At 44.6% G+C, this 144179-nt stretch overlaps 1 pseudogene; it reads right to left on the reverse strand.

Moving 5' to 3' along the window:
• Positions 1–19177: 19177 nt before the first annotated feature.
• Positions 19178–95560, reverse strand: LOC141191708 (uncharacterized; annotated as a pseudogene).
• Positions 95561–144179: the final 48619 nt, after the last annotated feature.

Here is a 144179-nt window from a genome sequence, read left to right on the forward strand (position 1 = left end):
TCTGTATCTTGGCTGGAAAATAATTTGGGCTTTGTAGCAGTGTGCAGCACTGATTCTATTAGGCCATCTATAATAAGCTCCACCAGATTTAAAATTACTAATCATGTTTATCTGTATCTTGACTGGAAAATAATTTGGGCTTTGTAGCAGTGTGCAGCACTGATCCTATTAGGCCATCTATACTAAGCTCCACCAGATTTAAAATTAATAATAATTTTTAGCTGCATCTAGCCCGGAAAATAATTTTGGGGCTCCGACATGCGCAAGACACATAAGTGCCTTCTTGCTGCACTACCTGCAACATGACCCTCATATTGTCAGAATTCGAAGTAATCATGACTACTGGGTTGCCACACTCTTAGATCCCCCAAACTTTTCGATCAACCTTTTCATTTTAATAAAGACCAAAAAAATGGTCATTTTTGAAATTATAAGCATTAGCAGGTTATTAGAAACTGAAATCAAACAGTTTTCAACTCAAAACTTTATTCTAGGTGATGTTACATTTTCACATAGGACCCCTTGTTCGAAAGGAGCTTCTGAACTCTCTCGTCCATTGAATTTGTCAGGTTTTGGATGGTTTCTGCTTCAATTGTTTTGCATGAGGACAGAATACCCTCCCAGAGCTGTTGCTTAGATGATAACTGCCTCCCGCCTTCATAGACACTCCTTTTGATGATGCTCCAGAGGTTCTGAATGGGGTAGAGGTCAGGGGAGCATGGGGGTCACACCATAAGTTTGTCCCCTTTTATGCCCATATCAGCCAGAGATGCAGATGTTTTATGTGCAGCATGAGATGGTGCATTATCATGCAAAAAAATGATCTTGCTGTGAAATACACGGTTCTTCTTCTTGAACCATGGCAGGAAGTGCTGTTTGAGAAAATCCACATACATTATGGAGTTCATCTTTAGCGCCTTCAGGGATCCTAAAGGGGCCGACAATCTCTCTCCCCATGATTCCAGCCCAAAACATTACTCCACCTCCTCCTTGTTGGCGCTGTAGCCGTGTTTGCGTGGGGTGTCCATCAACCAGCCATCCTCCACTCCATCCATCTGGACCATCGAGCGCTGCACGGCACTCATCCGTGAACAAAACAGTTTTGAAATCAGTCTTCATGTAATGTTTGGCCCACTGGAGCCGTTTCTGCTTGTGTGAAGTGGATAGAGGAGGTCGACAGGATGGCGTATGCACAGCTGCAAACCTCTGAAGGACCCTGCATCTTGTTGTTCGGGGGACGTTGGAGGCACCAGCAGCTTCAAAAACTTGTCTGCTGCTATGACAAGGCTTTTTTGCCGCTGCTCTTTCAACCTGACGTAATTGCCTGTAGGAAAGAGTCCTCAATTTGCCCTTATCAGCACGCACACGTGTGTACTGTGAATCAGCTACATACTTCTTGATTGCCAAGACACTTCATCCTGATCATCGCACAATGTTGATTGTAGTCATGCCTTGACCTAAACACTCCACAATTTGTTGCTTCTCAGCAGCCGACACATCCTTTTTCTTTCCCATTTTGGCAGAAAATGTAGGCTGCTTAATAATGTGAGACAGCCTTCTTAAGTAGTCTTGCCTTTCATTGGACACACCTGCCAAACTATTTAGCACAGGTGTCTGCAATTGCTTACAGTGATATAAAGAGTCCTGACACACATCACCATCAATGAGTTTAACTGACAAACAAACAAATTCTTCCCTTATCACTCCTAAACACTTTTTGCATAATAATTTGGAACACAGTGTACATGTGCTTTTCCACAAAACACCAGTGGTTCACGTAGTGAATCTTACAGTTCTAACTTGCCAACCGTGGTCTATATGGAGTTGTTCAATAAAGGGCCCAAAATTAAGATAACATAGATGGGAGAGGTCTCTATGAATAGGAATTCCTAAGTATTTGATACCCTGTGAGGGCCAGGCAAAGGGAAAGTTGGACTGGATGGAATCCTATATGGATTTGGGGAGGGAGACATCGAGGGCCTCAGACTTCGCTGCATTGATTTTAAAATTTGACCATGTAACAAAGTGATCTATTTCAGCCATAACAGCATGGATGGATATATGTGATTGAGTGATATATACTAGGACATCATCAGCAAATAGAGAGCACTTGTACTCGGTGCCTCCCACCTCAATCCACCTAATATTGGGGTTATGGCGAATTGATGAGAGCAGGTGCTCCGTCACTAGGATGTATAAGAGAGGGGACAGAGAACATCCCTGCCTTGTCCCATTGGTGATTGTGAAAGGTGATGAAAATGTTCTGACGCGCCCCCTGGGCCTTGGGACACCCGGAGCCGGACCCTTTTTGGTGGATGCTGGTGGTTGTAGTCTCCGTGGCGGCGACCCGGTTCCGTGGCTCAGGGCGGTCAAACCAGTGGCGGAACTATTTATGTGGTTTTGATGTTTAAATGTCCGACTACGCCACCCGTGGATTGCGGTCAGAGTGAACCGCCGCTCCAGGGCAGACCGCTGAGGCTGGTGTTGTGGGTGCAGCAGAGCGTAGCATAACTCCCCATGGGAGGAGTATAGCCTCAGGGCAGTGTATGCGGAGGATGGGGGTGATGGTGCAGGACAGCAGCAGTAACGACACGGAGTCAGTGATGCAGTCCAGGGCCTTTACTCACAGTTCTTATTATCCAGACCACGTCTGCAGGTAACGGCTGCCCACGTCGTACTGTGCTCACCAGGTGAGGGGCTCAGACAACTCCCAGATAACTTTGGAGCGCTTCACAGGACCCCCTTTGTGTGTCCTTTGTCTGGCCTTTCTTACCAACCCTTCTGTCCGGCTGCCTCGGGCCTCCTCTTGGTAAACTTGGCGCCAGTTTCCCTGACCCTATGTGGTGCCTTCCTAGCGGGTGTAGCGAGGGGCTGCGCCACATAAAATGTCACAGCCTCCTGTTTCTAGCTGAGGGTCGTTTCCTGCCTCCACTAGTTTCGGGGACCGGTCTCCCCCTTTGGCCTGACCCCTCCACGCAGGTGGATTCGGGCGTGCGGTGGCGACTCGCCCGTCCGCTCCCCTGGGATCCCTTCGTTCCTCGTTCCTGGAGCCTTCTCCGCTCCTCTTCCTTCCTTCTCCCTCTTCCAGGCCTGGGCCTCTGTTACTAGGCCCGCCTCCGGAGCAGAGCTCATGCAGAGCCCCTGCTCCCTGCCACTTCTGCTCAGACTTCTCTGCACTGAACTAAGATGGTGCCCACCTTTTATACTCCCTTCTCAATGCACCCAGGAACTGCTTCCTCCCTGCTCCTGCACTACAGGGTTCCCCTTCCTCAGTGTTCCCTCCCCCCACTCCAGCCAGGGACAGGGACTGTCGTGCCCATCTCAGGGGCATATTGGTCGCCCTGCCCCACGGCAATGTGGTGTAATGCATGCAGGTGTCGGGTCCTGATCCACACTACATCCTTACCTGAGAGTGAGATATCACACCTCTGGGTGAGGTGCAATACCTCTGTAGCAACCGAGCCCTCAGGGTGCTACAGTTCCACTTATCTTCAGCCTAGGTGACGTATTGCGATACAGGGCCGTGATTTTGGCTATAAAAGGGTCCCCTAGACCCCTACCCCAAGCTTTTTAAGAGAATCATATATGGCGTGCCAGGAGACTCTATGGAATGCTTTCTCAGCATCCAACGAGAGTATCTAATTACAAATTTTTAATTGCATCTAGCCCAGGAAATACTTTGTGCCTAGTAGCAGTGTCTGCTAGTCAGCGGATTATCCCGGCTGTTAAGCAAGCTACACCACCTGTAGTTTGGACACTTAATTTTTTCAAAGGAAATGCTTCGGGACCACGGGATACTCAGTGAAGAGCATCAGGAGGCACCCCAAGGCATAGGGGCTTGGACTGGCAGTAGGATGCCTTGCGGTGGACAGCCGAGCTCGATCCTTATAAAAGCTTTTTAACTGCAGCAGCTTTAGTGGACGCTACTGGAGCTGGAATTACGCGGCTGCTGGCATGAAACTTGCCCTCCAATAGATCCTTGTAAATGGATTTAAAGTGTATTCATTCAAATTAGAGAGACAATTTAAATTAAAAAGCTTAGAGCTGCCTCCACCACAGGGGGGCTCTCTCGACCCACCAGCGGACAGGCACCAGTATTGGGAGAGGGGGGCTGGCCGTCAGGGTTCACCGCGGCTCTGGCACAAACCCGGCGACGCGGAGGTGGCACGGGCAGGAGCGGACTGAACGTGTCGGCTTCTCACTTTTTGGATTTTAGAAGGACATGACATGCCTATATCTGTGTCTCCCCCTCCTTTTACTCCTCCACCTCTTTTCTTTTCGCATGACTATATGTACATGTCACTTTTCCATGTGTTAGTTGTGTCTTCTGAGCAGTTTGTCAGCTTTTGGACACCTTTGAAGGTGTTTTCTATGTGTTTCTATGTGTTTTTGTTTGCCTGCCATTGGTTTTAACGGTGTTCGAAGGTGTTCGACGAACAGTTCGACGAACAGTTCGGCGAACACACGGGTGTTCGACGAACCGAACCGAACTCGAACACTACGGGGGTGGCTCAACACTAGTGATGATCATAACTAAATAATCCAGAGACACATGCATTTTCCGTCTTGTCTCTATGTGTCTCCTAGATGGGTTTTGGATGTTTTTTTATACTCATTCCTATTTTTAAATTGCCTATTGTATATTTGTTTTTCACTTTTTGTATTTGCACTTTTTGTCTATGTGCCACTGTATAATTGTGTTTGCGTTTTCTTCTGGCAGCGATGTCGGTTCATACTTTGATAATATGAGCTAATTATTTCACCGGTCTGCAATTTCTGAGAGTATTCAGGATGCGCCGACACACCGTCACGAAATCCATGCTGATTATGGTCTGTGGACATGTGTGATTAAATCAGCACACCGGTCTGTAATTATCAATGGAATTTAAGATGCACTAACACACTGTTCCAGAAGCTGTGACAAAGGACGACAGATCATTCGAAACGCGTAGCACTGTCCACCTACCCCCCCACCCTTTCCTCATGGATGTCAGTTTCAACATGGACTAATTAAACGCATGTTTTTACTTGGAGCTGGATTACACGATTTCTTTGGCCATTCCTCATGTTTTGCTCAGAATGTTCTCCCGTTCTCCATTCATGAACCACACAGCTGATCGGCTTTACTTTTTTCTTGATTGTACATGTACGTCAGCACTACGTAATGACTTAATATTTGTACGGCCACACGCGCACTTTTCTGGTGTATTTTGAACATTAAAGGTTGTATTTATATTTATGGAGGCTTCTTGTGTTCTCCTTATTGGAATGTCAAGATATTGGCTAATAATGGTAAAGGTATCATTTGTATTCATTTCTGGTTCCTCTTATAACAGTGAATGATATCACCCGACGCTGGCACAGCTGTCAGGAAACGTATACAATGGAGCGTGCCAATAATGGGTCTGCGGCGTCCAGAAAGCATCCCTATATTTATATGGACTAGCTCAATGTCCTGGCCCCCATTATAAACCTATGTCCATACGTTATGGCTTGTTTAATCATTGTTAATGATTAGAAACATATTAAGTTATCTAATTTTACCCAACATCACATCCTTTTTGTCACTTGCAGAACTGAATCCAACTTACAGGACAGGGACATGGCCTCGGAGTCCGATGACGCCCTGTTGGATCCAATGGCCGATTCTGCTGAGGTGCTGGACCAGCAGCAGGGCAGTCATCGGATTCCGCAGCAACATCTGCGTCAGCACCATCAACAGCACCAGCACCAGCCTCGGAGGAAGTGGAAGGACGCCGGAGCAGCAGCCAAACCCCTCGACTTGACAACTCCCCTGTTGCTGCTCCCATCCCACGAAGAATTAGATGTAGGAGGGAGCTCCCCATTATCACCACTAGGCACGAGGTAGATAGTGGGGTATTAGATTATCTTGCCCGCACGGCGAATGATGATGGGGAGGAGGCGTTTACGTGGAGCCTAGGCATGGTATCTGAGCGATATTGACACGTCTGTGCAGCTGCCTGCCAGAAATGCCTTCCATATTATTTTGGATGCTTGCATGTGACCTAATAATCTTCATGAGGTGTTTGACTGTCTGTAAAACTGCCATCGGTCAGACAGAAACCGTCTGCACTCGGCAGATGAGGACTATGCGGGTTCATCACAAAACCCATCACGCCTCAGCTCCCTACTTCCCAACCTACATCCCCTGTGGATCGACAACCACCCATTCAGTCAGAGCACATGAGTGGGCAAAGTAAAGAGGAGTGGGCTGGTCCAGGAGCTCCAATGGCTGGATCCTTTGTTAGTGATAGGCCACTACAATGGTCCAGGCATGAGCCTACTGGAGGAGAATATTATTATGCTCATGGAGGGCAATACCATCACCCCCAAGAGCCACACACACACAGATGTGCTTTACCTTCAGGGTCATATAGCCCTCAATTCATGGCCTAAACGATTTCCACAGCACCAGCATCTTTGTCTGGAAACGTTTCTGCCTCCCAACAGAAGGCCTTCACCTATCATAATTTGTAATGTTAGGATTACGATGTTAGAATTCTGAATGTTTTATTTCTTTATGCCAGATTGTTTGGATTCTAAAGATAAAAAAGGTGTACATATGACAAAATATGTATGCACTTATTTGTATATATATATATTTTATTAAAGTTTTTGTTAACAAAAAAGCCATGTTTTCCATTTTTAGAAAATAAAAAATACATGTTGCTAGTAAAGGGAGCAAAAAAACACATATGTTGGATGTTTGACACATTATTGCACAAGGAAAGTAAAAAAAACAAAGACATAAACACATTATTTATTCAAGGAACAATAACGGGGGGATACTGCCATGGCGTCTCATCCTATGGAGTGAAGAAACAGGAGGCAAAAAGATCCCGAACCTTAATGACAGGAGACTGTCGTCATGTAGTCGGCACAAATGGATAAAGGAAGGGATTGGGCACATCCTGGACATCTTCAGGACCTGGACCATAACGACACTCATGCATGCAGGTAAAGTTGTGCAACAGCACACAAGCCTTGATCCCGCCATTCACATTCTGTTCGCTAAGTTAGAGGACAGACTGGAGCACACGCCATTCAGCGCACAGGATGACAGAAGCACACTCAACCATTCTGCAAGCACGAGACAGCAAATAATTGACAACTTACCTCTGGTGATTGAGGCCTCGATGTGGGAACGACTGCATCACATCTCTTGTTAATTGGAAAGCCTCATCAGCAACAAAGACATATGGTGCTGCTTCAGACCTTGAACCTGGAAGAACACATGAAGGTGGGAGAGCAAGGTCATTATTTAGAAGGCATAGACCCATTACCGATGTTTTAACGATGCGGGAATCACCTGTACTCCCATAGGCCCCAATATCAACAATTCTATACATGTAATTACTGTCAACTACCGCCAATAGTACAACAGAAAAATACTGCTTAGAATTGAAATATTGGGACTGCTTAGAATTGAGAGTTGGACGGCTTCTTGACCCTGATGTGTTTCCTATCCAAGGCTCGAGGCAGTTTGGAAATTGAGTTTTCAGCAAAAAGCCTCGTGATATCCGCTCCCAGGCAAGTTGTGCCGGCTCCGGCAGCACCACAGAATGGAGTCTGTCCCATATCTGGACACATATGTTCCAGACAATTCCTGAAATTGTTGAGTTGCCCAGGAGGAATTCCAAATGAAGGGCCACAATTGATACACCAGTAGATAGAAACCTATTGGATAAATGTAACAATGCATAATGAGATACTGGAGGAGAATATTTTAACATAATCAATACCTAATAATATTGCTTAAAATATATCCATAATTAATAAATAGATAAAAAAACAACCTCTTATTAATACTATATTAGACATTCTTAACCCCTTTACCTTTAGACTGTTTGCACGTTAATGACCGGGCCAATTTTTACAATTCTGACCACTGTCACTTTATGAGGTAATTACTCTGGAACCCTACAACGGATCCCCCTGATTCTGAGATTGTTTTTTGTGACATATTGTACTTCATGATTGTGGTAAAATTTCTTCAATATCACTTGCATTTATTTGTGAAAAAAATGGAAATTTGGCGAAAATTTAGAAAATTTTGCAATTTTCAAAATTAAAATTTTTATGCCCTTAAATCAGAGAGATATGTCACACAAAAGAATTAATAAATAACATATCCCACATGTCTACTTTACATAAGTACAATTTTGGAAGCAAAATTTTTTTTTTGGTAGGGAGCTATAAGGGTTAAAGGTTGACCAGCGATTTCTCATTTTTACAACAAAATTTACAAAACCATTTTTTTTAGGGACCACATCACACTTGAAATCACTTTGAGGGGTCTTTATGACAGAAAATGCCCAAAAGTGACACCATTCTAAAAACTGCGCCCCTCAAGGTACTCAAAACCACATTCAAGAAGTTTATTAACCCTTCATGTACTTCACACCAATTAATTGAACGTGAAGGGAAAAAATGGGCATTTAACTTTTTTTCACTAAAATTTTATTTTAGACCCCAATTTTTTATTTTCACGAGGATACTAGGAGAAATTGGACCCCAAAAGTTATTGTGCAATTTCTCCTGAGTACGCAGATACCTCATATGTGGGGGAAAGCCATTGTTTGGGCGCACGGCAGGGTTCGGAAGGGAAGAGCGCCATTTGACGTTTTCAATGCGAAACTCGCTGGAATTCACAGCGGACCCCATGTCGCGTTTGGAGAGCCCCACCGGCTATCAGCGGTGGATACCGCGCATCCAAGGCATTTACAACACTCCTATCGGCGCCTAAGGATTCCCTGCCAGGGACACTGCGCCTCCCACTCCTTCCTCCTCTCTTCCATTCTTTAGCAAATGGTACACTGATGAAGGTCCAACTTGTGGACCGAAACGTATGATGTGGACTGCTAAAATAAATCAGAAAAAATTCCTAATTATTGGTGTGCCGAGGTTTTACTATTAATTCTACGGTTTTGGATCCTGCTCGTGCACCCTGGTCCAGTTGTGCTGCGTTTTTCACTTCAAACACTACACAACTGACGTATGACAACCTGACGAACACTACGTCAGCTGTGTAGTGTTCGTCAGGTTGTCATACGTCAGAAATTAATTTAATAGTCCATGAAAGTATGGTACCTTTTGAAGCAGTCTTTCATGCACAGGCCAAGTTTGTCGGGGCAGGTGTCACATTGGTAAATGGTGTCCTTGCGTATTCCCCTTCGGTAACCCACTCGCCACTTCTTTTGTGACTTACCTTTTTTTCCGCTGTGAGGGATCTGCCCTGGGAAACGCTGGCCCGTTACAATTCGAGGTCCTTCAGTTCCAGAAGTAGTGGGGCCCGCTCCGTCACCACTGCCAAATATCAGGGCCTTGATAACTGTCTCCTGAAAGTGAAGATACGACGCAGAAGTCTGGCCTGCACATTGTGACAGAAGGAAAGCGTTGTGCATTGCCATCTGTACAAGGTGCACTGCCAGCTTCTTATACCATACCTTGGCCTTTCTCAAAGCACTGTATAGCTGGAGGACTTGATCAGAGAGATCAACTCCCCCCATGTACTTGTTGTACCCCACTACACAGTCTGGTTTGGCGACCTGTGTAGTGGAACCTCGTACAGTGCTGAGGGTGCTGCCATCACCATGTATGGTGGTCAAGAGAAGGACATCCCTCTTGTCCTTGTACTTGACCACCAACAGGTGGTCGCTACATTGGGCTCTGCTCTCACCCCTTCTGAGCAGCTGCCCAATTAGCGTCTTTGGGAGGTCTCTCTGATTTTTGCGGACAGTACCGCAAGCTGCGGTACGTCGCACAGAGAGGGACTTGAAGAGCGGGATACTTGTATAAAAGTTATCCACGTACAGGTGATAACCTTTATCCAGCAGTGGGTGCACCAAGTCCCACACAATTTTCCCACTCACTCCCAGAACAGGGGGGCATTCAGGGGGTTCAATCCGGGAGTCCTTCCCTTCATAAACTCTAAACTTGTGAGTGCACCCTGAGGTACTCTCACAAAGTTTATACAGCTTGATCCCGTACCTGGCCCTCTTACTGGGCAGGTAATGCCGGAATACAAGCCCTTAAAATGAACTAGGGACTCATCCATGCAGATGTCCCTTTGGGGCACATACACTTCAGCAAACTTGTTGTTGAAGTGCTCGATGACCGGCCGAACTTTGAAAAGACGATCAAAGTTCGGGTCATCGCAGGCAGGACACCTTGCATTATCTTGGTAATGCAAGAATTTGTGGATGGCCTGAAAGCGTCTCCGGGGCATGACCATTCGGAACACTGGAGTGTTATACAAAACGTCAACACTCCAGTATTGCCGAACCTCTGGTTTCTCAGGATCCCCATATGAAGGACCAGGCCCCAAAACTTCATCATTTCTTCTGCGTCTACAGACCAGTTAGAAAATGATGAAGAGGGGTTTTGTTCCAAAAATTGATGAGCATATAAATTAGTTTGGCCCACCATGAGGTTTATAAAATCCTCAGAGAAAAAGACTTTGAAAAAGTCTATTTCTGTGAGGCCGGTGGTGTCAAACTTGATTCCTGATAGCGCCACAAAATCAGGAATCAGCGGCTCATAATTTTCGGGGGGCGAGGTCCATATGGGGTCAGCAGTGGGGGGCGCTGGATCATCTCTCCTGCGCCGACTGTGGGGCGGTCCAGCAGCACCTGAGGAGGAAGAGGAGGAGGAGGAAGAAGAGGAGGATGATGAGGCGTCGGAAAAGTAAAGAAGTGTGGGATCCTCGCCCTCGCTGTCAGTCTCAGTGTCGGAGGCAAGAATAGCGTATGCCTACTCCGCTGAATAGCAAGTGTGGGATGAGCCGGCCATTTTTTTTTCTTGTGTATGTGGTGCGTGTGTGTCAGTACTTTATTTAGAGTGTGTGTGTGTCAATGTGCTTGTTGTGAACTTTTTTTTTCTGAAAAAAAAAGAGAAAAAAAGGAACTACTGTAGGTGGTGCAAACAGCGAGCGCGAGTGCGGATCAGAGATCTGTGGTCACTGATCAGCGCTCGGCCGCTACAGAAAGCAAAGAAAAAAAAATGGATAAAAGTCAAGCGATCAAGTACTGATCAAGTAATGGGAGAAAGGGGAATGGGAAGGGGGGAAGGAGGAGAGGGGAGAGAGGGGGATTGGGGTGGATGAGGACGGATCAAAAAATCCTACTTACAGTTGTCGTCTTTCAGATGTCGTCTTTCAGATGTCTTCTGTACAATGTCTTCTGGAGCAGGAGTGGCGATTGTGGTATCACAGGCTTCTGTGGTACCGCAAGGCCCAGCACGATGCACAATCAGACAACGCGACCACCCTCTAGAAAAGAAAAAAGGTTAGTTGAAAAAAAAGGGTAAAGTAGAGAGCACGATTGCTGATTGGTGATTTGTGTCACCGATCAACTCTCGGCGGCTGCTCCATGCACGCACGGAGGTGGTCCAAAGTGGGGGTGGGGGGAGAATTGACAGGGACAAAAAAAAGTCCTGAAAAGCAGCGAGCACGGACGTTGATCAGTGACGTAGGAGCACCGATCCTAGGCTGCACATCACTGTTTCCGGCAATCAGATTGCCGGAAACAGTGAGAAATGCTGTGATTGGCTGTTCACAGCCAATCACAGCGATCGTGGGTGCGGGGGGGGGCAGCGACACCCCACGCTGTCAGTGACGTGCATGAGGTGAGGTCATGTCCAATGAACTCGGCTCACCTCATGCATGTCACTGACAGCGTGGGAAAATTCTCCTGCACTCAGCGCTTCAGCGTGAGAATTCTCCCACGCTGTCAGTGACGTGCATGAGGTGAGCCGAGTTCATTGTCGGCTCATCTGGATGCCGTCACAGAGAGACACTGAGGAGCGCAAGCATGCCTGCGCTTCTCAGTGTCTGCGGGATGACAGGCTGGATGGCAGCGTTCTGCTGCGATCCAGCCTGTCATCTCGATGTAGCAGAGCTGAAGCTGTCGTGGGAACCATGGAAAGGTAAGGATGAGGTTGCTTTATTATTTTTCTTTTATTGCAGGAGATCGTTGGCTTCAGCTGGAATGGGCGTGATGGTAAGTATGGTTTAATTTAGAACAATAAAGAATTGTGTCTTTATTTCAATTAAAGGACTTTATTCTCGGTGTTTGTGTTTTTTTTTAACTTTCACTATGGGGTTAGTAATGGGGGTGTCTTATAGACGCCTCTCCATTACTAACCTGGGCTTGATGTCAGCTGGCATTATAAGCTGACATCAACCCCAGCACTATTACCCCCTGCCACCGCACCAGGGCAGCGTGGAAGAGCGAGGCTAAGTGCCAGAATTGGCGCATCCTATGGATGCGCCATTTCTGGGGCGGCTGACGGCTGGTGTTTCTAGCCTGGGAGGGGGCCAATATTCATGGCACCCTTCCTGGGCTATTAATATCAGCCCCCAGCTGTCTGCCTAGCCTTTGCTAGCTATTAAAATAGGGGGGACCCCACGTCATTTTTTTGGGGGGGTCCCCCATTTTAATAGCTAGTAAGGGCTAGGTATTCAGCTGGGGGCTGATATTAGTAGCCTGGGAAGCTCCGTGGGTATTACCCCCTTCCCAGGCTTCAAACATCTGCCCCAGCTGTCTGCTTAACCTCCGCTAGAGACTAAAATTAAGGGGAACCCCACGCCAATTTTTTTTTTAATAAATCCTTTATTTTAACACTAAATGACAAGTACAGTAATCAACACTGTCACTGTACTTCATATATATGTGACTGACATGTTTCTATCTATCTAATCTATGTATGATTCTCTATTCCTTCTATTCTAAATTGTCAGGTACAGATGCTGAATTGCCGGCCGGCTTTTTTAAAGAGACGGTGCACGAAAACACTATTATATTTTTAAATAAATCCTTTACACTAAATGACAAGTACAGTAAGCAACACTGTCACTGTACTTCATATATATGTGACTGACATGTTTCTATCTATCTAATCTATGTGTGAAGCTCTATTCTTTCTGTTGTAAATTGTCGGGTACCGGTGTATGCCGCTGATGAATTGCCGGCTTTTCGCATAATACATTCTACATTATTCTTAGTTGTTTTACTTCATGTAGAATTAACCTACAAGGAAAGAAAGGGTTTATTTTCATTCCGATATTAGTGTCCCATTGACTTGCATTGGTTTCCGGTATCGGAATCGGCGATATCCGATACTTTTTGGGTATCGGTCCGATCCAATCCGATACGATATTTCCTGATATCGGAAGGTATCGCTCAACACTAGTCGCTACACTTGGTAACACACACAGACCTTTCCATCCACTATTGAAAAGCAAGGCCACATAGTGTCACGGGTGTATCAGATGTGACAGACAGTCGTCCTGCAGGTGGTTGCAGGAGATCCCTTCGTTTAGCATTACAGACACCTTCTTAACTGTTTCACTCTAGGACCCAGCGGCTACCTCCTTCCTGCTAATTGACACCCTGGTCTGGGTGTTTAAATAGTTTCACTTTCAGCAGGAAGTTGCCTGTGATATTCACATGACTCCTTGTGAATGCTTGGAGCTCTCAGACTGCTATCGTGTTCTGTGGTGCTAGGAGGACGCTTGGAGTTATTTCTCTGAAGTCAACTAACGCTAAGCTACTTTCCCCTGTGTTTGTCTAACTTGGTGTCTTTAGTCGCTAGTAGGGATTGACTAGTGCTCACCTCCCCCCTTCCCTATACAGGGTCAAGCGCTAGGGAAATACAGGGTTTAGGTTGGCGTGTGGCAATTGGTGAAGAAGGAGGTCTCCACTCCCCCTTTCCCTAGTGTCAGGGCTCCCTTTCCCCATCCCTTCATGTTACACTAGTCTTTCCCACACCTTGCGTGACACATAGATATTCGGACCTGTAATAATGTTAATTAATAGTGAAACCAACGGACTAATTCGTTTTTAAACCTTAAAAAAATGGCAGTGAACATGTAATAGGCCTGGAGATCAAATTTTTATTTAAAAAAAATTACAACAAAAATACCTTAGTGTCATAAGAATAAATACTTCTCCGCATGGAGGTATTCTGGTATGATATTCCTGACCTTAGCACCTCCAAAAGATGGTTGAATGTAGATACGCTCATCTGACAATAGTCATAAAACTTTTGAGGATGCAAGCGTAGCTCATAATACAGTCTACTAAACTTACCTTTTGCGGCCCTTTTTGTCAGAAGTGGATGGATCCAGTATGGACGCCGCCTCCTCGGATCAGCTACAGTTGGGTAGGGCTCGCCATAGCGCCAAGATAAGACCCAGTGGGAAAGGATACGCTCTGTATCAGGTTGAGTGTGATGTTGTTGCCAAAAAATACTTCAAAACCAGGCTACAGTGGTATTATGGGGGAATATCCCAAGATGATATATGTGCTCACAGTGTGGGACATGGAAACGAGGCTTTTTATAGGGTTCTACACAAGGATTTCTTAGGCATCTTAGTGAAAATACATGATGAAAATTACAAGGCAGACGGATGCCATTCGCATCGCATACGCTCATATGTGAAAAAGACGGCACAATCACACTACACTCGCAGAGCAATTGAAAGAAAAATAGCGTGACACTCATCTGACTCCTGCATTAAAATAAGACGCGAGTGTGACTGCGGCCTAAGAAGGGTTATGATAGGAATCGTTGGAGTCAGAGTCCTGGAAAGTATTGTCAGAGGAATCAAATTCAGAGGAGCTGGAACATGGGATTTGGAGGCAGATTTGTGGTATGAATGGGGTATTAATATTGATTTGGGGGGGTGTAGTGTTCCACTCCATCTACCCCATTCATACACCTGGTTAGGTGTATAGTCATTATTATCGCGTTGGAATTTATTTTTCTTCATAGACATAATGCTGTCTTCCAATTTTGTGATCGTTTATTGCGTTTTACTTATAAATTCTCCATGTTCTGTGTTAGATTTATATGGCTCCAATGTTAGTTTAATATCATTCATTTATGATTAAACAGCAATTCATTTTTGCTCCTCATTCTTAACAATAAGACACATGAGATTTAGAGAACATGTAGTAAGTAATCAACTATACCATGGCTGTCTCCTCTCTAGTTTTCCCTTACACTCTCTATATCTCCACACTGCCCCCCACCATGCTAACCTCTCTCCATATTGTGCCATTTCACACTGCCCTCTCTCAATATCCATTCTGTGTCTCTTTTCACACTATGCCCTCATACTGCTCTCTCCAAACTGTATCCCACAGCACAGGTATAATGTCCCCCACAGCTCCCAGTATAATGTCTCCCACAGCTCCCAGTATAATGTCTCCCACAGCACAGGTATAATGTCCCCCACAGCTCCCAGTATAATGTCCCCCACAGCTCCCAGTATAATGTCCCCCACAGATCCCAGTATAATGTCCCCCACAGTCCCTGATATAAAGTGATGTCCTCTACAGCCAGCCATCCTTTATCATAGAGGAAAATGAGATAATTGGGTTTGAAACATAGAGAAACAGGTCATCTGAATATAGAGCTAGTTTATAGTGATGTGAGCCTATAGTAACTCCACTAATATCTGGATTTGTATGTAATGCTACCACTAAATGTTCCATCAGAGGAACATAAGGGACAACCTTGCCTCGTCCCATTTTTAATACAAAATGTGTCCGATAGAAAGATAGAAGGCCGTTTACCCCAACTATCACTTTAGGGTCAGTGTATAACAATAGAATTTTAGATAACAAGAAATAACCCAACCCAGTTTGTGGTAGGGCTCTCTTCAAGAAAGTCCAATGCACTGTGTCGAATGCTTTAATGGCGTCAACAGAAACTTGGCACATTGGGTTCCCCTGGCTTTTTGCATGGGAAATTAACAATGTTTTATTTGTATTATCATGAGCTTCTCTAGCCTTAACGAAGCCAACCTGATCGTTGCTAACAATTGAGGGTAGATAGTGGGAGAGCCGTGTTGCAATTATTTTAGAGAATATTTTGACGTGTACATTAATTTACATTAATTAATGATATTGGATAAATATAAGGGCAGGTATTTGGTTCTTTTCCAGGCTTTGATATAACCGTTATATGAGCCTCAAGTGATTGGGGGGCAAAGGGGGAGTCTTCTGAGATATTATTGAACACTTTTGCTAAAAATGGTAATAACAGAGGTGCAAACATCTTATAAAATATATTATTGAATCCACCTGGCCCAGGGCTCTTCCCAATAGGGAATGATTTAATGGCCTCTCATATCTGTTGCTCAATGAAAGCTTTGTCTAGTACCTCCTGCTCGGGGGTCTGTAAGGAAAGTAGGGCAGTGTCCATAATATATTTGTCAATTTTTGTTTCAAGACTATTAGGTGGCAAATCTAATATATATAATCGTCTTATCCCGTCTGTCTGTCCTTCTGTCCAGGAAATCCCGCGTTGCTGATTGGTCCGGCCGCGGCCAATCAGCGACACGAGATTTCAGAAAAAAGATGGCGGCCGTTAGCGGCTCATCTGCTGCACGGAGGTCAGCGGCGATGGAGAAGGGAGATGACCGGCGCTAGCAGCAGAAGTACCCCGACCGGCGGCGCCGCTGACTTCCATGCAGCTACCGTCGGGAGATCAGCGGCTAGGGCCGCTGATCTCCCGATGGCAAGTGTGAAGGGAGGACTGGGGAGCGGCGCCGCCGGTTGGGATACTTCAGCTGCGAGCAGCCGGTCATCTCTCGGCTGCTCGCAGCGGAAGTACCCGCACAGGCAGCGCCGCTCCTCGGTCCTCACTAATACGGTTCGCTGATTGGTCGCGGCCGCCGGCCTCGACCAATCAGCGATATTGGCGCCAAATTTAAACACCGCTCTGCTGATTGGTCGCGGCTGGCGGGCCACGACCAATCAGCCATTTTGGCGCCAAATTTAAACACGCTCACCAGTCCTCACTTACACGGTTCGCTGATTGGTCGTGGCCGGGACCAATCACCAATATTGGCGCCAAATTTAAATGCCGCTCTGCTGATTGCACCCGGTCGGCCGCATACATATTCTAGAATACCCGATGCGTTAGAATCGGGCCACCATCTAGTATTATATAGTGAGCTATAACAGCAACGAAATGCTTCAGCTATGTCAGTGGGGTTATGAATCTATAGCCGGGTGCCCCCTTTATTCTGGATACGTATGTCCTTTGCATGTGTGGATGTAACCTCCTTGTCAATGAGCGGCCACATTTATCTGTGAATTCATACGAGTATCTTCACATGTGATCTTGGTATTTTATACACGTTTCATCTATTAATGATCTTCGCTCCTTTTCTTTTTCCAATCAGACCGTTTTTATTGAACAAAACAAAGAATTACCAACATTTTGTTTTTCTTATACATTGTGAGAAAAACAATAAAAAGAAAGAAAAACCAGTAACAATACGACAACCGGTTTACAATGATACAAATCCCAATATCGCTCTATAGTACAAGGTTTTGGAATAGTAATTTTACATTTGTACATAAATATCTGAAATATTCCTGACTGCTTATTTTTTTCCCTATTGGGACAACAAAAGAAAAAGAATATATCTAAGAAGGGACAATTATATGGACTGAGACAATTATTATTCTCTGACACCTTGGGTATAAGGATATAAATTCCTGGTTTACTGTGAGAAAATGGACAAACGGTCCAGTATAGTATTTCTGAGGTTTAAATGGTAAGGCAGTTTCATCATGCTCATATTTGTGAAGGAGTCTATACACTGTGTTCCAAATTATTATGCAAATATTTTCTCAGATTTTCCCAAATTACCTATATGAATTGCAGTCATTGTAATTTTCCAGTCAAATAACTATTAGAGTACAATTGAAAGGTTTTTGTACAAACTGCCTATGATAACAGTATATTTTTAAAAAATAAAAAACTCAAACTGCACTCAAAATGCATGTTCCAAATTATTATGCACAGCAGAGTTTTCAACCTTTTCATTTTAATAAAGAACAAAAAAATGGTCATTTTTGAAATTATAAGCATTAGCAGGTTATTACAAACTGAAATCAAACAGTTTTCACCTCAAAACTTTATTCTAGGTGATGTTACATTTGCACATAGGACCGCTTGTTCGAAAGGAGCTTCTGAACTCTCTCGTCCATTGAATTTGTCAGGTTTTGGATGGTTTCTGCTTCAATTGTTTTGCATGAGGACAGAATACCCTCCCAGAGCTGTTGCTTAGATGTGAACTGCCTCCCGCCATCATAGACACGCCTTTTGATGATGCTCCAGAGGTTCTCAATGGGGTTGAGGTCAGGGGAGCATGGGGGCCACACCATAAGTTTGTCCCCTTTTATGCCCACTCCATCCATCTGGACCATCGAACTGTTTTGTTCACCGATGAGTGCTGTGCAACGCTTGATGGTCCAGATGGATAGAGTGGAGGATGGCTGGTTGATGGACACCCCATGCAAACACGGCTACGGCGCCAACAAGGAGGAGGTGGAGTAATGTTTTGGGCTGGAATCATGGGGAGAGAGATTGTCGGCCCCTTTAGGATCCCTGAAGGGGTAAAGATGAACTCCATAATGTATGTTGAGTTTCTCAAACAGCACTTCCTGCCATGGTTCAAGAAGAAGAACCGTGCATTCCGCAGCAAGATCATTTTCATGCATGATAATGCCCCGTCTCATGCTGCACATAACACATCTGCATATCTGGCTGCTATGGGCATAAAAGGGGACAAACTTATGGTGTGACCCCCATGCTCCCCTGACCTCAACCCCATTGAGAACCTCTGGAGCATCATCAAAAGGAGTGTCTATGATGGCGGGAGGCAGTTCACATCTAAGCAACAGCTCTGGGAGGGTATTTTGTCCTCATGCAAAACAATTAAAGCAGAAACCATCCAAAACCTGACAAATTCAATTGAGTGTTTTATTTTTTTTAAAAATATACTGTTATCATAGGCAGTTTGTACAAAAACCTTTCAATTGTACTCTAATAGTTATTTGACTGGAAAATTACAATGACTGCACTTCATATAGGTAATTTGGGAAAATCTGAGAAAATATTATTTGCATAATAATTTGGAACACAGTGTAGTCTCAAGAAGGTCTGAGACACAGAGTGAGTCTTTCAGTAGATAATCATTTAAGTTCCCACAGTTGAAGCCTTGGTGGAGTCAGGTATAGTCAGATAACAATATACAGGAGCATGATCTGACCATATAGCAGTCCCTATCAGAGATGTAAGTTGCCATGTAAGCAAGTGATGGCAATTTAATGAAAAGTCTCTATGGCAATGCATATTGAGTATAGGAGAATAATACGTATAATCCTTTAGATCTGGATGTTGTATCTTCCATACATCGACCAGTTGAAAAGACCGGAGCAGGTTTAGCAAAGCTTTTGGGTGATTTCGATTGGTGACTCCAGCCCAGGAACGCCTCTAAAGAAGGATCATAGACAAAATAAAAGTCACCTTCAATGATGATAAGGTCCTACAGAAAATGCTTTAGTTTGTTTAAGTATTGACATCATGTCTTAATTAGGTCACAATTAGGGAGACAGAAGTTTGCCAAAGTCAAAATGTTGGAATAGATGGAGATCTTAAACCCATACACCCTCTCAGTGTCAGACAGTGTTTCTACAATAGTATGCGGCAGTGATCTGTGTCGGCCTATACTCTGCACCTTAGACTTCAAAACAGCATTTGTACTGTGACACCAAGATGAATAATATCTGTTAGTAAACAGGTTACAGTATATGATCGCCTCTAAAGTGGGTCTCCTGAAGAAGGAGAAAATGAACGTGTTGTTTATTCATATGATAAAACACTTGAGCTCCTTTCTCTCGAACATTAAGTCCTCTGACATTCAATGAACGAGTTTTGAGTTGTGTTGTATATGAAAAAAAAGGAGGAGGAGAGAAAGATTAAGAGCAAAGAGGAAGTATAGATGGTAGATAGTAATGTCTACCTCTCAGTGGCCAAGAGGTATAGATTATGAATATATCGAACACCAGGAAATTACGAAACAAGCAGATCCCAATGCAAGTCCCTAACTGAGGGTTGTCTTTACAGGCGTAAGTCAAACCTTTAGTACTAGGGTTCCTACTAGGGGGAACCATAGAATATATAGCGAGCAAAGTAATACGGCCTGATATTACAGTAATATAATGTGAACTCAAATTAAATGGCGTTCTAAGATATGAACTGAGACATTCTGTATAGTGGAAGAGTGGCACCTAAAACTCTATTTAGATATATCTTATTATGTTCTGAAAGAAATAAGTAAGCATCTGCAAACTGTCTCTCTCATCAGGGAAAAGAAGATTCATTTCAGGAGCTGATATGATTGGCAGGTTCCTTTCCCGTCTGGGTGCATCACCATTAAATTCCTGATCCATTGAAAGCCTTCTGTGAGGTGCCGAAACTCTGTGGCAATGGTGGAGAAGGTGGCCAGTCAGATATATGAATTCTGGGAATGTCCAGGACATCACAGAATGGTCTCATGTCGCTTTGATCTTTCAAAGTATACAATGTACCATTTTTTTCGGACTTGCAGCTGGAATGGGTACCACAGGAGTACATCAGACCATTTTCCTAGAGAGTATCAAGTAGTGGTTTCAATACCCTTCTTTGAGCAAGTGCCATTCAGGATAGATCTGTGAGCAATTGTATGCGTTTTCCATTGAAATCACCAGGACCCAAATCCCCTGCTTTCCTCACAACGGCCTCTTTTACATTGAAAAAATGTATGTGACCGATAATGTCCCTTGGACGCTCAGGATCTGGGCCATGATTGCCTAATGTACGGTGTGCCCTGTCGATCTCCAGCTCCTTATCAATAGGGTCACCAAGGATATAATTGAACAATGTCCACAGTGTTGGCATAATCGCTTGTGCATTGATGATTTCAGGATATTATTGTGATTTTCTTGGTCATCAATGATATTAAAGAGACTGTTTATTTGCTGGCTGTGAAGATCCAGTGTTTGTTTCTGAGCATTTTGATGGCCACAACTTGTACGACATCATCCTCTTATCTCTGTACCTTGTCAGTAAGCTGTGATAGGCTAGAAGTGAGGGGACGTATTTCAGTTTTGTACGTGGTCTTCAGCCTTTGTATATATTGCTCTATCTCTTGTTTACTAGGGATAGACGGAATATGAAATACAAATCAATTATGGCTTTCCCCATATTAAAATCCCTGTGGCTGGGGGAGTATATTTCCCTGTGCAGCAAGCACTGCTCAGTATGTGGGCTTTGGTGAGAATACAGGGAGATTTGTGGAGATGTTTTCTTGTGAGGCCTACATTAAGAGAGAGGTTGGTGCAGGACTTACAGGCTTGAGCTATCTGGCATCATGAGGGTTAATACTGCTTCTTTTTCCAAGCTGAGATGAGGCAGTAATGGTTCCAGAGCAGGATGATAAGACTTTCGATAAGAAACACTGCATACCAGACATGCTGACGGAGGTGGAGGACCTCAGATTAACCTCAGATCTCTTGTCTTTCTTTCCCATATCGGACGTCCTGTTTAAGGCTGGAAATTGCTTATAATTCCCCCAGGAACACGGTCTGAAGAGAGTGCTCTCATTGCTATGTCCAGGCCATGTCTTTCCTGTTGATTTTCAATACGTACAGTACGAAGGCGGTGTTGATTGGGAGCAGGATTGTGTGATGTAATAACCTTATGTGAGCCCCAGAAACACGAGTTGTGACACCAATGGAACGGCGCCACAACGGGAGGTGCGTATGAGTGTTTTTATTTTAAAAAGGCCAAACATGAGGAATGAGAAGGAGTTGTACCAATAGAAGTGGAAAACCTCTTTAAGAAGATACAATTTTTGGTTAGAATTTAAATAGGCTTCTCCCCTGTGTGACTTCTCTGAAGTTTATTAAGAGTTGATTTCTGAGTAAAACATTTCCCACATTAAGAACATGAAAATGGCTTCTCACCTGTGTGAGTACTTTGGTGACTAAGAAGTGAGTATTTCTTCACAAAACATTTTCCACATTCTGAACAGGAAAAAGGCTTCTCCCCTGTGTGGGTTCTCTGGTGTATAACAACATCTGATTTCTGGTTAAAACATTTGCCACATTCTGAACAGGAAAAAAGCTTCTCCCCTGTGTGAATTCTCTGGTGCTTAACCAGATTTGATTTCTGGCTAAAACATTTTCCACATTCTGAACAGGAAAAAGGTTTCTCCCCTGTGTGAGTTTTCTGGTGCTTACCCAAATCTGATTTCTGTTTAAAACATTTTCCACATTCTGAACAGGAAAAAGGCTTCTCCACTGTGTGAGTTCTCTGGTGATTGACCAAATCTGAATTCTGGTTAAAACATTTCCCACACTCTGAACATGAAAAAGGCTTCTCCCCTGTGTGGGTTCTCTGGTGGCTATCAAGAATCGCTTTACGGTTAAAACATTTACCACATTCTGAACAGGAAAAAGGCTTCTCCCCTGTGTGAGTTCTCTGGTGATTGACGAAATCTGATTTCTGGTTAAAACATTTCTCACATTCAAAACAGGAAAAAGGCTTCTCCCCTGTGTGAGTTCTATGATGTCTGATAAAACTTGATTTTAATGTAAAACATTTTCCACATTCTGAACAAGAAAGTGGCTTCTCTCCTGTGTGGGTTTTCTGGTGGTTATCAAGATGCACTTTCTGGTTAAAACATTTCCCACATTCTGAGCATGAAAAAGGCTTCTCCCCTGTGTGAGTTCTCTGGTGGCTATCAAGAATCTCTTTACGGTTAAAACATTTCCCACATTCTGAACAGGAAAAAGGTTTCTCCCCTGTGTGAGTTCTCTGGTGCTTAACCAAACCTGATTTCTGGTTAAAACATTTTCCACATTCTGAACAGGAAAAAGGCTTCTCCCCTGTGTGAGTTCTCTGGTGGCTATCAAGAATTGCTTTACGGTTAAAACATTTCCCACATTCTGAACAGGAAAAAGGCTTCTCCCCTGTGTGAATTCTCTGGTGCTTAAGCAAATCTGATTTATGGTTAAAACATTTTCCACATTCTGAACAGGAAAAAGGCTTCTCCCCTGTGTGAGTTCTCTGGTGATTGACCAAATCAAATTTCTGTTTAAAACATTTCCCACATTCTGAACAGGAAAAAGGCTTCTCCCCTGTGTGAGTTCTCTGGTGCTTAAGCAAATCTGATTTCTGGTTAAAACATTTCCCACATTCTGAACAGGAAAAAGGCCTCTCCCCTGTGTGAGTTCTCTGGTGATAGACCAAATCTAATTTCTGGTTAAAACATTTCCCACATTCTGAACATGAAAAAGGCTTCTCCCCTGTGTGGGTTCTCTGGTGGCTATCAAGAATCGCTTTACGGTTAAAACATTTCCCACATTCTGAACAGGAAAAAGGCTTCTCCCCTGTGTGAGTTCTCTGGTGATTGACCAAATCTGATTTCTGGTTAAAACATTTCTCACATTCAAAACAGGAAAAAGGCTTCTCCCCTGTGTGAGTTCTCTGATGTCTGATAAAACTTGATTTCAATGTAAAACATTTTCCACATTCTGAACAAGTAAATGGCTTCTCTCCTTTGTGGGTTTTCTGGTGGTTATCAAGATGCGCTTTCTGGTTAAAACATTTCCCACATTCTGAGCATGAAAAAGGCATCTCCCCTGTGTGAGTTCTCTGATGTCTGATAAACCTTGATTTCTCTGTAAAACATTTTCCACATTCTGAACAAGAAAATGGCTTCTTCTTTGTGTGAACTCTCTGGTGATTAACAAGATTTGATTTCTGATTAAAACATTTCCCACACTTGAAACAAAAAAATCTTTTCTCCGCTGTGTGAATGTTTTGATGTATAAGAAAACTATTTCCACATTCTGAACGTGAAAATGGCTTCTTTTCATTAGGAGTAGTTCGTTTTTTAATGCTTATTTTGTGACTTTGATTTCCCTTAGTAGTCGGTAATGAATCAGAAGACAGGATCTGTTTCAAAGGATCAGTTGAAAGATCTTTGCTGTGAAGGGATGATGGTAAATCTGGAGTAATGGCATTCACTTCAATTGTATTCTGTGAGATCTCAAGATCGTCTGATTTAAAAATTGTAGATGTCAGCTGTCCGTCTGATCTCCTGGTACAGTCATCTGCCAAGAATAAAACCAATTATTATTTTTGAATAAAATATTCTTGAATTATATATTTTTTAACATTTCTACTTAAACTGTAAAATAGCAACTCATGTAAAAAATATTGAATTATTCACCAAGAAAATTACAGTTCACAGTGTAATAGAAAACTTCATAGCAAGACCCAGTGGAGTGTGATGTTCAACTGTTTGTTCATTCAGTCTCCCAAATATGGAATAAAAAGCCAAACAATGTTATATAGGCAAAAATAATACCAATAAAAATTTCTACTCATCTCACAAAAAACAAGTCCCCACTCAGGTCCATCATTTGTCAGTGGAAAAACAGAGTTTTTCACATGATTAGTGGCTCAAAGGCTCTTGAAAAGCAACATTGTTTCTAAAAACCAATCCAGCAATATCCGCTCTCCCAAAGTCAAATCTCCCCCTCTCTTCTGAGCCTTGCAGGGTGCCTTGGCATTACTATAGTGAAAAGAACCCACTTAATTTACAGTGTGTGTCTCCTGGAGCACAATCTGGGCACTATGTGTTGGGCAATAAAATGGCATATTTGTAATTTTCACTTTGAAACATCTACTGTGTGCTAATTTTCGGAAAGTGACTGTGGAGTCAAAGTAGTGACAACTTCTTAAGATTAATTCATTGAGGGTCATAATTTTCAAAATGGAGTCAATATATGGGAATTTCTACTGCTCTGATTTTCTGACATTTTGTATGGTGTGGTGTGTCCCATATCCTCTGGGACCTGCTCCTGCGACGTCTGCTTCTGTCACCAGGTGCTGTCCTATTTATTCTGCAGGCGGCGCTGGTGATTGAGAAGACGTCGGGACCAAAAGTTCTGGGCGGCACAGGCTCTGTCCAGCCACTTAGATTAGTTTGCATGGAACCAGTAGTACCATCCAGTCTGGCGGTATGGGTGTGTGTGCTGTCCAGCTGAAGTAACCTGCTCCCTACTTCTGGCAATTGGAAAGCACCGCACCCTACTAAAGCTGGAAGCATATTGCCGGAAGCTGCCAGATCCAGCCTTGTTCTCCTCTGGTTCAGGCCTCTGTGATCAGCTCCCAGCTTGTGTATTTGGTTCCTGTTGTGACCTCGGCCCGTTTACTGACTATTTTTGCGTATTCTGATTTTGTACTTTCTCTGCCCTCCTGGTTATGGCTACCGGACTATTCTTCTTCCCATATCACAGAACAGAACAGCAAGTAACACTATGGCCCAAGCCTAGGAGTATCTGCGTAAGTCCAGATCCATAAGGAAGGATTAAAGGGTAATGGGCAAAACTGTGACTATAGATAATAACACTGACTGAAATGATCAAGCTGAACAGTCTTCTTCAGTAAAAAAAACCTTTAGTCTGTAACTGTAACTACTAGGTAGTTAAAGACTCACATAGGTGAGGCAGGCCGATCCAACGCCAAATAAACTATCATACAGAATGAACATGTAAAAAAAATATAACAATAAAAATATGTGTTACATCCCCAACACCAATGTATGTATGAATGGAGAAATCCAACACTAAACCGGAGATGCACTCATTTATGGTGGACCATTGGAGCCACTAGGAGTCCTGACCATAAGAGTAGAGAAAGTATTAGTGCCCCCATTTCAGGAGAGATTGTGCAGGAATCTGAATTCTTTAGGATTGAAAACATAATGTAATTTATGACGTGGAGTGAATCCATGAAACCAGGGCTTGAGCCATGCCACCACATCTCCTGCAGGCGTGAATAGATGTATAATACAGCCATCAGCCACGCACAGCTTAGAGACATATCATGGCACAGGTGTAATGTTATTTATGTAGTTTTATCCCAATCCTGCTTGAAGTTATTCAGTTTTAAAAGAAATTAAAAAGTCAGAATAAAGGGAAACTTTGTACAGAAATTCACACTTGGCCCTCACTGCACATTTAATATTGTCGATCATAAAAGTGAAGTTTGGCCAGAAAGACTGGACCTGGTCTTGTAGGGACCATATGAGCACATTCAGCAGCACAGAAGGGAGAGAAGGTAGATTCATCTAATAAGATATCAGGGATCTAGGAAGCCAACAGCATCATTACCCTCCGCTTTCTCTTACAGGCCCATCAGAATATTTTCCTTCAAGTGATTTTCTCACTTGTCAGCACTTTCTACATACGCTGTCATTTGGCTTTGTAGTTTACAGATCTGGGAATGTAACGGTCAGCGTCTACTAATCCCAGGGGGTAGGTGGATCCCCAGGTTGCAAGTTCTCTAGAAAAGGAGTTTTCAATGCCCAAATTCATTTGAACAGTTTTGGGTGGAGAAGAATGTTGTGGTCTAGAGGTAAAATGGTGATCACTCGAATGTGATACGGCCGGACTACACCACCGATAAAGCAGCCACAGCCGGTGACTGAGAAGAATCTGTGACTTCTCTGCATTTAGTGGTTACTACTCACCTGGGTAGTCATATGTAGCAATCTCCTCTTTACACCGCTCATCACCCCTCACATATGTCTCTGTAGTATTAATATGGGTCAGATCTTCACCCTGAAACAAATATTATAAAAGTCACAGACAGATGGAGAAGTCCCATCTATGATCAGCTCTAATCCTGTCATCTCCACCGTTCTCATTACACAAGTATAAAATATATAATACTGGTGGATAAAACAAGACTGAGCACAAGACCTTCACAGCCGTCTACACATCATAGGGGACATCTCATGACAACTTCTCTCCATCTACCTGATGATCCTGAGGAACATTGGGATCTTCTTGTTTACAGTCCTGTGGAAGAAGAGGACGGGGACATCTCTCTGGTGTTGTCCTCTTACTGGATAGATCTGGAGGAAACAAATACAGGGACTGAATTCATTCTTTACATACAGATAATTATAGGCCGTGTGTATTTAGTCCTATTACCTGGTGATGTGAGGGGCTGGGGAACCTCCATCATGATGTCCTTGTACAGATATTTCTGTCCTTCTAAATACTCCCACTCCTCCATGGAGAAATAGACGGCGACATCCTGACACCTTATAGGAACCTGACACATACAATGATACCGTCATCCCCCGATCCCTCCATAGCATTACTGTATAATGTCCCAGCATTCCCAGCAGTGTCACCTCTCCAGTCAGCAGCTCAATCATCTTGTAGGTGAGTTCTAGGATCTTCTGGTCATTGATGTCCTCATGTATCAGGTGGTGAGGTGGAAGCTCCGTGATTGGGCTCAGGGGTCTTCCCCATCCCTCAGACACAGGGTCCTGACAGCATTCACTAGAGGTCTTCTTCACTACTGTGTAATCCTGGTTATGGAGAGACACATCCCATAGATAAGAATGATGTAATGTGACGTCATCAGAATCTCTCACCTCTCCAGTAAGCCGGAAGAGGATCTCTAGGGTGAGGTGCATTATCCGCTCCGCCATCTTGTCTCTATCCATATCCATCCTTGATAGGTGATTCAGAAAAATTCTCTTATATAGAAGATCTTCACTGAGAGGATCTGATATTGTAGAGACCTGAATGAGAAGATGATGAGCCGATATAACATCATAAAGAATTCTGTGTAATAATACAATTACTGGAGACAATACGGGAAATATATCAGGAGATAGAATGTGTAGATGTTGTGTTCTCTAGTTTTTATGGACTGGAACATAAGTTGAATTGCTGACTTAGACATCTCCTCCATACTTCCAATCACTGGCTAAGTTGGCCACTGCTTCAGTAAGAATCACCCAGAAACCCAAGCAGCAATGGTATTTTTATTATTTTACAACATTCTGCTTTTGTCCCTGACGTACTAATAAAATCTATATATTTTAGGCCCCAGACAACAAGCAGTTTCTTCCTCGGAGTCTGCAGCTGAATACGTTTCTTATAGACTCATCTTCCATAACGCTAATTCTCGTCATATACATTACACATGACATGAGAAATAACAACTTCATGATGAGGACGACATCTTCATCTTCTAATACGGCTCTAGAAACAAATTTGGCCAGAGTCCATCACTGACTACATCATCACCGACCGTCTGTATGAATGTTTCCCGTCTTTCCCAGGTTGTAATCTTTTATCACGTTAGATCTCATTTATAAGAGCGTGTGTGTAAGAACAAGACAGTTATTTGATGCTAATGTCTCCATGTACAGTGGTTTTTTCCTGGATATTATGTTTCCTTTAGCATTTTCCTGTAGGCTTCCATATATCACATGAAAAACACCAAAAAAAGAAAACCAAGTGTTAAAACATAAAATAAAATTGGGGATGGCGGCACTGTGGGAACATTATACTGTATGTGGGGAGATGGTGGGACTGTGACAACATTATACTGTATGTGGGAAGATTGCAGAACTGTGAGAACATTATACTGTATGTGGGGGGATGGCGGTACTGTGGGAACATTATACTGTATGTGGGGGGATGGCGGTACTGTGAAAACATTATACAGTATGTGGGAAGATGGCGGTACTGTGAGAACATTATACAGTGTGGGGAAATAGAGTCACTATGAAAGCATTATAGTGAGAGGCTTAATGACGGCAGTGGCTCCTGCGACCGACCCCTACTTCAGCTGGATGTGTGTTCTTGGACTGACATTCAGCTGAAGTGCCACAATACACGCTGCTGACCAATCAGAGGCCAGCAGCTGACATCGGCATGTACGTCATTAGGGACGCATGGAAGTAACATCATGCTCTCCTGTCGCTTGCAGCTGAAGTCAGCGGCAGCTCCAGAAAAAAGACACCGAGCTGCGAGGGAGCAGAGGGAAGGTGAGTACAATGTTTTGTTTTCTTTAAATCAGCGAGTACACGGTGCCCTTGGCCATACTACTACATGTAAGAGTGTGGGCTGTGCATTATACTACATGTACGGACTATGGGCTGTGCATTATACTACATGTAAGAGTGTGGGCTGTGCATTATACTACATGTATGAGTATGGGCTGTGCATTATACTACATGGATGACTGTGGGCTGTGCATTATACAATATGTACGGACTATGGGCTGTGCATTATACTGCATGTACGAACCATGGGCTGTGTATTATGCTACTTGTACGGACCATGGGCTGTGCATTATGCTACATTTATGGACTATGGGCTGTGCATTATACTACATGTACGGACTATGGGCTGTGCATTATACTGCATGTATGGACTATGGGCTGTGAATTATACAACCCCTGGCAAAAATTATGGAATCACCGGGCTCGGAGGATGTTCATTCAGTTGTTTAGATTTGTGCCATGTCTGTGATCAGCTTTTTTTCAACAACATTAAAGTCATTTCAAATGGCAACTCTATGGCTTTAAGAAACACTAAAAGAAATCAAGAAAAAAAATGTTGTACTCAGTAAGGGTAATTTTTTTCCAACCAAGCAGAGGGAAAAAATTATGGAATCACTCTGTAAATTTTCATTTCCAAAACTAACACCTGCATCAAATTAGATCTGCTCGGGGCGTGGCCTGGCTATGGAGGAGTGAAGTCGCAGGGTTGTTTGCTCCCGTCCCTGGCCCAGCTCCGGGGCATGCCTACCACAGCAAATCGAGCCAAAATACTGCCAATGCCAGCAAAAAAGAAACGGAACATAACACAGATCAGTGTGAGCACCCAGCGGGCCTCTCCAACCAACATTACACGCTATCTGAGAAGCACTGCACCTGCTTCTCCTGCACAAGCGGGATCTAAGATGGCGTCGGCGGGCCCTGTACAGTGCTCCTCGGCTCCTGCATCGGAGCCTCTGAGCCCACGTGGTAAACGCTCCCCCACATCAAGATCAACAGACCGGGCGATACCTTCGTCGGCGGAGGACTCTCAGGCGTGGGAGAACACGGGAGGCCTCACCGTCGCAGCTACGGAGGACTTCCCCCAATCCAAGATGGCGGACCCTGGTTTCGCGCCTCCGGGATTCAGGTGCGTGGTGGGGGATAGCTCCGTGCTCCAACCCCAGGACACTTCAGACTCGGCAGAGCTTACCTCTGCTGCGGGTCCGGACTTACAGAGACCCCAATGGTCCACTGATGACCAGAGATCCCCTGAGAGAGGCTCCTTCCCCACATTATTACGCTCTCCCTCTCCTGGCTGCTCAGAGGAGAGCCAACAGGATGATTTATCTCAGCATGAGGCAGTGTGGAGAGATCTCAAAGCTCGAATACGAGCTATCCCAACCAGGGAGGCCATGGAGTCCTATATGTTCAGACTGGAGTCCTCCTACAGAGCTGAAACTGCTGTCATTAGAGGGGACATGCAAGAGTTAACAGAAAAAGTGTCTGCTGCTGAGTCACACACAGCATCCATCGCCCAACAAGTTAAATCCCATGAACAAACTTTGTCCTCCCACTCATACCAACTGGAATACCTAACAGATTTGATAGACGATATTGAGAACAGAGAAAGGCGCAATAATATTAGGATTAGAGGACTTCCAGAGACAATTGAACACCATAAATTGGATGAGACACTACGCCATTTGTTCAACTCTATTCTGGGTTGGCCCTTAGAGAGTGAGTTGGAGTTAGACAGGGCCCATAGATCCCTGGGTCCCAGACCCTCTGACATGTCAAAACATCGAGATGTGATTTGCCGGGTTCATAAATACAAAATCAAAGAAAGCATCTTAATAAAGGCCAGAAAAATGAATTCTATTCTATATCAAGATCATCCTGTACAACTCATGTCTGATCTATCACGTCACACACTTCAAAAGAGGAGGACTTTAAGACCTCTATTAGAGGTTTTGAGACAGCAGAACATATTATATTCTTGGGGTTTCCCTTTCCGCCTACAAGTCCGCTATTCTGGGGTTTTACATGTGGTACGCTGCCCTGGAGACATCCCGGCTTTTGTTAAGGGCTTGGGGATCCCCCACGTATCTATATCATCAGAGGATTGGCCAAGTCTCCCAGGAGGCCCCAAGTCGGATCTCAATCCTCAATCACAAAAAGTGACAAGAAACAAAGCCAGAGAAGAATCTAGAAGAGAGATCAATAGGAAACACGTTCCGCATCCCCCAGATTGAAAAGTCTCTCACAAAAAGGACCTGTGGTCAATTCTCTAGCCCTCAGTGCTAGTCAAGCTGGTGAAAGACATTAGAATGTTATGTTCCTCTAAAATGTTGGTGAAAGACATTAGAATGTTATGTTCCTCTAAAATGTTCTCAACGTAGAATATAGTTGATATTTTGAATACCTCACGTATGTGACTGGTTATCAGTGACAAAACTGATTGTACTATGTCAATAGTATTCAGTTCTTGGGAGGTACAGATATTATCTCATAAGGTTATGTGATATATTGATTTGAGATTTAATATAGTGATAAGCAGATGTTAATCTATGACAGTTTTTGGCTGCCTTTATATCAAAGTTTTAGTACAAAAGGTTTGACCTGTTGTTTGGGCTTGGGGGGGACGGCTCCTCGGTAGAAAGCCCATTCTCTCAAGGGGTTTACACACTGCTGGCAGGTGTAAAATAGACTCATCTCCCCTCATCAGATTGTTTTCTTTATTCTAATTTTATTTTTGTTCCCCTTTTGCTTTCTCGTCCCTTTCCCCCACCCCTTTTTTTTTTTTCTCTCTACATATTTTGTACCTTTTTTCTTAATTTTCGTCTCCTATCTCACCCCACCCCCTTCCTCACCCTTGGTAATCATGTCATCTTTTAAAGTAGGTTCATTGAATGTAAGAGGCTTTAATGTCCCACAGAAACGTTCTCAAATTTTATACTCTATGCACAAACAAAAAGTTCAGGTTCTTATGTTACAAGAGACGCATTTTAAAATGGGGCATGTGCCTGTTCTTGGTGATAGGTATTACTCTCGATGGTTTCACAGCACTAATATGGATTCACGCTCTAAGGGTGTATCCATAGCCATACACAAATCGTTGGCTTACACTTTCATGGATTCTCTCATTGATGATCAAGGCAGATATGTGTTTTTAAAACTTAAAATAGCGGAATCAATATATACAATAGCAAATTGGTACCTCCCTAACAAAGATCAGATCCCCACGTGTAGGTCCTTTTTAACATTCCTCTCTGAATTTGCAGAAGGTATTCTGATTGCAGGTGGAGACTTTAACTTCACATGGAATCCCGCGCTAGATTCATCCTCAGGAAGGGGTGTTGTCCCTTCGAGAAGGCTCCGATCACTGAAGCGGGCCATCCACGCCCTCAGATTGACAGACGTTTGGCGAATCTTAAATCCTCAGGGTAAGGATTACACATATTTTTCTCCTGCGCATGGTTCATATAGTCGCATTGATTTCTTCCTGTTGAGTCATCACGCTCTTTCTTTAAACCCATCTGCCACAATAGGCGACATGTTGTGGTCTGATCATGCTCCAATTTTTCTATCCCTATCTATTCCTTCCTCTGTCCGACGCTCGTGGACATGGAAAATGAATGATCACCTTCTCAAGGATAGTATCTGCATGACAGAATTAAAAGATTCTATTGATTCTTTTATGCAAATTCACAAAACAGATCAGACCTCAACTCCTCTGCAATGGGAAACTCTAAAATGTGTCATGAGAGGCGTGTTGATTAAACATGGTTCAAGACTCAAAAAAGAAAGAACACAGAGGGTGAATGACCTGTTGAGACAGATACACATATTGGAGATATCGCACAAACATACATTGTCACCTAATACACTTGCAGAACTATCAAAAAAAAGGAATGATCCTAAGATCTTGCTTGAGCAAAAATATATAAGACACAGGGAGCAAACTAAAAGTTTTTTTTATGAATCGTCGGATAAATGTGGACGGGCACTCTCAAGATTGCTTCATCCTCGTTCTGCGGCAACATACGTTCCATATATCAAGAAACAGAATGGGTAGGATGCCCATAACCCTACAGAAATTATCGAGATATTTCGCTCATACTATGAGAAGTTATATAAAGGGCAATATTCTGATCTCTCTCCCTGTGACCTAACTGCCCGAATTAAAGAGTATATACAGGATACTTCTTTACCATCTTTAGATAGCCAGGTCTCTGGGGAACTGGAAAAAGACATCACGGAGGAGGAGGTCAATCTTGCTATTCAATCTACACCATCTGGTAAAAGTCCTGGCCCAGACGGATTTACCCCAGCATTCTATAAGTCCCTTAAAACTCAACTATCCCCTATTATGCATAAAATATTTAACTCACTAAATGATAAGACGTGTTTCGTCCCCCAATCAGTGGAAGCTCATATTAGTATCCTTCCTAAACAGGGTAAAGATCTTACAAATACGGCTAATTATAGACCCATATCATTAATAAACGTAGACATTAAAATACTCTCCAAAATTCTAGCAGAAAGACTGGCCCCATTGTTACCCTCCCTTATAAACACAGATCAAGTGGGATTTATTCAGGGCCGAGAGGCAAGAGATAACACCATTAAGACCATGTTGCTAATCTCCAAAGCTAAAAGCAACTCCGTACCTATGGGCCTTTTATCTGTTGATGCAGAGAAGGCCTTTGATAGGGTTCATTGGCAATTTATGAAGGAAGCACTAAGCCAAATAGGCATTGGACCACGATTTTTACAGTTGATTTTCTCCTTGTATTCAGGTCCTACTGCCAGAGTTAGGGTTAATGGAACCCTGTCCTCACCCTTTAAGATACAAAATGGGACTAGACAGGGGTGCCCTCTGTCCACCCTTCTGTACATGATAGTGATGGAACACCTGGCCAACGCTATAAGGAAAAATAGTAGTATTCAAGGGGTTAAAATAGGTACAAGGACTTATAAGACAGCATTATATGCAGATGATCTCCTCCTCTATGTATCTCAACCTCAGACATCTCTTCCTTCCTTAATGAAGGAGTTTGACAGATTTGGGTTCCTGAGTAATTTCAAAGTTAATTACTCAAAATTGGAGGCATTAAACGTGTCATTGCCACAGAGAGAGGTTAAACAGGTAATGGACAACTTCCCTTTTAAGTGGAAATCGGAGGCGATAAAATACTTGGGAGTGCTCGTTTCTTCTGATTTGTCAAAAATGTATGCGCTAAACTACCAGTCTCTCTTGGACCGTACATGTAAAGATTTACTAAATTACAGTAAACTGAGAATGTCCTGGTTTGGCAAAATGAATGCCATAAAAATGGATATACTTCCCCGTTTTTTATACATTTTTCAAACTGTCCCTATCTCTCCCCCATGCAGCTTTTTCAGCAGATTACGTACAGTATTAACTAGGTTTGTGTGGGGTAAAGGTAGACCTAGGATAAGTATGCAGACTTTAAACCGCCCTAAAGCAGCTGGTGGAGCTGGATTTCCGAATTTTAAAACATACTTTCAAGCCTCTGCTTTGGGTCGCCTTCTAGACTGGCACTATAATTCTTTGACAAAGCAATGGGTCACTGTTGAGCAGGAGGGAGTAGTTGTTCCTTTGAAGCACCTTCCCTGGCTCTTCGCCTCAGATGTTTCCTCAATTGGAGGTTTATCTGAATTGACTAGGGGTACAATCAAAATTTGGCATGCAATTATGAAAAAACACTTTTCCTCTAGTACAATCAGCCCTCTTATGCCATTATTCTCCAATCCCTCCTTCCCTCCTGGATATTTGAGGGATTCTTTCATGGGATGGAGAGCTAGGGAGGATGTTCGCCTTCTGCAGATATTCGAAAATGATTTCCGTCATTCAATACAATACGAGATAGGTATCCGTCTAGAAAACTCCAGTGGTTGGAATATCTACAGTTACAATCGTTTTTATCGTCTAGGGGGGCAGCACCCCTATTCCAGTGTACACCATCTTCCTTTGAGAGACTGTTTTTGCAGGAATCTCCTCCCAACCATGTAATATCCATGCTTTATAATTGTCTGATAGGGGTAAATATCTCAGGAAAGCTTAATTTTCAACATAAGTGGGAACAGGAATTGGGACATATCATACCCTCGTCAGACTGGGATAAAGGTTTCTTGTTTACACACAAAATGTCAGGTACAAATTATGCGCAGGAGAAAAATTTCAAAATTATGGCAAGATGGTATCAGTATCCTGTGAAACTCCACTCCATATTTCCGGCAACTTCAGACATGTGTTGGTGATGTGGAGTGGAAAAGGGATCTATGCTCCACATTTGGTGGGAATGTAGTCAGATCAAACCTCTGTGGGAAAAAACATTCTCCAACTATAACCTAATTACTGAAAATAGGGTTGAGAATTGCTCTGAGATAGCCCTACTTTCCATCCTGCCTTCATCGATTAGATCCCAAAAAAAAGATATCTTAAGATTTTGTTTAACAGCAGCTCGTGCAGTGATTCCACGTTATTGGAAGTCACCTCAAATTCCCCCAATCTCAGAGTGGTACAATGAAATGGCTTATATCTGCTGAATGAAGCAGCTTTCTGCTGATTTCAATGATTGTGCGGATAAATTCATGAAGATCTGGAGTGTTTGGATCTTGTTCCAAGACTCGTCGGAGTTCCACGGGCTATTTGGGTAAAGACTGATGAATAGGCGAATTGGATCCGGATTGGTGCTGGAGATGATTAGTGAAATTAAAATGGAACCTTAGCTCAGACTCCCCTGCCCCGTTCCCATTCATTAAACCCTTCTCTCCTTTCCTATTTTCACTTTCTTATTACTTCTTCTCCTGCTCTCCCCTCCCCACTTTTTTTTTTTTTTCTTCCGTTTTTGTACTGTTGATATTTGATATATGTTCTTGGTTCCATTGCTGGAACAGATAAAAGTAAGCTTATACTGCTGGATAAAGGTGCTTCAGTCTTATAAGAAAAATAGTAAATATGTGAATATACAATTTTCTGACCGTCGAGACTGAGCACTGGCTTCTACTGATGTTAATTTTGTATGTTTATGTCTTTTCTTATTTCAATAAAAAAGAGATTATACTAAATTAGATCTGCTTGTTAGTCTGCATCTAAAAAGGAGTGATCACACCTTGGAGAGCTGTAGCACCAAGTGGACTGACATGAATCATGGCACCAACACGAGAGATGTCAATTGAAACAAAGGAGAGGATTATCAAACTCTTAAAAGAAGGTAAATCATCATGCAATGTTGCAAAAGATGTTGGTTGTTCACAGTCAGCTGTGTCTAAAATCTGGACCAAATACAAACATGGGAAGGTTGTTAAAGGCAAACATACTGGTAGACCAAGGAAGACATCAAAGCATCAAGACCAGAAACTTAAAGCAATATGTCTCCAAAACAGGAAATGCTCAACAAAACAAATGAGGAACGAATGGGAGGAAACTGGAGTCAATGTTTGTGACAGAACTGTAAGAAACAGCCTAAAGGAAAGGGGATTTACATACAGAAAAGCAAAACAAAAGCCATCATTAACACCTAAACAGAAAAAAACAAGGTTACAATGGGCTAAGGAAGAGCAATCGTGGACTGTGAATGACTGGATGAAAGTCATATTCAGTGATGAATCGCGAATCTGCATTGGGAAGGTGATGATGCTGGAACTTTTGTTTGGTGCCGTTCCAATGAGATTTATAAAGATGACTGCATGAAGAGAACATGCAAATTTCCACAGTCATTGATGATATGGGGCTGCATGTCAGGTAAAGGCACTGGGGAGATGGCTGTCATTACATCTTCAATAAATGCCCAAGTTTACATTGATATTTTGGACAGTTTTCTTACCCCATCAATTGAAAGGATGTTTGGGGATGATGACATCATTTTTCAAGATGATAATACATCCTGCCATAGAGCAAAAACGGTGAAAACATTCCTTGAAACAAGACACATAAGGTCAATGTCATGGCCTGCAAATTGTCCGGATCTCAATCCAATTGAAAATCTTTTGTGGAAGTTGAAGAAAATAGTCCATGACAAGGCTACAACCTGCAAAGCTGATCTGGCAACAGCAATCAGAGAAAGTTGGAGCCAGATTGATGAAGAGTACTGTTTGTCACTCATTAAGTCCATGCCTCAGAGACTGCAAGCTGTTATTAAAGCCAGAGGTGGTGCAACAAAATACTAGTGATGTATTGGAGTGTTCTTTTGTGTTTTGTTTTTCATGATTTCATAATTTTTTCCTCAGAATTGAGTGATTCCATAATTTTTTCCCTCTGCTTGGTCGGAAAGAAATTACCCTTACTGAGTACCACATTTTTTTTCTTGATTTCTTTTAGTGTTTCTTAAAGCCATAAAGTTGCCATTCGAAATGACTTTAGTTTTGTGCCATGTCTGTGATCTGCTTTTTTTCAACAACTGAATGAACATCCTCCGAGCCCGGTGATTCCATATTTTTTGCCAGGGGTTGTACTACATCTACGGACTAAGGGCTGTGCATTATACTACATGTACAGCTATGGGCTGTGCATTATACTACATGTACAGATTATGGGCTGTGCATTATACTACATGGATGACTATGGGCTGTGCATTATACTGTATGGAGGATTAAGGGGAGTGCATTATACTTCTGTTATGGGGCCTCATCACTTCTATGTTCGCCCCTGGTGAGTGTAATAGTTTATTTTTTTCCATACACTAAAGAACAGAGGCAGAACGGGGGACATATACTAGGTTGAGGCCCAGGATAAAGGACATACATATACAGTGGGTACGGGAAGTATTCAGACCCCTTTACATTTTTCACTCTTTTTTTTTTCAACATCATTGTTATTTTATTTTTCATAACATACATCTAATCTGGTACATAAAGAGGTCAGAGTGCCCGTACGCAGACTGGGTCTATATCAACTCTATTCACATATTTAATTGGTATAACAGTACATTTTTCACTCTTTGTTTCATTGCAGCCATTTGGTAAATTCTAAAAAGTCACTTCACTTCTTCACTGAAAAAAAACAGAAATGTAGAAATTTTTGCAAATTTGTTTAAAAAGAAAAACTGAAATATCACATTATTCAGTATTCAGCATTCAGCCCCTATGCTCAGTATTGAGGAGAAGACCCCTTTTGAGCTAGTACAGCCATGAGTCTTCCTGGGAATGATGCAACAAGTTTTTCACACCTGGATTTGGGGATCCTCTGCCATTCTTCCTTGCAGATCCTCTCCAGTTCCATCAGGTTGGATGGTGAACATTGGTGGACAGCCATTTTCAGGTTTCTCCAGAGATGCTCAATTGGGTTTAGGTTAGGGCTCTGGCTGGGCCAATCAAGAATGGTCACAGAGCTGTTCTGAAGCCACTCCTTTGTTAATTTAGCTGTGTGCTTAGGGTCATTGTCTTGTTGGAAGGTGAACCTACGGCCAAGTCAGAGATCCAGAGCACTTTGGAAGAGGTTTTCATCCAGGATATCTCTGTACTTGTCCGCATTCATGTTTCCTTCAATTGCAACCAGTCGTCCTGTCCCTGCAGCTGAAAAACACCCCCATAGCATGATGCTGCCACCACCATGTTTCACTGTTGGGATTGTATTGGGCAGGTGATGAGCAGTGCCTGGTTTTCTCCACACATACCACTTAGAATTATCACCAAAAAGTTGTATCTTCATCTCATCAGACCAGAGAATCTTATTTCTCACAGTCTGGGAGTCCTTCATGTGTTTTTGAGCAAACTCTATGCAGTCTTTCATATGTCTTGCACTGAGGAGAGTCTTCCGTCGGGCCACTCTGCCATAAAGGCCCGACTGGTGGAGGGCTGCAGTGATAGATGACTTTGTGGAACTTTCTCCTATCTCCCTACTGCATTTCTGGAGCTCAGCCACAGTGATCTTGAGTTTCTTCTTTACTTCTCTCACCAAGGCTCTTCTACCACGATTGCTCAGTTTTGCTGGACGGCCAGGTCTTGGAAGATTTCTGGTGGTCTCAAACTTCTTCCATTTAAGGATTATGGAGGCCACTGTGCACTTAGGAACCTTGAGTAATGCAGAAATTCTTTTGTAACCTTGGCCAGATCTGTGCCTTGCCACAATTCTGTCTCTGAGCTCCTTGGGCAGTTCCTTTGAGTTCATGATTCTCATTAGGTCTGACATGCACTGTGAGCTGTGAGGTCAAAGGTGTGCCTTGCCAAATCAAGTCCTATCAGTTTAATTAAACACAGCTGGACTCCAATGAAGGAGTAGAACCATCTCAAGGAGGATCACAAGGAATGGACAGCATGTGACTTAAATATGAGTGTCTGAACAAAGGGTCTGAATACTTATGACCATGTGATATTTAAGTTTTTCTTTTTAATAAATTTGCAAAAATTTCTACATTTCTGTTTTTTTTTAGTCAAGATGGGGTGCAGAGTGTACTTTAATGAGAAAAAAATGAACTTTTTAGAATTTACCAAATGGCTGCAATGAAACAAAGAGTGAAAAATGTAAAGGGGTCTGAATACTTTCCGAACCCATTGTATATATCAGGATGGGGGGAGGTCGAAATCTCGCAACGGGTCCCATCAGACCCTAGTAATGCCTCTGATTGTACTGTGTGGGGGGATGGCGGTACTATGGGGGCATTACACTGTGGGGGCATCATACATCCTGCATAAGTGGCATAATGGGGGCATTACACTGTGTGGGGGCATCATACATACTGTATAAGGGGCATAATGGGGGCATTACACTGTGGGGGTCCTGTACTCTGAGAACAATACGTTTCCTCCCTTCCTGTCTCCATAGTTGGGTCATATGTATCTATTACAGGAAACAGAACAGAAACCTTATGATTCTCATAAAGGGGCAACACAAGACCCCCAAAGAGCCTCTGTGCTGAAGGGGTTAATGCCCCCTGCCCCAGTAATGGGGTTTCCACATACCTCCACCTGCAGAGCCGCCACCACATATATGGCTGTTGTGTGCACAGGACCTGTGATGAGGTCACAGGAGGGGAGGAGTCAGGGGTCACATGATCAGGGGCCTCAGTGGATGCAGGACTCTGCTGTGCTGGTTGTCATGGTGCTGGATGAGCTGAAGTTTATGTGTGGGGTCAGGAGGGGTTTACAGTGTGGATGTAGCAGAGCCGCGTGTGTACGAGGTGTGCGGAGCCGCGTGTGTACGAGGTGTGCGGAGCCGCGCGTGTACGAGGTGTACGGAGCAGAGCCGCGCGTGTACGAGGTGTACGGAGCAGAGCCGCGAGTGTACGAGGTGTACGGAGCAGAGCCGCGCGTGTACGAGGTGTACATAGTGGAGCCGCGCGTGTATGAGGTGTACGGAGCGGAGCCGCGTGTGTACGAGGTGTACGGAGCGGAGCCGCGTGTGTACGAGGTGTACGGAGCGGAGCTGCGTGTATACGAGGTGTACGGAGCGGAGGCGCGCGTGTACGAGGCGTACGGAGCGAAGCCGCGCGTGTACGAGGTGTACGGAGCAGAGCCGCGTGTGTACGAGGTGTACGGAGCGGAGCCACGTGTATACGAGGTGTACGGAGCGGAGGCGCGTGTGTACGAGGTGTACGGAGAGGAACCGCGCGTGTACGAAGCGGAGCCGCGCGTGTACGAGGCGTACGGAGCGGAGCCGCGCGTGTACGAGGCGTACGGAGCGGAGCCGCGTGTGTGCGAGGCGTACGGAGCGGAACCGCGTGTGTACGAGGTGTACGGAGCGGAGCCGCGCGTGTACGAGGTGTACGGAGCGGAGCCGCGCGTGTACGAGGTGTACGGAGCGGAGCCGCGCGTGTACGAGGTGTACGGAGCGGAGCCGCGCGTGTACGAGGTGTACGGAGCGGAGCCGCGCGTGTACGAGGTGTACGGAGCGGAGCTGCGCGTGTACAAGGTGTACGGAGCCGAGCTGCGTATGTACGAGGCATATGGAGCGGAGCCGCGCGTGTACGAGGCGTACGGAGCGGAGCCGTGCGTGTGCGAGGTGTACGGAGCGGAGCCGCGTGTGTACGAGGTGTACGGAGCAGAGCCGAGCGTTTACGGAGCGGAGCCGCGCGTGTACGAGGTGTATGGAGCCGAGCCGCGCGTGTACGAGGTGTATGGAGCCGAGCCGCGCGTGTACGAGGTGTACGGAGCCGAGCCGCGTATGTACGAGGTGTATGGAGCGGAGCCGCGTATGTACGAGGTGTACGGAGCGAAGCCGCGTGTGTACGAGGTGTACGGAGCGGAGCTGCCTGTGTACGAGGTGTACTGAGTGTAGCCACACGTATACGAGGCCTACAGAACGGAACCACCCGTGTACGAAGTGTACGGAGCATAGCAGTGCGTGTACGAGGTGAACGGAGCGGACCCGTGTGTGTACGAGGTATACGGAGCTATCTGTCTGTCACCTTACACATGCCCTCCGTTCCTCCATAATCCAAATCTCGCACCGCAGTCTTAAATACTTCTCCAGTGCTGCGCCTGTTCTCTGGAATGCACTTCCCCTGACAATCTGACTGATACCTAGCCTCCACGTTTTTAAGCAAGCTTTAACCCCTTTCTGATGTGGGGCGTAATAATACGTACCTGGGCGTTATTGATCGGGTACGTATTATTACGCCCCGGCAATCGCCCGCTGTGTGGGAGCGATTGCCGCCGATTGTCAGCTGATTGTGACAGCTGACTCCCGTTACTATGTTTCAGGAGCGGTCCCGCACCGCTCCCGACACATTAACCTGGAAATGCTGCGATCGAAGTAGATTGCAGCATTTCCGGAGTAGGCAGAGGTAAGAGCGCCCCTCTTACCTTGGATCGGAGACCCCGTGCCATGATGACCCGATGTCATCTTGACCAGGGTTCCCCAACTCCAGTCCTCAAGGCCCACCAACAGGTCATGTTTTCAGGATTTCCTTAGTATTGCACAGGTGATGTAACTATTGCCTGTGCTGATGATGGAATTATCACCTGTGCAATACTAAGGAAATCCTGAAAACATGACCTGTTGGTGGGCCTTGAGGACTGGAGTTGGGGAACCCTGATCTTGACGACATCCGGGTCACCAGGCATCAGGAAGTTAGATATATCATGCATAGTGCATGATCTACCTAACTTCTGTCTGCAGGGCTGATAGCCTGCATAGCATAATGATGCTGCTGCTGCATCCCTATGCTATATGTTATGTTCTGCTACCAGAGCTAAGGAAAGAGAGGAAATCTGTCCCTACGATAGAACTCAGCTGAATCCCTACGATGTAACAGGGAACCTGATCCTGCGATCAGACCTGCTAAAGTCCTAAGCTAGTCTGTACGGAGACCTATAGATGTGGGGAAGGAATCCCTACAAGTACTAAGGACTGGGAGGAAAATGGGACACCTCCTAACAGAAATAGTAGCAGACAGACAAACAAACAAAATATATAGAACACTGAGGTCCGTAGACCAAGCAAACTAACAGAGTTAGATACAGAGCACAGGCTAGCTAGAAAGTAGTTATACAATGAAGTCCAGCAAAGCCAGAAGGGCGGAGCAGGATTAAATAGGCCAACGAGGTCATGTGACCAGCAAAGGAAAAAACCTAAGAGCAAGGTTCTAACACTATGCAAGTGATCAGCCTGCAAAAAATGAAAGTCCCATAGTGGGACAAAGTGTAAAAGTGAAAGAAAGTGAAAAATATAAAAAAAAAAAGAAGAAAAAATAATCCAAAAAAATAAAAATATACTGTACCCATAAATAAATATTATTATTAGTGATGAGCGAGTGTGCTCGCCCCTGCTCGGTACTCGCCCGAGCATCTCACTGCTTGAGATGCTCGGCACTCGACAAATATTTCCGGGGTTGCTCGGCGGGAGCTGGGGTCCTCTTCTGCATGTTTGGTGCTCTTCACAGAGCCAATGAACATTAAGGGATTGCCTGCCACACACTGTAATGCCGCAGCCATCTTGGTTGTGGGCATTACAGTAATTGGCTGGCCGCACAGCATCATCAGGTGTATATAAGACCGGGTGCCGCCATGCTCGTCACAGTCTACCCCGGAATCAGACCGTGTAGGGAGAGGTGTCAGGGAGAGATTTGCTTGTTTAGAGTTAATATAGGTATTCCACAACATACAGGGTGGTCCAAAAGTAGGTGGACAGAAAGTATAATAAGTAGTGTTGAGCGAGCATGCTTGACACTGCTCGTTACTCGCCCGAGCATCACGCTACTCGGGATGTTCGGCGAGCACCGAGCATTTCCGGGTTACTAGGGCGGGAGCTCGGGTCTCCGCCCTGCAAGTTTCACGCTCTTTACAGAGCCAATGAACATGCAGGGATTGCCAGCCAGACACTGTAATGCCGCAGCCATGTTGTTTGTGGGCATTACAGTGATTGGCTGGCCGCACAGCATCACCTTGTGTATTTAAAACCGGGCGCCACCATCTTGGACACAGTCGCTCCGGATCAGACAGTGTAGGGTCAGTGCTGCTGAGCTAGGGAGAGATTTATACTCCGAAATAGTTAGTGTAGGGTCTCTAAAGCCTGCAAAATCAAACAAACAGTCCTTCTCAGGACTAATATCCATCCCAGATATCAGGCAGGCAGGCTGTACAGGAGACGCAGTGGTTATACCAGCAAACGCTGCATTACAGTCCTGTGTGCTCCTGTTGGTCAAATTGCTAGACTTATCACCCCGGTCTCAGGGGCCAGGAAAAAAATATGTTTTTTTTTTCATCTAAATCCTGTATTTTTTTTTTTCCTCAGTTAGACTGTCCAAGTACGCGTCTTATTAACCTTTTGGTATCCCCCCCCCCCCCCAAAACAAAAAAATGAGTGTGTCTGTGACTGTTCAGACACCAATATATCTGTTTAAAAGAGTCTGGTGTAGGCCAGAAAAATATAACTGTGGTTTTGCAGTTCCATGGGTCAAATCTCTGTATTATCTGGTTTTTGGCATTTTTTGCTGTAAAAAAAACTGTAATAGTGTCTCCCTGACTGGTCAGACACCAATATATCTGTTTAAAAGAGTCTGGTGTAGGCCAGAAAAATATAACTGTGGTTTTGCAGTTCTACGGGTCAAATCTCTGTATTATCCTGTTTTTGGCATTTTTTGCCGTAAAAAAAACTGTAATAGTGTCTCCCTGACTGGTCAGACACCAATATATCTATTTAAAAGAGTCTAGTGTAGGCCCGAAAAATATAACTGTGGTTTTGCAGTTCCACGGGTCAAATCTCTGTATTATCCTGTTTTTGGCATTTTTTTGCCGTAAAAAAAAAACTGTAATAGTGTCTCCCTGACTGGTCCGACACCAATATATCTGTTTAAAAGAGTCTGGTGTACGCCACATAACTATAACTGTGGTTTTGCAGTTCCACGGGTCAAATCTCTGTATAATCCTGTTTTTGGCATTTATTGCCGTAAGAAAAAACAGTAATAGTGTCTCCCTGACTGGTCAGACACCAATATATCTGTTTAAACAAGTCTGGTGTAGGCCAGAAAAATATAACTGTGGTTTTGCAGTTCCACGGGTCAAATCTCTGTATTATCCTGTTTTTGGCATTTTTTGCCATAAAAAAAACTGTAATAGTGTTTCCCTGACTGGTCAGACACCAATATATCTGTTTAAAAGAGTCTGGTGTAGGCCAGAAAAATATAACTGTGGTTTTGCAGTTCCACGGGTCAAATCTCTGTATTATCCTGTTTTTGATATTTTTTGCCGTAAAAAAAACTGTAATAGTGTCTCCCTGACTGGTCAGACACCAATATATCTGTTTAAAAGAGTCTGGTGTAGGCCAGAAAAATATAACTGTGGTTTTGCAGTTCCACGGGTCAAATCTCTGTATTATCCTGTTTTTGATATTTTTTGCCATAAAAAAACTGTAATAGTGTCTCCCTGACTGGTCAGACACCAATATATCTGTTTAAAAGTGTCTGGTGTAGGCCAGAACAATATAATTGTGGTTTTGCAGTTCCACGGGTCAAATCTCTGTATTATCCTGTTTTTGCCATTTTTTGCCTTAAAAAAAACTGTAATAGTGTCTCCCTGACTGGTCAGACACCAATTTATCTGTTTAAAAGAGTCTAGTGTAGGCCAGAAAAAAATAACTGTGGTTTTGCAGTTCCACGGGTCAAATCTCTGTATTATCCTGTTTTTGCCATTTTTTGCCGTAAAAAAAAAACTGTAATAGTGTCTCCCTGACTGGTCAGACACCAATATATCTGTTTAAAAGAGTCTGGTGTACGCCACTTAACTATAACTGGGGCTTTGCATTTCCATGGTTCAAATCTCTATATTATCCACTTTTGGGCCTTTTTTACATAAAAAACAGTTTGAGTGTGTCGCTGACTGTTGAGCCCCAAATATATCTATTTAAAAAAGTCTGGTATACGCCAGTAAATTAGAACTGTGGTTTTGCAGTTCCACAGTTCAAATCTCTGTATTATCTAGCTTTTGGTATTTTTTACGTAAAGAAAAACAGTAATAGTGTCTCCATGATTGTTCAGACACAAATATATCTGTTTGAAAGATTCTGGTGTACGCCACATAACTATAACTGTGGTTTTGTATTTCCACGGTTCAAATCTCTGTATTATCCACTTTAGGGCCTTTTTTACATTAAAAAAAAACAGTTTGAGTGTGTCGCTGACTGTTCAGCCCCAAATACACTACAGACCAAAAGTTTGCAAACACCTCATTTAAAGATTTTTCTGTATTTTCCTGACTATGAAAATTGTACATTCACACTGAAGGCATCAAAACGATGAATTAACACATGTGGAATTATATACTTAACAAAAAAGTGTGAAACAACTGAAAATATGTCTTATATTCTAGGTTCTTCAAAGTAGCCACCTTTTGCTTTGATGGCTGCTTTGCACACTCTTGGCATTCTCTTGATGAGAGGGTAGTCACCGGAAATGGCTTTCACTTCACAGGTGTGCCTTGTCAGGTTTAATAAGTGGGATTTCTTGCCTTATAAATGGGGTTGGGACCATCAGTTGTGTTGTGCAGAAGTCAGGTGGATACACAGCTGATAGTCCTACTGAATAGACTGTTAGAATTTGTATTATGGCAAGAAAAAAGCAGCTAATTAAAGAAAAACGAGTGGCCATCATTACTTTAAGAAATGATGGTCCAACTAAACGCAAACCAGATGTTATTCCATCTGGTTTGCGTTTAGTTGGACCATCATTTATTTTTCAACAGGACAATGACCTCAAACACAACTCCAGGCTGTGTAAGGGCTATTTGACCAAGAAGGAGAGTGATGGGGTGGTTCGCCAGATGACCTGGCCTCCACAGTCACCAGACCTGAACCCAATCGAGATGGTTTGGGGTGAGCTGGACCGCAGAGTGAAGGAAAAAGGGCCAACAAGTGCTAAGCATCTCTGGGAACTCCTTCAAGATTGTTGGAAGACCATTTCCAGTGACTACCTCTTGAAGCTTATCAAGAGAATGCCAAGAGTGTGCAAAGCAGTCATCAAAGCAAAAGGTGGCTACTTTGAAGAACGTAGAATATAAGACATATTTTCAGTTGTTTCACACTTTTTTGTTAAGTATATAATTCTACATGTGTTAATTCATAGTTTTGATGCCTTCACTGTGAATGTACAATTTTCATAGTCAAGAAAATACAGAAAAATCTTTAACCCCTTAACAACATTTGACGTACTAATACGCGTCTGTGCCCTGGGACTTAAGAGCCAGACCCGTATTAGTACGTCATGGCGATCGCGCGCGCACACAGGCTGTGCGGGCGCGATCGCCGCCGGGTGTCAGCTGATTGTCACAGCTGACACCCGATACTATGTGCAGGGAGCGGTCCTGCACCGCTCCCAGCACATTAACCCCCGCGATGCTGCGATCGAAGTCGATCGCAGCATTGCGGGGGCAAGGGGAGGTGATCGCAGATACTCACCTCCTCTTCCGGCTTCCAGCGCTGTCTGCAATGGCTTCCCGGGTGTTGCCATGACGACCCGATGTCGTCATGACAACATCCGGGTCACCAGACAGCAGGGAGATTGTTTGGACATGCGCAGTGCATCTCCAAACAATCTTCTCCCTGTCCAGCGCTGACAGCCTGCATGGCACAGGGATGGTGCTGCATTCCTGTGCCATGCAGGCGATCAGAGAAAAAAAAGTGAAAGTCCCAGAGTGGGACAAAGTAATAAAGTATATAAACTTTCAGAAAGTGAAAAAAAAAAAAATGTGCAAAAATATTTAAAAAAAAAATTAAAAAAATAATCCACCAAAAATAAAAATATAATGTACCCGTCAATAAATATTATTATAAAAAAAAAAACAATAAAAGTACACATATTTGGTATCGCCGCGTCCGGAACAACCTGACCTATAAAACTGTCCCACTAGTTAACCCCTTCAGTGAACACAGTAAAAAAAAAAAATGAAGCAAAAAACAATGCTTTATCACCATACTGCCAAATAAAAAATGGAATAACACGCAATCAAAAAGACAAATATAAATAAGAATGGTACCGCTGAAAACATCATCTCGTCCCGCAAAAAACAAGCCACCATACAGCTCCATCAGCCGAAAAATAAAAAAGTTATAGCTCTCAGAATAAAGCTATGCTAAAAAATAATTTTTTCTATAAAATTGCTTTTATTATGTAAAAGCGCCAAAACATAGAAATACGATATAAATGTGGTACCGCTGTAAACGTACTGACCCGAAGAATAAAGCTACCTCATCAATTTTACCACACGCGGAACAGAATAAAAAAAAATTAAAAAAAACAATTCCTGAATTGTTGGTTTTTGTTTATTCTGCCTCCCAAAAATCGGAATAGAAAGCAATCAAAATATGTCACGTGCCTGAAAATGGCACCAATAACAACGTCAACTCATCCCGCAAAAAACGAGCCGTCACATGACTGTCTGGAAAAATCTGGAAAAATTATAGCTCTCAAAATATAGCGATGCAAAAACTAGATTTTACAAAAAATGCGTCTTTTAGTGTGTGACAGCTGTCAGTCATAAAAACCCCATATGATTCTGGTATTGCTGTAATCACACCGACCCGAAGAATAAAGTCGTCTAATCACTTATACCGCACGAGGAACGGCGTCAAAAATAAACTCTTGGGTTAGGATTGGGCTAGGGTTAGGGCTGGGTTTGGGGATAGGGTTGTGCTAGGGTTAGGGTTGTGCTAGGGTTAGGGTTGTGCTAGGGTTAGGGTTGTGCTAGGGTTAGGGTTAGGGTTGGGGTTAGGGTTGTGATGGGGTTGGGATTTTTTTCAAAAGTAAGAAAAAAAGATGACGATATGGCGACTAGTGTTGAGCGCAAGTGCTCGCTACTTGAGTTTGCATCGGGTGCTCTGATATGCATTGAGTATCGTGGGTATTTGAGTGACATGCTCGAGTCTCTGCCCCATATGCTTCGCGGCCAAAAAAACTTTACGGGGATTGCCTGCCATGCACGAGCGATCCCCGCATGTTTTTTTTTGGGTGTCTAATTACCGTGAAACATGCGAAGCAGGGACTCGAGCATGTCACTCGAGCACACGCTGTACATGGTGCATACCTGAGTACCCGATGCAAACTCAAGTAGCAAGCACTTTCGCTCAAGACTAATGACAACTTATTCAATATGATGACCTAATGTAAACAACTTCTATGTCGTACTTCTGGGTTCAAAATGTTCACTATACACCTTAATAAAATCCTTGAGGGGTATAGTTTCCAAAATGGGGTCACTTGTGGGGGAGCTCCACTGTTTAGGCACATCACGGGCTCCCAAACGCGACATGGTGTCCGCTAACAAATTGAATGGAAAATCGGCTCAAATTGTTAGCGGACGCCATGTTGCGTTTGGAGAGCCCCTGTGTGCCCAAACATTGGAGCTCCCTCACAAATGACCCCATTTTGGAAACTAGACCCCCCAAGGCACCTATCTAGATGCATAGTGAGCACTTGGAACCCCCAGGTGCTTCACAAATTGATTCATAAAAATGAAAAAGTGTTTTTTTTTCACTTTTTCATTTTTACGAATCAATTTGTGAAGCACCTGGGGGTTCCAAGTGCTCACTATGCATCTAGATAGGTGCCTTGGGGGGTCTAGTTTCCAAAATGGGGTCACTTGTGGGGGAGCTCCAATGTTTGGGCACACAGGGGCTCTACAAACGCAACATGGTGTCCGCTAACAATTTGAGCCGACAATTTGTTAGCGGATACCATGTTGCATTTGGAGAGTCCCTGTGTGCCCAAACATTGGAGCTCCCCCACAAGTGACCCCATTTTGGAAACTAGACCCCCCAAGGCACCTATCTAGATGCATAGTGAGCACTTGGAACCCCCAGGTGCTTCACAAATTGATTCATAAAAATGAAAAAGTGTTTTTTTTTTCACTTTTTCATTTTTACGAATCAATTTGTGAAGCACCTGGGGGTTCAAAGTGCTCACTATGCATCTAGATAGGTGCCTTGGGGGGTCTAGTTTTCAAAATGGGGTCATTTGTGGGGGAGCTCCAATGTTTGAGCACACAGGGGCTCTCCAAACGCAACATGGTGTCCGCAAACAATTTGAGCCGACAATTTGTTAGCGGATACCATGTTGCATTTTGAGAGTCCCTGTGTGCCCAAACATTGTAGCTCCCCCACAAGTGACCCCATTTTGGAAACTAGACCCCCAAGGCACCTATCTAGATGCATAGTGAGCACTTGGAACCCCCAGGTGCTTCACAAATTGATTCATAAAAATGAAAAAGTGTTTTTTTTTTCACTTTTTCATTTTTACGAATCAATTTGTGAAGCACCTGGGGGTTCCAAGTGCTCACTATGCATCTAGATAGGTGCCTTGGGGGGTCTAGTTTTCAAAATGGGGTCACTTGTGGGGGAGCTCCAATGTTTGGGCACACAGGGGCTCTCCAAACGCAACATGGTGTCCGCTAACAATTTGAGCCGACAATTTGTTAGCGGATACCATGTTACATTTGGAGAGTCCCTGTGTGCCCAAACATTGGAGCTCCTCCACAAGTGACCCCATTTTGGAAACTAGACCCCCCAAGGCACGTATCTAGATGCATAGTGAGCACTTGGAACCCCCAGGTGCTTCACAAATTGATTCATAAAAATGTAAAAGTGTTTTTTTTTCACTTTTTCATTTTTACGAATCAATTTGTGAAGCACCTGGGGGTTCCAAGTGCTCACTATGCATCTAGATAGGTGCCTTGGGGGGTCTAGTTTCCAAAATGGGGTCACTTGTGGGGGAACTCCAATGTTTGGGCACACGGGCTCTCCAAACGCAACATGGTGTCCGCTAACAATTTGAGCCGATTTTCCATTCAATTTGTTAGCGGATACTATGTTGCATTTGGAGAGTCCCTGTGTGCCCAAACATTGGAGCTCCCCCACAAGTGACCCCATTTTGGAAACTAGACCCCCCAAGGCACCTATCTAGATGCATAGTGAGCACTTGGAACCCCTAGGTGCTTCACAAATTGATTCGTAAAAATGAAAAAGTGAAAAAATGGGGTCACTTGTGGGGGAGCTCCAATGTTTGGGCACACAGGGGCTCTCCAAACGCAACATGGTGTCCGCTAACAATTTGAGCCGACAATTTGTTAGCGGATACCATGTTGCATTTGGAGTGACCCCATTTTGGAAAATTGGCCTGGTCATTAACGTGCAAACCACCCTCGGGGCTTAAGGGGTTAAATGAGAAGGTGTGTCCAAACTTTTGGTCTGTACTGTATATCTATTTTAAAAAGTCTGGTATACGCCAGTAAATTAGAACTGTGGTTTTGCAGTTCCACGGTTCAAATTTCTGTATTATCCAGCTTTTGGTATTTTTTCCGTAAAGAAAAACAGTAATAGTGTCTCCATGATTGTTCAGCCCCAAATATATCTGTTTAAACGATTCTGGTGTAGGCCAGAGAAATCGAACTGTGGTTTTCCTCTTCCACGGTTCTAATCTTCTTTTTATTACCCTTTTTCCATTGATAGTGTGAGTGTAAGCTATTTTACTTAATTTACAATGGGCAAGGCGCGTGGCAAGGGACGTGGAACTGGACGTTCTGGTGATGGTGCATGTAGAGGATGGGGCCGTGGCCAAGGTGAAAATGTGCCACAACCAACAGCCACATCTTCTCACTCCCAGTACTTGACCGAATTACTAGGGAAGCACACAACACCAGTATTGGGAACTGATCAGTGTGCACAGGTTATTAATTGGATAGCAGATAATACTTCCAGTTACCTGGGCACCACCACCTCCCGTCTGTCTTCCACACGGTCAAGTTTTAGTAGCCGTGAGTCTCGACCGCATACTCCTCCTCACCCTGATGCTCCTTCCTTCCACCATGCCGAGTGTCGTCAGACAGCAACTGATCCCACACTTGGACACTCTGAAGAGCTGTTCACTGGTCCATTTCCATATTTGTGCCTCTCGCCTGCTCCGCTTGAAGTGGTGGAAGAGGAGATCCCATGTAGCGATGCCCAAATATTTGAACAGCCATGGCCACAGGAAGTCGACGCTGGCAATTTGTCACAAGAGGTGGACGATGACGAGACACAATTGCCACGAAGTGAGGAGGAGCATCGTGGTGCGCAAGTGGAAGAGGAGGAGGTGGTGGATGATCTAGTAACTGACCCAACGTGGCAGGAGGACACGCAGAGCGAGGCCAGCAGCACACAGGGGGAGGGAGGCAGAGTACCCCAACAGGCAGGAAGAAGCAGTGTGGTGGCCGCACACAGAAGGTGGGCAACAGTTCCCCTGTAACACCAACACGAGGGACGTTGCCAGTACAACCGGTAGGTCTTCCAGAGTCTGGAATTTTTTTAAAGACTCGGCTGATAACCCCAAAAAGGCCATTTGTACCACCTGCCATGCCAGCATCAGCAGGGGTGACAAAACTACCAGCCTGACCACCACCAGCATGATCAGGCACATGGCAGCAAAGCACCCGACTTTGTGGGGCGAACCCCAGGGTCCACGACCAGTGTCAGCGGGTGTCACCACTGCTTCTTCCGCTGTTGTGCGTGTAATAGAACCCCCTGTTGTGCGTGCAAGGCAATCCCCTGTCCATACTGCATGCAAAGATGCCCCCTCCTCTCAGTCTTCACTTGTTATGGCAGTTTCTCAAGAAACAGCATCAATGTCCACGTCCCACTGCAGCGTTCAATTGTCCATATCCCAGAGCTTTGAACGAAAGCGCAAATTCGCAGCCAACGCCCGACAGGCCACAGTCCTAAATTCGCACATTTCACGACTGCTTGCGTTGGAAATGCTACCTTTTAGGCTGGTGGAGACGGAATCCTTCTGCAACCTTATGGCGGTGGCCGTCCCTTGGTACTCGGTCCCCAGCCGACACTATTTTGCCCGGTGTGCCATCCCCGCACTACACAAACACGTGTCCCAAAACATCTGCCATGCCCTCAACAAAGCAGTCACTGGGAGAGTCAACCTGACAACGGACGCGTGGACAAGTGCTTGTGGCCAGGGACGGTACATCTCCCTGACGGCATACTGGGTAAACATAGTGGAAGCCGGGACCCAGTCGGACCTTGGGACGGAACACATCCTCCCCACACCGAGGATTGCGGGCCCTATGTCAGTCAGAGTTGCCCCCACAGTGTACAGCTCCTGCGCATCATCCTCCTCCTCCTCCTCCTCATGTTCAGCCTCCATCTCAGATATCACCACATTAGTTACAAGCTGGAAGCACTGCAGTACTGCCTCAGCCAAGCGGCAACAGGCTGTACTGAAACTCATAAGCTTAGGTGATAAACCACACACTGCTTGTGAGTTGTGGACAGCTGTGAAAGAGCAGGTAGATCTGTGGCTGAGACCGCTGAACATACATCCAGGCATGGTCGTGTGTGACAATGGCCGTAACCTGGTGGCGGCTCTGAGGCGAGGCGAGATCACACACGTACCATGCCTGGCTCATGTGCTTAACCTCGTGGTTCAGCGGTTTCTTAAATCGTACCCCGAGTTGCCAGATCTGCTCGTCAAAGTACGCCGCCTGTCAGCTCATTTTTGCATGTCAGCTACAGCTTCCGCCGCCCTTGCTGTGTTGCAGCAGCGTTTGCAGCTTCCGTCACACCGACTGGTGTGTGATGTCCCCACACGTTGGAACTCTACCCTCCACATGTTGCAAAGGATTTGTGAGCAGAAGAGAACAGTTGTGGAGTACCAGCTGCAACAAGGCCATCAATATTCAGGTCAGACTCCACACATAAGACCTCAAGAGTGGACCTGGATGTCTGACATATGTACCATCCTGACAAACATCATTAGAGTCAGCATCCCACTTGTCTGTCTTTTGAAACGCTCTCTGCAGAGAATTAAAGAGGAGGCATTGCAGCCAGAGTATGATGAGATGGATCAAGAGATTACACACAACCCAGCCTCATCTCATCCCAACGTGCATTGGGGGACAATGAGGGAGAGGAGGAGGAGGAAGAACAGGAGCTGGTATCATGTGCTTTAGACGGTAGTACCTGTACAACTGTCATACCGTCGGTTCAGCGTGGGTGGCCTGAGGACAGGGGGGAGGAGGAGGAGGAGGAGAGCATAGTCAGTCGTCATCCTGGTGAGGACACGGAAGTATTTCCCGTTACCAGTCTGGCACGCATGGCTGACTTTATGTTACGCTGCCTTAACCGTGACCCTCGTGTTGTCAAAATGTTGGGTGACAGTCATTACTGCTTGGTGACACTTTTAGACCCCCACTACAAGGAGAACTTTCACTCTCTTATTCCTGAGGTGGAGAGGTCTACAAAAATGGGGCAGTACCAGAAGGCCCTTGCTGCAGAACTGTTAAAAAATTCCCATCTGAACACGCTAGCGCCAGAGGTCACAGTTCGTTGCCCAACCAAGACGTACAGGCGAGAGAGATGCAACTCCAATCCAGCAGAGGCAGGGGATCACTGTCAACCTTCTGGGACAGTTTTCTGAGACCCGCCCAGCTTACAGGCCCTGAGGCGCGGGGTACTCTCACAAGGAGTGGAAAGTTTCAAAAGATGGTGAGCGAGTACCTTGCCGACCGTACCAGCGTCCTCCGTGATTCCCAAAAGAATAGTCTATTCTCATCAGATCTATATCCACAGGTGTACACCACCAAAGTAGTCATATGAGATAGGGAAAGGGGAGAGTTGGAAAAGTGTGGATATAAGAAAATTAAATTAAAATACATAAACTTTATTGATTAGTTAAAATCCTATAAATGTGAAATTACTCATGCATCTATAGATGCATATAAGGTAACCACTTACTAGTTGAAAAAGTGGTACCCACTAATAGATCTGGCTGGATGTAGTGTAGGGCAAATTATGGGACACCTCAGTCAAGTCCCTCTAATGTAGGACCGAGGTTATATATATATGTTAACCCCATATATTGGAATAGCCTAAATATGAATGTCAGGTGGAACAACTAAAGACACATATAGTTGCTATAATAGCAAATTGTACATGTATCAATCTGCCATAGGGCATTACTATTCACCACCTGACAGACATATATATGTATATATGTATAGGCTCGCTTAAATCCAGTTGTTTTAAATATTAACAATGGGAGATGTCAGAAATCAGCACTCGCCTTCTGTTCAATCACACAATTGCACAGTACGTGTATTTAGGCTGCTATTAATGAGCCGGCACTGTTCAAAATCATTAGCAGGAGGAGATCACACTGACAAGCGATTGTCTCCTCTGTTACACTGAGGGGCCGTCCGCTGCACCGAGCGGCTCCTCACATGTCAGAGGTTAACGATCACACTGTGATTCAGCCTGTCCAGCTGTACAATTGATCGCCCGAGTGAGGAATAATATATTATCCCCTGTCTCATTCCCTGCACGCACGTGCCGGCATGCCCAGCACAAACAGCTGATCGCTGCAGTGTTGAGCAGTCCGCTGTCTCGTAGCTGCACACGTGTTTGATGTGTCCGACTCAAACAGCCGAACACTGCGGCTATACTCTATATGATCCGCTACAGCTAAGGGTGCTGACACAGTTCTCCCTTATTATAATGCTGCCATATTATGCATATTCCTAGGGTAGATTCTCATTCCCCCCTACACTATCATGCAGCTCAGATAAATTCCCTGACGCGCGTTTCGCCGGTATACCGGCTTTTTCCTAAGGGTGAGGTCGGCCTCCAACTCCGGATCTTTATACCATCCAAAGTGATTGACATGAGTATCGACCAATCATATTATGTTAATCAAAAGAAAAAAACAAACATTTCCTTTCTCTAAATCAAATGATTCTTATGTGTATAAATCATATTATTTGAACAATATTAGGACAGGCAAATTGTCCATTTGTATAAATTATAGAAGTAACACAAAAGGAAGAATAATGTGAGTATGATTCGAGACATTAATATTCTAGAAATCAGTACTCATACTTTACAATTGATTGATCTTTCAAAATTGAATATATTTGGAGTAGCTCCTCTAGTTAAATTCCCAGAGAGATGAAAAAGAGGGAGATATAGTATATAGGGAATAATTAGAAGAGGAAGATTTGAAATAGAAATTATTCAGATCTCATTATAGATTATATTCATAATTACTATCAGTTTTACTTTGTGTCTCTCGTTGTTACAAATGACACTTATTTCCATGTATTCCCTATTATGTTAAAGAGTATATGGACTATGATGTACATGTCCCACATACCATCAAAAAAGAGAGAAGGATTTTTAATAAGATTTTAATTACAAAAAGCATCCAAAATTGAAGCTCTCATTTAATCCGTGTGGATTCACAGAATTACATCTAAAAATCCACTCACTTTCTTTTTTCAAAAGCATGGAATCCAAATCTCCGCCTCTATTGTCCAATTTTATTTGACAAATTGCCCAACCTTTCAGATCTTTCCATTGTGATTGATGTTTCATTTTGAAATGTCTAGCAATCGGTGTTGGGGTAAATAATTTCCCCTGTTCCTGACTTCTCTTCTCGTCCCTATCATAATTAACAATGCTTTGAATATGTTCCCTTATTCGGGTTCTCAGATCCCTTATTGTTTTCCCAACATATTTAAGCCCACAGGTACATTCAAGGCAATAAACTACCCCACTGGTGGCACAATTAATATGTTGGTAAATTGTATATTTCTTCCCAAAGGCATCCATGAACCATTTTCTAGGAACTAAAACCCGACATGCCTTACACATTTTGCATGGGAAAAAACCGGGATCTCTTGTTCTTATGGACACATTGTCCCTCTTAAAATGACTAGATACTAGAAAACTTGAAATTGAAGTACTTTTTCTATACCCAGAAGATGCTCGTGATGTTACACAATTTCTCAAATCCACATCTGATCGAATGATGTCCCAATGTTTATTAAGAATATCCAGCATCGTTTGCCATTCATCGTGAAATTCTGTAATGAATCTCACGACATTATTGTCATCTCTATTTTTCTTCTTAGGGACCAGGAGCTCATTTCTCTCCACTCTTAGGGCATAATTATATGCCTTTTTAATCATTCTCCCTGAGTAGCTTCTCTCCAGGAGTCTAAGTTTCAGTTCTCGAGCCCGTTCTTTGAAAAGCTCAAAAGTTACACTGGCTCTCCACAGGCAAAAGATCCCCTTCCTAGATATAATGATTCAAAGAGATGTAAATAATTTGGTGCAAACTGATTTGTATAGGAAAGAGACGTCTACCAATAGCATCTTGGATGCCAAAAGTGCCCATTCGATCAGTACTATTAGAGCAATTCCGAAAGGAGAATTTATACGCTTACGACGGAACTGCTCAACTTTTGAGCTTTTCAAAGAACGGGCTCGAGAACTGAAACTTAGACTCCTGGAGAGAAGCTACTCAGGGAGAATGATTAAAAAGGCATATAATTATGCCCTAAGAGTGGAGAGAAATGAGCTCCTGGTCCCTAAGAAGAAAAATAGAGATGACAATAATGTCGTGAGATTCATTACAGAATTTCATGATGAATGGCAAACGATGCTGGATATTCTTAATAAACATTGGGACATCATTCGATCAGATGTGGATTTGAGAAATTGTGTAACATCACGAGCATCTTCTGGGTATAGAAAAAGTACTTCAATTTCAAGTTTTCTAGTATCTAGTCATTTTAAGAGGGACAATGTGTCCATAAGAACAAGAGATCCCGGTTTTTTCCCATGCAAAATGTGTAAGGCATGTCGGGTTTTAGTTCCTAGAAAATGGTTCATGGATGCCTTTTGGAAGAAATATACAATTTACCAACATATTAATTGTGCCACCAGTGGGGTAGTTTATTGCCTTGAATGTACCTGTGGGCTTAAATATGTTGGGAAAACAATAAGGGATCTGAGAACCCGAATAAGGGAACATATTCAAAGCATTGTTAATTATGATAGGGACGAGAAGAGAAGTCAGGAACAGGGGAAATTATTTACCCCAACACCGATTGCTAGACATTTCAAAATGAAACATCAATCACAATGGAAAGATCTGAAAGGTTGGGCAATTTGTCAAATAAAATTGGACAATAGAGGCGGAGATTTGGATTCCATGCTTTTGAAAAAAGAAAGTGAGTGGATTTTTAGATGTAATTCTGTGAATCCACACGGATTAAATGAGAGCTTCAATTTTGGATGCTTTTTGTAATTAAAATCTTATTAAAAATCCTTCTCTCTTTTTTGATGGTATGTGGGACATGTACATCATAGTCCATATACTCTTTAACATAATAGGGAATACATGGAAATAAGTGTCATTTGTAACAACGAGAGACACAAAGTAAAACTGATAGTAATTATGAATATAATCTATAATGAGATCTGAATAATTTCTATTTCAAATCTTCCTCTTCTAATTATTCCCTATATACTATATCTCCCTCTTTTTCATCTCTCTGGGAATTTAACTAGAGGAGCTACTCCAAATATATTCAATTTTGAAAGATCAATCAATTGTAAAGTATGAGTACTGATTTCTAGAATATTAATGTCTCGAATCATACTCACATTATTCTTCCTTTTGTGTTACTTCTATAATTTATACAAATGGACAATTTGCCTGTCCTAATATTGTTCAAATAATATGATTTATACACATAAGAATCATTTGATTTAGAGAAAGGAAATGTTTGTTTTTTTCTTTTGATTAACATAATATGATTGGTCGATACTCATGTCAATCACTTTGGATGGTATAAAGATCCGGAGTTGGAGGCCGACCTCACCCTTAGGAAAAAGCCGGTATACCGGCGAAACGCGCGTCAGGGAATTTATCTGAGCTGCATGATAGTGTAGGGGGGAATGAGAATCTACCCTAGGAATATGCATAATATGGCAGCATTATAATAAGGGAGAACTGTGTCAGCACCCTTAGCTGTAGCGGATCATATAGAGTATAGCCGCAGTGTTCGGCTGTTTGAGTCGGACACATCAAACACGTGTGCAGCTACGAGACAGCGGACTGCTCAACACTGCAGCGATCAGCTGTTTGTGCTGGGCATGCCGGCACGTGCGTGCAGGGAATGAGACAGGGGATAATATATTATTCCTCACTCGGGCGATCAATTGTACAGCTGGACAGGCTGAATCACAGTGTGATCGTTAACCTCTGACATGTGAGGAGCCGCTCGGTGCAGCGGACGGCCCCTCAGTGTAACAGAGGAGACAATCGCTTGTCAGTGTGATCTCCTCCTGCTAATGATTTTGAACAGTGCCGGCTCATTAATAGCAGCCTAAATACACGTACTGTGCAATTGTGTGATTGAACAGAAGGCGAGTGCTGATTTCTGACATCTCCCATTGTTAATATTTAAAACAACTGGATTTAAGCGAGCCTATACATATATACATATATATGTCTGTCAGGTGGTGAATAGTAATGCCCTATGGCAGATTGATACATGTACAATTTGCTATTATAGCAACTATATGTGTCTTTAGTTGTTCCACCTGACATTCATATTTAGGCTATTCCAATATATGGGGTTAACATATATATATAACCTCGGTCCTACATTAGAGGGACTTGACTGAGGTGTCCCATAATTTGCCCTACACTACATCCAGCCAGATCTATTAGTGGGTACCACTTTTTCAACTAGTAAGTGGTTACCTTATATGCATCTATAGATGCATGAGTAATTTCACATTTATAGGATTTTAACTAATCAATAAAGTTTATGTATTTTAATTTAATTTTCTTATATCCACACTTTTCCAACTCTCCCCTTTCCCTATCTCATATGACTACTTTGGTGGTGTACACCTGTGGATATAGATCTGATGAGAATAGACTATTCTTTTGATTATTGCATGGTGTCCTGCTAGGATACATTTCTGTCTATATCTCTAGACAATATTTTGAGGCATAATTTACAAACAAATTGCCCTGTGTATAACTTTTGGACTAATAAGATTATACTATGGCTACATCTAAAATAACGCATCAGTTGCGTATGAGGTCTATTAGACAAAAAGATGATGTTAAAGCCCTATTTAATGAAGAATCAAATAGTAAAGGAGAATCATCTACGGCATATATTGAGATTGATGATGTCTTGAGGAGATTTAGAGATATGCAAATTAAACATGTGCAAGCTACCTGGACCAAATTGAGCCTTGAACAATATCTAGAACAGGGTTTAATTTCCAGGGGTTTGCGTGTTCCTATTTTTCCCTCGTATGATTTGACTAAATCGGGCTTGAAAGAAAGATGGGAAGCCTGTTTAACGGAATGTTCACGTAATTTGATGAAAATTCTCATTGAAGATGAGATACACATCATAGAAAAATTGGAGAGGGAACTTGAGGAGATTACTCCTATAATGGACAAGATGGAAGGAAAATTAGATTTTGAGGAGGGCTTTAAACAGACCATGGTATATGTTGACAAAGTAGAGGCCAAGATTAAGACACGTAAAAGAAGAAAGTATTTGAGGGATAAATCTGACCTCAATAAAGGACAGGTTTATATCTGGGGTAGAAAACAATCGCAGAGATTGGCTAAATCTGGGACTAGGAAAGCAGATGATTTTAGGAGAGAATTCTCGGGGACAGATGCAGAAAATAGTAACATTTCAGACTCTGATACAGAAGAAGTCCCTGGTAGGAGTGGTAGAACTGAACCGATGGGCAATTATAATCCCGATATGCCTTTTTTACGCGATCGAGGACGGTGGGGTTTCAGAGGTTCAGCGAAAAACAGGAACAGGAGGAAATAACAGAGCGAAATAATGCTAGTTCCCTGAGGATAGTCAATCTGTCAGACCATGTGATTACAGATGCACAGATGAATATCCTCAAAAAAGGACTTAACTTCTGTTTGCCAACACGTCTTAACAAATTTCATATCATTAAAGATTTACATCTCTTTGGACGCAAATTAATCTATAAAAAGATCTTTGCACAAAAACACTATGATTTCACCACAACACAAGAAAATGTAGACCTCTCTGACTTATCTAGTCAAGAACGACAGGTATTGGAAATTTTGGAAGAGTTGGATACTGATAACTCTCAAGAAGCAATTAATCTGGAATATAACCGGGAAGGATGTAAATGGGAGAAAAAGATTATGAAACCGAAATCCACTAATATGCCCTCTTTACAAACATGCCCTGCGGTACAGGTCTTTGTGGATCTTGTCTCTCGAGATATATTGGCTCTGCCAGAAAGAATGGCTAGCTCTCCAATTAATTTGAAATATAGAGAGAGTATTGATGAATTGAAAAGTTGGGATGATGTCGTTTTTAAATCTAGTGACAAGGGTGGTAACATTGTCATTTGGCCAAAGGATAAATATATCCAAGAAGCCAAAAAACAGCTGATGAATAAACAATGCTATAGACCCCTTTGGAGTGATCCCACAGAGCAATTTTTGGATGAGTATAGACAGATTATACAACAGGGCTGGGACAGTGGAGCAATTTTAAAACATGAGAAGGACTTTCTTTCAGTTAAGAATCCTAGAGTGGCAACATTCTACATGCTCCCTAAGGTCCATAAGAGTCTTGAAAGCCCACCTGGTAGGCCTATTGTCTCTGGTATAGGGAACTTGACAGAAAAAGCCAATCAATGGCTTGATCAAGAATTAAGGGGATATGTTTACGATCTTCCCTCCTATACCAGAGACACTATGCAGATTCTACAGGAATTAGAGGGCTATCAAATGGAAGAACAGGAAATATTTGTTACTTGTGATGTAGAGAGTCTCTATACGAGCATAGATCAGGAGATGGGCTGTAAAGCAGTGGAATTTTTTCTTAATAAGGATCAAGAATATAACTCTACACGGAAAGAGTTTGTTCTTGATCTTTTGAAATTTACTCTGAAGCGTAATTTCTTTCTCTTCGATGGCCGCATCTATCTTCAAACGCGGGGCACCGCGATGGGTGCGGCCGTAGCACCTACATTCGCCAATCTATATCTAGGATGGTGGGAGGAGGAGATAGTTTTTGCCGAAGATATGTCAACATATGTGGATTGTATTGTAACTTGGAAACGTTATATAGATGACGTGCTGATATTGTGGAGGGGAACGGAAGATAAATTACATGAATTTATAAACATACTGAATAACAATTCCCTCAATTTAAAACTTACACTGGCTCTCCACAGGCAAAAGATCCCCTTCCTAGATATAATGATTCAAAGAGATGTAAATAATTTGGTGCAAACTGATTTGTATAGGAAAGAGACGTCTACCAATAGCATCTTGGATGCCAAAAGTGCCCATTCGATCAGTACTATTAGAGCAATTCCGAAAGGAGAATTTATACGCTTACGACGGAACTGCTCAACTTTTGAGCTTTTCAAAGAACGGGCTCGAGAACTGAAACTTAGACTCCTGGAGAGAAGCTACTCAGGGAGAATGATTAAAAAGGCATATAATTATGCCCTAAGAGTGGAGAGAAATGAGCTCCTGGTCCCTAAGAAGAAAAATAGAGATGACAATAATGTCGTGAGATTCATTACAGAATTTCACGATGAATGGCAAACGATGCTGGATATTCTTAATAAACATTGGGACATCATTCGATCAGATGTGGATTTGAGAAATTGTGTAACATCACGAGCATCTTCTGGGTATAGAAAAAGTACTTCAATTTCAAGTTTTCTAGTATCTAGTCATTTTAAGAGGGACAATGTGTCCATAAGAACAAGAGATCCCGGTTTTTTCCCATGCAAAATGTGTAAGGCATGTCGGGTTTTAGTTCCTAGAAAATGGTTCATGGATGCCTTTGGGAAGAAATATACAATTTACCAACATATTAATTGTGCCACCAGTGGGGTAGTTTATTGCCTTGAATGTACCTGTGGGCTTAAATATGTTGGGAAAACAATAAGGGATCTGAGAACCCGAATAAGGGAACATATTCAAAGCATTGTTAATTATGATAGGGACGAGAAGAGAAGTCAGGAACAGGGGAAATTATTTACCCCAACACCGATTGCTAGACATTTCAAAATGAAACATCAATCACAATGGAAAGATCTGAAAGGTTGGGCAATTTGTCAAATAAAATTGGACAATAGAGGCGGAGATTTGGATTCCATGCTTTTGAAAAAAGAAAGTGAGTGGATTTTTAGATGTAATTCTGTGAATCCACACGGATTAAATGAGAGCTTCAATTTTGGATGCTTTTTGTAATTAAAATCTTATTAAAAATCCTTCTCTCTTTTTTGATGGTATGTGGGACATGTACATCATAGTCCATATACTCTTTAACATAATAGGGAATACATGGAAATAAGTGTCATTTGTAACAACGAGAGACACAAAGTAAAACTGATAGTAATTATGAATATAATCTATAATGAGATCTGAATAATTTCTATTTCAAATCTTCCTCTTCTAATTATTCCCTATATACTATATCTCCCTCTTTTTCATCTCTCTGGGAATTTAACTAGAGGAGCTACTCCAAATATATTCAATTTTGAAAGATCAATCAATTGTAAAGTATGAGTACTGATTTCTAGAATATTAATGTCTCGAATCATACTCACATTATTCTTCCTTTTGTGTTACTTCTATAATTTATACAAATGGACAATTTGCCTGTCCTAATATTGTTCAAATAATATGATTTATACACATAAGAATCATTTGATTTAGAGAAAGGAAATGTTTGTTTTTTTCTTTTGATTAACATAATATGATTGGTCGATACTCATGTCAATCACTTTGGATGGTATAAAGATCCGGAGTTGGAGGCCGACCTCACCCTTAGGAAAAAGCCGGTATACCGGCGAAACGCGCGTCAGGGAATTTATCTGAGCTGCATGATAGTGTAGGGGGGAATGAGAATCTACCCTAGGAATATGCATAATATGGCAGCATTATAATAAGGGAGAACTGTGTCAGCACCCTTAGCTGTAGCGGATCATATAGAGTATAGCCGCAGTGTTCGGCTGTTTGAGTCGGACACATCAAACACGTGTGCAGCTACGAGACAGCGGACTGCTCAACACTGCAGCGATCAGCTGTTTGTGCTGGGCATGCCGGCACGTGCGTGCAGGGAATGAGACAGGGGATAATATATTATTCCTCACTCGGGCGATCAATTGTACAGCTGGACAGGCTGAATCACAGTGTGATCGTTAACCTCTGACATGTGAGGAGCCGCTCGGTGCAGCGGACGGCCCCTCAGTGTAACAGAGGAGACAATCGCTTGTCAGTGTGATCTCCTCCTGCTAATGATTTTGAACAGTGCCGGCTCATTAATAGCAGCCTAAATACACGTACTGTGCAATTGTGTGATTGAACAGAAGGCGAGTGCTGATTTCTGACATCTCCCATTGTTAATATTTAAAACAACTGGATTTAAGCGAGCCTATACATATATACATATATATGTCTGTCAGGTGGTGAATAGTAATGCCCTATGGCAGATTGATACATGTACAATTTGCTATTATAGCAACTATATGTGTCTTTAGTTGTTCCACCTGACATTCATATTTAGGCTATTCCAATATATGGGGTTAACATATATATATAACCTCGGTCCTACATTAGAGGGACTTGACTGAGGTGTCCCATAATTTGCCCTACACTACATCCAGCCAGATCTATTAGTGGGTACCACTTTTTCAACTAGTAAGTGGTTACCTTATATGCATCTATAGATGCATGAGTAATTTCACATTTATAGGATTTTAACTAATCAATAAAGTTTATGTATTTTAATTTAATTTTCTTATATCCACACTTTTCCAACTCTCCCCTTTCCCTATCTCATATGACTACTTTGGTGGTGTACACCTGTGGATATAGATCTGATGAGAATAGACTATTCTTTTGATTATTGCATGGTGTCCTGCTAGGATACATTTCTGTCTATATCTCTAGACAATATTTTGAGGCATAATTTACAAACAAATTGCCCTGTGTATAACTTTTGGACTAATAAGATTATACTATGGCTACATCTAAAATAACGCATCAGTTGCGTACGAGGTCTATTAGACAAAAAGATGATGTTAAAGCCCTATTTAATGAAGAATCAAATAGTAAAGGAGAATCATCTACGGCATATATTGAGATTGATGATGTCTTGAGGAGATTTAGAGATATGCAAATTAAACATGTGCAAGCTACCTGGACCAAATTGAGCCTTGAACAATATCTAGAACAGGGTTTAATTTCCAGGGGTTTGCGTGTTCCTATTTTCCCCTCGTATGATTTGACTAAATCGGGCTTGAAAGAAAGATGGGAAGCCTGTTTAACGGAATGTTCACGTAATTTGATGAAAATTCTCATTGAAGATGAGATACACATCATAGAAAAATTGGAGAGGGAACTTGAGGAGATTACTCCTATAATGGACAAGATGGAAGGAAAATTAGATTTTGAGGAGGGCTTTAAACAGACCATGGTATATGTTGACAAAGTAGAGGCCAAGATTAAGACACGTAAAAGAAGAAAGTATTTGAGGGATAAATCTGACCTCAATAAAGGACAGGTTTATATCTGGGGTAGAAAACAATCGCAGAGATTGGCTAAATCTGGGACTAGGAAAGCAGATGATTTTAGGAGAGAATTCTCGGGGACAGATGCAGAAAATAGTAACATTTCAGACTCTGATACAGAAGAAGTCCCTGGTAGGAGTGGTAGAACTGAACCGATGGGCAATTATAATCCCGATATGCCTTTTTTACGCGATCGAGGACGGTGGGGTTTCAGAGGTTCAGCGAAAAACAGGAACAGGAGGAAATAACAGAGCGAAATAATGCTAGTTCCCTGAGGATAGTCAATCTGTCAGACCATGTGATTACAGATGCACAGATGAATATCCTCAAAAAAGGACTTAACTTCTGTTTGCCAACACGTCTTAACAAATTTCATATCATTAAAGATTTACATCTCTTTGGACGCAAATTAATCTATAAAAAGATCTTTGCACAAAAACACTATGATTTCACCACAACACAAGAAAATGTAGACCTCTCTGACTTATCTAGTCAAGAACGACAGGTATTGGAAATTTTGGAAGAGTTGGATACTGATAACTCTCAAGAAGCAATTAATCTGGAATATAACCGGGAAGGATGTAAATGGGAGAAAAAGATTATGAAACCGAAATCCACTAATATGCCCTCTTTACAAACATGCCCTGCGGTACAGGTCTTTGTGGATCTTGTCTCTCGAGATATATTGGCTCTGCCAGAAAGAATGGCTAGCTCTCCAATTAATTTGAAATATAGAGAGAGTATTGATGAATTGAAAAGTTGGGATGATGTCGTTTTTAAATCTAGTGACAAGGGTGGTAACATTGTCATTTGGCCAAAGGATAAATATATCCAAGAAGCCAAAAAACAGCTGATGAATAAACAATGCTATAGACCCCTTTGGAGTGATCCCACAGAGCAATTTTTGGATGAGTATAGACAGATTATACAACAGGGCTGGGACAGTGGAGCAATTTTAAAACATGAGAAGGACTTTCTTTCAGTTAAGAATCCTAGAGTGGCAACATTCTACATGCTCCCTAAGGTCCATAAGAGTCTTGAAAGCCCACCTGGTAGGCCTATTGTCTCTGGTATAGGGAACTTGACAGAAAAAGCCAATCAATGGCTTGATCAAGAATTAAGGGGATATGTTTACGATCTTCCCTCCTATACCAGAGACACTATGCAGATTCTACAGGAATTAGAGGGCTATCAAATGGAAGAACAGGAAATATTTGTTACTTGTGATGTAGAGAGTCTCTATACGAGCATAGATCAGGAGATGGGCTGTAAAGCAGTGGAATTTTTTCTTAATAAGGATCAAGAATATAACTCTACACGGAAAGAGTTTGTTCTTGATCTTTTGAAATTTACTCTGAAGCGTAATTTCTTTCTCTTCGATGGCCGCATCTATCTTCAAACGCGGGGCACCGCGATGGGTGCGGCCGTAGCACCTACATTCGCCAATCTATATCTAGGATGGTGGGAGGAGGAGATAGTTTTTGCCGAAGATATGTCAACATATGTGGATTGTATTGTAACTTGGAAACGTTATATAGATGACGTGCTGATATTGTGGAGGGGAACGGAAGATAAATTACATGAATTTATAAACATACTGAATAACAATTCCCTCAATTTAAAACTTACACTGGCTCTCCACAGGCAAAAGATCCCCTTCCTAGATATAATGATTCAAAGAGATGTAAATAATTTGGTGCAAACTGATTTGTATAGGAAAGAGACGTCTACCAATAGCATCTTGGATGCCAAAAGTGCCCATTCGATCAGTACTATTAGAGCAATTCCGAAAGGAGAATTTATACGCTTACGACGGAACTGCTCAACTTTTGAGCTTTTCAAAGAACGGGCTCGAGAACTGAAACTTAGACTCCTGGAGAGAAGCTACTCAGGGAGAATGATTAAAAAGGCATATAATTATGCCCTAAGAGTGGAGAGAAATGAGCTCCTGGTCCCTAAGAAGAAAAATAGAGATGACAATAATGTCGTGAGATTCATTACAGAATTTCACGATGAATGGCAAACGATGCTGGATATTCTTAATAAACATTGGGACATCATTCGATCAGATGTGGATTTGAGAAATTGTGTAACATCACGAGCATCTTCTGGGTATAGAAAAAGTACTTCAATTTCAAGTTTTCTAGTATCTAGTCATTTTAAGAGGGACAATGTGTCCATAAGAACAAGAGATCCCGGTTTTTTCCCATGCAAAATGTGTAAGGCATGTCGGGTTTTAGTTCCTAGAAAATGGTTCATGGATGCCTTTGGGAAGAAATATACAATTTACCAACATATTAATTGTGCCACCAGTGGGGTAGTTTATTGCCTTGAATGTACCTGTGGGCTTAAATATGTTGGGAAAACAATAAGGGATCTGAGAACCCGAATAAGGGAACATATTCAAAGCATTGTTAATTATGATAGGGACGAGAAGAGAAGTCAGGAACAGGGGAAATTATTTACCCCAACACCGATTGCTAGACATTTCAAAATGAAACATCAATCACAATGGAAAGATCTGAAAGGTTGGGCAATTTGTCAAATAAAATTGGACAATAGAGGCGGAGATTTGGATTCCATGCTTTTGAAAAAAGAAAGTGAGTGGATTTTTAGATGTAATTCTGTGAATCCACACGGATTAAATGAGAGCTTCAATTTTGGATGCTTTTTGTAATTAAAATCTTATTAAAAATCCTTCTCTCTTTTTTGATGGTATGTGGGACATGTACATCATAGTCCATATACTCTTTAACATAATAGGGAATACATGGAAATAAGTGTCATTTGTAACAACGAGAGACACAAAGTAAAACTGATAGTAATTATGAATATAATCTATAATGAGATCTGAATAATTTCTATTTCAAATCTTCCTCTTCTAATTATTCCCTATATACTATATCTCCCTCTTTTTCATCTCTCTGGGAATTTAACTAGAGGAGCTACTCCAAATATATTCAATTTTGAAAGATCAATCAATTGTAAAGTATGAGTACTGATTTCTAGAATATTAATGTCTCGAATCATACTCACATTATTCTTCCTTTTGTGTTACTTCTATAATTTATACAAATGGACAATTTGCCTGTCCTAATATTGTTCAAATAATATGATTTATACACATAAGAATCATTTGATTTAGAGAAAGGAAATGTTTGTTTTTTTCTTTTGATTAACATAATATGATTGGTCGATACTCATGTTAATCACTTTGGATGGTATAAAGATCCGGAGTTGGAGGCCGACCTCACCCTTAGGAAAAAGCCGGTATACCGGCGAAACGCGCGTCAGGGAATTTATCTGAGCTGCATGATAGTGTAGGGGGGAATGAGAATCTACCCTAGGAATATGCATAATATGGCAGCATTATAATAAGGGAGAACTGTGTCAGCACCCTTAGCTGTAGCGGATCATATAGAGTATAGCCGCAGTGTTCGGCTGTTTGAGTCGGACACATCAAACACGTGTGCAGCTACGAGACAGCGGACTGCTCAACACTGCAGCGATCAGCTGTTTGTGCTGGGCATGCCGGCACGTGCGTGCAGGGAATGAGACAGGGGATAATATATTATTCCTCACTCGGGCGATCAATTGTACAGCTGGACAGGCTGAATCACAGTGTGATCGTTAACCTCTGACATGTGAGGAGCCGCTCGGTGCAGCGGACGGCCCCTCAGTGTAACAGAGGAGACAATCGCTTGTCAGTGTGATCTCCTCCTGCTAATGATTTTGAACAGTGCCGGCTCATTAATAGCAGCCTAAATACACGTACTGTGCAATTGTGTGATTGAACAGAAGGCGAGTGCTGATTTCTGACATCTCCCATTGTTAATATTTAAAACAACTGGATTTAAGCGAGCCTATACATATATACATATATATGTCTGTCAGGTGGTGAATAGTAATGCCCTATGGCAGATTGATACATGTACAATTTGCTATTATAGCAACTATATGTGTCTTTAGTTGTTCCACCTGACATTCATATTTAGGCTATTCCAATATATGGGGTTAACATATATATATAACCTCGGTCCTACATTAGAGGGACTTGACTGAGGTGTCCCATAATTTGCCCTACACTACATCCAGCCAGATCTATTAGTGGGTACCACTTTTTCAACTAGTAAGTGGTTACCTTATATGCATCTATAGATGCATGAGTAATTTCACATTTATAGGATTTTAACTAATCAATAAAGTTTATGTATTTTAATTTAATTTTCTTATATCCACACTTTTCCAACTCTCCCCTTTCCCTATCTCATATATCCTCCGTGATTCCTCTGTGCCTTTTAATTATTGGGTATCCAAGCTGTACACTTAGAATGAACTCGCTCTACACGCCTTGGAGGTCCTGGCCTGCCCTGCCGCTAGCGTGTTATTGGAGCGTGTTTTTAGTGCCGCTAGGGGAATTATAACTGATAAGCGCACTTGCCTGTCAACTGACAATGCTGACAAGCTGACCCTTATCAAAATGAACAAGGGCTGGATTGGGCCAGACTTCTCATCACCACCAAATGACAGCAGAATAACATAAAGTCAAATCCACTGTGTTATTTCGGTGAGGTGTATTCCCATGCACCGCTTCACACCCACACATGGGTATACGCTTCCTCATTTCGGCTGTATTTTGCTCTTCTCCTTATCCTCAGCCTCCATCACCACTATACCACCAGGGTGACCGTGGTCCGTGTTGCCAGCATTGCAAGTTCCTCCATCCTAATTTTTGGCAGCTTTTGCTTGGAAGGCATAGGCAAAGACTATGGGAGACCCACTCCCCAATAATGGGAATAATGTTTTTAATATGCTGTACTGCATGGCTCTTGTAAGGGGCATTGCAAGTTCCTCCATCCTAATTTTTGGCAGCTTTTGCTTGGAAGGCATAGGCAAAGACTATGGGAGACCCACTCCCCAATAATGGGAATAATGTTTTTAATATGCTATACTGCATGGCTCTTGTAAGGGGCATTGCAAGTTCCTCCATCCTAATTTTTGGAAGCTTTTGCTTGGAAGGCATAAGCAAATACTATGGGAGACCCACTCCCCAATAATGGGACTTATGTTTGTAATATGCTGTACTGCATGGCTCTTGTAAGGGGCATTGCAAGTTCCTCTGTCCTAATTTTTGGCAGCTTTTACTTGGAAAGCATAGGCTAAGACTATGGGAGACCCACTCACCAATAATGGGAATGTTTTTAATATGCTGTACTGCATGGCTCTTGTAAGGGGCATTGCAAGTTCCTCCGTCCTAATTTTTGGCAGCTTTTGCTTGGAAGGCATAGGCAAAGACTATGGGAGACCCACTCCCCAATAATGGGAATAATGTTTTTAATATGCTGTACTGTATGGCTCTTGTAAGGGGCATTGCAAGTTCCTCCGTCCTAATTTTTGGCAGCTTTTGCTTGGAAGGCATAGGGAAAGACTATGGGAGACCCACTCCCCAATAATTGGAATAATGTTTTTAATATGCTGTTCTGCATGGCTCTTGTAAGGGGCATTAAAATCGTCTTGTTAAGCTACTGTGACCTCCACGTCTCTTCCAAGGGTCATTGATATTGTCTTTTTATTCCACTGGGACTTCCACGTCTCTTCCATGGGGCATTGATATTGTCATTTTATTCCACTGTGACCTCCACCATGTTAGAACCTTGCTCTTAGGTTTTTTCCTTTGCTGGTCACATGACCTTGTTGGCCTATTTAATCCTGCTCCGCCCTTCTGGCTTTGCTGGACTTCATTGTATAACTACTTTCTAGCTAGCCTGTGCTCTGTATCTAACTGTTAGTTTGCTTGGTCTACGGACCTCTATGTTCTATATATTTTGTTTGTTCGTCTGTCTGCTACTATTTCTGTTAGGAGGTGTCCCATTTTCCTCCCAGTCCTTAGTACTTGTAGGGATTCCTTCCCCACATCTATAGGTCTCCGTACAGACTAGCTTAGGACTTTAGCAGGTCTGATCGCAGGATCAGGTTCCCTGTTACATCGTAGGGATTCAGCTGAGTTCTATCGTAGGGACAGATCTCCTCTCTTTCCTTAGCTCTGGTAGCAGAACATAACACACCACTCTTCCAAGAGGCATTAAAACCGTCTTGTTAAGCTACTGTGACCTCCACGTCTCTTCCACGGGGCATTGATATTGTCATTTTATTCCACTGTAACCTCCACCACTCTTCCAAGGGGCATTAAAACCGTCTTGTTAAGCTACTGTGACCTCCACATCTCTTCCAAGGGGCATTAAAACCATCTTGTTAAACCACTCTGAACTCCACAGCTCTTCCAAGGGGCATTAAAACCGTCTTGTTAAGCTACTGTGACCTCCGCGTCTCTTCCAAGGGGCATTAAAACCGTCTTGTTAAACCACTCTGAACTCCACAGCTCTTCCAAGGGGCATTGAAATGTTGTTTTTAATTACCTCTAACCTCTGACCTCCATGTCACTTCCAAGGGTCATTGGAGTGCCTCGAAATTTTTGGTAGGCATTGCACTCACTGTATGCCCTATAACTGTGTAGCTGAACCGCTCCTTTTGGTACAGAAACATATCCTACCAGACATGTGTGGTTGACTGGCCTGATAATGATGAGAATGGTCCCCGTTCCTCCTGCTCTTTATCCTTTGCCACCACCTCATCCATCATTCATCACCTGAAGCTTTGTTTTAACGGGAGTCATAGAACTGGGATAGTAGCAGGAAAACATCCAGCAATCCTCGGAGGAGGTAGGATATGCGCCAAAACGCTGACCACCTCAGTCCTAGCAGCTACTACATACATGCGCTTTCATTCCAAGGAACAGAAAGCTAAGGAGATGGATGGCCTCATGATCATGAATAATTTACTCGTTGTGTAGGAGGCCGACCACTGCTGCTGTCTACCTTCTGAACTTTGTGTTGAAGCCTGATTGACCCAGGACCTGCAATCCTCTATGTCTGGAGGACGTGTTGCATCCCAGTGTCCAACTGTGTCCCGGCTTCCACAATATTAACCCAGTGTGAAGGCGTCAGTGAGATGGACCATCCCTGGCCACATTCACTTGTGTTTGTGGTTAGGCTGTCCTTCCCACTAAATGCACTGGGGAGGGCACAGGTAATGTTTTGGTATGCGCGCTGGTGTATAAGGCGCACCGGGACAAATAAGGGCGGCTGGGGACCGTTTATGGACACCCGGCCGCCCCCTGGCGGCTGGGGACCAAGCGTGGACACCCGGCCGCTGGGCGGCTGGGGACTGAGTATGGATACCAGGCCGCCGACGCAGCCATGACGTGGTGGCCAGATACCGCCTCCACATGCCTAAAAGGCCTAATTTCAAGTGCAAGCAAGCAGTATGGTATTGCAGCCTGGGGGTGGGTGGGTGGCAGGCTGCATACTTGTGCTTGCATTGCAAGGGATGGGGGAGGTACAATTGCACACTGCCCTGGGAAAAGGACTTGAATGGGGATAGTTGCAAGTCTGCAACGACAGGTGCAGGGCGGGAGGCATCTTCGCATGTGCCATGAACAGGGGGTTGGCGTGCACACACTACAACGGAATAGGCTGTCCTTCCCACTAAATGCACTGGGGGGGGCACAGGTAATGTTTTGGTATGCGCGCTTGTGTATAAGGCGCACCGGGACAAATAGGGGCGGCTGGGGACTGAATATGGATACCAGGCCGCCGACGCAGCCATGACATGGTGGCCGGCGTCTGCCTCCACAAGCCTAAAAGGCCTCATTTCAGGTGCAAGCAAGCTAGCAGTATGGTATTGCAGCCTGGGGGTGGATGGGTGGCAGGCTGCATACTTACGCTTGCATTCCAAGAAAACAAAGCAGATGCTAACTTCTATCATCATCATCATGCTCCTCACCTTGGCACTCTCAACTCCCCTGATGGAGAAGCCAGGACCCACCGGAGGAGTCTCTGGTTGTCTGGTGGGCTCGTCCAATGCTGCCCTAAAGCAGGCCAGGCTAAGAAAAGTTTTAAATCTAAATAAATGCTCAGACAAAATATACTTCAATCATTAAGTAAAATCATTAAATTGTATTAATCAATCAAAAAATCTACTGACATTGCGACTATACCGAGGGATTTGTCCTGAATCCTAAACGGTATAATACTCGACAGATGACTTTTGGACGGAGATTCAACAACAGGGATCAGGACTTGAAGCAGAGTGACGATCTTAAGGTAATCAACTTATCTGACATAGAATTATCCCCTGAACAGATGTCTGTTTTGTCTTTAGGGCTATCTTTTTGCCCTACGGCAGCTTTTGATACCTTTTTGGCTATCAAGGATGTATTTTTGTTTGCTCGCAAACTTCTAAAAAAATGTCATAATAAAAAATTCATAGACAATCCTTTCTCTACAGAGACAGAACTGGAAGCGCTCCGGGTACTAGAGGAATTATTACTTGAGCAAGTTGAATCATCAGGAAGTAAGTTTCCTGATTTTATTAAAAAGAAGTCGATAAGCTTTCCTCCCTTCACACTTAATTCCTCATTGGAAATTTTTGTTAGAATGGTAGTAAATGAACTATATCAGCTCTCTGTTAGAAAACCATATGACAATCTTACTGGGCCACAACGACGAGCTTTATTTGAATTAGCTAATATGAAACAAGTGGTGATTAAACCCGCCGATAAAGGCAGTAACGTCGTTTTATGGGCTGTGGAAGATTATGAGAAGTAAGCCTTTAAACAATTAAATGATACTGTATGTTATCAGAGGTTAGGCTCTGATCCTACTACCACCTGTTAGAACTCTCCTGTTAGTTTTTTTCTATTTTGGTCACGTGACCTGCTGCCTATTTATTCCAGCTCCGCCCTTCTGGCTTTGCTGGACTTCAGTGTTATTTGTCTCTCTATCTAGCCAGGTGCTTTTGTACCTATCTCTCTAGTTCGTTTGGTCCTGTGGACCTCTAAGTACTTTTTGTCTGTTTATCTTTTTGCTCCGCTACAACATCTGCTAGGAGGTGTCCAATTTTGTCCCAGTCCTTAGTTCTTTTAGGGACCCCTCCCTTTATTCTATAGGTCTGCGTTCAGACTAGCTGAGGACGAAGGCTGGTCTGTTCACAAGGAACAGGTCGCCTGCTGCAACGTAGGGAATCAGCTTAGTCTTATTGTAGGGACAGATTCCCTTTCTTTCGTTAGTTCTTGTAGCAGATCATAACACCACCTTCCAAAAATAACTTTTTTCTCTATTGGATGTGGCCTTGGATCATGGATGTATTATGAAATCTGTATGGGAAGGTTTACGTACTTTACATCCTGTTGTACCAACGATATATTTAGATAAACCGCCTGGGAGGCCCATAGTCTCTGGCTGTGGTGGCTTATGTGAGGCAACCTGTAGATTTCTTGATTATTATTTGAAACCGTATGTCTCTGAATTGCCCTCATATATTAAGGACTCGGGGGATGTTTTGCAGCGATTACAGGAAATTACATTTGAACGGAACATGTATCTGGTTAGTGGTGATGTGGAGTCTCTTTATACCTGTATAAATCATCATCATGGTCTGGCGGCAGTTACATTTTTTTTAACTAATAAGGACATGGATGCTAGACTCCAGAAACTAATTCTGGAATTATTGGAATTTGTATCGACTCATAATTATTTTACATTCAAGGATCGTTACTATCTACAACGTCGAGGGATGGCGATGGAGGTGACTTGTTCCCCCTCATATGCCAACCTCTTTATGGGTTTGTGGGAACGGAAACACATGTTGCCTTACCTTTCTAGTGTATCTGGTCTGTCTGTAATCAGTTGGATGCGATTTATAGACGACGTCCTTTTCATCTGGCAAGGGGATAGGATTGAATTGGATCGGATTTTGAAACATTTAAACACCAACGATTGGAATGTTAAGCTGAGTTTTAACGTCACTCGGGATAGGATTAATTTTCTGGACCTATTGATTACTATTGATCAGTTTGGAACTATCCACAGTAGCATTCATCATAACGACACTAGTACTAACTCAATATTGCATGCTAACTCAGCACATCCTTTGCACACCATTAGAGCTATCACTAAGGGACAGTTTATTAGAGCTCGCCATATTTGTGGTTCTAATAGTGAATTTGAAGCTCAAGCTAGGACTCTGACGTCTAGATTTTTGCGTCGGGATTATGATATAGGTGTTATTGATAATGGGTACCAACAGGCTAGGGATATGGATCGAAATGTTCTTATCCATAAAAAAACCCTACGCAAAGAGGATTCTAGACTAAGGATCATAACTAACTACCATAGTAGGTGGAGGGATATGACGGCTATAATCAATCATTTTTGGCCCATTTTAAAACAGGATCCTGTGCTTTCAAAATTGATTGAGGATAGACCCCTTATTACTGCGAGAAGGAGCAGAACGATTGGTGAAACTATAACACACAGCCACTATGTAGCTCCAGGATCCAAATTTATTTTTGGGTCTAAGGGACCTAGATGAGGTTCTCAATCATGTGGTGATTGCAATATTTGTTGCTTTATGGTAAAAACTGATGGATTTTCCAACTCTGCTGGCACCCGGACGTATAAGATTGTCCATTCCATTAATTGTAAAACTACAGCTGTCATTTACCATCTCACATGTCCTTGTGGCCTAGTTTATATTGGATTCACTTCAAGGCAATTACGTGTTCGGATACAGGAACACATAAGGGAAATTAAATCTGCAAGGCTTTTGGACCAGGATGGCACCTATAAGCAGGACACTATGAAACTGAAGACATTACCTGCCCATTATCGTAGTCATCATCCACTGGGAATTATAGAAAGGCAAGTCTGTGGTATTGATGTTGTCCATATGGGTATACATGGTGGACATCGTATGAATAGATTGGCCCAGAGGGAGTGTCGTTGGATAACGGCACTTACAACCATGAAGCCACATGGCCTTAATGACCAGTGGGGTTTTTCTAGTTATTTATAATAAATTGGGTTGATCTCTGGTTGCTGCTTCCCTGCATCTTCTTTTATATACACTATTTATTTTATTCATTATGCCCCATATTTGTATACGGATATATATACTTATGTATGTATGCTCTCTGGTAAGCTTAGATGCATGCTTATGACTCGCCCCCTGGGCCGTGGGGCACGCGGAACCGGGCAATAGGGAGACGCTGGGAGTAGTAGCAGTGGCGGCCCGGTCCCGCGGCTCAGGGTGGTCAGGCCAGTGGTAGTCTGCTACGTGCTTCAGATAATGTCCGACTATGCCACCCGTGGATTGCGGTTATTAGGAACCGCCGCTGCAAGGCAGACCGCTGGGGCTGATGGTGGGTGCAGCTGAGGTGGTGTGACTCCCCACGGGAGGAGTGCAGCCCCAGGGCAGTGTAGTGGATAGTGGGAGTGATGGTAGTGAGAGTCTCAGTACTGATAGTGCTGGAGGAGCGAAAGAGCACACAGACAACGCACTGCAGTCCAATGTCTTTTACTCACAGTTCACGTACTCCGGGTCACTTCCGTCGGCAGTGACCGCCCGAGCCGTGCTGCGTCCACCAGGTGAGGGGCTCGGTCAACTCCCAGGCAGTTCAGGAGCATGGCACAGGACCCCCTTTAATCCTTTCTCTGGCCTGCCTCACCAGTGACCCACTTTTGTCCAGCTGCCGCGGACCTGCGCGGTTAAACGTGGGCCCCGTCCTCCGCTGTCCTATATGGTGCCTTCCTAGCAGGTTTGATGAGGTGTCGCACCAACAAATGATCACGACGACCGGTCTTTGGCTGAGGGTAGTTTCTCCTCCACCAACTTGGGATCCGGTAGCCTTAATCTGCCTGACCCTGCACCCTGGATTCTCGTGGGTTCTTAGGGTCCCTTCCACCTTCTTGTTCCTGAGCCCTTCTGTTTCTCTGTCTCTCCTTCTCTTTCTCTGTTCCTTTCTGTTCCTTTCTGTTCCGTTCTCTTGGAGCTGAGATGAGCCAAAATCCCAGCTCCCCTTCACCTCCTCCTCGGCCTCTCACTAGGCCCTCCTGGAGTAGAGCTCCTACAGAGCCTCTACTCCCTGTCTTCTCCTCTGGCTGAACTGACTCAGAACTAAGATGGTGCCCACCTTTTATACCTCCCTCTGACCATGAGCCCAGGTGACCAGCAACCAATGGGCTCCTACCTACACTCAGGAACCAACCCCTATCTGCCCCTACAGCACTGGGTGTTCCACCCCCCTCCCCACTCCAGACAGGGACATAGTCGGTCGTGCCTGCACTTCTGTCTAGTGGGAGCACCGTTGAGCTGTCCCTCGGAAATGGGGTGTGTGTGCTGTATGCAGCTAACTGAGCCCTGGTCCATACTCCATCCTTACCTGGGAGTGGAATATCACACCTCTGGTATGAGGTGCAATACCCCTGTAGCGGCCGAACCCTCGGGGCGCTACATTCCCCCCTGGTAAAGCACAGCACGTCCTCGGGCTGGAAAAGAGCAAAAACAGATAATTACAGGACATGCAAAAACTTTTTAAAACTTTTCACATCAGAAAACAGGCAACATGGTTCAATTCCCTTTATGGGAAACGCTTTTCTTTTCTTGTCACTATTATAAAACACTTTGCTAATGCCTCTGGAACTCTTTTGTCATATAAAACATCTTGTAAAACATTTGCATTATCACTTAGCAGCATATAAAACTTTCTCATGTAAAACATTTTTAAGTAAAGCACATTCTTGGATTCTTGGATCATGGCCGCGGTGCAACTTGCGACCAGGTAAAGGTGCAACAGTCCAGTAAACTTGTCTTGAGGTAGACGTTGCGGTTTTTGTATAAAACCAGTAGGGGGCGCTTTAGGAAGCGCAACTATGTACAAGGGGTTGACCGCTCTCAGTCCTCGGTCAGTTTTGGGAATGGAATGGCTGCTCACAGTCCTCAGCCTGGTGGGGAATGAGGGGCACACAGGTAACAGTTCAATATTTGTCCCAACGGGGACCACACTTTCAAGACGGGAACAGTCCCAAAAACAGTTCTGATACCCTGACGGGTAACTATGCACACCGGTACGTGGCTACTTACTAGTAGCAGTGTCCTCCATATGCTCCTTCGCCTTGGTAGTCTTCAGGCCCGTCCGGGCCCTCCTGGTACTCAGAGTCCGAGTAGTGCTGTTCCTCCTCCTCTACTACTCTGTGGACGTGGACGGCGTACCATCCCTTCACGCCTTGGTGTCGGGTGTAGGACACCACGTCTCCTGGATATAAATCCCGCCCTCGATGACCTTCTGGCAGGTGGCTCTCTACATCCCTCCTAGTCACGAACACGTCGCTGATGGTCTCAGGGTCTCGGATGAAACCGCAGCCATGTTCCATGTGAAATTTCACGACAGTCCCGGTGACTCGGGGACCGCGGGCAGTTCGGGGATCTCGTCGGGCCTTCATCTTCTGCTCCGCAGTTTGGGCCTGCAGCTTCTCCTGTTTCATGCGCCGCTCCCGCTGCTCCTTCTCGAACACCTCCAGCTGTTGGCGGCAGTACTCCCGTCGACGGGCGGCGTCCGGGGGCGCTAGGCCTTGCGACCGGGCCTGCGATTGTGGCCTGCTGATCACGCCCGGGGTCAGAGGGCACGGCGTGGGGCGGGGCTCGCTGGCGGTATCGATGGCCTGGGAACCGGTTGGTAGCGGTGGAGGCACGGTGTCGATGGCGGGTTCAGGTACGTTGGGCTCCGCAACAGGGTGCAGGGGCAGGTCGGCGGCCCCAGGGTTCGGGGTAGGGGCGTCTCCGTTACCTGCCTCTGCTGTCGCGGCCTCCTCCGCGGCGTCGTCCTCGGCCTCCGCTCTGCTTTCACTGCCCTCGGTGGCTGGTGTGCCGCTGGATGTTGACGGCGCCTCCTGCTGCAGGATCACAGCCCGCCGGGCCATTTCTTCTTTCCACCCGGCAATCACGTCCCGCTGCGCCCGGACCATCCTCCAGTCCAGCTCCTCCAGCGCAGCCCGCACATACTCGGGGTCTTCCTTGGGGAGGTGTGCTAGCAGCTCCGTGAAGCTGCATGGGAATTCGGCCTGCAGCAGGCCACGCGCCAGGGCGCTGGAGCTGGTTCCTGTCTCTACCTTCGGGTGCGGTCTGGTGTGACTGATCCAGACCACCCCCAGCCCCGCAGTTTTCTTCTCTTTCCGCCCCCATGGGGGGTGGTCCTGGGGCATTCTGCTGACAATCACTCTCAGGGGCAGCCCCCCCACGTTGACGGACATTTCTACAGCCGTGCTCATGGTTGTTGGGGGCGGGCTTCCTCTTTGGCGCCATTATGGGACCCGGCCCACGATGGGAGGTGGCCTCCTGTGGTCTTTTGGCGCGCACATTATGGCGCTCGTTCTTCTGGGGCGGGCGCCATCTTTAGTACAGTGAAACAGTCTCTTTTCAGGCGCGCAGTACCCGTTGTTAGCAGGCACGAAATCCTGCCGACTACGCCAAAGCTGACTCGCCCCCTGGGCCGTGGGGCACGCGGAACCGGGCAATAGGGAGACGCTGGGAGTAGTAGTAGTGGCGGCCCGATCCCGCGGCTCAGGGTGGTCAGGCCAGTGGTAGTCTGCTACGTGCTTCAGATAATGTCCGACTACGCCACCCGTGGATTGCGGTTATTAGGAACCGCCGCTGCAAGGCAGACTGCTGGGGCTGATGGTGGGTGCAGCTGAGGTGGTGTGACTCCCCACGGGAGGAGTGCAGCCCCAGGGCAGTGTAGTGGATGGTGGGAGTGATGGTAGTGAGAGTCTCAGTACTGATAGTGCTGGAGGAGCGAAAGAGCACACAGACAACGCACTGCAGTCCAATGTATTTTACTCACAGTTCAGGTACTCCGGGTCACTTCCGTCGGCAGTGACCGCCTGAGCCGTGCTGCGTCCACCAGGTGAGGGGCTCGGTCAACTCCCAGGCAGTTCAGGAGCATGGCACAGGACCCCCTTTAATCCTTTCTCTGGCCTGCCTCACCAGTGATCCACTTTTGTCCAGCTGCCGCGGACCTGCGCGGTTAAACGTGGGCCCCGTCCTCCGCTGTCCTATATGGTGCCTTCCTAGCAGGTTTGATGAGGTGTCGCACCAACAAATGATCACGACGACCGGTCTTTGGCTGAGGGTAGTTTCTCCTCCACCAACTTGGGATCCGGTAGCCTTAATCTGCCTGACCCTGCACCCTGGATTCTCGTGGGTTCTTAGGGTCCCTTCCACCTTCTTGTTCCTGAGCCCTTCTGTTTCTCTGTCTCTCCTTCTCTTTCTCTGTTCCTTTCTGTTCCGTTCTCTTGGAGCTGAGATGAGCCAAAATCCCAGCTCCCCTTCACCTCCTCCTCGGCCTCTCACTAGGCCCTCCTGGAGTAGAGCTCCTACAGAGCCTCTACTCCCTGTCTTCTCCTCTGGCTGAACTGACTCAGAACTAAGATGGTGCCCACCTTTTATACCTCCCTCTGACCATGAGCCCAGGTGACCAGCAACCAGTGGGCTCCTACCTACACTCAGGAACCAACCCCTATCTGCCCCTACAGCACTGGGTGTTCCACCCCCCTCCCCACTCCAGACAGGGACATAGTCGGTCGTGCCTGCACTTCTGTCTAGTGGGAGCACCGTTGAGCTGTCCCTCGGAAATGGGGTGTGTGTGCTGTATGCAGCTAACTGAGCCCTGGTCCATACTCCATCCTTACCTGGGAATGGAATATCACACCTCTGGTCTGAGGTGCAATACCCCTGTAGCGGCCAAACCCTCGGGGCGCTACACTTATATATTGTCCTTAGTCATAGGAATATACATAAAGATTTTTAATTGGTTCGTTTAGAATTGTGAGTGTGTTTGTCCATGTTTGATTTAACGCATTTTTTTCTCTCCAGTAGTGTGGCTAGGATTTATGGTCATATTCCTTTAATGGCTCTCCAACTATATCCATATCCTCTTGTTATGAATTTCCTTTGATGATGATATGCTAAAGGAACCACCTATTAGATGTTCTATCTTTCCGGCAACATTGGGACAGCCTTGGCCATGTATTGCTTAATCGTGATTTACATCCTTTTTTATGGATTACAGTACTTTTTGATTTATGTGGACCTGCTATATTGTATACATATCATTGGATGAGGCATTGTTTTTATTATCTTTATGTGTGTAATTAAGATCTTTACTATTCATATATTTATTAGCAATGGACCTGGGATTTGGGTAATTTAGTGCTAATTATTTGTCTGCATTTGATTATTTACCTGCCTTGTCTTGGTTTAAGAGGGCTTGCCCTTTTGCTTGCCCTCTAGCAATATGGCTCCAGGATACATGTGCATGTCATCGTTCCGCTGTGCCCACGCGTGCCGGCGCGCGCTCGGCACGTGGCGTCACGTGCGGCGCGACCACGCCTCTCTGTGACGTCGCGGCTGTGCTCGCAGTGGGCGCGTGGTCATCGCGGCAGGATGCAATCATGCGCCCGGTAGGAAGCATCTGCTTTGATGGATCACATGATCCTCACAAGGTATTTAAGAACTACACATATCCTATTGAGTATCACTCCCTGAGGAAGCATATCTGTGAAACGCGCATTGGAGTGTGGGCTAGTATCGCACATGGTGCTTGCAGCATGAATCCAGGTATATCATTTAATGTCTAAGATGCAGTCTCTTTGAGTATGAGTCATCCTTATATTTTGTCACTTTATGTGCACTGCACTTTATATTTATGGATGGATTTATAGTCCTTCTTTGAGATTTGAATGCCTGGGTAAGCAGACATTTTTTTGTTTGGCCACAGACCTTTTTGTTTATTGCTATCTAAGGTCTTTAGCTGGGTGAAAAGCATAGCACTGAGTCACTATTTGAATAGTCTTTTTATTTGTATTTTGCACCTTTTAGTGACTTCTAAATATGCTAATGTGCTCTTTGTAATTTATTGGAGTCAGTGCCTTGTGCTTACAATAGAATCTATTCATTTGATATCCTCTATTTGTGTCTTACTTTTGATATCCAATGCTGCATACACCTGTTGCCTTTTTTTTAATTGTCCTTTGTCTATGAGTTCATATAGATATGTTTTGGTTTTTTGGTATCTTGATTGATTAATAAAATGTAATGATTTTACTTAATGATTGAAGTATATTTTGTCTGAGCATTTATTTAGATTTAAAGTTTGTTCTCTCTTGCTTGGATTTGGCCTTAAATGGCATTATAAAATATGAGATGATGATTTGGGTTTGCAATCCTTCTATATGTTTGGTAATAATCAGGCTAAGAAAAGTGTAGGGAAGGTTCCCAGGACAAATAGTGGCGGCTGGGGACTGAGTATGGATACCTCGCTGCTGACGTAGCCATGAGGTAGTGGCCATCTTCGGCCTCCTCCAAACTAAAAGGCCCCATTTCAAGTGAAAGCTAGCAGTATAGTATTGCAGCCTGCGGGTGGGTGGGTGGTTGGCTGCATATTTGCGCTTGCATTGCAAGGAATGGGGGAGGTACAATTGAACACTTCCGTGGGACAAGGACTTGCACGGGGATAGTTGCAAGTCTGCATCTTCTGATGCGCAAGGATCACTTCTGATGGGCACACTTTTAAGCAGTGACCTGGGTGTCAGAGATGCTTCCAGGGGTCTTCCCCATGCTGTTCCCATGTCTTTTCAGCACTGTATGCATGTGTCACACAGCACATGGCCAGATAAGGTTGTAAAATGTTAAAATGACATTTCCCGGTGAATGCATTTGTCACAGTTGAAAGCAATACAAAAGTGCAAAAACGCATTAAAAAAATGCTACTTGTGAACATAGCCCAAGCTGTGGAGGAGTATTTTTGTTTTTGGTTATTTATTTTACCTTATACACAAGTCTTTACCCTGGAAAGGATGTTCCTTAACATATTTCACAGGAAAACCGTTTGAGTTTAGTTTTTGAACGTTTCATTGTGAGCCCTTAAAAGTGGCTTAATACCTCTGACCACATTGTTGACAGCAGTGACCTGGGGGTCAGAAATGCTTCCTGGGGCGATCCCCATGCTGTCCCCATGTCATTTGAGCACTGTCACTATCGTTTTGGGCACTTTTTAGGCTTTCTACAGACTGCCGGGGGTGCGGCCGCAAAAATGCTCGGGTCTCCCATAGACTAACATTGGGCTCGTTGCTCGGGTCGAGCACCCGAGTATCACGGTGAGCCCGGCCCGAGCTTCGTGCACCCGAGCATTTTAGTGCTCGCTCAACACTAGTAATTACGTGTTTATCGGTCATCCATGACAGCACCCCTACGAGAGAATTACAGAGAAGTGTAGAATTAGGGAGGAACCACAGCCTGTAGAACCCTACTTCCAAAGGTGATATCAGCACCAGAAAGATCCAGTCTTTCGTGTTTATAGAATGTAGAAGACTACATTGCCGCTCTACAGATTTGATTAATAGATACTCCTGACCTTTCTGCCCAGGTAGTAGCCACAGCCCTTGTGGAATAAGCTTTGATATTCTTCTCCACTTCTTTGCCGCTTGCAGATTAGGCCATACTGATAGCCTCCCTAACCCAACGAGCTAGTGTGGCTTTGGAGGCCCTACATCCCTTCATTTGTCCCTGAAAGCAGACAAAAAGGGACCTATCCTTTCTCCAGGAGCTAGTGGATTCTAGGTACCTTTCTAGACAGCGTTTAATATCTAAGGAATGTAATTTTTGTTCCTTATCGTTGGTGGGGCTACTACAGAAAGTTTGCAGGACAATCTCCTGTGACCGGTGAGATGTAGAGACTACCTTAGGGAGGTATGCCGGGTCAGATCTCAAGATTACCCTATCAGCTCGAATCAGGGTAAAGGGATGGTCTGCTGAGAGGACCTGAATGTCTCCTATCCGCCGAGTGGAGGTCAGGGCTACTAAGAGGACTGTCTTAAGGGAAAGGATTTTGATTTGAACATCCTGTAAGTGTTCAAAGGGGGATTCCATTAATGCTGAGAGTACCAGGTTAAGATCCTAAGGGGCTGAGCTAATGGACTGAACAGGTTTAGATCTTGCGCATGCTTTTATGAAACGGGAAACCCAAGGGTCCCCTGCTAAGTTGAAGTTATAGAGAGCTCCAGGCTGAAACCTGGACTTTGAGAGTGCTTACTGAGATCCCCATCTCCACCACCTTCTGTAGGAATTCCAAAACTAAGTTAATTGGGACTTCCCCTTTCAGATCTGTGAAGTCCTGTGATAAATCCTGGAAGTTACATGCTTTCTAGATTTGAGGAGAGTCAAAGATACCTCAGCAGAGAACCCCCTACTCCTCAGAAGCTCCCTTTCAAATTCCAGGCAGTCAGGTGTAATCTGTTTGCCTGCGGGTGATGGACTGGCCCCTGGGAGAGGAGGTCTGGAAGATCCGGAAGGACCCAGGGATCGGAGACTGACATCTGCTGGAGCCATAAAAACCATGGCCTCCTTGGCCAGAAGGGGGCTATCAATATTACCCATGCTCTGTCTTCCCGAATTTTGCGGAGGACTGTCGGTATCAGAATTAGTGGGGGAAAGGCATAAGCTAGCCTGAAATCCCAATTGATCAGTAGGGAATCTACTGCAAATGGACAATCCCTGGGATCCAGGGAGCAGAAGCTATCCACTTTTTCGGTTGGATCTGGCTCCAAATAGACCTATGGTGGGGACATGACTGTAATCTGGTGGAATACTGCTTAACTCAAGACCCACTCGCCCTGGTGAAGGTGTACTCAGCTGAGGAAATCTGCTTTGCTGTTGTCCTTCCCTCTTATACAGTGCACTGTGAAAGTATTTGGCCGCCTTGAACTTTTCTACCTTTTGCCACATTTCTGGCTTCAAACATAAAGATACAATATTCTAATCTTTATGGGAAGAATCAACAACAAGTGGGACACAATCGTGAAGTGTAACGAAATTTATTGGATATTTTAAACTTTTTTAACAAATTAAAAACTGAAAAGTGGGGCGTGCAATATTATTCAGCCCCCTTGAGTTAATACTTTGTAGCGCCACCTTTTGCTGCGATTACAGCTGCAAGTCGCTTGGGGTATGTCTCTATCAGTTTTGCACATCGAGAGGCGGAAATTCTTGCCAATTCTTCCTTTCAAAATAGCTCGAGCTCATTGAGGTTGGATGGAGGGCGTTTGTGAACAGCAGTTTTCAGCTCTTTCCACAGATTCTCGATTGGATTCAGGTCTGGACTTTGACTTGGCCATTCTAACACCTGGATATGTTTATTTTTGAACCATTCCATTGTAGATTTTGCTTTATGGTTGGAATCATTGTCTTGTTGGAAGAGAAATCTCCGTCCCAGTCTCAGATGTTTTGCAGACTCCAACAGGTTTTCTTCCAGAATGGTCCTGTATTTGGCTCCGTCCATCTTACCATCAGTTTTAACCATCTTCCCTCTCCCTGCTGAAGAAAAGCAGGCCCAAACCATGATGCTGTCACCACCATGTTTGAGAGTGGGGATGGTGTTTTGAGGGTGATGTGTTGCTTTTACGCCAAACATATCGTTTTGCATTGTAGCCAAAAAGTTCGATTTTGGTTTCATCTGACCAGAGCACCATATTCCACGTGTTTGGTGTGTCTCCCAGGTGGCTTGTGGCAAACTTCAGAGACTTTATATGGATATCTTTGAGAAATGGCTTTCTTCTTGCCACTCTTCCATAAAGGCCAGATTTGTGCAGTGTACGACTGATTGTTGTCCTATGGACAGACTCTCCCACCTCAGCTGTAGATCTCTGCAGTTCATCCAGAGTGATCATGGGCCTTTTGGCTGCATCTCTGATCAGTCTTCTCCTTGTTCGAGATGAAAGTTTAGAGGGACGGCCGGGTCTTGGTAGATTTTCAGTGGTCTCCTTCCATTTTAATATGATCGCTTGCACAGTGCTCCTTGAGATGTTTAAAACTTGGGAAATCTTTTTGTATCCAAATCCGGCTTTAAACTTCGCCACAACTTCGAACTTCGTCTTGAAACAGAACCCTGAGACTATCACAGAGCAGGTGCATTTATATGGAGACTTGATTACACACAGGTGGATTCTATTTATCATTACCAGTCATTTAGGACAACATTGGATCATTCAGAGATCCTCACTGAACTTCTGGAGTAAGTTTGCTGTACTGAAAGTAAAGGGGCCGAATAATATTGCAAGCCCCACTTTTCAGTTTTTAATTTGTTAAAAAAGTTTAAAATATCCAATAAATTTCATTCCACTTCACGATTGTGTCCCACTTGTTGTTGATTTTTCCCCCAAAAATTAGAATTTTATATCTTTATGTTTGAAGCCAGAAATGTGGCAAAAGGTAGAAAAGTTCAACGGGGCCAAATACTTTCACAATGCACTGTATGTACTGCAGAGATGGAGGCTAAATGTGTCTCTGCTAGAAGAAGGATTCGTCCTGCTACATCCATTAGTGTTTTGGACCGGGTCCCTCCCTGGTGGTTTATATATGCTACCGACACCTGTCAGACAGGATCTTGACGTGTTGGCCCTGTAATGCTGGCAGAAACCCCTATATAGCTTTTTCCACAGCTACCAACTCCATGTTGAAGGAACTGGTTTTTAGAGAACTTGACCAACCCCCCTGAAGCATCTACTGATCTAAGTGGGCTCTCCATCCCGAAGGACTAGCATCTGTTGTGACCACCTTTGTAGCTGGGGACCACCAGGGGACTCCTGTGGACAGTACTGAATCGTCCAACCACCAGCGGAGAGATTGCAGTGTAGCTGGTTGTAGAGTCAGTTTGCCCTTCAGATTCTGACATTGGGACATTCTGGAGAATCAGGAACCCCTTTGTAGAGTCCTGGTATGGGCTTGAGCCCAAGGTACTCCCGGTATGACATGGCCCGCCTCAGAGTCAGTCAGTGATTCTATGGCCTTCAATACGAGAGTCTGGATCTTCTTCACTTTGTCTGGTGGAAGGCAACACTCTTGTATGTCCAATATAAGTCCTAGAAAAATCTGAGACGTTGATGGAGTCAGTCTTGATTTGTCCAGGTTGATAAGCCAACCCAGATTCTGCAACATCTTGAGGACTTGTTGAACCTGGTCCGAACAATGCTGAGCCGGCTTTCCGATTATCAGGAAATTGTCCAGATATGGCACAATCAGAATTCTGTTTTCCCGAAGATGGGCCAATACCTCCGAAATCACCTTAGTGAAAATTCGAGGGGCGATTGCTATGCCAAACAGAAGGGCCTGATACTGAAAGTGCCTGATCTGAGAATCAACCTGAACTGCTACCAGGAGGAACTGCCGGGACTGGACGCATATGGGAATATGATAGTATGCGTCTTTTAAGTCCAGGACAGCCATGTGGCTGCCTGGAAAGAGCAATTTTATTGCAGACCCAATTGACTCCATTTTAAAAGTCAGGATTTCTAGATAATCGTTCAGGTTTTTTAAGTTCAGGATAGTTCTGAAAGAACTGTCTGTTTTTCTTTTACCACTCCAAAGACATACTGATAGGGAATCTAGATGGTGAGCCCCGATGGGGACAGCGACGATAATGTATGTAAAGCGCTGCGGAATATGTTAGCGCTATGTAAAAATAAAGATTATTATTATTTATTTAAGAGCAATACCCTCCTGGGCCGGAACCCGAACTAGGACTGTTTTGTCCAGGAGACTTTGGATTTCGCTCTCCAGCGCCCGTTGTTCGTCTTGCGATGCTCTGGGAGGAGTGATGAGAAACCTCGTTGGAGGAAGATATGGAAACCACAGCTTCAGCCCTGATTTTATGAGGTCTAGAATCCAGTCGCTCGAGGAAATCCGTACCGAGGCTAGGAAGAAGTGGGAGAGCTGACCTCCCACAAGGGGAAAAGCGTCATTTGGAGACCTTCTTGGAGTCACGGGAGGACCCCTTAAACATGAAACCTCTTCCTCCCCTTTTTCGGTCAGACCAACTGGACTGGTCTTTCTTCTTGGAATACTTCCTTGGGTATCTTCTGGTCCGCAAGGGTTTCTTGAAGGAGAAATAAGAAAAATCCGGGAATTTTTTTTTCTTATCCCCCATCTTCTCCAGGATGTCGTCGAGGGCTGCTCCGAATAAATATTGCCCTTCACAAGGAAGGAGGCTGTTTATTTTTTGTTTGTAGGTCACCTGGTCAATTCTTTAACCACAATGCCCTCTTGGCTGCATTGGAAGAGGCTGCGGATCTTGCTGCCAAAACGGCGGAATCTACGCGGCGTCTGCTAGAAACTCTGCAACCCCTTGTATGACCGGGACTGAGGCCAAGATTTCCTCCCTAGGAACCCCGTCTTTCAGCTGGCTAACGAGTTGGTCTAGCCAGAACATCAGGGATCTGGTCGTATAGACGGCCGCAATACCCGGTCTCAGTCCACCTGCCGATGACTCCCAGGTATTTTTGAGGAACTGGTCAGCTTTTTTGTCTAGGGGATCATTCAGCGTACCCATATCTTTGAATGGCAAAGAATATTTCCTTGAGGCTTTCAACACTGCTACATCTAGTTTGGGTGCTTTATCCCAAGAGGAGCAAGAAGCTTCCTCAAAGGGATACTTGGGTTTCATGAAAGCTGTAGGAGCACCTTTCCTATCCGTTTTTTTCCACTCTCTGGTTATCAGGGCCTGGATTATTTCATCCAGAAGGAAAAGGCGCCAGTTTTTCTGCCCCAACCTTCCGAACATCAAATTCATCTTAGATGGTTGCGCCTTCTCCTCCTCAATCCCCATTATGGATCGGATGGCTTTGATTAGATTACCCACTTCCTCAACTGAGAAACAGTGGCATCTACTGGAGTCGTCATCTGAAGAGGATGCTGAAGAAGCCCCCGAGGACCCACACTCTCCTTCCGATCTATCTGAGTCTTCTAAGGGCTGGGGGGGACACATTAGAAGAAGTCGGCTGTTTTCCCTGAGAAAAGGTCTTAAAGGTATTCTCAACTTCCGACCTAATTAGGGACTGCAGTCTGGAAGAAAAACCTGGCGCCTCCTCCGTAATGGTCTGCTCTATACAGGCTCTGCATAATTTCTTAGCCCAGGTGACCGGGAGCTCACACTCAGAGCCTACACAGCAAGGGTTTAGATGTAGCCGCTAACTTCCCAGATTTTTTCTGAGTCTAAGGACAAAAGAGAAAAAACAGGGAAAACCATTCAATAAATGACATTCTTGGAGTTCTCTCACCCATCAGATGTGAAGAAGTACTGAAGCCAGGGGAGGACCCTTGTCTTGTGACTATTCTCCTCTGGAGGTCTTGTGGGAAGAATGACTGCTGCTGCGGTGCGTCATCTTCTGAGACCCCGTTTCTGCTGGAGCCTCCGTCCCACTCATGGCTGCTGAAAGGAGCACTGCTTGCTGTCTGGAGCAAAGGCACAGGCAGAAGTAGAGTGGAGTACTGAGGCACTGCTCCATCCCCTTCTCCTGCCTTTTATCAGGAAGTGCTTCGGCTCCCTGCAGCCCACCTCCCGACCTGAATCCGGAAGTCCGGGTGCGTCACATGACCAGAGCACTCGTCATCGGGGACAGCCCCCTGACGTGTGCATACCGGAAACACGGCGGCCGCCTATCAGAAAGCGCCGCCGTGCGTGACGTCATAGGTCCGCCTCCGGAAGTCCGGTGCACTTGTCACCTGGACCTGCCTCTTCCGGCCGGCCAGACGTGTGTGCAGCCCCGGACACCCGGCAGACACCAACCAAAGCATGGCATCGCCGGGCCATCATCATGAAAGACCACAAGCCTCCGCTGGGACAGGGAGCAGCAACCCTTGGTGTGTGGAGCCACGGGGCCCGCACCCACAGCCAACCGTTTATCCTGTCGCCAGCATCCAGCTGCTCTGGCCTGCAGGTATGTCCCCCTTTTTAAGGGAAAAGAGGCAAAAAGCCCAAAACAAAAAAAAAAAAATTCTATCTTCTGGAACCGCCGTTCCTGAGGCTCACCATTCAAGGACAGGAAACCAACTGACATGGGGAAAGGAACCGTCCCCTTTTAAAGCCTGATGGTTCCCTGTCCTTGGAGGGTGGATCCCTCGTTGGGGTGCGGCCATGGACAAGCAATAAAATTAGTTAAAAACCATGTGCCAAAAAAGATAAACGGCACATAACAAGGTGATACAAGGAAGGATTATCAAGTGAGACAATACAGGGAGCGGCGAATGTGCTTAATACTTGTATGGTTTAAGGTGCATTCAATAGTGCCTATCTCTATGTCAATTGAACAGTGATCACCATCAGTCCGACATATAGATACCTGATCAGACCTGTGCAAGTAGTATTTGACATCAAGAGATACAAGGCTAGTAAGGGGTATTACCCTCATTCCTTACCCACAGTCACAAGGCACCGGACAGTTGCGATGGTGCCTTGTGACTATGGGTAAGGAATGAGGGTAATACCTCTTACTAGCCTTGTATCTCTTGCTGTCAAATACTACTTGCACAGGTTTGATCAGGTATCTATATGCCGGACTGATGGTGATCACTGTTCAATTGACATAGAGATAGGCACTATTGAATGCACCTTAAACCATACAAGTATTAAGCACATTCGCTGCTCCCTGTATTGTCTCACTTGATAATCCTTCCTTGTATCACCTTGTTACGTGCCATTTTTCTGTTATGGCACAGGGTTTTTAACTAATCTTTGTCTAAATAAAATTATTATTCTTTATTATCTTGTTCTAAAGTGGTTTTCTTGGATAGTCTCTATCCAGATCTAGGTTGTATTAATTATATGGAGCAGTAAAAGGAAAACTCTTTGATTTCATAGAAACTAAAAAATTTTATTATCAGCTTTGAATGCAGGAGGTCAAAATCATTAAGAAATGGCTCATTTCATTACTAAACCTGACAACTTTTGAAGATATGTAAAACAGTGTTACATGACCTGAAAATTAATTTAGCTAGTCGGGTGGAAGGTTCTTTAGCTGCTCACTCAGTAGATCATCCTCTGTACAGGTCCCGGTACCTTCCTCTACTGCTCTGCACCAATCAGATAAGTGTGGGGCTGGAGAAACAATAGAAATTTTCTCAGTGATTTGGAAGGACAGCGTCTCATTGTTCTCCTCGGTCACAGGAAGCTGCCTAGCATCTATAAGACGCACTCACTTATTATCAAGATTTTTTCTTGCTAAAAGTGTGGCTTTCCAAGTAAAACATTTCCCACATTAAGAATATAAAAAAGGCTTCTCCCTTGTGTGTCTGCGATGGCGACTAAGAAGAGATAATTTCTTCACAAACCATTTTACATTAAAATGGCTTCTCCCCTATATGAGTTCTCTGATGTTTGATAAGACTCGACTTCTCTGTAAAACATTTCCCACAGTCTAAACATGAAAAAGGCTTCTCCCCTGTGTGAATTCTCTGATGTTTGATAAGACTCGGCTTCTCTGTAAAACATTTTCCACATTCTGGACAGGAAAATGGCCTCTCCCCTATGTGAGTTCTCTGATGATTGATAACACTTGATTTCTTTGTAAAACGTTTCCCACATTCTGAACATGAAAAAGCCTTCTCCCCTGTGTGAGTTCTCTGATGTGTGATGAGATTTCTTTTATCTGTAAAACATTTCTCACATTCTGAACATGAAAATGGCGTCTCCCCTGTGTGAGTTCTCTGATGTGTAACAAAATCTGATTTCTGGTTAAAACATTTCCCACATTCTGAACATGAAAATGGCTTCTCCCCTGTGTGAGTTCTCTGATGTGTAACAAGAGATGATTTCTCTGTAAAACATTTCCCACATTCTGAACATGAAAAAGGCTTCTCCCCTGTGTGGGTTCTCTGGTGACTAACAAAATGTGATTTCTGTGTAAAACATTTCCTACATTCTGAACATGAAAAAGGCTTCTCCCCAGTGTGAATTCTCTGGTGACTAACAAAATGTGATTTCTGGTTAAATTTTTTTCCACATTCTGAACATGAAAAAGGCTTCTCCCCTGTGTGAATTCTCTGGTGCTTAACAACATCTGATTTCCGGTTAAAACATTTCCCGCATTCTGAACATGAAAAACGCTTCTCTCCAGTGTGAATTCTCTGGTGACTAACAAGATATGATTTCTCTGTAAAACATTTCCCACATTCTGAACATAAAAATGGCTTCTTCCCTGTGTGAGTTCCCTGGTGAATAACAAGATCTGATTTCTGGTTAAAACATTTCCCACACTTGGAACAAAAAAATCTATTATCAGCTGAGTGAATGTCTCGATGTTTAAGAAAAGACTTTTCGACGGGAAAACTATTTTCATATTCTGAACATGAAAATGGCTTCTTTTTATTATGAGCAATTCGTTTTTTAATTCTTATTTTGTGACTTTGACTTTCCTTAGTAGTCGATAATGAATCAGAAGACAGGACTTGTTTCAAAGGATCAGATGATACATCTTTGCTGTGAAGGGATGATGGTAAATCTGGAGTAATGGCATTCACTTCAATTGTATCCTGTGAGATCTCAAGCTCATCTGATTTGAAAATTGAAGATGTCACCTGTCCCTCTGATCTCCTGGTACAGTCATCTGCCAAGAATAAAACCAATTATTTTGAGAAAAATATTCTTGAAATTAATATTTTTGAACATTTCTACTTAAATTGTCGTAAAAATGGCAAGTTATGTAAAAATATTTAATTATTGACTAGGACAATGACAGTTCAGTCTAATTTAAGATCTCATAGCATGAACCAGTGGAACGTGGTGTTCAACTGTTTGTTCATTCAGCCTCCCAAATATGGAATAAAAGTCACAATGTTATGTAGGTGAAAATAACACCAACAAAAACTTCTACACATCTCACAACAAACAAGTCCCCACTCAGGTCCATAATTTGTCAGTGGAAAAACAGAGTTTTTCACATTATTAGTGGCTCAAAGGCTCTTGAAAAGCAACATGGCTTCCATCAACCAATCCTGCAAAATCCACTCTCCCAAAGTCAAATCTCCCCCTCACTTCTGAGCCTTGCAGTGTGCCCAAACCACATTTATCATCCATGTATTTGGCATTAATATAGTGAGAAGTACCCACTTAATTCACGGTGTGTGTGACCTGCAGCACAATCTGGGCACTATGTGTTGGGCAATAAAATTACATATTTGTAATTTTTACTCTCCAACTCCACTGCGTGCTAATTTCCGGAAAGTGTCTGTGGAGTCAAAATAATCACTACTCCTATAGATTAATTCACGGAGGGTTAAAAATTCCAAAATGGAGTCACTTTATGGGGATTTCTACTGCTCTGGTATACTGTTATTTTTTCATATTAGGGCTTCTACAAATGGTGTGTCTCATCTCCTCTGAGATCTGCTCCTGCGACGTCTGCTTCTGTCATCTGGAGCCGCGTTATTCATTCTGCAGGTGGCGTTGGTGATGGAGGAGACGTCAGAACCAGAAGCTCTGGGTTTCACAGACTCTATCCAGCCACTAAGATTAGGGTTCCTGGGACCAGTAGTACCATAGAGTCTGGCAGTATGGGTGTGTGTGCTGTCCAGCTGGAGTAATCTGCTCCCTGCTTCAGCCAACTGGAGAGCACCACGCCCTACTAAAGCTGGAAGCATATTGCCGGAAGCTGCCAGATCCAGCCTTGTTCTCCTCTGGTTCAGTCCTCTGTGCTCAGCTCCCGGCTTGTGTATTTGGTTCCTGTTGTGACCTCGGCCCGTTTACTGACTACTCTTGTGTCTTCTGATTTTGTATTTTCTCTGCCCTCCTGGTTCTGACCCGGCTATCTGACTATTCTTCTTGCCATCTCACACCATAGAACAGCATGTAACACCGTGGTACAAGCCTAGAGGTTTCGGTGTAAGTCCAGATCCATGTTGAGGGGTTATAAGGTGATGACCAAGGCAATCCCTCGGATCTTGACAATGGAGTAGATAGCGCCAAGCCTGTTCGTGGTGGCCAGGTTTTGAGCTGCCAGGTGACCACAAACAGTAACCCCAATACATTGTATCTGCAAACTATTAGACCAAGATCAGCAGTCAAATAGCTAAATGGTGCTCCTTCCCATCTTAACCTGCCATGTGCCCAGAAAGTAGCGTACAACCGTATATAGGGTATTGTCGTATTCAAGAAAAGTTAGAAAATAATTTATAAAGTCCATTTATTTCCGGTTATAATTTAAGAAGAATTCCAAAGTTTACACCACATAAAGTGACACACGTCAGATATGCAAAAAAATGGGGCCTGATTAGGAACACAAGACTGGCTGCGGGAAGTGGTTAAATCAGAGTATTTTGGGCACTAATTACTGTAGTCAAAAACTGTGAGTATAGACAATAACACATCAACTGAAATGATCAAACTGAACAGTCTTCATCAGTAAACAATGAGTAACTAGTGGTGAAACCTCTCTGGGGTAATTAGAGTCTGGGGCTCGGTAGCTCTTGACAATCTAAACTATCCTAAGAGCCAATATTTTCTGTCAGATGAGTTTCAAGAAGAAATATTAGTTAGTCGATTTTAAAAGATATTGAAAAGTCAGGATAAAGGGAAACTCTGTTGTTATTGTACAGAAATTCACACTTGGCCCTCACTGCACATTTAATGTTGTCAATCATAAATGTGAAGTTTGGCCAGAAAGACTGGACCTGGTCTTGTAGGGACCATATGAGGACATTCAGCAGCACATAAGGGAGAGAAGGCAGGTTCATCCAATTAGATATCAGGTTTATAGGAAGGCAACAGCATCATTACCCTCCACTTTCTCTTACAGGCCCATCATAATAGTGATTTTCTAACTTGTCAGCACATTCTAAGTACTCTGTCATTTGGATTTGTAGTTTACAGATCTGGGCAGGTAAGAGTCAAGATCTTCTAATCCCAGGGAATAGGTGGATCCTCCGGGTTGTAAGTTCTATAGAAAAGGGCTTTCGTTACCCAAAGTCATTTGAACAATTTTTGATGGAGGAGAATGTTGTGGTCTAATGGCAAAATGGTGATCACAAGATTGTGATACCGCCAGACTACACGACTGATAAAGCAGCCACAGCCGGTGACTGAGAAGAATCTGTGACTTCTCTGCATTTAGTGGTCACTACTCACCTGGGTAGTCATATGTAGGAATCTCCTCCTTACACCGCTCATCACCCCTCACATATGTCTCTGTAGTATTAATATGGGTCAGATCTTCACCCTGAAACAAATATTGTAAAACTCACAGACAGATGGAGAAGTCACATCTATGATCAGGTCTAAACCTGCCATCTCCACAGTTCTCATTACAGACGTATAAAACATATAATGCTGGTGGATAAAACAAGACTGAGCACAAGACCTTCACAGCCGTCTACACATCATAGGGGAGATCTCATGACACCTTCTCTCCATCTACCTGATGATGCTGAGGAACATTGGGATCTTCTTGTTTACAGTCGAGTGGAAGAAGAGGACGGGGACATCTCTCTGGTGTTGTCCTCTTACTGGATAGATCTGGAGGAAACACATACAGGGAATGAATTCATTGTTTATATACAGATAATTATAGCCCATGTGTGTTTAGTCCTGTCTATTACCTGGTGATTTCAAGGGCTGGGGAACCTCCATCATGATGTCCTTGTACAGATCTTTGTGTCCTTGTAAATACTCCCACTCCTCCATGGAGAAATAGATGGTGACGTCCTGACACCTTATAGGAACCTGACACATACAATGATAGAGTCATCCCCCGATCCCTTCATAGCGTTACTGTATAATGTCCCAGCATTCCCAGCAGTGTCACCTCTTCAGTCAACAGCTCAATCATCTTGAAGGTGAGTTCTATGATCTTCTGGTCATTAATGTCCTCATGTATCAGATGGTGAGGTGGAGGCTCCGTGATTGGGCTCAGGGGTCTTCCCCATCCCTCAGACACAGGGGCCTGATACCGGTCACTAGAGGTCTTCTTCACTACTGTGTAATCCTGGTTATGGAGAGACACATTAATAAATCTCACTACAGACATTTCCAGAGTCCTCACCTCTCCAGTTCTGTCCATCTGTTATTCCCATAGATAAGAATGATGTAATGTGACGTCATCAGAATCTCTCACCTCTCCAGTAAGCCGGAAGAGGATCTCTAGGGTGAGGTGTAATATCCTCTCCACCATCTTGTCTCTGTCCATGTCCATCCTTGATAGGTCATTCAGAAAAATTCTCTTAATATAGACGATCTTCACTGAGAGGATCCGGTATTGTAGAGACCTGAATGAGAAGAAGATGAGCCGATGTAACATCATAAAGAATTCTGTGTAATAATACAATTACTGGAGATAATAAGGGAAACATATGAGGAGATTAAATTATTTTACAGTATTTATCTTTCTTCATTACATCTGGTAATAAAACCTACATATTTTAGGCCACAGACAACAAGCAGTTTCTTCCTCGGAGTCTGTAGCTAAATACATTTCTCATAGACTCATCTTCTATAACGCTAAATCTCATCTCATTTACGGACACTGGGGTCGGCATTAGTAATACTGCAGGAGATATTCATTACACGTGACATGAGAAATAACTTCATGATGAGGACGACATCTTCATCTTCTACTACAGCTCTAGAAACATATTTGGCCAGAGTCCGTCACTGACTACATCACCACCGACCGTCTATATGAATGTTTCCCGTCTTCTCTGGACTGTAAAATTCTATCATGTTAGATTCACACACAGAAGTTTGAGGCTTTTATAAAAGATTTTTTTTGTTTGAATAAACAACATGGACAGAAATTATTTGATACCAAAGTCTCCATGTTCAATGTTTTATGGGGTTTACAGTGGGTACGGAAAGTATTCAGACCCCTTTAAGTTTTTCACTCTTTGTTTCATTGCAGCCATTTGGTAAATTCTAAAAAGTTCATTTTTTTCTCATTAAAGTACACTGTGCACCCCATCTTGACTAAAAAAAAACAGAAATGTAGAAATTTTTGCAAATTTATTAAAAAGAAAAACTTAAATATCACATGGTCATAAGTATTCAGACCCTTTGTTCAGACACTGATATTTAAGTCAAATGCTGTCCATTTCCTTGTGATCCTCCTTGAGATGGTTCTACTCCTTCATTGGAGTCCAGCTGTGTTTAATTAAACTGATAGGACTTGATTTGGCAAGGCACACACCTGTCTATATAAGACCTCACAGCTCACAGTGCATGTCAGACCAAATGAGAATCATGAGCTCAAAGGAACTGCCCAAGGAGCTCAGAGACAGAATTGTGGCAAAGCACAGATCTGGCCAAGGTTACAAAAGAATTTCTGCATTAATATCAGTTTTAGCAATAAAAGTAAAGATTACACAAGAACCATAGCACGGATTTAATCAACCTAGGCATCATTTTAATAGCGAAATGAACTTCGGCACACCATACATGAATATATAAGAAATATGTCTAGATTAATGTCTCTTTGAAAAATGAAGGTTTTTTGCGCATAATTTGGCCAATTTATGTGTGCCCATCAACCATGCCAAGGTCACCTTCGTATGATGGGAAACTACACTATGCTACGCTACCACTGGATATGCCTCTCTTGGGCTGTAAGCCTGTATGGACAATATGTCTCTGCTTGGGCTTTTAACCTACAATGTATGGGCTGGTAGAGCTAGTTAAAACCACCTGTGACTGAATGGGAGGGACACATGATCAGAAAAAAGGATGTCAAACTTCTAATAGTGTGAACACGTACCTGCTGCAATACTCCAGGAGCGGGATCCCAAAAATAGTAAATAGAAAAAAAGAGGGGTCGCTCACCGGTCTATTCGGGTGCTCTGAAGAAAAACGTAATCTCAATAGCGAAATGAACTTCGGCACACCATACATGAATATATAAGAAATATGTCTAGATTAATGTCTCTTTGAAAAATGAAGGTTTTTTGCGCATAATTTGGCCAATTTATGTGTGCCCATCAACCACGCCAAGGTCACCTTCGTATGATGGGAAACTACACTATGCTACGCTACCACTGGATATGCCTCTCTTGGGCTGTAAGCCTGTATGGACAATATGTCTCTGCTTGGGCATTTAACCTACAATGTATGGGCTGGTAGAGCTAGTTAAAACCACCTGTGACTGAATGGGAGGGACACATGATCAGAAAAAAGGATGTCAAACTTCTAATAGTGTGAACACGTACCTGCTGCAATACTCCAGGAGCGGGATCCCAAAAATAGTAAATAGAAAAAAAGAGGGGTCGCTCACCGGTCTATTCGGGTGCTCTGAAGAAAAACGTAATCTCAATAGCGAAATGAACTTCGGCACACCATACATGAATATATAAGAAATATGTCTAGATTAATGTCTCTTTGAAAAATGAAGGTTTTTTGCGCATAATTTGGCCAATTTATGTGTGCCCATCAACCACGCCAAGGTCACCTTCGTATGATGGGAAACTACACTATGCTACGCTACCACTGGATAAGCCTCTCTTGGGCTGTAAGCCTGTATGGACAATATGTCTCTGCTTGGGCTTTTAACCTACAATGTATGGGCTGGTAGAGCTAGTTAAAACCACCTGTGACTGAATGGGAGGGACACATGATCAGAAAAAAGGATGTCAAACTTCTAATAGTGTGAACACGTACCTGCTGCAATACTCCAGGAGCGGGATCCCAAAAATAGTAAATAGAAAAAAAGAGGGGTCGCTCACCGGTCTATTCGGGTGCTCTGAAGAAAAACGTAATCTCAATAGCGAAATGAACTTCGGCACACCATACATGAATATATAAGAAATATGTCTAGATTAATGTCTCTTTGAAAAATGAAGGTTTTTTGCGCATAATTTGGCCAATTTATGTGTGCCCATCAACCATGCCAAGGTCACCTTCGTATGATGGGAAACTACACTATGCTACGCTACCACTGGATATGCCTCTCTTGGGCTGTAAGCCTGTATGGACAATATGTCTCTGCTTGGGCTTTTAACCTACAATGTATGGGCTGGTAGAGCTAGTTAAAACCACCTGTGACTGAATGGGAGGGACACATGATCAGAAAAAAGGATGTCAAACTTCTAATAGTGTGAAGAGAGAGAATGCCAAGAGTGGGCAAAGCAGTCATCAAAGCAAAAGGTGGCTACTTTGAAGAACCTAGAATATCAAACATATTTTCAGTTGTTTCACACTTTTTTGTTAAGTATATAATTCCACATGTGTTAATTCATAGTTTTGATGCCTTCGGTGTGAATGTACAATTTTCATAGTCATGAAATGACAGAAAAATCTTTAAATGAGAAGGTGTGTCCAAACTTTTGGTCTGTACTGTATGTCTATCACAATCAAATTTATAGAAATTCCCATATTCTATATTTTCTTTTGGTGCCTTAGTGTCCAGCAATTATGTGTGGATAAAAGGAATGTGCACCTGTGAAGGATAATGCTATTTTTAAAGAGTGTAAGATATTCCCTTTGATCTTTAACAAGCCGTTTCCTATCTATTCAATCAATACTCTTAATCTATAAGCAATACACATCCTCATTCAGTCACCTGGCCCATGTATTAAACTGTGTCTATGCGTCAACACATCTCTCTATGGTTTTCCAAAGCTGCTGCGACTTTTGGGCTTACAGGGCCAAATACCCCCACCAGTGGCATCCTGCTTTTGGCAGGCACCCACAGAGAGGAGGTAATGATAAGCTTAGGAAGCTGACAGACCATTGAGATACGTGATCAGATAACCGGAGGGTCCCAAACTGGCTTCTCCGAAGATATCCATGGGTTCCAGGTGACCAGAGGGTCTCAACTTGGCTATTCCAAACTTCTCCATAGGAACAGTTGACAGGAGGGTCCCAACCTGGTTTCCCCAAATATATCCCTGGGGATCAGGTGACCAGAGCGGCACAATTCTAGCTTCCCCAAACATATCCATGGGTTCAGTGATATTCAACGTAACAGATCTGTGTTCTTCCAGCTGGGGTCGTGGTTCCCTAAGCTAACATCCTGTAGAAAGTCAAATCTGTGTCCCTCATGATGGAGCCATATTGTCCTAGCTGTTGCTCTGGTAGTTGTCTCTGATTCTTCTTGCAGAACGATAGAAATCCCATTTTATACTTACATCTGTGACTCGGGTCATCATCCACAGGTTAGAGGGAGGTAGGATGCGGTTAACTCTCATTGTTTGTGCATTTAATCAATCTGATCAATCTGCATAGTTCGCCCTTCTTTGTTTTGCTGGTCAACAAGTCACAGGGCCCACACAATGGTCAATCAACATATTTAGCAAACATTCATTGTTCACTGACCCTGCGTCATTGTCTTGAATAGCAGACAATAAGTTGCAGTAAATATCACCTCAAGTGTCAACATAAGGGCTCATACAAACAATAGTCTATGCTTCTTGACCAAAAAAAACCCATAAATTCGAAAGTCAACATAAAGATAATAGCTTATGTCTCCTGGCCTACTGAATTTACATCTGGGTAATTAAGATTAAATGCTGTCGTCACATACCATATTGTGTGTTTAGGGGGCAGTACTGTGGGAAAAGCCCTCTAAGGTAATATCTTAAACCTTTAATAAATATATGTATTAAAAACTGAACAACATACAGTGCCTACAAGTAGTATTCAACCCCCTGCAGATTTAGCTGGTTGACACATGCGGAATTAACTTGGCATTGTGACATTTGTACTGTAGATCAGCCTGGAAGTGGGAAATGCACTGCAGCAAATATTGTTGTTTTTTTTGTTTTTTAAAACGTTAAAAGTTAATTCAGAGTGTCATTTATTATTCAACCCCTCAAACCACAAGAATTCTGTTTGGTCCCCCTAAAGTATTAAGAAGTAGTTCAGGCACCAAGAATAATGAGCTTCACATGTGTGGATTAAAGATCTCTTTTGCCAGCCTTTTCTGACTATTTAAGACCCTCCCCAAACTTGTGAACAGCACTCAGACATGGTCAACATGGGAAAGACAAAGGAGCATTCCAAGGCCATCAGAGACAAGATCGTGGAGGGTCACAAGGCTGGCAAGGGGTACAAAACCCTTTCCAAGGAGTTGGGCCTACCTGTCTCCACTGTTGGGAGCATCATCCGTAAGTGGAAGGCTTATGGAACTACTGTTAGCCTTCCACGGCCTGGACAGCCTTTGAAAGTGTCCTCCCGTGCCGAGGCCAGGCTTGTCCGAAGAGTCAAGGCTAACCCAAGGACTACAAGGAAGGAGCTCCGGGAAGATCTCATGGCAGTGGGGACATTGGTTTCAGTCAATACCATAAGTAACGTACTCCACCGCAATGGTCTCCGTTCCAGACGAGCCCGTAAGGTACCTTTACTTTCAAAGCGTCATGTCAAGGCTCGTCTACAGTTTGCTCATGATCACTTGGAGGACTCTGAGACAGACTGGTTCAAGGTTCTACGGTCTGATGAGACCAAAATCGAGATCTTTGGTGCCAACCACACACGTGACGTTTGGAGACTGGATGGCACTGCATACGACCCCAAGAATACCATCCCTACAGTCAAGCATGGTGGTGGCAGCATCATGCTGTGGGGCTGTTTCTCAGCCAAGGGGCCTGGCCATCTGGTCCGCATCCATGGGAAGATGGATAGCACGGCCTACCTGGAGATTTTGGCCAAGAACCTCCGCTCCTCCATCAAGGATCTTAAGATGGGTCGTAATTTCATCTTCCAACAAGACAACGACCCAAAGCACACAGCCAAGAAAACCAAGGCCTGGTTCAAGAGGGAAAAAGTCAAGGTGTTGGAGTGGCCTAGTCAGTCTCCTGACCTTAACCCAATTGAAAACTTGTGGAAGGAGCTCAAGAATAAAGTCCACATGAGACACCCAAAGAACCTAGATAACTTGGAGAAGATCTGCATGGAGGAGTGGGCCAAGATAACTCCACAGACCTGTGCCGACCTGATCAGGTCTTATAAAAGACGATTATTAGCTGTAATTGCAAACAAGGGTTATTCCACAAAATATTAAACATAGGGGTTGAATAATAATTGACCCACACTTTTATGTTTAAAATTTAATAATATTCAACTGAGCAACATAACTTTTTGGTTTGTAAGATTTATGCTTCTGTTCATAAAACCTACTCTCGTTTGCAGTTTGAAGGCTCTAACTTATTTGCATCTTATCAAACCAGCTAAATCTGCAGGGGGTTGAATACTACTTGTAGGCACTGTACATATATTCTTAAAGGGGTAATATTAAGTTCTGTTTTTCTATTGTATTAAATATTTATTTCATGCAATAAAATGCAAATTAATTCTGTAAAAATCATACAATGTGATTTTCTGTTTTTTATTTTTAGATTCCGTCTCTCACAGTTGAAGTGTACCTACGATAAAAATTACAGACCTCTCCATTCTTTATAGGTGGGGAAGCTTGCAAAATCATCAGTGTATCAAATACTAAGTTTCCCCACTGTATAAAGGAAAGGGTATGGTACTCAGAATGTTTCAATAATCTGCCTCAACGAGTTTCCCCACCAACTTCATCAGGAGGCTTGATACAGGGATGATGATACATGATATTCAGCATAGTGTGCCTAATAGCCAGGTGTCCATGTTTAAATATCCCACTTCATCCAAACCCCTCCCCAGACTAGGAGACCCATACCCATACCTAGAGGTGAATTGTCACAGGACATATAGAATGGAGTCAGTCTACAATAATGTACTGCACCTGCGCTACTTCTCATGAGCTAGAGGTCCGATAATGTCCATCTCCTAGTGTGCATGTCCGGAAGTGAATTGCTTTACACTGAAACGACAGGTAAACTGATTGCCGCCTCCCCACTCATACCCGTGACTGCTCATGCCGTAGTTATGTGTTCCACGCCAGAGCGTATAATGGCCTATATGTGTCGGGACCAGCACCCTTGTCAGTAGATAAAGTAACATACGTTTAGAGGTGGCTATTACAGATAGACTGAGCAGGAGAATTCATTGTATATCTGATATTGTAGATTTCACCTTGTAATTTCCCTGCTCTGCATTATTCACTGTTCCTATAGTTATCACAATTTCCCCATATCAGGGACATAAATAATTATATTGGTTACTTCCACCTTGTGTTTGTCTGTGCTTTGTATCCGGTCACCTGATTACAGGGGCATAATGGGGGCATTACACTGTGTGGCGGGCATCATACATACTGCATAAGGGGCATAATGGGGGCATTACACTGTGTGGAGCCATCATACATCCAGTATAAGGGGCATAATGGGGGCATTACACTGTGTGGGGGCATCATACATGTGCTGTTAGCTAATTGTTTGCAGAGACTTCACCCATAACAGGAACATTTTCCTAATGTTACATGGTTTTACAATATATTGTGGAGCAGTCCTATAGACAGGAGATAGAGACTGTACGGGAGGACTTGAACACTGTGAAAACCAGAGTGAATGACACTGAAGCGGCCCACCTCTCCCTGAAACGCAGAATCCAGGCTTTGGAGGAGCGAGCTGAGGACGCTGATGCACAAAGGAACGACCTATACTTGCTCCTTGATGACCAACAGAACAGAGAGAGAAGAAACAATATAAGACTTAAAGGTCTCCCAGAGGACTGGCCGTCCTCCACACTGCAGGATACTGTCAGGGGGATTTTTAATAAAGTCTTAGAGCGTCCAGAAGATTTGCCTTGTGCCTTTGACCGTGTTCACAGGGTCTTCCGCCCAGGTCGAGGCTCGCTTGACCCCCCAGAGATGTCGTGTGCTGTCTCCACTATTTTACTGACAAGGACACTATAATACAAAAAGCATGGGCACATGGTCCTGTGGCGCTCGACGGGGCCAAGATCAAACTTTTCCCAGATATCTCAAGTCGCACCCTAGCAATGAGAAGAGCTCTATACTCCCTATTGGTTAAAATCAAGGAGGAGGGAGCATCCTATCGTTGGGGGCACCCCTTTCATGTGATCATACGCAAGGGCACAGATAACTTTCTCCTCAAAAAACACTACGAACTTCCGGATTTGTTTTGATTCTTGGATATGGATCCTATTGATGTTCCAGACTGGCTGACAATACGACCGGGGGACTATGGCCCCCTTCGGGGGGGAAGCAACAGAGGACGACCCCCCAGACGAGACGTCGTCGGGCATCGGAGAGGGAGCCTTCGAGCGCTAGGGAGGAGGATGTCACTCCCACTTGAGAGAAGTCGAGGGATGCCTGCTGTCCTGTCTCTCTGGACGTTGTATTTTTACAGAGTCCTCGACCCTTCAGGGTCGGTCATATGTTACATCTGTTGTTGATTTCATTTGCCTCCCTGTCTAGATACCCATATGGCTTTTGTATTACTTATGTGATTTTTGTTTATATAGCTCTAGGGGTTTACTAGGTATCGGGGCAGCATAGATATAGATATGGGTTCTCCCTTCTACATACTACTGACTGACTTATACTTGAGTTTAAATAGAATATTATATAGACATGTACAATTGTCCCTTGCCTAGAGGCGGGGCTAATACATTTCTAGATATATAGGCGACAGACTATGACTCCCAGTCAAGGAGACCAGTGGCCTAGACTGGCTGCTGGGGATCACTCCTAGACGTGGGGAAAAAAATATCTCTGGGCTTGAGGGGTCCAATCACTGCGCGGTGGTGATTTACCCGATCTCCCGTTTCCCTATTGTAGACTCGGGCCGTTACCGAAGTCTGCAAGCTTGATATAAGCTTTTTCTACCACTAACTTCTGCATTTTATTTTCTCTTTCTCTCTTCATTTTTTCATTTTGCATTTCTCCTTTCTTTATTTCTACTCCACCTCTTCTTTCCTGCCCCCCCCCCCCCTCTCTTTTCTCCTGCTGATCTATCCCCGGACTATACTTTTCTGCTGCTCCCCTCCTTCCCCCCTTATTCCCTGTAGTCTCTCCTACATCCTTAGTTCACAATGGAGACCAATACCAGGATCCTGCCATCGGAACTTAAGATAGGTACTCTCAACGTGAAAGGCCTACATAGTCCAGGTAAGCGATCAATACTTCTGCACCTTTTAGGGGAAAAAAATTACATGTGGTCTTCTTACAGGAGATGCACTATACGACCCATAAACCGTTTAAATTGTCAGACAAAAGATATCCTACTGTATACCACTCCCCGTCAGATGATCCCAGATCTAAAGGAACCGCTATCTTGATTTCCGGCTCACTGGGCTGGGAGCCAATTGAATTCCGATCAGACCAGGAGGGGAGACTGGCAATGCTCAAGGGGAAAGTAGACTCCCAGCTATTCACATTTGTCTCTCTTTATCTGCCTAACACGAAGCAATATCCCTCGCTACTCGGATACCTTGAACAGATAGAAGCATTTGGGGAGGGTAGGCTGGTGATAGGGGGTGACCTTAATTTTGTACTCGACCCGTTACGGGATGCCTCTGTGGGCTCCGCAGGGATGTCTTTGGCCGCTCTGTATTTTTTGTACTTTGCTGCCATCTACTGGCCATTGTTATAATACGTTGCTTATGTATCACCACTATTTTACCCATAAGACCTTTCTGTCTGCAACTCCTCCTATCTCCCTTCCTCCACTTTCTTCTCATCTCAGTGCCATCTTGGACAACACATGTTTCAGGTCTGGAGAAAGGATTCTCTCATTACCTCTGACGCTTCTAGCATCAATTCTAACTTCTACTGCATCTTCATCCATTCACCTTCCCTGGCCTCACCTCATCAAGGTACTGTGAATAAAACCTGTTGAAATGCATAACTACATCATCCTACTGGACTACCACAATGAGTTCATAAAAATAGAAGCACAGGTTAGTGAGTAACGCTATCTGCCATTGCTTATACAGAGTTCTGTGTTCACATCCCTCAGACACATCTCACCAACGTACATCGGTGGCAGAATAGTAATGAGAGACCTAAGTCTACAGTGTCTGCGTGCATATGCATTGTCTGCTAGCAAGTCTATGACCATCCACCATCTTAGCTAAAGCATGTCCACAAAAGGCACCATGGATCCCTCTGTGGGAGAAGCACACCATGTTCCTGACATCACAGATGACCCAGGAGCAGAGTCCACACTTACTGCAGAGTTGGATGTACGACCCAAACGTGTAACCAAACTGACACAAAAGGTCAGAGAGAACCTGGAGACAACCAGGAATGAGTTCCATGATAACACAGATCATTTATGGGGCAGAGTTGATCATTATTTAGCAGCTCTTTCACGTACTAACAATGACACAGCAGATTTAACCGCCAAATTGAATAGTTTATCTGCCGCCTATGATCGCTACCAGAGACTGTCTGCAAAGTACATCACAATCCTGAGTAACTGTGACATGGAAGATGCCCCAGCAGAGCTGGCTGAAAGGAAGACTACTCCAAGAAAAGACTTCATTAGTGCGAGATGCCCAGGATAAGGCAGAACTCCGCATTGCACACCTCCAAGAGGTTAGGTCACATCGTACAACGTCGACCAAAATCACATCTCGGTCTTCCGGATCATCTCACTCCAGGAAGTCAACATTGTCTGACAAGATCCTGGAAATCCGTGAGTCTGCAGAGGAAGCTAGAGTCAGAAGCTCCTTTGCTAGGCAGGAGGCTGAAGTAGAAGCCCAATTAAAAAAGCAGGAATCTGAGATGGAAACCCAATTAAAAATACTCCAAGCAGAAAGGGAAGAAGCAGCAGCCCTCGCTAAACTGAAAGTCTTTGAACAAGCACTAGGTCAAGATGCTGATCAAACTACAGACTATGTGCTAAAACATTTACCATCTGTACCAGCGCCACCTCCAATCTACCACACCGATGCATTTGCAACGCAAAAGATGTTACCACATACTGCCGACAAGGTAGCTTGCAGCAATAACCCACAACTTAGGCTGCAGCCAGCAGACCCTATAGAGACTAAACCACAACTTAACCCTCATGCCGCATCATTTCGTCCTGATCCGTCTCAGACATATAAGGCAGAGAACTTACATTCCCCTAATCCTGCAACTATGACAGGGAGATCGGACAAGTCTGAATTTGCCAGATACATGATTCGCAGGGAGTTAATAAACATCAGTCTCTCAAAGCTTGATGATCGTGCCGAAAATTATAGAGCCTGGAAATCGACCTTTCAAGCAGTAATGCAAGACCTCAACCTCACCGGCAAGGAACAACTGGATTTGCTGTTAACTGGTTAGGCCCTGAATCAATGGAGCGTATCAAGACAATAAGGGCAGTTCATGTGGACTATTCAGATGCAGGTCTTATTGCAGAGACTGGAGCAAACCTACAGCAGCTCAGAAGCCATAGAGTCAACCTTATTTAAGAGAATGCAAACTTTCCCAAAGATAACTAACAAGGACAATCAAAAATTTCAAGACCTGAGAGTGACCTGCTAAAGGAAATAGAATTGGCAAAATTAGACCCACGTCTTTCAGGACTGAGTTACCTTGATACAGCTCATGGCGTGAATCCAGTAGTGATAAAGTTGCCACATGGCATGCAGGGTAAATGGGCAGACCACGGCTCACGGTATAAAAGACAGCATAATGTGTCTTTTCCTCCCTTTTCATATTTTTCCAGGTTCGTCAGTGATCAAGCACGGAAGAAGAATGATCCCAGCTTCAACTTCACTGAACCTACTCCACCAGCTTCATCGTCATCATCGACAAGGTATGATAGCATTACCACCAAACTTAGAGCGTTAAGGGGCACAGTATTTGTGAGAGACTGACGTTCCACTTACTGCACCCTCCTTCACTAAAACAAATAATATTGCTACTAAAGTTATGGACAGTAACCTTATGTGCCCTATCCGCAAACGACCTCACCCACTTTAGGAATGTCGTGGACTCAGGGCAAAAACTTTGCAGTAATGCAGAGATACTCTCAAGGAGCTTGGGATATGTTATAAGTGTTGCTCCTCCTCAGACTACCTTGTTAAAGACTGTAAGGCTGTCGTTAAGTGCACCAAATGCAGTAGTGACAAACACGTTACATCCATGCATCCCACACCAGCTCCACACAATTCACAACCTTCTGCAGCATCCAATCCTGCTCAAAAGCATGGCGGAGAGCCACAAGTTCCAGCTGCAACTGCTGTTTCCTCCTCATGTATTGAAGTACAGTATGTGGAGAAGGGACTGGTCCTAAATGCTGTGCCAAAGTATGTCTGGTCAAAGTCTATCCAGAAGGACAACCTGACAAGGTCTCCAAAATGTATGCCATAATAGATGAGCAAAGTAACAGGTCTCTAGCAAAGCCCAAACTGTTTGAGATCTTCAATATAAAGGGACACCTGGTTCCATACACCCTCAACACTTGTTTGGTCGTATTGAGACTTCTGGTAGGAGTGCCTCTGGGTACATTATCTCTTCAATCAAGGGAAACGTGCACATACCCTTGCCAACTTTAATTGAATGTGACCAGATACCCGATAAAAGGGAAGAAATTCCCACTCCGGAAGCCACGCTTCATCATCCCCACTTGAGGCACCTAACGAAATTCCTCCTGTGGACATGAATGCTGATATTCTAATCCTACAAGGGAGGGACATTCCGAAGGTCCACAAGGTGCACCAACAATGCAATGGCCCAGATGATGCTCCATACGCCCAAAGACTTGATCTAGGCTGGGTAATCGTCGGCAATGTATGTCAGGATAAGAGTCACAAGGCATCCAAAGTCAGCTCCTTTAAAACGTATGTACTCCAAAATGGTTGCACAACTCACTTTAAACCATGCTCTCATCACTACAAAGTGAAAGAAAGATTCTCCACCTTCATTAAAGAGCCTGACATAATTCCTACTCCCTATGGTGATGACTTAGGGAAAACAGTGTTTCCCACAACACAAGTTGACAAAAGGGTCGCGTACCATAGAAGACAATTATTAAAATAATGGACAGTGGATTCTTCAAGAACCAATCTGACCGGTGGGTTGCTCCCTTACTCTTCAAAGTTACAATGGCCAAGCTTCTTAACAACCGAGAACATGCCTTATCCAGGTTCATCCCACTGCAGAGAACATTGAGAAACAAATGAAGGACCATTTCGTAGCCTTTATGGACAAGATATTTTGCAATGATCATGCAGAGCCAGCTCCACTCTTGCAAGCCAATGAAGAATGCTGGTATCTTCCTTCCTTTGGAGTATATCATCCAAGAAAACCTAAACAAATCAGAGTGGTGTTCGATTCAAGTGCCAAACATGATGGTGTATCTCTGAACGATGTTCTCCTCACTGACCCCAACTTGACAAATAACCTGGTGGGAGTGCTCATGAGATTCAGAAAAGAGCCAGTCGCCATTACTGCTGACATCGAACAAATGTTCCATTGTTTCATCGTGTGACAAGATCACAGAAATTGTCTCCATTTTTTATGGCACTGAGACAATGACTCCAACAAGGAAATGGTTGAAAACCACATGAAGATGCACGTGTTGGGAAACAGTGCTTCTTCTGCAGTTGCTACATATGGCCTACGTAGGACTGGCTCAGATGCCGAATCAGAGTTTGGGAAGGTGGCTAACAGTTCATTGAAAGGCATTTCTATGTGGACAGTGGTCTCAAATCCCTGCCCACAGCAGAAGAAGCCATGGATCTGCTCAAACGGACACAAGGTATGCTTTCTAAAGTTCATTTAAGATTGCATAAAATTGCCTCCAATAGTGCTGTTGTCATGAAGGCCTTTCACCCTAATGATCATGCTGCAGAATTCAGAGACTGGAATCTAGGCTCAGATAATCCACCAGTACAGAGAAGCCTGGACTTGAGATGGAACTTGTTAAAGGACTCCTTCAGCTTTCAGGTTATTGGTGCAGAAAAACCATTTACTAAGCGTGGGGTTCTGTCAGTGGTGAACAGTCTATACAATCCACTAGGATTTGTTGCACCCCTGACTATACAAGGCAAGCTTCTGTTAAGACAACTCTCAGCGTCTATTAAGGACTGGGATGTACCACTCCCTGCTGACAAACAACTAAAGTGGAAGACATGGAGGGAATCTCTTTGTGCCTTGGATAATATCCACATACCACGTTGTAACACTCCAGCATCCCTTGCTACGAGTCAAAGGAAAGAGATTCATATATTCTCTGATGCCTCTACTGAAGCTATTGCAGCTGTTGCCTATTTGAAGGTTATACACTCTAATCAATGATGCCCATGTTGGATTTCGATTTGGAAAGGCTAAATTGGCTCCTAAACCCGAGCACACCATACCCAGACTTGAGCTCTGTGGGGATGTACTAGCCATTGATATTGCAGACGTCATACAGAGTGAACTAGCTATTCATGTGGATGACACAAGATTCTACACAGACAGCAAGGTTGTTCTGGACTACATATACAACCAGACAAAACGCTTCTATGTCTATATCAGTAACAAAGTTGAAAAGATCAGGAAATAGTCCAAACCTGAACAATGGCAGTATGTTCCATCCCATCTTAACCCTGCTGACCTTGCTACTAGGCCAGTGTCTGTTGGTGCTTTTGCAAATTCTTCTTGGTTAACCGGACAGGAGTTCCTTCTCAGTCAGTGTGAAGAGACTGCCGTTGAAGACAGTTTCAGCCTTCAGGATCCAGACGTTGACCCAGAGATCCATCCTGATGTCAGCACCCTCATCACCACTTCCAAGGAGAAGGTTGGCTTGGACTGTCGGCGATTTGATCGCTTCTCCAGATGGACAAGGATTGTTCGTGCCATTGCAATAAACTTGGAACCGTTCCTAGCCCACCTGGAGACTCTGTGTCTGGCAACAAATATGAGAGACATTGGAAACACGTACAACATCTGGCTAACTGTTTCTGGAGTAGATGGAAGATGGAGTACCTTACTCTCCTACAAACACGAAGAAAATAGCAACAAGTAAAACCAAGCTTACAAGTAGGAGATCTTGTCCTCGTGAAAGACCAGAAGGCGGAAAGAAACGCATGGCCTATGCGACTTATATCAAAAAACATTCAAAGCGAAGATTGCAAGGTACGCAAAGTGGAAGTGACAGTCATGAAGCAAGATGACCCCAAATCTTTCAGAGGTTATCTTACTTATGTCGGTTGAGAATTAACAACTATCCATTCAACCAGATGGAACTTTCAAGGAACTTTCGGACCACTTAAGACACTCATTTGAATGCAACCAGGAACTTAAACCATTGGATTACAATTGGGTTGGAGACAGTTTGTCCTAGTGTGGCTTCTCCAATCCGAAGATGGGTTATCATTTGGATTACTTCAGGAACTGTTATAGACATTTGTCTACCTCGTTTATATGTTATTGTTGCATTGCATGCAATGTTTTTATCTTTCAGATTGAGGTATCCCTCAGGGTACTTCAGGAAAGCACCTCCACCTCAAAACTGTTAAAATAGTAAAATTCAGGGATTTCAAACAGGGAGTGTGCTGTCAGCTAATTGTTTGCAGAGACTTTCAGCCATTACAGGAACATTTTCCTAATGTTACATGGTTTTACCATATATTGTATTTGCTGTACTTTGCTGCCATCTACTGGCCGTTGTTATAATATGTTGCTTATGTATCACCACTATTTTACCCATAAGACCTTTCTGTCTGCAACTCCTCCTATCGTCCTTCCTCCACTTCCTTCTTCTCTCAGTGCCATCTTAGACAACACATGCTACAGGTCTGGATAAGGATTCTCTCTTTACCTCTTCCTGGCGCTTCTAATATCAATACTAACTTCTATGGCATCTTCATTTACCTTCCCTGACCTCTCACCTCATCTCATCAAGGTACTGTGAATAAAACTTGTTGAAATTCATAACTGCATCATCCTTCTGGACTACCACAATGAGTTCATAAAAATAGAAGCACAGGTTAGTGAGTAACACTATCTGCCATTGCTTATACAGAGATCCATGTTCACATCCCTAAGACATATCTCACCCACGTACATCGGTGGCAGAATAACACATACTGCATAAGGGGCATTACACTGTGTGGGGGCATCATACATCCTGCATAAGGGGCATAATGGGGGCATTACACTGTGTGGGGGCATCATACATCCTGCATAAGGGGCATAATGGGGGCATTACACTGTGTGGGGGCATCATACATACTGCATTAAGGGCATTACACTGTGTGGGGCATCATACATCCTGCATAAGGGGCATAATGGGGGCATTACACTGTGTGGGGGCATCATACATACAGTATAAGGGGCATAATGGGGCATTACACTGTGGTGGCATCATACATCCTGCATAAGGGGCATAATGGGGCATTACACTGTGTGGGGGCATCATACATCCTGCATAAGGGGAATAATGGGGGCATTACACTGTGTAGGGGCATTATACATACTGGATAAGGGGCATAATGGGGCATTACACTGTGTGGGGCATCATACATCCTGCATAGGGGGCATTACACTGTGTGGGGGCATCAAACATACCGCATTAGGAGCATAATGGGGCATTACACTGTGTGGGGACATCATACATCCTGCATAAGGGGCATAATGGGGGGCATTACACTGTGTGGGGGCATCATACATACTACATAAGGGGCATAATGGGGGCATTACACTGTGTGGAGGCATCATACATCCTGCATAAGGGGCATAATGGGGGCATTACACTGTGTGGGGCATCATACATCCTGCATAAGGGGCATAATGGGGGCATTACACTGTGGGGTCCTGTACTATGAGAACAATATGTTTCCCCCCTTCCTGTCTCTATAGTTGGGTCGTATGTATCTATTACAGGAAACAGAACAGAAACCTCATGATTCTTATAAAGGGGCAACACAAGACCCCCAGAGTGTCTCCGTGCTGAACGGGTTAATGCCCCCTGCGCCCAGTAATGGGGTCTCCACATACCTCCACCTGCAGAGCCGTCACCACATATATGGCTGTTGTGTGCGCACAGGACCTGTGATGAGGTCACAGGAGGGGAGGAGTCAGGGGTCACATGATCAGGGGCCTCAGTGGATGCAGGACTCTGCTGTGCTGGTTGTCATGGTGCTGGATGAGCTGAAGTTTATGTGTGGGGTCAGGAGGGGTTTACAGTGTGGATGTAGCAGAGCCGCGTGTGTACGAGGTGTACGGAGCAGAGCCGTGTGTGTACGAGGCGTACGGAGCAGAGCCGCGCGTGTACGAGGCGTACGGAGCAGAGCCGCGCATGTACGAGGTGTACGGAGCAGAGCCGCGTGTGTACGAGGTGTACGGAGCAGAGCCGCGCGTGTACGAGGCGTACGGAGCAGAGCCGCGCGTGTACGAGGTGTACGGAGCAGAGCCGCGCGTGTACGAGGCGTACGGAGCAGAGCCGCGCGTGTACGAGGTGTACGGAGCAGAGCCGCGCGTGTACGAGGTGTACGGAGCAGAGCCGTGTGTACGAGGCGTACGGAGCAGAGCCGCGCGTGTACGAGGCGTACGGAGCAGAGCCGCGCGTGTACGAGGCGTACGGAGCAGAGCCACGCGTGTACGAGGTGTACGGAGCAGAGCCGCTTGTGTACGAGGCGTACGGAGCGGAGCCACGCGTGTACGAGGTGTACGGAACAGAGCCGCGCGTGTACGAGGCGTACGGAGCAGAGCCGCGCGTGTACGAGGCGTTCGGAGCAGAGCCGCGCGTGTACGAGGCGTACGGAGCAGAGCCGCGCGTGTACGAGGCGTACGGAGCAGAGCCGCGCGTGTACGAGGCGTACGGAGCGGAGCCACGCGTGTACGAGGTGTACGGAGCAGAGCCGCTTGTGTACGAGGCGTACGGAGCGGAGCCACGCGTGTACGAGGTGTACGGAACAGAGCCGCGCGTGTACGAGGCGTACGGGGCGGAGCCGCGCGTGTACGAGGCGTACGGGGCGGAGCCGCGCGTGTGCGAGGTGTACGGAGCGGAGCCGCGCGTGTGCGAGGTGTACGGAGCAGAGCCGCGCATGTATGAGGTGTACGGAGCAGAGCCGCGCATGTATGAAGTGTACGGAGCAGAGCCGCGTGTGTACGGAGCGGAGCCGCGTGTGTACGAGGTGTAAAGAGCGGAGCCGTGTGTGTACAAGGTGTACGGAGCGGAGCCTCGTGTGTACGAGGTGTACGGAGCAGAGCCGTGTGTGTACGAGGTGTACGGAGCAGAGCCGTGTGTGTACGAGGTGTACGGGGCGGAGCCGCGTGTGTACGAGGTGTACGGAGTGGAGCCGCGTGTGTACGAGGTGTACGGAGCGAAGCAGCGCGTGTACGAGGTGTACGGAGCGGAACGTGTACGAGGCGTATGGAGTGGAGCCGTTTGTGTTTGGCAATCCTCACTTGTGGGGGCCAATGATAAAGCCCCCCGAGATGTGAATAACATACAGCCCCCTAAAGTGACCCCATTTTGGACACTGTACCCACCAGGGAAGTCATCTGAGGTGTAATGGGCGTTCTTATCCCACAGGTTTCTCACTGATTTCTTTACCGCTCGGTTGTGTGTAAATAATATTACATTTGCTCAGAGCCGCAGCGAGGGGCTCAGCCAGGGGAGGACACACCGCCGATGCAGCCGCACCCGGGCCCAGAGGTGGAGGGGGCCCATGCAGGAAGGGGCGTACTGCTCAGGCAATAGACCACATAGCTGCTATGGGGCCCCTCAGTCAAGGGTCCCGATGTTGCTTAACCCTGTCCACTCCCACCCGTAATGATTTTTGATACCCAGGGCAGAGTGCAGGCATTGAAAAAGGGGGCGTGTCATGCAGGAGAGGCGGCAGCCAATGAACGTTTCCCCATCAGACTGATGAGAGCGCTCATTGGCTGCTGTGTTCGTCCTCCTGCAGGGACTTACACTGGGTCTTCTGCCTCCTGCTGGTCCCTTCCCAGCAGCATCTTCTCAAACAGTAGATGGTGGGGGAGGAGAGTTCACAGCATTGGACAGCACGCAGGGGCAGGAAGCTGAAATCAGACCTGTCTGCTGTGTCCCATCCTCCACAGTGGGTTCTCCAGAAGAACCTGATATCATAAAAGATTAGTATATGAGTGTATGTATATGTGCCAAGAATTTCAGGCCTCATACTGGCAAAATTTTCGGGCCTCCTTGAGACTCCGCCCAGGCTCCACCCCAGCTCCGCCTCCCCTCCTCGAACCTTCCACAGTCACACCGCCCACTCTTGGAAAAACTCCATTTCTGCACCACGTCCTGACCAATCACACATTAAGGGTATGTGCCCACGGTCAGGAGCCGCCTGTGGCCCCGAAGATGCGAGATAGCCGCACGGCTATCAATCAATTTTATGCAATTGAGTGGCACGATTTTCTAGAAATCCCATGCACTATGCTGTAACATCTGGCCGCTGCAGGTTTGATGCTGCATAAACACGCAATGTCAAACCCGCAGCTGCTCTTGACTGTGTGCACATACCCTAACAATTCCCATAGAACACCAGATCACACACATAGCTGTAGCTTTTGTTTTGGCCAAAAGATTTTGTAAGCCGCCACCACGACAAGGTAGACTCGTATGGCCGGGCCCTACTCTAACCTATGAAACATTCCTTGAAGGGGTTGTCCAGTCCTTTTTTTAAGTTGCCCAATGTATTCAGCATGTGGGCATAAGTATCTCTGTAATTACTTTGTGTTGCAGATACTGCCTGTGAGCGGCGCTATCACTGGCCGCTCACAGCCATCACGTGACCCCCGGCTGCAGCCGGTGCTGACGTCCGATGACGTCACGACAAGTCCAGGCTGCAGCCTATGGTCCCTCTTGTGGGTGGGGTTATTCCCCTGCATCACACCCGGCATCCACCACACACTCTCCCTCTGCCCATTCATTGAGCAAGAAGTAAGACACTGTAACTGAAAGTGACCTTGGGTCTGACGAAGAGACGGACATACAAAAAACTGACATGGGAGGAGACATGATTGACATATGAGAAACTGACATATTAGGTGATGTGGGCGGAGATATGAGTGACGTAGGAGGAGCTGACGTACAAGGGCCACTAAAAATAGCAGAAAATTTAGGAGCTACCGAGGCCCAACTTCAAATTAAAATGAGGAAAAATTTGCTAAAATTATACAAAATCATGCCAAAATATGATGTCAAAATCCATGTTTGTAGAAATTCAGAGATAATTGAGAGCTTCTCTGATAAGTTTAATTTATCCATTGAGGAGAGGAATCAATTATTTAAAATGTGGATTCCTGTGACATTTTCCAGACGTTTAAATTTAATGCCCTGTGAAAATGACTCTCCTAATGAATGGAAAATGATTCGGTCAGATTAAAATATTTAATTTATTGTGCCACAAAGGATTTCCCAAACAGATTATTTGCAAAAATTAAGAATTGGTAGGAAAGAATGTACATCTACATTCATGTCCATATTTGAACGGTTGTACAAAGCTCTCATCAAAAATGGAAAATTACAACAAATGATAACAACTTTTGTACAAAAATTCAAATTCGTAAATCCAGTATCTCGAGTTATCGCGTCACAAAAAGATCTTTATTTGAATGTGCGCAGTTGCTTGATGTAAGAAAACATGAAAATCATGAAAAGAAAATAAATCCAGCTAAATTTGTAAAACCAGAAAATAAATCTTACCAAAAGCCAATGAATCATCCTCAAAATGAAATCTATGAAATACGCAGAAGATTTCATATATGTTATAAGCCATATCACATGATTCAAAAGTCAATTCCTTCACAGAAAGAGTTAAAGCTCAGTCAGAACTGTGACTCTCTCAAAATAAAAATGGCTGAAATTGACGAACAGAGACAGAGACGACCAGCTCACAGTGACAGTCAGTTATCTGAGCTTTTGAAGGATAGAAAGATGTCTTTTCTAAACAGAGCTTTTCTGGAGGTTTTTGACAGAGACATAAGATTTGGTTTAGGGAATGGCCAAGAAAAAAACTGTAATTATATGTTGTATCAAAGTGTTATACAATGTATCATTAGTTATTTATTATTTTATACAGTAAAATTGTGTAGTTACATAGTATCTGCTAGTTCATATATATATATATATATATATATATATATATATATATATATATATATATATATATATGTATCTACAATATATATAAAGTACAGACCAAAACTTTGGACACATCTTCTCATTTAAAGATTTTTCTGTATTTTCATGACTATGAAAATTGTACATTCACACTGAAGGCATCAAAACTATGAATTAGCACATGTGGAATTATATACTTAACAAAAAAGTGTGAAACAACTGAAAATATGTCTTATATTCTAGGTTCTTCAAAGTAGCCACCTTTTGCTTTGATGACTGCTTTGCACACTCTTGGCATTCTCTTGATGAGCTTCAAGAGGTAGTCACCGGAAATGGTCTTCCAACAATCTTGAAGGAGTTCCCAGAGATGCTTAGCACTTGTTGGCCCTTTTGCCTTCACTCTGCGGTCCAGCTCACCCCAAACCATCTCGATTGGGTTCAGGTCTGGTGACTGTGGAGGCCAGGTCATCTGGCGTAGCCCCCCATCACTCTCCTTCTTGGTCAAATAGCCCTTACACAGCCTGGAGGTGTGTTTGGGGTCATTGTCCTGTTGAAAAATAAATGATGGTCCAACTAATTACTCTTATATTATATTATATTATATGTACTTGGGAAATATTCAAATAAATATTAAGACATTAAATTTAATAGTTTACAATGTGCATTGATAAATAGGATACAAAAAATTTGGGTTAAATATATATATATATCTATAACTTCATATGTGAAATGTTTGAGTTAAATAAATCTGTGACAGTCAGAGTGAAATGTGATTAATGTGAGCAGCTGCTAACTGAATGTGAGGCCTCATGTGTGTAAGGAAAAAAAACTTTTGTTTATGTGAAGGTACAAAAATATATTTAATTCTGAGAAAATTATGATACATAATTATTATCTACATAATATATATATATATAGATATATATTATTTCTTGATTTAGCTAATAGTGGATAAGGGCAACCACACATCAAAATGGTTTACAAAGCAAATTTACATTTAGAATAATTTTTCCACATGATAATTTTATAGCATTCAAGGATATTTCTTTTCTTTTAATGGTTACCTAAATAGGTACACACCTCTTCAGACAAATATATGCTACACATCGATATGAAATTTATGCAAAATATTTATAGAAGAATAATTATTTTTAATTTGGTTCTGATATATACATAAATTATTTTATAAAATAATATTTTTTGTTTTAAGGGGGAAAAATGTGTTTTTTGATCCTGATTACATAATCACTTTTGATCAATACTTATTTTTCACACATTTTAATTAAGAAGAAATATTAATAAGGTACAATGGTATAATTAAGAAGGGTATTACATGCAAAGTTGCATAATTGAATGATTTTTGGTAATACAGGTTATGACAAATATGAAATCATCCAGATAATGGAAATATAAGGTTATTTTCATGGAAAATATAATTACTCTGCATTTGTCATTAAAATATAAAGGCCTTATTTTTATTTTTATTCTTAATTTTATTTTTCATTTTTAAATTTTATTCTTACTTCTTATTTTTCCCTTTTTTATTTTTAATTCTCATTTTTTTATTTTCTTTCAGTTCAATATCTCAATTGAGAAAACACATTAATATTTAATAAAGTAATGTCTAGTACAAGAATATTGCTTCATTAAATATAATGATATGGTTCCAATATAAGAAGAAAAAGGTTTACATTTTCTGAGTAAACACAACCAGTCATTCATTCATTCTTGCATTCATTCATTCATATATTTATTCATTTTGGTCCATGAGTATACATTCTTTGGTATTATTGGTTTAATAAAGATATAAAAAACACACTGACTCCTATGGGTTGGAAAAGGTAATTTCACCTATGACATAAAAATATTCTATCACATGAAGAACTTGATTAATAATGAATTACTATCTATTATTGTTTATTATTCCAAATATAATTTATTTTAATGTTTTGATAATAATTAGATGGATATTATTGATTGCTATGGTACGCTGTGATATTATAGGTTAGGAAAATTGCCAGATTTGGTATCAGATTAGGAAATGAAGACTTCAATCAAGACATCGTAATTATGAATTCTTTCTTAATAAACACTTTTCATATTTATAAATCAAAGAGATTCTCAAAGGTTACAAGAAGAAGCAACCGATATCCGGACGTCTCAGAAGGTAACAGGTGTGAATGCTGAGTGATAATAGACTGTGTCAGATACAATTCACACCACTGATCACCGTGACGGCAGAGGACGATGATCCTATATGAACCGTGTTGTGCTCAAGTTTCATCACGTTCCAGTGGTTTCTTATCACCTGCAACGCTTCAATGAAAGCTGGTGAACAGGTAATACCTGGCGTATGTGTCCTGTATATAAAGGACTGAGTACTGGTTATGGTGATATATAAAGCAGGGAAGTGTCAAGTTAACCCTTGCTTTACTGACCAAAGACGTCACATCTGTTCCAAAAGTGACACGAGACCAGTGCGGACACACGGAAGATTATCTGAAGACGATCCAACGTAAGTCCAGGTGACATCACACAGATATTAAAGCTACATTTCATCCATGGACTTTGTTTTCTTATCAGTTGACACATGATCTTTCTAATAAAGAGTACAGTTTATAGACTGCACAATAATGAATACAATTATGGACTGTACAATATCTACACGCTGTCATTTATTTCAAAGGAGTTTTCATCTAAAGACTGTGTTATAAAAGAACCAAGAAGAAGACGAGACGACGACCCGATGACATCAGACGATGACGATTGAACCCGCGATTGCTTCAATTTAGATATAGGGAAGTATAATTATACATATTAAATAAATATTAGTCACGGCTTACCATAACATGAATTCACATCATTATATAACAATAATCCGATGATGAGATTATTATTATTATTATTATTATTATGGAAATTTAATGATATTGCCAAGGAAGAAGGAAAGAAAAAATGATTGTTATCTTAATGATAAACCTGTCTTCTTTTGAGGATTTTTCAGTCCTTTTTATCCTCAAAAAGGGGGGAATGTTAAATAATTAATAATCGATAATCATTTTTCTTAAATCTGAGTTCTATGCCTCAGCCATCGTGTCTAGTTGACATGCGCTATTTGTGTGTGTATTTTTGGTTCACTACCATATGTAGAACAGGTGTCCATACGACTGGCTATAAAAGCCCATGGTACAGAAAGGGGGGGGCTCTCTTGCTCTTCCCACCCCACAAGACACAGAAGAAGAATCTTCATGCTGAGGAGCAGCTGACATGTAGGCCTGGACACATGCTGGACAAAGACATGATTTACCAGCCAGGATCCAAGGAAAGATGGGTGAATCTCAACAATTAAGCTAATTATGGACAAATGGACAATTACTTTATAACTAATTATTGTATGTACCTGCTGCAATCTGATTCTATTTAATGGACAATCCAAGAATAAATAGATACATTTTTTTTATAAGAATATCGTGATATTGATACTTTGCGAAGTCCTCAGTAGAAAAAAATAATACAGAAAGAGTATTATTTTACAGTGTTACAGGGGCCCACTGAGACCCTTTCGCCCAGGGCCCACGAAAACCTGGAGCCGGCCCTGGTTGAAAGCAGTGATGGAGGAGGGAGCATCATGTGACACTCCCTCTCCCATCATTCCTCCTCTGCGTCTGACGCAGCGGCATGATGACGCGCCACGCTGTGTCAGACAGTGGAGCTGGCAGCTGCTGAGGGGATCAGCTGCAGAGACTGAAGCAGCGGGGAACGAGGAGCGGTAAGTATGTATTTATTTATTTATTTATTTTTAAATCAGTATGTCCTGATAATACTGGAGGACTGGGGCTGCATTTTACCCTATGGTGGGGGACCGCATTTTACTCTTTGGGGGGCTGCACTATACTGCGTACAGGACCATGGGGAGTGCATTATACTGTGTGCAGGACCATGGCGAGTGCATTATACTGTGTGGAGGACCATGGGGTGTGCATTATACTGTGTGGAGGACCATAGAGTGTGCATTATACTGTGTGGAGGACCATAGGGAGTACGTTATACTGTGTGGATGACCATAGGGAGTGCATTATACTGTGTGGAAGACCATAGGGAGTGAACTATACTGCGTGGAAGACCATAGGGAGTTCATTATACTGCGTGGAGGACCATAGGGAGTGCATTTTACTGCATGGAGGACCATAGGGAGTGCATTATACTTAGTGGAAGACCATAGGGAGTGCAATGTACTGTGTGGAGAACCATAGGGAGTTCATTATACTGTGTGGAGAACCATAGGGAGTTCATTATACTGTGTGGAGGACCTTAGGGAGTGCATTATACTGTGTGGAGGACCTTAGGGAGTGCATTAATCTGCGTGGAGGACCATGGCGAGTGTCTTATACTGTGTGGAGGACCATGGCGAGAGTCTTACACTGTGTGGAGGACCATGGTGAGGATCTTACACTGTGTGCACTTTCTGCTGCTCACGGCACTTTACTAAAACTGTGGATGGATGTTAGCAGAAATAACCATATCAAACCCACTAAAATGTAACGCTAATTCCCAGGTGCCGGTACGTGTCATCCTGATGCGGCACACTGTTGCCACACGTGTGACAAACAGGGACACACGGGACACTGATATCTCTGGTACCGTTTTTTCCTTTCCGGTACTGGAAATAAATGGACGTGTGAAACCGGCTTTATAGGGAGTCTGGCCGACTCTGACAGCGGCTCACCGCTCCTGCAGCTGCACGATCTCGCGACCTAAACACAACAAGGTAAAGGATTGAACTTTATAAAGACACAACGATCAATGACAATGATGTAAATGATTTATCACTTTTTATTAATTCTTCAATACCTTCAATATTTGTCACAGTTGTTAATAGTAAACTAAAATGTTCTATGGAGAAAAAAAAGACAAATGAGGAATAAACCTACACATTATTTCCCATATGACTGAGTATATCTTTTGGGTGTGTTCACAATTGGCTGTTTTTCTGCGGCACTTTAAAGTACGAGCTTAGTGTATGAGATTTCTGAAGTCTCATTCACATGCTGCGTTTCTTTTCTAGTGTTTTTTGTATTCTGCAGCTTGTCAATCCTTTTAGGGCCGTTGCAGCGTTTTTCACCAATTCAAATGAATGAGAAAAAAAACAATTAAAAACACAGCAAAAACGTGCGTATTTTACTCAGTGTTTTTCCTGCCACCAGTTTGGTTTTTGTTGAACAAAAAATGCTGCAAAAATGCAGCGTGTGAACTTACCCTTATACTGGTTGTGTTCTAATTGGAAATAAAAGAGAACGGTCATGATAACATGGAGATGGATTTTATTCTATGGAGTTTCCACTGTACACATTGCTCGGCAGCATCTGTTTGTGCAGAGTCGCCTCATGAAGATTCTATCACAAGATTCCATCATGACATCACTGGTGATGCTCGCCCATTATGACATCACAGCTCACAGTCACTACTTCTACAATGTACACAGGGTAGCGGGTGCCATTTTGGCTCCATAGCTAGTTACTGAGCGCACTTACAGTTTCTCACTATGGCCGGATTTTTTCTGGATAATTTTCAGGTACAAGCACTATGGGGTATTCTTATCAACAATCGCCCTAACATTGTGCTTCTACCACCCGATGGCGTTCTCAGCTTCACTCACCGGCTGGTGGTGCAGCTAGTAAGGAACTGCCTGACCAAACACCAACAAGGTCATCTCACCTCAGAGTATGTGACGGATTTACTTCATAACATCAGGACAATTCTGCAGCAGGTAAATAGCGGACGCTCCGCACAAAACTTCTCCATATAGATAACTAGCTATTGAACCCGTTCTACACCCTGGTGACAAGCATTTTTATTGGTACAATTTCGGCACCATTTTTTTAAAGACTGTGTCTGCGAATTCACACATAGAGTGTCTTCAATAAAATGCAGCCGGATAGCGTAGTATGCGCACACGCAAACCCCCATAGCCTCCCCACGTCCAGCAGGAGACCCCCATACCCTCCCCACGTCCAGCAGGAGAACCCCATAACCTCCCCACCTCCAGCAGGAGACCCCCATAGCCCCCCCACCTCCAACAGGAGACCCCCATAGCCTCCCCACGTCCAGCAGAAGACCCCCATAGCCTCCCTACGTCCAGCAGGAGACCCCCATAGCCTCCCTACGTCCAGCAGGAGACTCTCATAAACTCCCCATGTCCAGCAAGAGACCCCCATAGCCACCCCACATCCAGCAGGAGACCCTCATAACCTCCCTACGTCCAGCAGGAGACCCCCATAGCCTCAATGCATCAAGCAGGAGACCCCTATAACCTCCCCACGTCCAGCAGGAGACCCCTATAGCCTCCGCACGTCTAACAGGAGACCCCCATAGTCTCCCCCGGTCCAGCAGGAGACCCTCATAGCCTCCCCACGTCCAGCAGGAGACCCCCATAGCCTCCCCATGTCCATCAGGAGACCCCCATAGCCTAAACACGTCCAGCAGGAGACCCCCATAGCCTCCCCACCTCCAACAGGAGACCCCCCATAGCCTCCCCACGTCCAGCAGAAGACCCCCATACCCTCCCCATGTCCAGCAGGAGAACCCCATAACCTCCCCACCTCCAGCAGGAGACCCCCATAGCCCCCCACCTCCAACAGGAAACCCCCATAGCCTCCCCACATCCAGTAGAAGACCCCCATAGCCTCCCTGCATCCAGCAGGAGACCCCCATAGCCTCAATGCATAAAGCAGGAGACCCCTATAACCTACCCACGTCCAGCAGGAGACCCCTATAGCCTCCACACGTCTAGCAGGAGACCCCCATAGTCTCCCCCGGTCCAGCAGGAGACCCTCATAGCCTCCCCACATCCAGCAGGAGACCCCCATAGCCTCCCCACGTCCATCAGGAGACCCCCAGAGCCTCCACACATCCAGCAGGAGACCCACATAGCCTCAATGCATCGAGCAGGAGACCCCTATAGCCTCCCCACGTCCAGCAGGAAACCCCCATAGCCTCCGCAGGTCTAGCAGGAGACCCCATAGCCTCCCGTGGTCCAGCAGGAGACCCTCATAACCTCCCCACATCCAGCAAGAGACCCCCATAGCCTCCCCACATCCAGCAGGAGACCCTCATAGCCTCAATGCATAGAGCAGGAGACCCCCATAGCCTCCCCATGTCCAGCAGGAGAACCCCATAGCCTCCCCACGTCCAGAAGGAGACCCCTTTAGCCTCCACACATCCAGCAGGAGACCCCATAGCCTCCCCTGGTCCAGCAGGAGACCCTTATAGCCTCCCCACATCCAGAAGGAGACCCCCATAGCCTTCCCACGTCCAGCAGGAGACCCCCACAGCCTCCACACATCCAGCAGGAGACCCCCATAACCTCCGCACATCCAGCAGGAGACCCCCATAGCCTCCCCACATCCAGCAGGACACCCCCATAGCCTCCATACATCCAGCAGGAGACCCCCATAGCCTCTGCATGTCCAGCAGGAGACCCGCATAGCCTCCCCACCTCCAGCAGGAGACCCCCATAGCCTCCATACATCCAGCAGGAGACCCCATAGCCTCCACACGTCCAGCAGGAGACCCCCATAGCCTCCGCACATCCAGCAGGAGACCCCCATAGCCTCCTCACGTCCAGCAGGAGACCCCCATATCCTCTGCATGTCCAGCAGGAGACTCCCATAGCCTCTGCACGTCCAGCAGGAGACTCCCATAGCCTCTGCACGTCCAGCAGGAGACTCCCATAGACTTCTCACGTCCAGCAGGAGACCCTCATAGCCTCCACACGTCCAGCAGGAGACCCCCATAGCCTCAATGCATTGAGCAAGATACCGCATAACCTCCCCATGTACAGCAGTAGAACCCCATAAACTCCTCATGTCCAGCAGGAGACCCCCATAGCCTCCCCACATCCAGTAGGAGACTCCTATAGCCTCCCCACGTCCAGCAGGAGACCCCATAGCCTCTGCACGTCGAGCAGCAGACCCCCATAGACTCCCCACGTCCAGCAGGAGACCTCCATAGCCTCCACCTCTCCAGCAGGAGACCCCCTTAGCATCCGCATGTCCAGCAGGAGACTCCCATAGCCTCCGCACATCCAGCAAGAGACCCCGATAGCCTCCCCACGTCCAGCAGAAGACCCCCATAGCATTTGCACGTCTAGCAGGAGACCCCCATAGCCTTCCCCGGTCCAGCAGGAGACCCTCAAAGCCTCCCCACGTCCAGCAGGAGACCCCCATAGCCTCCCCACGTCCAGCAGGAAACCCCCATAGCCTCTGCACGTCCAGCAGGAGACTCCCATAGACTCCCCATGTCCAGCAAGAGACCCCCATAACCACCCCACATCCAGCAGGAGACCCTCATAGCCTCAACGCATCGAGCAGGAGATCCCCCATGGCCTCCCTACGTCCAGCGGGAGACCCCCATAGCCTCCGCACGTCCTGCAGGAGACCCCCATAGCCTCTGCACGTCCAGCAGGAGACCCCCATAGCCTCTGCACGTCCAGCAGGAGACCCCCATAGCCTCCGCACGTCCAGCAGGAGACCCCCATAGCCTCCGCATGTCCAGCAGGAGACCCTCATAGCCTCCGCATGTCCAGCAGGAGACCCTCATAGCCTCCGCATGTCCAGCATGAGACCACCATAGCCTCTGCATGTCCAGCAAGAGACCCCCATAGCCTCTGCATGTCCAGCAGGAGACCCCCATAGCCTCTGCATGTCCAGCAGGAGACCCCCATAGCCTCCGCACGTCCAGCAGGAGACCCCCATAGCCTCCCCACATCCAGCAGGAGACCCCCATTGCCTCCCCACATCCAGCAGGAGACCTCCATACAGGGGCGTACATAGGAATCATGGGGCCCCATAGCAGAAGCGCTAAATGGAGCCCCTCCAAAAAAGTGAAAATTGTCGGGGGTCAAGGAAGAGCATATCTCATAACTTTCCAGCCTTTACACAGTAATTTTTCTCCTGCTGAAGTCCTAGATTCCTCTTTTATTTCCCCATAAGGTATGATGCCAACAACAGTGCCCCCCCTAAACACAGTATGTTACCCCCATGGTGAATTCCTCCACATGCACAGTATAATGACTCTACCGTACCCCACCTCAACTCTCAAGGCAAAGTATGGTGACTCCAACACAGTATGATCCCTCAACTGTGACCCCCACACAGCCCTCCATGTAGTATAATGGCCCCACACCTTTCCACACAGTATAATGCACTCGCCATGGTCCTCCACACAGTATAATGCACTCCCTATGGTCCTCCACACAGTATAATGCACTCCCTATGGTCCTCCACGCAGTATAATGCACTCCCTATGGTCCTCCACACAGTATAATGCACTCCCTATGGTCCTCCACACAGTATAATGCACTCCCTATGGTCCTCCACACAGTATAATGCACTCCCTATGGTCCTCCACACTAGAGATGAGCGTTGTTCTACTCGAACTGTTCGCCAATCTCAAATTCGAGCTGTTTTGGGCGGTGTTCGAGCCGGTCGGCGAACACGAACAATTTGAGAAAAATTCGGCTGTTCGAGGTTATGTTCGATAACTGTTCGTGCACCAAAATCATAACTGGATTTTTTCTCAGTAATGATGAAAATTAATGTTAATACGCAGTTTGAGTGTACAGCGGGGTGGGGGGAGGGGCAGGGGATGGATCTCTGCAGGAACAATGAAGATCTCCATTTTTTTTTCTCTTTCCCGCATTTACAGTGGGGAGGTGCAATCTGTCAGCCTATCAGCAGCGCACACACGGAGCGAAGTGCTTTTTTTCACACAAGCAAGGGCATGTGTGATTGGCAGTGTATGTCACATGTCCTTGCCCTATAAGACCAAGCCATTTTCCCCGTCGCCACCATTTTCTCACTGCTGCAGCTGCGTGTTAGACGGCACCGCTGTTGCTGTGTGCGCTATACCTTGTTAATTTCAAGCCAATTTTCGCACAAATCTACAGATAGCTTGGGAGTAGGGAATAGTTGTGATTGCAGTCCTTTTAAGGACTAGGTTACAGCATTTCCTACGACTTTTATCAGGCAGGTCTGTGCTCTTAAATAGATAGATTGTGGGAGTAAAGACTAATTGTAATTGGGAGTCCTTTTCAGGACTAGGTTACATCAGTTCCTATTAGTTTTTGCCAGGCAGGTCTGTGCCAGTGCTGTGCAAGTTTTTTTCACAGCATTTGGCTGAATCTAGCAAAGCTAATCCTTTTTGGCCTATTGCAGAGTGTGTTAGTCAGTGGAGTAGCCTATCTGTGTTGCAAGATATACCACCTGTGTATAGAATACCAATTTTTTTACTGCACCTAGTGAAGTAAAATCTTTTGGGCATAGCATCATTCTATTAGTCCATCTATACTGACCTCCATCAGGTTGCAAACTGAATATAATTTTTTTCTGCATCTAGCTCTGAAAAAATATTTGGGCTTCTAGCAGTGTGTGGGACTTGGTCTATTAGTCCATCTATACTGACCTCCATCAGGTTGCAAATTAAAAATAATTTTTTTCTGCATCTAGCTCTGAAAAAATATTTGGGCTTCTAGCAGTGTGTGGGACTTGGTCTATTAGTCCATCTATACTGACCTCCATCAGGTTGCAAATTAAAAATAATTTTTTTCTGCATCTAGCTCTGAAAAAATATTTGGGCTTCTAGCAGTGTGTGGGACTTGGTCTATTAGTCCATCTATACTGACCTCCATCAGGTTGCAAATTAAAAATAATTTTTTTCTGCATCTAGCTCTGAAAAAATATTTGGGCTTCTAGCAGTGTGTGGGACTTGGTCTATTAGTCCATCTATACTGACCTCCATCAGGTTGCAAATTGAATAAAAAAAATTTCTGCATCTTGCTCTGAAAAAATATTTGGGCTTCTAGCAGTGTGTGGGACTTGGTCTATTAGTCCATCTATACTGACCTCCATCAGGTTGCAAATTAAAAATAATTTTTTTCTGCATCTAGCTCTGAAAAAATATTTGGGCTTCTAGCGGTGTGTGGGACTTGGTCTATTAGTCCATCTATACTGACCTCCATCAGGTTGCAAATTAAAAATAATTTTTTTCTGCATCTAGCTCTGAAAAAATATTTGGGCTTCTAGCGGTGTGTGGGACTTGGTCTATTAGTCCATCTATACTGACCTCCATCAGGTTGCAAATTAAAAATAATTTTTTTCTGCATCTAGCTCTGAAAAAATATTTGGGCTTCTAGCAGTGTGTGGGACTTGGTCTATTAGTCCATCTATACTGACCTCCATCAGGTTGCAAATTGAATAAAAAAAATTTCTGCATCTAGCTCTGAAAAAATATTTGGGCTTCTAGCAGTGTGTGGGACTTGGTCTATTAGTCCATCTATACTGACCTCCATCAGGTTGCAAATTGAATAAAAAAATTTTCTGCATCTAGCTCTGAAAAAATATTTGGGCTTCTAGCGGTGTGTGGGACTTGGTCTATTAGTCCATCTATACTGACCTCCATCAGGTTGCAAATTAAAAATTATTTTTTTCTGCATCTAGCTCTGAAAAAATATTTGGGCTTCTAGCAGTGTGTGGGACTTGGTCTATTAGTCCATCTATACTGACCTCCATCAGGTTGCAAATTAAAAATAATTTTTTTCTGCATCTAGCTCTGAAAAAATATTTGGGCTTCTAGCGGTGTGTGGGACTTGGTCTATTAGTCCATCTATACTGACCTCCATCAGGTTGCAAATTAAAAATAATTTTTTTCTGCATCTAGCTTTGAAAAAATATTTGGGCTTCTAGCGGTGTGTGGGACTTGGTCTATTAGTCCATCTATACTGACCTCCATCAGGTTGCAAATTAAAAATAATTTTTTTCTGCATCTAGCTCTGAAAAAATATTTGGGCTTCTAGCAGTGTGTGGGACTTGGTCTATTAGTCCATCTATACTGACCTCCATCAGGTTGCAAATTGAATAAAAAAAATTTCTGCATCTAGCTCTGAAAAAATATTTGGGCTTCTAGCGGTGTGTGGGACTTGGTCTATTAGTCCATCTATACTGACCTCCATCAGGTTGCAAATTAAAAATAATTTTTTTCTGCATCTAACCCAGCCAATAGTTTTGGCCTAATACCACAGTTTGGCCACTCAGCTCTGCTCGGTTACCATCCATTGTTTTTTTGTGCAAACAACTCCAGAGTTGTGAATTAGTTAACCACCAAAATGAGTGGAAAAAGGCCTGCTGCTGGTGGAAAGGGGAATAGGCGTGTTGGGAAGGGGAAAAAAGGTTGTGTCCGTGGGGTAGGTGCAGAAGAAAGACCATCTTCCAGCCAAACTAAAATGTCTACTTCTTTTAGCGGACAATGTGATAAGATCCCTTTCTTACGGCCACGCCAATCGCTACAAATTCCAGATGAGGCACAAAAACAGCAGGTGCTTCAACGGATATCAAGTGCTCCTTTAAGTGGGCTCTCCTCCACATCAACTTCAACATCACAAATACTCCAGTCCTCAAAGGTGTCACCCAAATCGCACTTGCTTCCTCACAGCTCCCAAATCTCCAGCTGCCCGTCTGAGTATGAGGTAGAACAGATGGTTGAGTCTGCAGAGCTGTTTACTCATACTATAGCCTGGGAATCAGAGGTCGACTCCAGCGCTTCTGTGAATCCAGACGAGGAAATGATCTGCACTGATGCCCAGAATCTTTATGAGTCGGATCCAGGACCAGACGCAGAAGGTTCTGACCATAATGTAGACCCTCATTCCCAAACTGTAACTCCTGTTGGTGGAGACAATGAGGAAGACGATGATAAGACTCAAATACCTGATTGGAGCGACAACTTTAGTTTTTTGTCAGGGCAGGAACAGGTTGGCTCTGAGGACGACGGGTGTGATAACGCACAGGGTGATGATGATGAGGTCGGAGATCCCACTTACTGTCAACCCACAGTCAGCCAAGAGATGAGGTCAGCAGAGGAGGTGGAGGAAGATGCTAGTGACGACGAGGTCAGGTTGCGCCTTCCTGGACAGAGACGTAGTACTGGAAGCACGTCAACAACTGCATCCTCAAACACAACTCTGCCTCTCACCACAAGTCGTGGTGGCTCTTCAGGTCGCATGGGTGCTAAGCCTTGCATAGCCTGGGCATTTTTTCAGATCGATAAAGATGACCCAACTCGTGTTATCTGTAACATTTGTCAGCAAAAGCTAAGTAGAGGCCAAAAAATACATAGTTTGAGTACTTCATGCATGAACCGGCACATGGACATGAAGCATAAGTTGCAGTGGGAAGCTCAGTGTGCTACAATGCGGTCTAGCCGGCCGGGCCAACCACCGTCTGCCATATCTTGTGCATCCGCGGCCTCTTCATCCTCTGTGACTGGGGGGACAGCAGTCACACCTGTTTTGGGGCGCAGACCTGCCACCTCTTTACCCGCAACAGCCAGCGTGATTGGCAGGTCATCATTTTCTTTGGAGGTGGTAACACCAGCTGGTCTTGAGCGCTGTCCGACATCGATAGCACCACCTTTGGATCAAGGCAACCTAACATGTCCGCCTGCATCTTCCTCACAGACCGGCAGTTTGCCGGGGACACCCTTATCAACCCCGTCTAAGCACAATAGCCAGCCCTCGGTCCCTCAGATGTGGACAAGTAAAAGACCATTTCCTCCTAGCCATGAGAAAGCTAAGAGGTTGAATTTCACCATCTGCAAGCTCTTGGCTACAGAAATGCTGCCTTTCCGCCTGGTGGACACAGAGGATTTTCGAGACCTTATGTCCGTCGCAGTGCCCCAGTACCAGATGCCCAGTCGGCACTACTTCTCAAAGAAAGGTGTGCCTGCGCTCCACCAGCATGTCGCACACAACATCACCGCTTCTTTGAGAAACTCTGTGTGTGACAGGGTGCATTTCACCACAGACACTTGGACGAGTAGGCATGGATAGGGGCGTTACATGTCGCTGACTGGGCACTGGGTAACTATGGTGACAGCAGGACAAGGGGCTGCTGTCCAAGTCTTGCCGTCCCCACGAGTTGTGCGTCAATCCTCTTTATGTCATTTTTCCTCCACTGCTTCTGCCTCCTCAACCTCCTCTCGGTCTTCCACCTGCACCCAAAGCCTGTCTGGTCATGCCACAAGCTTTCTAACTGCGCAGAAGGGATCCTGCACACCTCCTTACTATGCTGGCAGTAGGGCTCAACGTCATCAGGCGGTTTTTACATTGAAATGTCTGGGAAATGTGAGTCACACAGCTGAGGAGTTGTGGTCAGCTCTGGAGAACCAATTTCATGAATGGTTGTCTCCACTGGACCTGAAACCAGGGAAGGCCGTGTGCGACAATGCTGCAAACCTGGGTGCGGCCCTTCGCCGGGGCAATGTCACACACGTGCCTTGTATGGCTCACGTGTTGAACCTGGTTGTCCAGCAATTTTTAGCCCACTATCCCAGACTAGATGGCCTTCTGCAGAGGGCACGGTCGCTGTGTGCTCACTTCCGCCGTTCGCATCCCGCAGCTCAGCGACTTACATCTCTACAGAAGTCGTTGGGCCTGCCACTTCACCGGCTAAAATGCGATGTGCCTACCCGGTGGAATTCAACTCTGCACATGTTGCAGCGACTGTGGCAGCACCGACAAGCCCTGGTGCAATACGTTCTGACGTATAGCCTGGGCCAACGAGATTCAGAGGTGGGGCAAATCACACTGGAGGAGTGGTCTCAGATCAGGGACCTATGCACCCTTCTGCACAGTTTTGAAATGGCGACGAAGATGTTTAGTGCTGACGATGCCATTATCAGCATGACTATTCCGGTGATTTACATGCTGGAGCACATGTTAAACAGAATTCGGAGTCAGGTGGTGGCACAAGAGGAGGTGGAGGAAGTAGAGGAGGAGGAGTTGTATGCGGAAGGGCTAACATCTGCAAGGTCCAGACGATCGGCAGCACCAAGGCGGCAGGCATGTGAGGGTGGGGGAGATGGTTTTACCAGGGCGCATGGTAGCAGCCAAACTAGTGAGGAAGGTGCAGGAGCCCAGGAAGAAGTGGAGGACGAACTGATGGAAGACTCATCAGATGAGGGAGACCTTGATCACATTTCTGTTGTGCGAGGTTGGGGGGAGAGGACAGAGGAAGGAAGCATGATTGTTACCTCGCCACCAACACAACAGGGACTTGGTGCTCCTGGATGCGCAACACACATGAGTGCCTTCTTGCTGCACTACCTGCAACATGACCCTCGAATTGTGAGAATTAGAAATAATCCTGACTACTGGGTTGCCACACTGTTAGATCCCCGGTACAAAAGTAAATTTGCAGAAATTATTCCTGCCATAGAAAGGGATGCACGCATGCAGGAGTATCAGCAGAGACTGTTGCAGAATCTTACATGTGCTTTTCCACAAAATACCAGTGGTGCACGTAGTGAATCTCACAGTTCCAACTTGCCAACCGTGGGACCGTCAAGTGTTCAGCACTCAAACCGTAACAGAACCACAGTATCTGGTGGTAACATCAATTTTGCGGAATCATTTCACCACTTTTTTAGCCCATCCTTTGCAAGGCCACAGGAGACAAGAAGTCTGACACATAGTCAACGCCTAGAGACGATGGTACAGGAGTATCTCCAAGTAAACATTGAAGCCACGACTGTGTCACTGGACCCTTGCTCTTTTTGGGCTTCCAATCTGGATAAATGGCCGGAGCTAGCCACTTACGCCTTGGAGATCTTGTCATGCCCCGCAGCCAGCGTTCTGTCTGAACGTGTGTTCAGCGCTGCTGGTGGTGTGCTGACAGATAAGCGCACGCGGCTCTCCACTGATAATGTAGACAGACTCACGTTCATAAAGATGAACAAATCATGGATCCGAAACGACTTTTCTACCCCTGTGTCATCCTGGGGAGAGTAAAATCTTGATGATTGTTTAAAATCACCCTACCAACCGTTTTAAGCTTTCAAATTACTAATCATGTTTATCTGTATCTTGACTGGAAAATAATTTGGGCTTTGTAGCAGTGTGCAGCACTGATCCTATTAGGCCATCTATAATAAGCTCCACCAGATTTAAAATTAAAAATAATTTTTAGCTGCATCTAGCCCGGAAAATAATTTTGGGGCTCCGAGATGCGCAAGACACATAAGTGCCTTCTTGCTGCACTACCTGCAGCATGACCCTCATATTGTCAGAATTCGAAGTAATCATGACTACTGGGTTGCCACACTCTTAGATCCCCCAAACTTTTCGATCAACCTTTTCATTTTAATAAAGACCAAAAAAATGGTCATTTTTGAAATTATAAGCATTAGCAGGTTGTTAGAAACTGAAATCAAACAGTTTTCAACTCAAAACTTTATTCTAGGTGATGTTACATTTTCACATAGGACCCCTTGTTCGAAAGGAGCTTCTGAACTCTCTCGTCCATTGAATTTGTCAGGTTTTGGATGGTTTCTGCTTCAATTGTTTTGCATGAGGACAGAATACCCTCCCAGAGCTGTTGCTTAGATGTGAACTGCCTCCCGCCATCATAGACACTCCTTTTAATGATGCTCCAAAGGTTCTGAATGGGGTAGAGGTCAGGGGAGCATGGGGGTCACACCATAAGTTTGTCCCCTTTTATGCCCATATCAGCCAGAGATGCAGATGTTTTATGTGCAGCATGAGATGGTGCATTATCATGCAGAAAAATGATCTTGCTGTGAAATACACGGTTCTTCTTCTTGAACCATGGCAGGAAGTGCTGTTTGAGAAAATCCACATACATTATGGAGTTCATCTTTAGCGCCTTCAGGGATCCTAAAGGGGCCGACAATCTCTCTCCCCATGATTCCAGCCCAAAACATTACTCCACCTCCTCCTTGTTGGCGCTGTAGCCGTGTTTGCGTGGGGTGTCCATCAACCAGCCATCCTCCACTCCATCCATCTGGACCATCGAGCGCTGCACGGCACTCATCCGTGAACAAAACAGTTTTGAAATCAGTCTTCATGTAATGTTTGGCCCACTGGAGCCGTTTCTGCTTGTGTGAAGTGGATAGAGGAGGTCGACAGGATGGCGTATGCACAGCTGCAAACCTCTGAAGGACCCTGCATCTTGTTGTTCGGGGGACGTTGGAGGCACAAGCAGCTTCAAAAACTTGTCTGCTGCTATGACAAGGCTTTTTTGCCGCTGCTCTTTCAACCTGACGTAATTGCCTGTAGGAAAGAGTCCTCAATTTGCCCTTATCAGCACGCACACGTGTGTACTGTGAATCAGCTACATACTTCTTGATTGCCAAGACACTTCATCCTGATCATCGCACAATGTTGATTGTAGTAATGCCTTGACCTAAACACTCCACAATTTGTTGCTTCTCAGCAGCCGACACATCCTTTTTCTTTCCCATTTTGGCAGAAAATGTAGGCTGCTGAATAATGTGAGAGAGCCTTCTTAAGTAGTCTTGCCTTTCATTGGACACACCTGACAAACTAATTAGCACAGGTGTCTGCAATTGCTTACAGTGATATAAAGAGCCCTGACACACATCACCATCAATGAGTTTAACTGACAAACAAACAAATTCTTCCCTTATCACTCCTAAACACTTTTTGCATAATAATTTGGAACACAGTGTACATGTGCTTTTCCACAAAACACCAGTGGTTCACGTAGTGAATCTTACAGTTCTAACTTGCCAACCGTGGTCTGTATGGAGTTGTTCAATAAAGGGCCCAAAATTAAGATAACATAGATGGGAGAGGTCTCTATGAATAGGAATTCCTAAGTATTTGATACCCTGTGAGGGCCAGGCAAAGGGAAAGTTGGACTGGATGGAATCCTATATGGATATGGGGAGGGAGACATCGAGGGCCTCAGACTTCGCTGCATTGATTTTAAAATTTGACCATGTAACAAAGTGATCTATTTCAGCCATAACAGCATGGATGGATATATGTGATTGAGTGATATATACTAGGACATCATCAGCAAATAGAGAGCACTTGTACTCGGTGCCTCCCACCTCAATCCACCTAATATTGGGGTTATGGCGAATTGATGAGAGCAGGTGCTCCGTCACTAGGATGTATAAGAGAGGGGACAGAGAACATCCCTGCCTTGTCCCATTGGTGATTGTGAAAGGTGATGAAAATGTTCTGACGCGCCCCCTGGGCCTTGGGACACCCGGAGCCGGACCCTTTTTGGTGGATGCTGGTGGTTGTAGTCTTCGTGGCGGCGATCCGGTTCCGTGGCTCAGGGCGGTCAAACCAGTGGCGGAACTATTTATGTGGTTTTGATGTTTAAATGTCCGACTACGCCACCCGTGGATTGCGGTCAGAGTGAACCGCCGCTACAGGGCAGACCGCTAAGGCTGGTGTTGTGGGTGCAGCAGAGCGTAGCATAACTCCCCACGGGAGGAGTATAGCCTCAGGGCAGTGTATGCGGAGGATGGGGGTGATGGTGCAGGGCAGCAGCAGTAACGACACGGAGTCAGTGATGCAGTTCAGGGCCTTTACTCACAGTTCTTATTATCCAGACCACGTCTGCAGGTAACGGCTGCCCACGTCGTACTGTGCTCACCAGGTGAGGGGCTCAGACAACTCCCAGATAACTTTGGAGCGCTTCACAGGACCCCCTTTGTGTGTCCTTTGTCTGGCCTTTCTTACCAACACTTCTGTCCGGCTGCCTCGGGCCTCCTCTTGGTAAACTTGGCGCCAGTTTCCCTGACCCTATGTGGTGCCTTCCTAGCGGGTGGAGCAAGGGGCTGCGCCACATAAAATGTCAGAGCCTCCGGTTTCTAGCTGAGGGTCGTTTCCTGCCTCCACTAGTTCGGGGACCGGTCTCCCCCTTTGGCCTGACCCCTCCACGCAGGTGGATTCGGGCGTGCGGTGGCGACTCGCCCGTCCGCACCCCTGGGATCCCTTCATTCCTCGTTCCTGGAGCCTTCTCCGCTCGTCTTCCTTCCTTCTCCCTCTTGCAGGCCTGGGCCTCTGTTACTAGGCCCGCCTCCGGAGCAGAGCTCATGCAGAGCCCCTGCTCCCTGCCACTTCTGCTCAGACTTCTCTGCACTGAACTAAGATGGTGCCCACCTTTTATACTCCCTTCTCAATGCACCCAGGAACTGCTTCCTCCCTGCTCCTGCACTGCAGGGTTCCCCTTCCTCAGTGTTCCCTCCCCCCACTCCAGCCAGGGACAGGGACTGTCGTGCCCATCTCAGGGGCATATTGGTCGCCCTGCCCCACGGCAATGTGGTGTAATGCATGCAGGTGTCGGGTCCTGATCCACACTCCATCCTTATCTGAGAGTGAGATATCACACCTCTGGGTGAGGTGCAATACGTCTGTAGCAACCGAGCCCTCGGTGCTACAGTTCCATTTATCTTCAGCCTAGGTGACGTATTGTGATACAGGGCCGTGATTTTGGCTATAAAAGGGTCCCCTAGACCCCTACCCCAAGCTTTTTAAGAGAATCATATATGGCGTGCCAGGAGACTCTATGGAATGCTTTCTCAGCATCCAACGAGAGTATCTACTTACAAATTTTTAACTGCATCTAGCCCAGGAAATACTTTGTGCCTAGTAGCAGTGTCTGCTAGTCAGCGGATTATCCCGGCTGTTAAGCAAGCTACACCACCTGTAGTTTGGACACTTAATTTTTTCAAAGGAAATGCTTCGGGACCACGGGATACTTAGTGAAGAGCATCAGGAGGCACCCCAAGGCATAGGGGCTGGGACTGGCACTAGGATGCCTTGCGGTGGACAGCCGAGCTCGATCCTTATAAAAGCTTTTTAACTGCAGCAGCTTTAGTGGACGCTACTGGAGCTGGAATTACGCGGCTGCTGGCATGAGACTTGCCCTCCAATAGATCCTTGTAAATGGATTTAAAGTGTATTCATTCAAATTAGAGGGACAATTTAAATTAAAAAGCTTAGAGCTGCCTCCACCACAGGGGGGCTCTCTCGACCCACCAGCGGACAGGCCCCAGTATTGGGAGAGGGGGGCTGGCCGTCAGGGTTCACCGCGGCTCTGGCACAAACCCGGCGACACGGAGGTGGCACGGGCAGGAGCGGACTGGCCGTCTCGGCTTCTCACTTTTTGGATTTTAGAAGGGCATGACATGCCTATATCTGTGTCTCCCCCTCCTTTTACTCCTCCACCTCTTTTCTTTTCGCATGACTATATGTACTTGTCACTTTTCCATGTGTTAGTTGTGTCTTCTGAGCAGTTTGTCAGCTTTTGGACACCTTTGAAGGTGTTTTCTATGTGTTTCTATGTGTTTTTGTTTGCCTGCCATTGGTTTTAACGGTGTTCGAAGGTGTTCGACGAACAGTTCGACGAACAGTTCGGCGAACACACGGGTGTTCGACGAACCGAACCGAACTCGAACACTACGGGGGTGGCTCAACACTAATGTACAACTGGCACTGGCCTATAAAAGGGATTGTGTAATCATACAAAACTAGCAAAAATGTAAAGCGCCTGGAAAACAAGGAACGTGCAATTTACCTCTTAGTAAAATCCTATGCTTTCTCAAGAACAGAGGAATTTTAATTTCATATTTTTTTTTAATCAAATCATTTTTATTGAAAAACTCCAACTACAAATATTCCATCTTTCAAATAACATACATGACATAGTAATTCCATAGTAAAAATATGAACAAAGTATCTGAACTTCAATTCCCATAACCCACCCCAAACCCAAATCCCAACACTCCAGAGAGAACCATTTTCAGAGCAGTTCTAGAATAACGGACTATAGCATTCGTAGAAGGGGAAGAAGATAAAAAGTGACTAACAAAGGGGTAGCAGCGTTTTAATGTTATCATTTACTGCTTGATGCCTGAGCCGGGGAGTGCACGCTGAAAACTGTTGCAGGCTGCTGTAATCACAGGACACAAGCAAACAGCATGGCATTTCCTATCAGCAGGGAGGAAGTAAAGGGCGACAGTAATGAAAGTCTCCTCCTACTCCGCTCCATATTGAAATGAATAGTGTGCATCCTACAAATGAGATGCATATGACGCGCCCCTGGGCCTGTGTCGCGCTGCGTTGCGCACGCGGGAGCTTACCCGGAGCCGGATCTGTTGAGGGTTGTAGTCTCGTGGCGGTGATCCGGTCCGTGCCCAGGGAGTCAGACTAAGTGGCGCTGTTTTAGCGGTAGATGTTGGACGACTACGCCACCCGTTGAGTGCAGCCAGGGAGCTGCTGCTGCAGGGCAGACCGCTGAGGCCGGTGGTAGGATTGTGCAGCGTGATAGTATAACCCCCAACGGGAGGGGTATGGCCTCAGGGCAGCCGACGTGGATGATGGGGGTAGCAGGAACCACTCGGAGACGGTACGGTGTAGTTCAGGGTCTTTACTGGTGACAAAGATAGACCCTCCCGGAGTACTGGCTAGCGATTGGGGCCTGGTCAGTCCTTGAGCAGATGGGATCTCCCCTGGCCAGGCGGAGTTGTAGGCCTCCAAAACTAACGATACTCTTCTGGCTACCTTGCTAGAGGCGGGTATAAGTAGCCCACGTCCCTGAGTGTACAGTGTGGTGCTCACCCGTATGGCCGGTGACTCAGGGCCTTCGGGTTTCTGGGCCAGAGGACCTGCAATCCCCTGCCGGTCGGTTTCTGCTGCTGGATAGGAGTTAGTCCCCACAGCCTCGGACTCCGGGTCCGGTGATAACTTCTCAGTCAGGGCGAGCTCTGTAGCTGCCAGCCCCTGACTCCTTGTAACACTGCTCCCACAGAGCTCCTGTTGTTTCTTCCTATATTTGCTTCTTTTCTCTGCTTCTTCTCTACTTCTGGCATGGCCCAGGAGCTGGGCCCAGCCGGAGCCACAGCTCCCTGTCAGCCCTCCTGGCTGAACTCTCCCTCTCCACTCTCTAACCCTGCCTCAGCCCCAGGTTTATACAGGGGAAGTTCTTCCCCTCCCAGGACTGGGCAGGAGGTGTGGCATGCATAGGATTCCTGACCAAGAGACCTCCCACCTGCTCTCAGACATAACATTGCTGTTACTGTGGAAACCAGACCCCTGGGGTGCCACATTCCCCCCTAGTGAAATTTAGTACTCCGGGACTAAACATATTTTTAGAAAAACATAACAAGGTATAAACAATAATAATACAATAAGAAAAACACATAAAGATGGTTACGGCGTGTCCGCAACCGGGTGCAGTTTTGAAGAAAAGCAAGGTGTCCATTTCACCAAAACAGGGAGACGTAACCAGGTAGGGGTCTGTCCTGCCCCGAGTCCTTAACAGTCTTTAGTCCGTCCTGGGTTACGCTCCAACTATGTACAAAGGATTCCCGGCAAATCCACCAAAGACTCCCATAAATTACTAGAAACACATAATTATTTACAGGATATGGCCGCTCCCAGTCCTCGGCCAGTGGGGATAAGGAATGGCTGCTCACAGTCCTCAGCCTGGTTTAAGATAGGGGCACATGGGGAACAATTCACTAATCCCAACGGGGACCATATTTTAATTAGCAGCAGTCCTTGTACCCTTACGGGTAACTATTTACAGCTCTTTATTCACGCTACTTCCCTTCAGTAGCTATGTCCTCTTTGTGCTCCCTCCTGAGGGTAGTCCTCAGACCCGTCCGGGTCCTCTTGGCTTTCCTCGTATTGGTAGTACTGCAGCTCCTCCTCGGTTAGCTGGGTTAGTATCTCTGCGACAGTCCTCCTCCCAGGTGGCCAGGACTTTACCTCCCTTTGGGCTGCCCCGGTTAATTGGGCCACCAGGATGCTCACTTTTTGCTCCTCTGTGAGGGGGTACACCTGGAAGAGGCTATCCAGCTTTTCTCTAAAGTCATGCAGGGTATGTGACTCCCCTGAGTACTGGGGTAGCCAGGCCGCTCCCGGGATATAGGGCATGGTGAAAGGCATGACTGCAGCAGCGGTGGCGCTGGCGGGGGTTGAGGCAGTGAAGCTCTCCTCCGTATCCGACATCTTCCTCCCCCCTAGTGGACCGTGGCCTACCTTGCGATGATCCTCTTCCGTAGGCCGCGGCTCCGCAGTGGATCGTCAGGGTTGAGGACCTTCCGTCGCGCTCCTGTGACGTCGGCGTCTGCTGGGCTCCTTCCAGGACCTTACGCAACGTCCGGACGTGAGGCGGGGCTTCAGTTTCTCGCGCGCTTTCGGAGTCCACGCCCCTCTTCTTCCCGCGCGGCGTCCTCAAGATGGCGTCCAATGGCGGGAAAACTCCATGGCTGGCGAAAAGAAGGCCGAGGATGGCGCCGAATGGCGGGAAAACTCCACCGATGGCGGGAAGGAAGCGGAAGATGGCGCTGGATGGCGGGAATCTTCACCACAGGTAAGTTTGAACAGTCTTTTTCAGGCACGCAGTACCTGGTGGTTGCGGGCACGAAATCCTGCCGACTACGCCAAAAGTTGACGCGCCCCTGGGCCTGTGTCGCGCTGCGTTGCGCACGCGGGAGCTTACCCGGAGGCGGATCTGTTGAGGGTTGTAGTCTCGTGGCGGTGATCCGGTCCGTGCCCAGGGAGTCAGACTAAGTGGCGCTGTTTTAGCGGTAGATGTTGGACGACTACGCCACCCGTTGAGTGCAGCCAGGGAGCTGCTGCTGCAGGGCAGACCGCTGAGGCCGGTGGTAGGATTGTGCAGCGTGATAGTATAACCCCCAACGGGAGGGGTATGGCCTCAGGGCAGCCGACGTGGATGATGGGGGTAGCAGGAACCACTCGGAGACGGTACTGTGTAGTTCAGGGTCTTTACTGGTGACAAAGATAGACCCTCCCGGAGTACTGGCTAGCGATTGGGGCCTGGTCAGTCCTTGAGCAGATGGGATCTCCCCTGGCCAGGCGGAGTTGTAGGCCTCCCAAACTAACGATACTCTTCTGGCTACCTTGCTAGAGGCGGGTATAAGTAGCCCACGTCCCTGAGTGTACCGTGTGGTGCTCAACCGTATGGCCGGTGACTCAGGGCCTTCGGGTTTCTGGGCCAGAGGACCTGCAATCCCCTGCCGGTCGGTTTCTGCTGCTGGATAGGAGTTAGTCCCCACAGCCTCGGACTCCGGGTCCGGTGATAACTTCTCAGTCAGGGCGAGCTCTGTAGCTGACAGGCCCTGACTCCTTGTAACACTGCTCCCACAGAGCTCCTGTTGTTTCTTCCTATATTTGCTTCTTTTCTCTGCTTCTTCTCTACTTCTGGCATGGCCCAGGAGCTGGGCCCAGCCGGAGCCACAGCTCCCTGTCAGCCCTCCTGGCTGAACTCTCCCTCTCCACTCACTAACCCTGCCTCAGCCCCAGGTTTATATAGGGGAAGTTCTTCCCCTCCCAGGACTGGGCAGGAGGTGTGGCATGCATAGGATTCCTGACCAAGAGACCTCCCACCTGCTCTCAGACATAACATTGCTGTTACTGTGGAACCAGACCCCTGGGGTGCCACACATACAGCAAACAATTGATTTTCCATACATAGGTTTTGAGTTGACCACTGGATATACACATGTGTATCACTAATTACCAGAACTGGAAATCGAAAAAAGAGACGAGCAAGTTTGGGGTGAATCCTGCCTTCATTACTGCACAGCCGCTCATAGAGGGATCGGTACTAGGAACAGCAGGAGTGCCGGCGATGGTCACAGATTTACCTGCTGCGGGACTGAAGGAGTCTGATCGCGCTCGGCTTGAAGCTTTTTACCTGGTTTACGACAGGAATAATTGAAAGCTGTGCTTCAAAGGCCAGGAAGAAGTTTGCCACCGTCTATTAGAAAATAGACAAACTTAGGATAGAAATAATATGAACATATACCCTGCTATAAGTAAGTAAAAAGCAATAGGAAATATATATAATATAGGGTACTTAGTAAACATGTTTATTGATTAAAAAAAAAAGCCATCCCACCAGCACCAAGGTGTACCCAGTCAGTTATGTGAAGTATATAATAAAATACACTTTAGTACAATATTAGTATCTTGTCCCTTTAAATCTGCAGCTACTTCTGTCACCATGGTAACTGCATTCATACTCAGCCAATAGGATTGCTCGGTTTGAATTAGAAGAAAAAAAAAAAAAGTCCTATATGGTCAGTTTGTTCCATCTCATCTGAGTGTGAAGACAGACACCTGCGATCAGCGAGATTATAGGTATAAGACGTGATATAATATAACGGACGGAGCCACATCCCATCACACGCACTCAGCGACCACAACTGACAGGAATCAGCACATTTATCAGAGGAGAAGTCATTATTCCCCAACACATGATAAGTGACAACTTCTAGATCTGCTGGGAACCCAACTAATCCCTGCTAGACCCTCCCCGGACCACCGCTCCATTCATTCTCTATGCAGGAGAAAGCTGAGTACAGCGCCCCCCATAGAGAATGAACGGACCGGCGGCTGAACATTTGCACTTCGCTCACTTCTATCTATAAGTGCTGTTCTGCTGATTGGGTCATAGCGGCCAAACCCACCGATCTAAGAGTCATCACCTATCCAGAGATCAGTGAGAACTTCTTCCAACTAGACATCCCCTTTAATTGAAGAGATCACATCTCTAACAGCCAATCCTATTCATTCCCAATCTTCCCTGTGCCCAGTAATGCCCCTGGGTATATTGCCAATATGAGCCAATCACCAAACCCTCTGCTGACTGTTCCCCATGTTTTATAGATTTTAGATCCGTTTCTACAAGAGAAGATCTCAGCGGCCACCATGGGGATGGGTTACTCTGCCAGCGATGGAGCAGGTAGTATCCACCAGCCGGTGATATCTCACCTTCCTCCATATTCTGCTGTTATATGCGTTTCTTCAGCTTTACCCCTTCCCAACAGAACCAATTGATGGTTTTTTTCAGTTTTTTCCTTGGCTTTTTCCAAGCGCTATAACTTTTTCATGTCTGTCCACATAGTGTGAGGTCTTGTTATTTTGTAGGATGAGCGGTACTTATAAATCCCACCATTCATTTACCACATAGTACTAGAAAACGGGAAAAACATTCCAAGTGCAGTAAAAGTGCGAGGAAAAAAAAAGCCTGACACTGTTTATCTGGGAAGGGTTTTAACGGCGCACATAGTGTGGTGAAAATGACCTGATAATAGGATCCTACTCCTCAGTGTGATTACAGCAAGACCAAACTTCTCCAATAGTTTTGGCAAAAGAAAAAAACTTTTTTTTATGGTGTCACCATTTTTTCTGAGACCCGTAACATTTTCATTTTTCGGGTTGATGGAGCTGTGTGGGGGCTTATTTTTTGAAGGGCAAGAGGACTTTATTGATAACATTTTGGGACACATATGACACGGTCATCGCTTCTTACAGGGTTTTCTGCAGTATTGTGGCGAACGAAAAAAATGCAATTTTGGCTTTTTGAATTTTTTTCTGTGTTCACTGATCGTTTGTTTTTTATATTTGGATAGATTGTATTTCTCTGAAAGAGACCATACCACAAATGTGTATATTTTTATTATCTTTATTTTTAGTGGGAGGTGAGTTGAACGTGTGGAGTTTTAATATTTTACACTTTTTTTTTTTTTTAATTTTCACTGTATTTGTATACATTATCTGATTGCTTGTGCTATATACAGCGATACCACAGTAATGCTCCATATAGCAAAATCACGGTCTTCTTTACAGCCCAAATGAAGCTTTATGATGACAGGCACGGAGGCTTCAGCAGACCCCCGGATGTCATAGCAGTCCAGCTATCGCGTCACAGGAGCGCCGGTGAGCGCATGGAACGATGCGTCCCAATGCCGGCGCGCTGTTAATGCTGCTGTTAGAGATTGACAGCAGCACTGAACAGGTTAACAGTGGTGGGCAGATCTTCGCTCCACTCGCAGCTCTTAGAGGCAGGTCCTGGTTGTTTGTCACAGCCATTATCTGCCATGTACGGGGCGAGCTGACTCTGCTCCATACACCCGCTACTGACTTATACCAGACATGTACGGCAGATGTTGGTAAGGAGTTAAAGCGGTTGTCCTGCTTTGGGGCCATTTGTTTTTTTTACTTTAATGCAAGTATTTGGGGTTAAAATTGATTTCTGTAATTGAGTTTCATTAAAAATGTTGCCTTCTGTAGCATCTGTGCTGCACTGTCTATTCCTGGCTGCAAAATTAGCTAACTGAGAATCTATCAGTGAGCTCCTTCTGACAGTCTTAAGGGAGAGGTTGTAGATCTTTCATCTGTTTTTTTTCCTGAGTGCCTTTTAGCTGATCTATGCCCAAAGAAAACATGAAACTTGAATGTGCAGGGAAGCAATAAGTCTGTAATAACCAGTGAAAAATGAAATCTAAATGTAAAAAATTACTTTTAGTAGTAAATACATGGACATAAGAAAATACACACTGCTCAAAAAAATAAAGGGAACACCTAAACAACAGAATATAACTCCAAGTAAATCAAACTTCTGTGAAATCAAACTGTCCACTTAGGAAACAACACTGATTGACAATCAATTTCACATGCTGTTGTGCAAATGGAATAGACAATAGATGGAAATTATTGGCAATTATCAAGACACACTCAAAGGAGTGGTTCTGCAGGTGGGGACCACAGACCACATCTCAGTAACAGTGCTTTCTGGCTGATGTTTTGATCAATTTTGAATGCTGGTTGTGCTTTCACACTCGTGGTAGCATGAGACGGACTCTACAACCCACAGAAGTTGCTCAGGTAGTGCAGCTCATCCAGGATGGCACATCAATGCGAGCTGTGGCAAGGAGGTTTGCTGTGTCTGTCAGCGTAGCGTCCAGAGGCTGGAGGCGTTACCAGGAGACAGGCCAGTACACCAGGAGACGTGGAGGGGGCCGTAGGATGGCAACAACCCAGCAGCAGGACTGCTACCTCCGCCTTTGTGCAAGGAGGAACAGGAGGAGCACTGCCAGAGCCCTGCAAAATGACCTCCAACAGACCACAAATGTGCATGTGTCTGCACAAACGGTTAGACACCGACTCCATGAGGGTGGTATGAGGGCCCGACGTCCACAGATGGGGGTTGTGCTCACAACCCAACACCGTGCAGGACGCTTGGCATTTGCCACAGAACACCAGGATTGGCAAAGTCGCCACTGGCTCCCTGTGCTCTTTACAGATGAAAGCAGGGTCACACTGAGCACATGTGACAG

The sequence above is a fragment of the Phyllobates terribilis genome, unplaced genomic scaffold (assembly GCF_046119375.1).
Source record: "Phyllobates terribilis strain yellow unplaced genomic scaffold, ASM4611937v1 Scaffold_51__1_contigs__length_9155689, whole genome shotgun sequence".
In the NCBI taxonomy this organism is placed as follows: domain Eukaryota; kingdom Metazoa; phylum Chordata; class Amphibia; order Anura; family Dendrobatidae; genus Phyllobates; species Phyllobates terribilis.